This window comes from Indicator indicator, chromosome 4 (assembly GCF_027791375.1).
Source record: "Indicator indicator isolate 239-I01 chromosome 4, UM_Iind_1.1, whole genome shotgun sequence".
NCBI classification, from domain to species: domain Eukaryota; kingdom Metazoa; phylum Chordata; class Aves; order Piciformes; family Indicatoridae; genus Indicator; species Indicator indicator.
The window spans coordinates 23,820,855-23,964,202 of NC_072013.1; the positions used below are offsets into that span (position 1 = coordinate 23,820,855).

At 41.4% G+C, this 143,348-nt stretch overlaps 5 protein-coding genes and 1 non-coding gene across 6 annotated transcripts; 3 read left to right on the forward strand and 3 right to left on the reverse strand.

Moving 5' to 3' along the window:
• Nucleotides 1-3,807: 3,807 nt before the first annotated feature.
• MOK (MOK protein kinase) lies at nt 3,808-17,384 on the reverse strand. Its single transcript, XM_054400664.1, is given in 10 exon segments — nt 3,808-3,905; nt 5,161-5,284; nt 5,525-5,655; nt 5,658-5,698; nt 6,105-6,207; nt 7,626-7,692; nt 9,428-9,476; nt 9,944-10,026; nt 12,744-12,860; nt 17,013-17,384. Coding segments are annotated over 10 exon segments (1,185 nt in total).
• Nucleotides 17,385-18,546: 1,162 nt separating this feature from the next.
• TRNAI-AAU (transfer RNA isoleucine (anticodon AAU)) lies at nt 18,547-18,620 on the forward strand. Its single transcript has one exon. It is a non-coding gene; the product is annotated as a tRNA-Ile (tRNA).
• A 674-nt stretch (nt 18,621-19,294) lies between these two features.
• Nucleotides 19,295-30,642, forward strand: ZNF839 (zinc finger protein 839). The gene is made up of 10 exons (XM_054400509.1): nt 19,295-19,450; nt 19,484-19,820; nt 19,899-20,014; nt 20,938-21,867; nt 23,453-23,704; nt 24,481-24,573; nt 24,914-25,066; nt 26,722-26,862; nt 27,842-27,980; nt 29,684-30,642. Exons 1-10 carry the CDS (start codon nt 19,295-19,297, stop codon nt 30,640-30,642), a joined length of 3,276 nt encoding a protein of 1,091 aa, XP_054256484.1.
• Nucleotides 30,643-34,478: 3,836 nt separating this feature from the next.
• On the reverse strand, nt 34,479-40,251 carry CINP (cyclin dependent kinase 2 interacting protein). Its single transcript, XM_054400729.1, has 4 exons — nt 40,160-40,251; nt 38,935-39,061; nt 35,899-36,028; nt 34,479-34,709 (listed from the first exon to the last, which is right to left on the reverse strand). The coding sequence occupies exons 1-4, from the start codon at nt 40,234-40,236 to the stop codon at nt 34,507-34,509; spliced, it is 537 nt and encodes a 178-aa protein (XP_054256704.1). The 5' UTR covers nt 40,237-40,251; the 3' UTR covers nt 34,479-34,506.
• Nucleotides 40,252-45,810: 5,559 nt separating this feature from the next.
• Nucleotides 45,811-84,859, forward strand: TECPR2 (tectonin beta-propeller repeat containing 2). Its single transcript, XM_054380665.1, has 19 exons — nt 45,811-46,063; nt 46,169-46,297; nt 46,688-46,819; nt 47,543-47,700; nt 48,782-49,094; nt 49,897-50,029; nt 51,423-51,851; nt 52,466-53,460; nt 56,467-56,650; nt 58,634-58,807; nt 60,746-60,926; nt 62,395-62,536; nt 63,853-64,093; nt 65,190-65,279; nt 66,125-66,358; nt 69,964-70,112; nt 82,280-82,421; nt 83,628-83,777; nt 84,038-84,859. Exons 1-19 carry the CDS (start codon nt 45,830-45,832, stop codon nt 84,193-84,195), a joined length of 4,368 nt encoding a protein of 1,455 aa, XP_054236640.1. The 5' UTR covers nt 45,811-45,829; the 3' UTR covers nt 84,196-84,859.
• A 14,748-nt stretch (nt 84,860-99,607) lies between these two features.
• ANKRD9 (ankyrin repeat domain 9) lies at nt 99,608-100,783 on the reverse strand. The gene has a single exon (XM_054400555.1). It carries the CDS (start codon nt 100,769-100,771, stop codon nt 99,893-99,895), a length of 879 nt encoding a protein of 292 aa, XP_054256530.1. The 5' UTR covers nt 100,772-100,783; the 3' UTR covers nt 99,608-99,892.
• Between the last annotated feature and the right edge of the window lie 42,565 nt (nt 100,784-143,348).

The window sequence follows — 143,348 nt, forward strand, 5'->3', positions numbered from 1 at the left end:
GTCTTGGGAGTTGTGATCCAGCACTAGTAATGTACACAGTTTCTGATTTGGTAATCTAAAATCAGATTAACAAATTGGAGTAGATGCATTTCTGAGACAACTTGTTTGTCTTACATCAGGCATCTCATTTATAATTCAGTGCTGTGGAACTGATCATTGTTATGGAGGGAGACATACCCATGCATTTGTGTAGTTTAATGCTGCTTGTCTGAACACGTTATTTTTAATCAGCCAGCAACAGAGCATTTGTATTGATTTCAGTAATTCTTGCAAAGATTAAAGAAAAAAAAGCAAAGAGATGCTGCTCCATGTCAAGCTGCAGAATGACAGAAGATAGAAGCATTCACCATATCTTTCCCTTTATCTCATGCAGCAGTACTTGCAGTTTGGTTTTTACTGACTTGTGCAGCCAGGCTGCGGGCAGGAGAGAGGAACAGAGGCTGCTAGCCTGGGAACATGGACATTGCAGCGTATGCATATGCTGTAGCCGAGGACACACTGAAGCCTTTCCTGCTCTCCAGTAATAAAACTAGGCAGACTTTCTTAAATTGCAAACAAATTTTAGACACTTCCCAGCACAAGAAATTAACTTCTTTCAGGAACTGAATGAAAAGTAGGGGAGAAACAACTGCAGTAGCTACTTGTAACTGTGTCTTATTCTTGTAGTGGGGCTAGTGTGTAGAAAACTGTCCATTACATAGATAAGCTGGCAAATAGATTGTCTACTTCATTAAAGATGGAGCTGTGCTTTACAATTCTTACCTATTTATGTTCTTCTGAAGTAGAAAGAATGGGGAAAATACTGAAACTGAGCAGGATTATTGATTGGAATTTTCATTTTATTAAAATAGTGGGCTTAATTGTTAAAATACAGATAAACCTTGTAACTGAAAACTAGTATAGTTACCTGCCTGCAGGCTTCTTATATAAGCGATTCATATGGTCTGAGTCAAAAAGAAACAGATGAGAAAATATGCAGTAACTTGAAAAGACTTTTCTCCTTCATCTGGAAAAAGACAAAAGCATCATGGAAAGGACCCTAGCATCCAGAGTCAGGGTACTAGCAGCTACTTTCCTATGTGTTTGCAGAGTATGCCCCTGCTACAAATCATAGTTCAACAGCATACAAGGAATGGATGTGGTTTTTCTCTTTTCAGCCTTTTCTTTACTATTAGACAATCGTCTAGAAGCTTGACTGCCCATCCCACCCTTTATTTCATATGGAAAAGAATATTTTAGAAAGAAAAGGGATGCTAATAACTTACTTGGAAGGAACTTAAAAATTCTGTTATAGATGCAGCCAGGGAAGTGTAAATTGTCTCCAGAGATATAATGGCAAAGAATTTATGAAGTAAATGCCCATGAAGCATCGTATGTGCCATTCTGTGTAAGATCCATCTGAAAGCATAAAATAAGAGAACATTCCAACAGGGTCTTCACTTCAAATTTCCAATTCCATAGCAAAAATTATCTGCTGAATGTGAAATTGCTTTTTTCATTATAACATTTTGACAGCCTCAGACACAGAGTGATATGACAGCAAATTGCTGGTAATGTGCAGGATAATACTCTGATACCCTTTTCTAAGTTAAAACTTCCCAAATTTCCGACTTTGTATTTTTCATGGTCTATGAGTAATTACCTACCTGACGTATTAATTATTAGATGGAAACAGTTACAGTAACTCCTGAAAACAGGAAAGAATCTTGTTCATGCTCGATCTGAAGGAATTTATTTGTTAGCTTACGTGTTGAAATATTTGAACTTCGGCATCTGTATTTTGAGGTTTCCAGAAAAAATTATGGGAAGCTACCAATACAATTTATGTATCTCCTTTAGAAGCATACTGTTGGTAATATGAGCTTTGGCCTACTATATAATGCCATATAAGAGAGCTCTGAGCCTTGAATGATCACTCAAATTTGGGTAGTAAGATTTGTCCTTTTTTTAATCTGGTAAGAAATTAATATTTCAGAGAACAAGATCCCTCAGATACAATGTTACCTATTTTTAGATGATAATTTTTACTGTTGCACACCATGCTAAACTCCAAATATATTAGCACTAAGGAACTCACCATCTTCCTCTCTGGAAAAAACACGGGATCAACTCATGGCACCTTTTCCTCAGAGTTCCAAAGGTAAGAAGACAGAGGTTACTGTTACCATGTGTTACCTGTAGAGCTGCAGGCAAAACACCTTTCTTCTGTATGTACATAAATCTGTGCTAAATGTTCACACTAACACTGGATTACTTTATTGCAGAAGTTCTCTATCTGCTTGATCAGTATGAGCTGCTAACATGAAAGCACGACCAAGGTGGGAGATGATTAGCTGTAACAGAGCAGCAGAACTCAGCCAGTCCCTGTCCATATACTGCTGCCCACTGCACTTTGAGAGACCGCATTCAGGAGTATATTTTCAGCTTAGAACTGTAGGACAGTCAGCATCCATCCAGTATGAGTGTAAGCTAACCATTACATTCTGCTGTTTAATTCTCCCTTTATGAAGACATTCTAACTACTGTTGTAGTACACTTCCTCCACTAAAACTTAGTAACTTTAATGTGATGTTCTACCCAGTGTGTTTTTCAATAGTGCCTTGTGTGCAGCAGTGACATCTAACACAACACACCCTGTTCCTGCCTTCTCATTGCCTGTTTTTCACTTTTTTGTTCACAGAGAATTTTGAACAGCAGCAGTCCCAGAGATGCTTGGCTACTGGAAAAAAAAGCTGATCAATTCCCAATTATGAGCAGAGTAAGAAATATTCAAAAAAACACCAGAAAAGTAACTTGCAAAACTTGTCCTGCACACATACTTGGTAGGCAGAAGATTTTTAATCTCTCAGACAAGTATGACTTGCATAAACTTAATTTGTTTTTTAAATAGCAAAATTCTTTTGTAGCAAATTTAAGTAATGCAAATTAAGTATTACAGATTTTCAGGAGATCTCAGGAGTTACAAAAGCAATAGTACCAAATTGCAATAATTACTCTTTCCAAGAAAAAAAAAATGCTGCCTTTTGACTCTCTACCTTTTATAGTGCTAGGAAACTAACAAATTGTTACTGATGATCTGTGTGCAAAATTTCTGCAAGTTGGTGTGTGCTTTTACTGCTCTCTGAAGCGACTAGCTGAAGTATCAGTAACTGTTAAAAATTTTGTTTAGTATTAAGATCAATGGCTTAAAGAAAACTATGATTAAATCTGATTTGCCTTTCAATCAGGTATGAAGTTGCTTTAGCTTTTAGATATAGTTATATAAAAATATTCAGCAGTTACAGGAACTACATCAAAATCAAGCATCTCACCTGACTGCATAATCTGCAGGCTGAAGTTACTGAATACAGGAGGTGAATGCTTTCCAGCATTGGCTGCAAAGTCTGAAAATTTTTACATCTAAAAAATACACAAAAGTTAGCTGTCATATATAAGATAATATGAAAACTTATTTTTCGTAGATAAATTCCATTCCTAATACTACAGCTCAAAGAAGCCTTTCATGTTATTTTTAACCAACCCCCTCCTCCATCAGGTTCTAAAAGGAAAAAAGAAAGTCCACCAAGGAGTGTGCTCTAAGCTTTGCCAGAGCAGTGCTTTAATTAAATAATTGACACCCTTCAGGAAGGGAACACCAAAATTGGGGGTAAGCAGCCCTCATAATCGTGTGAGGTTTTCCTGCAGGTTGTCAGAGAAATACAAAATGAGGCACTACTCTTCCTGTTACATCTCTAACAATGGAAGCATGATTTGGTTTCACTGCATAGTTGTGCTTTCTCCTCATGCTCCAAATCCCTTACAAGGGGATCAGAAACTTCCTCCTCTTCGTTCCAGAGCAGGTAGCTGGAAATGTTTTGGGAAAGATTTAAGTGTCTTCTGTTTCTCAGATTGTTGAGGAAAGAGGTCTGCAATATGCTATGTAAGACACATTTTGCTGTTACACATTAATGAGCAAATTAGAATCCATACCTTGATGTTTGATCTGATGAATCTAATGGATGTAACATAGGGAGTTCATCACTTTCCTTATGTGCCTGGAAAATTGCCATGTAGGAGTAAAACAGGAATCAATCTGCCTTCTCCAGAAAGATAAAATTTTGGTAATTCTCCACAAGGAGGTTCATGTTAGTTTGTTTTTATTCTGGACTTTCCTAACGGAATGTGTTTGGGGAAGAAAAAAAAAAAAACCAAAACCAACAAATACTTCCTTCCTGAGAACATCTTAAGGAATAAAATTAAATCCAAATAATCAGAAAAAAAATTATATCAAAACTCAGCAAATACAACTTCAGCTGGTTTTTGGTGGTTTGTTTTTTGCCTTTTTTTTGTTTTTCTTTTTAAACTACTGCCTCACTTGATGTTCCTTGCAATTTTTCCTGAAGGAACTTCTTACAAAGCCTACATTGATGAATCTACAACTGAACAATGGAAAAAGTGTCTGTTCCTGTTTAAGGAGAATTCATGCTTTCAAGGTTAAATGCACAGCAGAAAATAATTATGATTTTTTTTTTGCTATTATAATTTGGGCTTTTGAGTAAAACCTCTCTCTGAGTTTTTCATGCAGTACTAACTTCCGTCTTACCTGGTGGTGTAGCAAACCCTTAAAAGTTGAGTATTTTTCATATAGCTTGAATACAAACAAAGCTTTAGTTTGCCAGGATTTTTAATTGGATTTTAATTATTTGTTTTTATTATTTTCAGAGTCAAATAGAAGTTTAGGATTTTTCCAGTTATCATCTAAATACAGGATAATTATGTTTTTAAAAATTATTTTTTTATTTGCTAAAAGTGTGGACTGAAATATCTGAAAAGGCAAAAGCTGACTTTCTGTCTCTGCTATACCTTCATCTATACAACTCTTTAAGTCAAAGGCAGACTGCAAAGAGGGTGATGATATTGAAGAAAAAGCCAATGTGGACCTGACTGTTTAAGTAGCAGCAAGTATGACTGGAGTCTACCAAAGGGATTATGTGGTATCACAGCTTCTAAAGTCTAACTCATGTGTTTCAGGGCTTTGTGGGGAGGGCAGAAACTGCACCAGACCAAATAAAGATTAGTGTGTAGGCGGACTGAATAAAACCACATAATCAGCTTAAGTAAAACATTTGTTTCTAGCTAACAAACTCAGTGACACAAATTACTTTCTCTAAATGGGCTGACAATTCATCCACTTAAATATTAACTGTCTTTGACTTTCCTTTGAAATTTGCCACAAATGCAGAGGTACTTGCCCTGATGTATTTCCTACTACTCCTAAATTTTGTGTGGTTGTGTAACAACTGCCCTAAAATGTCAGGGTAAAAAAAAAGAATAATTAAAAAACCCAAACAACACATCAGTTTTGCTTTAGGTGAAGTTTGGATTCCATGCAAAGAAATAATGTTGACTGAATTGTGTTCATTGTATGGCAAGCTAAGTACTAGCACCAGAGCAAATTCCATTTTGGTCCACTTTGAATAATAAGCACATAGCACTCCCCCAGTTTTTAATTTTAGTCTTCAAGAGTGAAAAAATTTGAAGTCACTTGCCAAAATTCTTGAAAATAAGGGTGCTGTAATGCTTAAAGGGCAGCAATTCTCTCTTCAGGTTGATACTTTATTATTGCATACAGGAGAGAGAAGCCTTTTGGAGACAAATTGTGCACAGCAGGAATATTTTTCCTTTTTTAAAGGGGAAATCAATACTGGCAAATCTTGACCTGTATTAAGCAAGTTGAGAACATACAGTTATTCAAGCATATTCAGAAAGAATTACGATCTACTGAAAAACAATATTCTCCTCTGATTTAGGTACTCATCTATTATGGACAAGTAAGTAATACTTGAACAAAAATGTTTTCTTTCCTAATGAGTTGGAAAAAGATGGGCCTGAAAGATACTATGGAAACAAAAGACCAAATAAGATTGATATGGGCTCAAATTTCCTCTGCTCTGCTTACAAGGATCATGAATACATGACTGTCTCTGGGTAGGGAAAGAGGACACCACTCTGGTCAGTAGCTGTCACAACAGAATTAGATTTTTGTGGGGGCTCCCTGAGCAGAAATTGCACACAGTTGTACAGTTAGTGTGGACAGATTAATAACTATGGGAACACATACTTACTGCTTGAATTTGTTGAGAGTTTTGTTAGCAGCAGTACCTGTAACTTCATAGATTTTTGAAATTTGGTCCAGCTCTTTAGATCTGGGAAAAGAGAGGCTGAAAACTGCAAGAAAAGAGATGGCATTAGCACTAGAGAAGAATAATGAAACTAGTTTAAGTGGCATAGGTGCCACTGCAGTGAAAAAGTTTTCATTTATAAAGATACATTATAGAATTATTCATTTGTGTACAATTTAATACCAAACCACAGCTGAAGGATAATGTGAGCAACAGATCAATACAACTGTATCTTTGGATGGAAAGAGTAGTTTGAGTTACTAAACAGAAACCTGTAGTTGCTCTCTCCTCACAGGTTTGGGATGAAATATTTTAAAAAAGAACGTTCCTCCTGGTGAAAGGCAATGGATGTGGGATTATGATTTTTTTCCAATGAAGTGACAGATCCCAGGAGACAATGCGCTTTCCTCATTAAATAGCAGAGTCAAGCAGACCCTCTTGCTGTGTATGCACACAGAGGTATGTAAGAAACATTCCATTCCTAACACAGGTTCTCTGCAAACAGCGATACTGGAAAGATGGTAGTTTGAACTGCAGTCCTGGGATTGATTCTCACTCAATGTACAACTTGCATAGAGTCCTTAAAAACACTGTCAGCACAACCCAACAATCTGACTTAACAAGTTAAGTCCGTTAATGTTGGTTTCTTGCACATCTTGGTTTTTTCCATATTAGCAGAATATTTCCTTGGGTTTATAAGTTAAAAAACACTTCAGTAGCACTACATGATTCTTGAAAGCAAAATACTCATCCCTCTTTGTAGGTGGAGGAAATTCTTTTAACTGTTTGCAAATTCAGTTAAACAGCTGGCTGCACACTTCTCTGAATGTCTTCATAAAGCTTTGAGTAGAGGAAGGGGAGAAAAGGATCTGATTCATGTTGTGCAGCTATTCCAAGACAAGAAGTTGGCAGTAGCTTCTGTGTGAACTACAAAAATATACTGTCTCTAAATGTAAAACTGTAAGCTAGTGAAGAACAACAGTGCAATCCACAAAATAATGTAATGCAGGAACCATGATTTATAAGGAACAGAAAGAGGGAGACCAAGATTTGAAAGATAAGCACAGCTGAGTAAAGGACTACAAATTCATAACACAGTGTGGTGTAAAGCATAAAGACTTATGCAAACACTCAACAGCATAAACTGCAAAATTCACTTTAAAAGAAACAAATCTGTCCAGAAGTTCCTTTAGCTTATCAAGAACTGTATCTATTTTAATTTGCCAGTTTTCAAGAAACAGCCCTCATTTCTCTCTGAACACATCTATGAGGTCTCTGAAAAATGTGCAGTAGTTGCAATGAAGGAAATTTATTATATTAAAATTATGAAAAAATATCTATAAGGTATTTTGCCCTAAGAAAACTGAAGTTTGCAGTTTGTAATCTTGCTGAACTTCAAAGACTGTCTGATTCAAAACTAAATGGAAAACAATGGTATTTTTAAGTCTTTTGGTCCTGATTTACTTTGCAGAAGAGCTGCTGCATTTGGGATTTTTCTGTTAACGGTTTTCTGACTGAAGCAGAACTGTTTCTACAAGTTAGCAGGCAAAGCATAAGGGCTGTCATTTAACGTGGCAGCAGCTGCACTTGCCGTGTGGAGGAGGAGGAAAGAAGCAAAGCAAATGTTACCACTCCTGGATGCATATCAGAGACAGCAGTGTGGGAGGAGAATAAAGAACTGCTGCTGTTGCTAGGGCACAAAGATATTGGAGGAATACTCATGGTGGTTATTTTCCCTTTTTTTTTCTTGAAGGCCACTGACAATTTTTTTTGAGTTATAGTTCCATCATCACTGAAAAGCTTAAAGGACTATAATCCAGGTTTTCCTGAACTCTTCCTTCATCAGAATTAGACTTTAAAATATTCCAGACATAAGGTCCCAGCACAGGGATCTTTATCAGACTGTATTATAAATCAGAGGCAGTATCTTCTCTAATCTCCTCTGTTATTCCAGAGTAGTAACTCAAAAAAAGAGAAAACTTGTACCATCAAATTCATCAACAAGACTGAGGACAGTCAGCAATGCTCATGATAGGAAATGAGCCATACTCTGTGTTCAGAGATAAAGCACAGAAAAGATGTTTTTACCACTCAAATATTTAGCCAATGGGCAAAATAGAACCCAAACCAAAGAAAAAACAACTCTTAAAAAAAATATTGTTTTTGAACATTACTTGTAAATAATAATTGTTGGTACTACACTCTCTTGAACATCCCACTGCTTTACTAGTAACTTGCCATAGGGTGAAGGGAGTGCCAGGCAGGACAGGATTGCTGCCTCATGAATCCCACAGACTAATCACAGAGGAAGCTTCCACAAAACCATGGAAACAAAGATCATGTTACCCATACCATGTGCTCCTTATTTGAGTTACCTTATTACCAGGGTAGTCTGCTGAAAAATAAAATATTTTGACAAATTATAAATACTGAAATACTCAAGGTAGATTTTTCTTAAATGTGTGAAGTCATCGTAAAAGAAACCACAGACCAGACTTTCAGAAATCCCAGGGGTAGCACTATAGCAGCAAAACGGCATTTAAATAGGAAGTAGCTCCAGGCTTGGAAATATCTGTGTCTCATAATATGTGCAAATACCCTCCTGTACATCATTAAAAGACCTGATAGTTAATTAAAAAGCATATGGAACATTACTGAAGGGAAGACTACTAAATAGGACATCTGGATTAAGTTATTTTCTTATAAGTTCTCGTGTTTAGCAGTGATAAGTAGGTGGCTTTGGCTTATCTTTGTAACGGCTTCTCCAACACACTTCTAAGACTTGGAAGGAAAAACTAACTCCAGAAAATTAAATTTCATAAACAGAATTCTGAAATCCTTGCTTTTCAGACATGAAAAAAAAACATTCTGAAATGTTCAGAAGAACAGATTTCAATGAGGAAATCTGAAAGCTAATACCTTCTGCTTGTTTTGTCTGAACAACTTCCACTGAAGGTAGGAACTGAATGTAGAAAGTGCTGCACTTGCTTTTAGGTTAACACAAATTAAAACATACATGAGTAGAGGAGAGAGGATAAAAACAGGTGCAGGACTGAACACATGCAGGCTGTAATGCATGTGATTCATCTCAGGTTTTAGCCAATAACTAACTTGCTTGTTAATTTCTCTGTCAGGAATATGGTATTAGGGGTAGCACTTTATATATTTTTGAAAAGTTTTCATGAAAGAACCATTACCTCAAAGTAAAGAGAAAGATGCTGATGTATTCCATTTTCAGTTAAATATTCTCACATAAAATTAATTACCTTATCTAATATGTTTTCTGGGTTCACACCTCTCTGAAATATTCCATTTCTGTACCAATATAAACACATCAGAGAGAAGAGTTCAGTAAAAACATTATCAATGCTTCAAGTTAATTGTAAAAGAAAAAATATTTGAGGAAACTAACAGTTTCTTCAAACTTACCAACAGCATAGTAAAAAGAACATTAATTTTGTCACCACAGTGAGACAGCAGCAACAGGCATGGGAATGGGGAAAAGGCAAGTCCAGGAAGGGGAGGCCAGGCTTTCTGCTTTTGCTTTCACTGGAGCCACTCGCTCCAGGAGGGCTTTCCTGTAGCAGGTACTAGAGCTCCTTTGGGGTGCTGGCAGCAGTATGGGCTACCTGCTTGCTGTCTTCTAGAGCTGAGCAGTGGCCTCTTTTCCTCCCTGCAGCAATCTGCTGCCCCAGAGAACTGTATGTCTCTGCTTAGAGATGACCCTGAAATAACTGTATGACATGTGTACTGCAAAGCTGTTGCTGAACCAGGTCTCTTACCTATGTATGTAATCAGGAGATTTGCATAACTGGTACATATACTTTTTTTTTTCTTTAGGTAATGGCTCTCTCCTTCCTGGAATTACATTTCAATTGTACAAGTTCTTTTAAGCAAACAACAGAATAAACCCCACCACCACTGTTCAGCTTCCAGTAATGACACTATTCTTGTCGTTTACAGCTAGCTTTATTTTCTATTCAACTTCAGACATAATTCAGATTTCAGTATGCACCAGAACAGCTCAGCTAACAATTGTCAATTGAATAGTCGGTAATCTGCCTTAACTTTTGCTGCATGTTTTTCTTTCAGTACGTTTCCCCAATTCTAACAGAACTACAGTATTTTGCTTCTAAACTTGTAATGTTCTCTCTAAACAACATAAATGTCCTTCAGATTCAAGATTAATACCAACCACTGCAAATTACAGTGACACTTAAATGACCGTGGTTTGCATTTGACTTGCAATTTAAAGGTTACTTTATGTAATTAGCTTGGTATTGCTGTTGCACAATAATGAGAACTATAAAATATATCTGGTTTTCAGAGCCATTCAGTAACAACTCAGCTTTCTTCTTTTATAGTCTCCAAAGGCCTTTTAATCTTGCTGTATTGCCTTTATGTAACACTACAATGTCATCAAGAGAGGCAGAAATGATCACATTTTTGAAAAACAAAGCAGGTACTGATCTGCCTGATGACAGTAGTATGAGTAATTGGCTGGGGAGGAGGAGGGAGATTATCAGGACACTTAACTCATTGAGGCTGCAAGTCCAAGCAGCCAGCAGGACTCGTGTTCGTAACTGATTACAGCACTCCTCCAGTCCACCGCGTAATCCACTGAGCGGGATTAGATAACAAAGCACTTGAGATGGAGTGCTGTTTACATCAGGAATTGTAGTATTATTACCTCAGGAGAGATAAAGGGTGTTTGCAACATCAGGATTTTTTGTCATTGTAGTAGGAAAGATTTTATAAAATCACAGAATCATAGGAACATTAATGAATTCATTCAGGTTGGAAAAGACCCTCAGGATCACCAAGTCCAACCGACAACCCTACTCTACATAGTTCACCCCTAAACCATATCCCCAAGCACCACATCCAAATGACCTTTAAACACCTCCAGGGTTAGTGACTCAACCACCTTCCTGGGCAGCCCATTCCAATGCCTTACCACTCTAGCCATGAAAAAATTTTTCCTAATATCCAGTCTAACTACCCAGCTACCCAGTCATAGCTTGAGGCCATTCCCTTTGTTTCTATCACTACCTGGGAGAAGAGACCAGCACCAGCCTCTCTACAACATCCTTTCAGGTAGTTGTAGAGAGCAATGAAGTCTTGCCTCAGCCTCCTCTTTTTCAAACTAAACAGCCCCAGCTCCTTCAGTCATGCTTCATAAGGTTTATTCTCCAGGCCCTTCAGCAGTATTGCTGCCCTCCTCTGCACTCATTCCAGCACCTCCACATTTCTCTTGTATTGAGGTGCCCAAAACTGAACACGATACTCAAGGTGTGGCCTCACCAGAGCTGAGTACAAGGGGACAATCACCTCCCTACTCCTGCTAGACACAGCATTTCTAATACAAAAATTCTGGGGAGGAAGCAGGAAACAAAGAGCTTTGTGCACTATTTAATGGATCTGAATGTGATACATATGCCTTTTCACAGCAAACTTCAACACAAAACCAGTATTTTCCGGTTTGAAACTAGGAGAAATACCTTGTACAGGCAGGTTCTGTTTAGACCACTGTTGTCTGTAGTTGAAAGAACCTGTCAGTCAATTTATCAAAGGTCTAAAGGCCTAAAAAATGTTTCAGACTTGCTACATGAAGAAGTCTGTGTGTTATGCCCTATTATGACGTTCTAACCACTGAATTGCACACCATCTGCCCTTGATATAGTTAAGCAGTTAGTTTGACTACTCTTTTGATCACAAATTGGTCACTTGTAAATGGACCTGCAGTTCTCTAACTACACAAGAGAGAATCAAAAGCCACATTATTTGAAGATATTTGAGTTATCTTTTTTTTTTTCCCCCCAAACTTACAGTCTTTGAAGCTCTGAGTCACTTGTGAAATCTCACCTAAGAGCAAAACGGCCCATTTTACTTTTTAAGTACAAATGTGTCGCTCCCACTGATGTCACTAGGAACTTAATACATTTGTCTGATAATACAAAGTCAGTGACTGAAAACACATTCCTTGACACATGTATTTGGAGGAGAAAGTCAAGTGTATGCCTACTTCTACATATGCCTCTTGTCTATTTTCCTAACTGATAAAAAGCACCTATTTTGTGACCATATAGTGTCTTCACTGATGGTTGTGATTAAACATAAATGCAAATAGGACGTAGAACTAAAGTTATAAATGGACTAAGGATACGGTATTTTAAACTTGCATTAAACCAGTATTTAAAATAAGACTGGAAAAAGTATTGTCCAGGGAGAGGACTGACATTTCCTCCGATTATTACTGATATCAAATGGAAAAACAGGACGAGTATATTCAGTGCATTTGGGAAGGCAGAAATCAACTGTTTAGTCCTCATTCTTCTTATTTCACCCTTGATCCAGTGGCCAGACAACATTTCATACAGTGGAAGAGATCAGTGGAGTACCGAGGGAAACAACCACAATACCAAACGGAAAGGTGCTGTGTAATCAGCAGCAGGGTTCCTTTTCTGTAGTACATGCAAACCTTTTTAAGAGATGTGTATTCAAAAACTTCACTTAGTCTTAATTTCACATTTCTCCAGTGAATGTAAATAGTTTTTGCAGTACTACAATAGCTATGCATACCTTTCTGAGTGTTGCTCCATGTGTTTTTTTACATGCATAGTACTTTTCATCCCTAAGACTCAGCATCTTCAGAACATCAGAAAACGTCCCTTCTTCTATCTTACCAATTAGTTTCTTCTATCTTACCAATTAGTTTATAGTCTAAAAACAAAAATACATTGTTTCGGTATGTTCAAAATAGAAATGATGAAGACTGCATATCAACCCATATGTGATTTGTTAAATTCTAATGGAAATGTTTTAAATAAAAGGGGGTTTTGTTAGCATGCAAGACACTGATCCGTATCTTCGACAATAAACTATTGTCTTCTTGCTCAGAGACATGATGCCTCTGCACACAGCACTTTGTACCTCTTTTCTGCCACAGCACAGTAGTAACTCATACCTGAACTTATTACATACTTCTCTTACCAAAAACCCCATTTATTACAATTGTACTGAAAACAAAATTATCTTGAAAAGTGTCTTGTCATTGTTCCAACATGGGGGTTCTGTTTGCTTTGGTGTTGTTATTTTCTTTTGGGTTTGGTGGGGCTTTTAATTTTTTTTTTCCCCCAAGCAAGGCAGTTGCTAGTTTTAAAGCTTTATTCCCATATTAAACTCAGATACTAGTTTTGCACTAAGCCAAAAGTAACACTTTGCTTTAATATTAAAATGCACTGAATGGAAAGATGTGAAAAATCAGTCAATTTTCATTCTGCAGAATGTTAAGAGATGAAGCAGATAATGGTTATGAAGAGAGCTTTATTTATATCCATTTCTGAGTCTTCTCCTAATTTTCTTCAGAACTGACATTTCTTTTCTTTCCTCCTTTATTCTCCTTCAGCTTTGTGATTAACTGTTCCTTGCCAATCCCACTGCCTGTTTCCCCTTATTTTTAGCATCCCTGGTAATTCTTCCAGTAATTTTATCTGAGCTAAACCAAATTCTGGTCAGCTTTATGCTGCTGTTTCTTAAGTAATAAGACTACGTCAAAAGTAAGATCCAAACCCAGTAATTTTGAGGGAGGCAGAGCAAGGAAACCTTTTTTAATCATATTCAGTCCTTTATGGGGGTTAGAAAAACTGTAGGAGTCTTAACATATGTTGACAGAAATAAATTCACTTAGATGTAGTTGCCTGTATTAGTTACTGTAACAACAGTTCCTGGCACAGAATTGGCATGTGACAATCACCACTCCCCTATGCACCTTCCCAGCCTGATGTGAAGACTCCTTCTAAGGTCATTTCTCAAGCACTTTCTGTCCTATTGACTTGTTTTGGAAGATCAAAGAATTTACTAGCATAGATGTGAGCCATTTCATGCTAGCTGCTCTTTGTGTCCAAGAAGATTTCCAGATATATTTAATTTACAAGTTTAAATACAACCTCACAGTGGAAAAAGCCTGCCAAGACATTTTGCAGGGGGGAAAGTTACTCAGGCAGGAAGATTCTAACATTGTCTTCCAACTAGCAATCAGCTTGTGTTGCCTTCATCTCTTTTTTCCTCCCCAGCTCTCACACTTGTGTTAAAGCAAAGAGAAGGTCTTTCCTTGTGATCCAAATGCTTATATTTTAATTACTAGAAACTTCCCCCTTGCAAATCTTTCTTCCTCCAGTACGGTAGCAGCACTTCCATGAGAACTGTCCATGACTCTCCTCTTTTTAATCACCTACTGCTCTAGGTTTTCTGATCATTTACCCACTTGCTGGATCATAAACTAATTAGGCCATCTAAATTAGAATAATAGGAAAAAGCACACTACTTTAAAATCAATGACACCATCTAATGTACTCTACAGGCATACGGAACTATTTTAAAGGAGGAAACGTAATTTGAAAATCATTATGGGTAAAGGATTCAATCTCTAACAGAGACTCCAAATTAGGGAACAGATCATAAGAATGTTTAATGCATGTGGCTATTACTTGCCAACTGAATGAATGGTGCCTTAATCAAGGTGATCCCTAGATCACAGCAAGTTACACATTTTATCAGCAAAAATCACTCTTTGCACTGTGCTCTGTACCCCCACCTTAAGTTTAATTCTATCTAAATAGCTAAATATAAGATGGAGATCGTAAAATCAGAGTAATTTAAATCCCATTCTTATAGAATTCCAAACAAAAAGTGTCACTGGATTTATTTTTGTAGCAACTGATACTCTCAAATCAGTCAGATACAGGCTGGCTATGTTATATGTTCATATAACGTCAGAGTCAGCCCCTATGGCAAAAATACCCAAGGCATTAAAAAAAACCAAAAAAAGCCCCAAACAATTATTTGTTGATCTACTCTTTGACTCAAATAAATGGCAATCTCATATTGTGTTTCTCTTAATAAATTTCTAAATGGAATTAAAAAGAATAATCTAATCACATGATCTGGAAACAAAATCTTAAAATCTATAGTATACCAGCCTTAGGTATTAATAAACCAAAATACATAGGCAGAGAAACACAAGGAAAACCTTATTGTACAAATTTATTTGAAAACATTTTTAGATATATCGAGAAGTCAGATACTATATGTTTATATAATTTGGGTCTGTTTATGTTTTCTTCTACACATGTACTTTGCTCCTACAAAAGAAGTCCAGATTACAGTGGAAGGACTAAATTATTTTTTTTTAAACCAAAGAGTTCTAATAGTGTAGAAAGAGCTAATTGTTTACATGCTTTAAAACATTCTTAGATCTAAAGATTTTGTTTCATGTAAGCGTGTAAGGTTTGTTAAGTTTTTACAATAGAGTGCTATAAATACAAAATAAAAATCCAACACATAACCAGCAACTGAGGCTTTAACCTGGCACTTAAGAGAGCCATCCAGTGAAAAGAATGACAGCAAATACCTTAATAATTTCAATTGATTGAATAAAGTATAGAATTAGAAATTAAAATTGCATAAAATCAATGGGTAAACTATCAACAAAATAGGTCATTTAAGATGAGAGAACCTTTCTCTTAGGGAGAAAACGAGAATGACCATGTGACAAGGTATCATTCAATGAGAAGTTGAAAAGAACTCAGATATCGTAAGAATAATAACATAAAAGTTTATATATAAAAAGAAAAAATAAAATGCACACTTTGAATGTACTAATAATTTAATACAAATTTTCAATTTGCATCCACAAGCCAAGATTTCTAGAGATTCTCAAAAATCCACTTCAGCACCAGGTAAATGATCCTTCAAAAGTGACCAGGTGGCAAGGAAAAACAACCATGGAAATAACTGACTTCAAACACACTCTGAAAGAGAACAATCAGGTCAAAGTGTGTCAGTTTTAAGCTATGAAACTTACTATGGCTACAAAACAAATTACCTTTTAGTTTACCTGAATCTGTGGTACTCAAAGAATGACAGAAGTGTTAAACATTTTATCAGCATTTCAAGAGTGAAAGAGGCAAGGTTGAAATTAAATAGTGTTCTAATTACACGTGTATATAACATTAAATAATAAAGAAGGTCTAATCAGGGCTTAGCAACTCTTTCACTGCATCCATAAGAAGCTAGGTATCCTTCCCTCCTCCCTGTTTCAACACGGAGAGATGTTCAGGCTTAGAACTGCTAGCAGAAAGGCAGATGAAGGTTATGAAAATTGAATTAAATTCCATGCAAATCAATGAAATACAAAAGGCACAGCAGAAGTTATTTGCAATTGTAGCAATCTGAACTAGCCCAACCCCAAAAAAGCAGCCATGCAAATGGCAGAGAGGTAAGCATTCAATAGAAGGACAGTTTGATGTACAAGAGGCTACTCGGGAAATTAAGAACAACATAAATTAAAATTATGGGCGAGTGATGGAATTCAACGACTACATCTGTATTACTGTAATTAGAGAGCACAGAACATCAATCATCATTTGCAGTTAATCCAATGCAAAATGACAGAAAATAATAGACAGAAAATAATAGTCAGAAAATAATACTATAAAAACCTAAAGCAGATAGTGTGTTGCAGATGCCAATTTGCTGAGGAAGAAAAAACCATCACATTTAAATATTGATGCAGGTAGGATGAAGAAAATAACCAAAGGATGAAGAAAGCAACAAGTAGTTCAGTTTGAGCCACAGTCACAAGATCTTGGCACATAATAGTTGCATTCAGAAACATGCAAAATGTGTAGGATGTGACACAGGGTGATTTGAAGAATGATGCTAAGTAACAGGAGGAAAGGCTTGCAGAAGAAATAACGAGAAAGTTAGCAATTTCTGAGAAAGTACTTGGAGAAACCAAAAGACAGATAGGCTATTGCTTCACGAGAGTCGGAGGAAGATCTATAGTACACTGTCGAAGAAGAGGACAGGCATGCTGAGAGACTGGCATATGCGGTTTACATATGCGGTCTCAGTAGGGAGCCCTAGGAGATGGCTGCAGTTCCGACATTTTCCACAGACTGCAAAAGCATCTGCCACCACCACCTCAGCCCGAGTCATCCCTCTGCAGCCCGGTACTCCCGTCCCAGAGGTGCAGGGGCCCACCCCGCACCTCAGAAAGAGCCTTGTGCCCACGACTTCCCCACCAAGCAAGCCCACTGCTTGCTCCCGTGACCCCTTACTGTTCATCCTGCGCTCGCCTGTAGGTCTCGAGGTGAGCAAGAGAGCGGCCGGGCCCCGTCCCGACCGTCGAGTATCCTCCGGCCCAGCCCTCCGCGCCATGTTGTATTCTCGTCACCCTGGTAACCGCGCAGGCTCCAGCTCCCCGCCTCGGCCCGACCCTGTGGCGTCTCGCCCCACAGGCCGCGCCGGCGCATTGCAGCCTCCAGCCGGCGCCGAGGCAGTTTGGCGCACGCACAGGGGGCAGCGCGTAGGGTAGTCGGCTGCACTGCGTCGCCGAGGGTTTCGGTTATGGAGCGTGTAGCGGGTAGGGGTGTTCGCTTCGCCCCGCCACGGCCCTTGCCCTTTGGCTTTCATCCCTTCGCCTGTCTTGGTTTGTATGGAGCCGTTCTTCTCCCCGCGCTCCACGAGCTAGTCTTTCCTGGGGCGGCGGCGTGGACCCTAACGTGGGCAAGAGGTTAATGCATGCAGCCCTCGGACCAAACTGATGAGTGCTTTGTATATCCACGGGTGGCCAGTCCCTTGTATAGGCGCGGCCAATGCCGGCCGTTGGTTTCTTCCAGCTCTCCTGCGAACTCAGGTCGGTCTCCGGTCATCTCCTGATCCCTAGTGGTTTCCGTGTGCTGCTGCAGGTTTGAATTAAGCGGGCTTTACCGGCTTTATTTCTGTCTCCACTGCCCAGCTTGCGCGAGGAGTAAACGGAGAGGCGAGGTCCTGGTCGACGGCTTCGCTCCGTGCTAACCTGACTCTCACCGAACCGGCCTCCCCAAAACCTGCCTTTTGTAGAGGTGTAGTCGCCGTGCCCCTGCCATGTGCTAAATGTACATAATGTATTTTAACGTAGGCTTCAAAGCTGAGACAGTTGTCTTAAATGCTACTTATATAGTAAAAGGTGCAATATTAGGAAAAAGTGAATCATTTGTCCGTGCAAACTAAGATCTTAACGGTGTATTAGACAGCCAAAAGATTAAGTATCACAAATAAATACTTTGCTTAGTGAAACGAAACTGGAATTGTATATTTGAAAACCTGGGGAAGCATTAGTCATTGATTTAGGGGCGGTTGTCACCCAGGCGCTGTATGTCTTATAAGCGGGGCCGAGTGCTTTGAGGTAAAAGATCGTGTAAGGATGCGCTCCCCCCTGTATGGGCCCGGATTGCGAGGCGTCCCGTGTTCTGCCAGTTGGTTCCTACTTTTGCCATTGCCGTAATAGGGGAGTTAGCAAACTGTTATTTACTGCAAGCAGAAAAGCTTGCCGTTGGTAGGCCGGTTAGCTCAGTTGGTTAGAGCGTGGTGCTAATAACGCCAAGGTCGCGGGTTCGATCCCCGTACGGGCCAAGCCGAATTTTTATTTTTTTTTTCCTCCCCTCCTTCTTGTCCTGGTGATGAGATTCCCTTCCATCCGCCTTACCCGCCTTTGCTAAGCCCCGTAGTGCTACTGCCGCACCAGGACACAGCTGCAGGGTGCCGGTGGGCACAGGAGCACACACCGTGCTCCACCCTGCAGCCTACAGAGCCCGAGCCAGCCCCAGGAGCACGTGGGTTCTTATTTTTACGGGAGCGGCTGCAGCATCGACTGGAGACGTGCTCGGGTCACCCCTTCAGGCGCATTTTTTTCGTGCGGGTTCCACCTCTCGAGTGCTACACGCCTTGCCACTTGGTTCTACTCTCTGCAGGCGTGCGAAAGCCCACTCAGTGACAGCGAGTAACGAGCCGCAAAACGTGTGCGAGGGAAAACTCCACTCACGTTAGTTTCCTCCCGCCGATTTGTATCACTGATGGGTGCTACCTCCGGGCACCACAGGCGCCCCGCCCGCCGCACCTTCGGAGCTTTTTGCCCCCGCGAGGCCGCCGTCAGTGCAGGATAACCCCGCCCTGGGGGTGCGGCGGGCCGCTGCTGGGGGCGCCATTGGTCCGCGTGCCGCCGGTGTCCCTCGTTTCGCTTTGCTCGGCGCTTCTGAGACCTCCCTGGGGGGGGACTATGCGGCTCCTGCTTGCTGACGCCTGCCAAGATGGCGGCTTCTGAGGAGGGGGGCACAGAGGCTCCGCCACCCCCTCCTTCCACTGAAGACGAGCCTCCCGGGTGGGTGACCGCCTCCTGTGGGGCTGCTCTCAGCGTGGCGGCAGGCAGGTCTGCTGGGACGGTGGAGGAGGAAGGTGGGGGTGCGGTAGGGCTCCTTGTCCCGCTGCCCCACGCGGAGGGCCCAGAGCTGCTGGCGGGGAGGGCGGAGCTGGTGCAGAGATTGGCCGCTTTGGAAGCTGGCACGACAGCGACCGGCACCATCCTTTACCTGCAGCAGGACGGCAGCCCGGTGGAGGGCACGGGGCTGAGTGCCGAGGAGCAGCGGCGACTGCTGGCGCAGCTGCTGACCACGGCTGAGTGCCCAGGGCTGTTCACAGCGGAGCAGGCACCCCCGCCGCTTTGGCACGCTGCCACGCCATTGGCCCCTGCGGAACTACAGCAGGTCATCCAGCAAGTGAGCAAGGCCCAGGAGCAGCAGAAGCCGGCGGCAGCCGCCCCTCTGGAATCCTGCCCAGGTCTGCCGCTCTCCCGCGTCGAGGGGTGCTCGCCGCCACGGGACGCTGGCCCGCTACTGCCGCAGGCCTGCGGAGCAGCCCCGCCGCTCGGCAACATCATGCACAATGCCGCGCAGCAGCTGCAGAGCGTGGCCCAGCAGGTCGCCCTGCAGCAGGGCAAAGCTATGGCGGCTGCCCGGCGCCTCCCGCAGAAGGTAACTGAGGTGGGGACTGCGGAGGGAGGGAACCTGCTACGTCCGTTTGGGGTAAAATCCACCATCGAGGGCAGCTCTCTGGGGTGCGGGGGTGTAATTTTTATGGGTGGTTTTTTTTTTTCCTCCTTCCTCAGTCACACCTGCCATTGGGTGTAGATTCGAGTCTCTCAGCTGAGACAGAACTTCAACGTGGTTTAGAAAAATCCACCTTTGAATGTGAATCCTAGCTGTGGTCAGTATTTCGGTCCACGCGAAGCTACAACAGTTTAGAAGGGTTATTTCTTAGTGTTTAAGTGGTGATGAACAGGTAGATAACACATACCCTTCTTACAGAAGGTGACAATACATGAGCTTCAATCTACGTTTTGGGGAGCAGGGGTGGTCAAGTGATGAGTTCAAGCTGAGGCAGAAATTTGAATGAGGAGGAGAGACTGAGGGAGATGAACAGCAACACACTCCTACTTTAAATCGTTGTCATAATTTTCTTCCTAACTGAGCGTTTATTAAGAGCATGGCCTGGATCAGGTGTTTGGCCTGTGTCATTTAGTGGGCTCTGGTTGTGTGTTCAGTTTGGTGAAGGTTATTAATCTGCGTAGGTGATGTCGTTGACTCTGATAGTCCAGAACAGGCTTGCTAACATGCAACGAAGCTGTGACATGGCTTAAGAAAGCAAACTTCACATGCTTTAGTTGAATAACAGTTACATCCTTAACTGTGCAGGAAAGCCTGTACTTTAAACGAAAGGAATCTGTGCTTTGAAGTTAAATCTGTGCTTTGATGCATCAGAGTGGAAAACTAATGATGTGCATTGTTTTCTTTGTGCCTTGCTTTAAGGGTGTGTGTGTATCAGCTTGATAAGTATTGTCTTTATTTATAAATGCTGTGTTTGTGTAATCTCAACTCTTCCTTTTTTTCCACAAAAGCAGCTGGAAGCCATTTGTGTCCAAGTTCAGCCAGGACAGATGAAGGAAACTGAAAGGCCAATGCCGTCGTTGGCACCAATCCAGCCCAAAACTGTAATGCTGAGTCAGTCGATTGGTAGAAATTCTAGCATACCAGGACTTGGCATTATTAATCCCCAGATAATTAGGATACAGCCTGTTACAGGAGCTGAGCAGCAGCAGCTATTTCTCCATAGTTCTTCTGAATCTCCAATTCAGGTGCTTATGCAGAAACCTTTACCATCTCTTGGATCTAGGTCTGTGAACAAGATTCCCACATCTAAGATGCTGAATGGACAGAAAGCTACACATGCCACAGTATCAGCCACCAGGTCTCCAAATATTACCATGGCTGCAGCCAGTTCAGCAAATACTTTAAGGCCATGCCTTGAAAAAAAACAAAAAGATGACAAATTGAAGAAATCCTTGAAAGTGAAAACTCGTTCCGGACGGATTTCGCGCCCCCCAAAATACAAAGCTAAAGATTATAAATTCATTAAAATGGAGGATTTGGCTGATGGTCATCAGTCTGATTCTGATGACTACTCTGAGCTGAGTATAGAAGATGATGAAGAAGGAAAGGTGAAAGGAAAAGATGCATTATTCAGTTCTTCAAATTATAATCTGAAACCCAAAATGTTTAAATGTCAGACTTGTGAAAAATCCTATATAGGAAAAGGAGGATTAGCAAGACATTATAAACTTAATCCAGGCCATGGACAGCTGGAGTCTTCACCTCAAAAAATACCTCTAAGTAAACCTAATGGAAGTTTATTTGTGGACAGTAACTGTGGAATAAAAGGTGAAATGATGAGTCCAGCACATTTGAATTCAATTGCTGTCACTTTAAATAATGAAAATGCACTAGCTACCGGCCTAGAAGAAACTGTTCATTTGAAGGCTGGAGAACAGGTAAGACATGTTGCCTAGGCCAGTTCTGTAGAAAGCAAAGTGTCAGTTTTGTAGCTGCATAGTCTTGTATTGCTCAGAAGTATCCACCAGTTCACTAAATTAAACAGATTTGCTGTTGACCTGCCTTAAAAATTGAATTACTGTCTCTTGTAGTGTTGCAAGAATAGTGTTTGTGCACATGCACATAAATGTTCTCTGACCGTTCATTTGTTACTGGTTTTCCAACATACAGTTTTCAGCTTGAAAAAGCCTTGTCTGTGTAAATGGCATTCATTGTATTTGGATAATACTATTTTCAGTTACAACCTTTAGCATGATAGACAGCAAGGCATCATCTGCTCTGTCAATTTCTGTTAGTGAAATAGAGATTTTTTTTTTTTCCCCTCTGTGATGACAGTTGTTTGGATTCCAACAGTAGACCTGCTTTTCCTACAGCAGATTTTGAAAATGTGGCTTAGCTACCCCTGGCAAACCAAGCCCTTTGGTGAAACTTCATTCTTTGGTTTTGAAGCTACTGTAGCTGCTTTTTTTTCTGTGATGTTATAAGCTGTGATGTTCAAAGTAAAATTTCTCTTTTAATATTAAAATGACTCTAACATTTTGCAGCAAGAACTGATGCAGCTGCTTTCTAGGAAAAAAATGCTCTTTTAGATGTAGCCGTGCCACATTTATTTGTAAATGCAGAGGTCTCAGAAATCTGAAAATTTGCTGCAAGTGCAACAAACAAACCTCTGTTCTCTTCTATTTGGGAAAAGAAAATTGCAGAATATTGGAGTCTGCTCTTTGTATTATTACATAGTTGTACTTCCCTGAGCAGCACTTACTTTACCTGGGATGATGGGAATTTAGAAAAATTTCAGTCAGTCTCATATATGATGCTACTACTGGTTTACAGATTGTCATTGTACCTGCTACTTCTAACTGGCAAATACGTATTTTACAAATCTGCAGTTTGACCTCTTGATTTGTTACAGTTTTTGGTCAAGTAATTTGCTTTCTAGAAATAATAGCAGGATTAATAAAACTGGTACACTGATACAAACAGGAAGGCAATAAAGATCAGCACACACAACCACAATCAACATAGTCTTCTGTCATTTCTAGAAATTTATTAACCTCTGGATGTAACTGACATAAATTTTCCCTTTTTAGTGCTTTCCTAATAGTAGGGAGCTACTGAACACTGGGATGAAAAATGTACTGATTATGAAAAGGAGCCTGATATACCTCAGTACTATTGTAAACTACTCTCCTAGAAGATACTGGGGCATTCTCATAAATTCTGGTTTGTAAGGAAGACAAGACAAAATGTGTTCAGTATGAAGTAAAAAAACCCATTTGCACCAAAATCACAACGATAACTTAAAAATAGCAAATGTACTTTAGAGTTTGCCACGTGGTCTTGTAACAGAAGCTACTTCTGAGCTGTGTTCTTAGGGAAGACTAAAGATTCTGAAATGTGGAAACTATTTTTAGTTACTGTGCTTGTGACTATTTTTTGCATAGATGAACGTAATTATAAGCATTTCTTCCTCAAAACACTGTTTAAAATGGTGAATAAATACTTTTGTCTTTTTTAATTAAGATGTGTAAGTCTACAGAAAGCAGACACTTGTTGGCAGAACAACAAAATGAAACTAGTTCAGGACAGCGGGGACCCATAACACCAAAAGGACCTGGAAGACCCAGACGACCAAAGAGACGTGGTCGACCAAGGATGGGTGGAAGATCTAGGTGTTCTGGAAGGCTTAGCAGACCTGGTCAGTCCCCTTCAAAGTCACTTAGTAGTGTGTCAGCAGAACGCAATGTATTCAGAAGAAAAGCTAGATTAAAAGAGGTATGGTTCTCTTCTGCAATTACTTCACTAGTGTCTTGCCCCTGCCCTCTGGTGTTGTTTTTTTATTGTCGGGTTTTTTATCACTTATTTTCAAGAATGATTTTTTTATTTTTATTTTTTTAACATCCCTGTGTACAGACAAGATGAAAGCCCAAGATGTCTGCTAAGAAGAAGAAAACAATAATTTGTTTTTTAAGGTAGAAAACAGTCGTAGGAGAACACTGGACACAAGGCAAAGTGGGAACTTGGTCTGGAAAGGGAATTTTGGCATGTAGATATAATCTCATTATCTTTTTTTCTGGAGAAGGATAGTTACTATTATGTATCTCCAACACAGTAAAAAGAAATAGACCAAACAGAAGTTGGATACCATCAAAAAACAAACAAGCAAACAAACAAAAAACCCCAAACCCACAAAGAATCACTTGGGGGAGGATAGAATGAGGATTAAAATCCATGCAACTAACACAATTTTTTGTTTCCTGTGTGTTGTGGAAGATTCTTTATAGCTACTAAATCTACTGGTAATCTTTCTATGAATTGGGCAACATTTGTGGAACTGAATTTTGTTTGTAGTTTGAATTTTTGTTTGTTTGTAGATGGGTAGTAACTCTGCTAAGGTTTTCTTATTATCTCTTCTTGGTTTACATCTGTTCCCTAAGCTGCTTAAGTATACAGTGTATCTTTCAAAAAAAAGTAGTGATATTTTGTGTTCTGAATGTGGGATGCATAACCTCTGTAGGCTATCTTAATAAACTCATTCTGACTTTTGACAGCTAATACAACAATGTGATAATGAAGACTTAATGGAACTGGCTCTCCCACGTCTTACAAAGCTTGTTACAGTATATGAATTTCTGTTGATGAAGGTGAGGGTTTTTTTCATGTAAAAATGTTAAATTATTTTAGGAAGACTTCCATTAGTATACATTAAAAGGTTCCTTTAGAGATGTATCTGAGTTTCCTAAGTTAGAATTCTGCAAAGTGCAGATGTTCTACACATCACTTCAGTCTTAAAACTCTGGTAGGTCCCTCAACTGAAATGCTTGCTGCCTTTTTCAGTGTCATTTCTTAGTAGTCCATAATCTTTTGACTTGAATGTTTCTGTTTTAAAATGTCAAGCAGAACAAACTGACAGATTTTAATGTAATCTTTTTTTTTAATATAGGGAAGGGGAAACAAATAATTTTTTTCCCATCTTATTTCTAGGTTGAAAAAGGGTATCCTTCCAAAGCTTACTTCCCAGATGTGTATAGGGAATTTGAAGACTTGCATAATATGGTAAAGAAAATGGCTTTTGATCATCTCAGTAATTCTCATTTGCTGAGTTGCCAGCAGCCTGTTGAAATTAAAGATGCTAAGGTAATAAAGCACTCTGGAACTGTGATTTTTTTTTGTTTTGTTCTATTTCAGATGATTTGTGCTCTTATATTTTTGTGGTGAGCTTTGTTATGCTGGTAATGTTATTTGAAGAAAACATGTTTTTTGATGAGTAAAATAGAATTTATTGTAAAAAGTTAAACAACTAACTGAAGAGAAAAAAATGAATAATGAAACTACAGTTCTAGTTTGTGGCAACAAATACAAGTAGAAATATAAAAAATCTACCAGTGCTGACATCTGTCTTGCTTACCTAGGGTAGTGCGAACTTGCACGTTACTGCAAGGTGTGTTTAGCATTATCAGCTAATAAAAGTTTATCTTGATACTTGATTAGGAAAGAGGGTTCTATTTTTAAAAGGAGTGGCCTTGATTTGAAGGGATAAATAGGCTCATTGCAAAATGAGGCCAAACTGAATGCATTTATGCAGTTCACAGTTGTACTAGCGAATATGAAAGGTAGTGAATACATTAATAAAACTGCAAACTGTTATTTTTGAGACTTCAGATTCGTTGTTTATGCAGCTATATCTAGTAGGTTTGGGCTTTCTGTGTTTGTTTTTTTTTTTCCTGTTTGTTCTTTTATGGGTTTTTTTGCAGGGGCAGTTGTTTTTTGTTGATGCGGATCTGTTTATGGATCCTTAGCAATCTCTGTTCCCCTTGCTTAGAATAAATCAGCTCTTTGTACATACCATATTTTTTGTTTTCTGTGTTTCCAGTAGTGAAAACACTGTTGGTTTTTTTTTTATACTATCTCCAACAAAATTTCTGAATGATGTGTTCGCTAAGGTACATCAGCACTGAACTTGTAAATACTATGGGAGGGAAACCTGCTGTAAAATTCAGGATAGGAACAGTGGAGATAAGATTTTGGTTCTTAGAATAATTCTGGATTAAAAAAATGAAGTCCTGTGTGACCTGTTAGCAGTGTTTAATATTTATTTTTCAGAATAAATCATGATGTTCACTCAATATACTAAAAACCTTTCAAGAATTACTACATGCCCATCTGGTTATTTTGTAATTAACACCAATGTTTCCATTTGGAGGAAAAAAGTTGTACCAACTAAGGGGATGTTGTTGATACTGCCAGTCCCAAAATGTCACCTCTTTCTTGCTTCTTTTCTGTGTTAATTTGTGTTCTTAATACAGAATTACATTCTTTAAAAAAAACCAAACAAAATCAACCCATCCCTGAGAAGTATAGTAGCACACCTACTTAAGGTTGAGGCACAGGAATGGAAAGTGGGGTGGAATCTTGGACTTTTTAACTATTAAGAGATACTCTTAAACAAGAAGACTTAATGTTTTTTTTAAATAATGGAGGGCCTAGACAGTGTTCTTTATTAAACTCTGCTCTTAGTAACTGTCTTTGGGTTCTATATATAACTGTTGTACTTCTAATTCTTTTGAGTTTGCCTCTTACTCTTCACCTTCAAATGAAGGTTGTGCTCTATTAATACAGAGGCAAGTAGGAAACATGGGAGTCTAAATATATCATGGAGCTGTGATTATTGTTGCATTAGACCCTCTATAGTTCTAATTCAGTTTTAAGAAAACCAATCAGTATTTCAGCATTTATGCATTCAGTCTGTAGAGGCTAACATTTTACTTTTTTTCCTATAACTGTTTTTAAAGGTTGCGGAATCTCTAGGAATTACAGAAATACTCACTGGAGAACGAAATACCCAAGGTGTAGACTCTTGTTCACAATGTATAACTAAAATGGTTAGTGAGCAAGTGCCTGTGGAGATACTGGGACAAAAACGGTTAGCTGAGGTATGGAATACCTTTGTGGAAATTAAAAACTAAATTAAGACAAATTAAAACCTGTTAAAACAGATAATTATTCCTTACAAAAATCATACTGTCTGACTTGGGTTAAAGTCTTTCATGGTGTTTGGAATTTGGAAATACTTCAAAAAGTGCTTGCTGCTGTGGTATCATAGCAGAGCATATGAACTACCATGCTAAAGATGCACTTTGGGAAGACACTTGATAGCATCCAGGACAGAATCCCAAATGCTTACAGGTAATCTCATGATACAAGCAAAAAAGAAGCTTGAAGCGCTAGTAAATGGGGCCCCACAGTGAGAAGAATCCTCAGATGCTACTAACTTGTGTTGGAGTAAGCGGGCTAACCTGCAACACGCTCAGATGTTGGAGAAGTAGTTGCTCTGCTAACTGGTGGTTAGTAGAGGTGCATGAAAACAGTTCCCTTCTTTCTAACAAGTTAGTTGACCAGATTTAGTCTGTTTACAGCTGTCGTGGGAAGCCGTGTTTCCTCTTCTTGAAAGTCACATCTCTGTGATCTGTCCCCTTAACTGTTCTCCTTTTTATTTAATCCAGACTTGGTTTTGATGGTGGCTAAATAAGACTAGTGCTTTTCTATCTTTCTGCCTGTGGTTGAATTTAAAGAGCCGATTAGTCTTTCTTTATTAACCAAACAATGTTGGGCAGGCTGTTCCTTTAGTAAGTTGGAGAGAGAGCTTGTAGCGTGTTTCATGTTGTACAGCTAATCAGAAGGGCTGAGAGAGATTTGATGGTGAAGCAAAGGTAGATTGTTTCAACCAAGTATCAAAAGTCATCAGTAACATTTGTCAAGGGCTGTTTTAATCCTTACCTTTTAGGAAAACTGTTAGTGTAAAATCCTGTTTTCAGGGAAAGTATGGTTCACTGCCCACAGCTGGTTTGTGATCTTTTCCAATATTGTCAGCTGTTACGATGGCAGCCAGTTAATTATCTCTTGTATTGACAGAGCTCAGGGGAGGAACTGTTGTCATCAGCCAAAAGGACCAAGTTAGAAGACATAATGGAGAATGTGAATAATGCTTATGCCAGTCAAGATGAAGTGAAAGAAAAGAGTGGGAATTTGTGTTCACTGTTTGAAAAAGATGGTAACCTCTTCACATTTTCCAATTTTGTTCTGTTCGTGGAGGAGCTGAACAAAAATCTTTGTTCTTCAAGATACTGTGGTTTTTTTGTCTTAAGGTTTCATTTCTTAGCTTGCTTCCCTGGTCCTTCAAAAGCAGCTTTTTTAACTGGAAAGACCTCATGGGGGAAAAAAGTTATGGATGGTGCAGATCACAGCAGTAGCTCAATTCTGAATGCATGTTAGTCCAGATATTGATACTACTGCAGTACTATGAGAATAGTTCTGTTCTCTACTGCATGCTTTCTGTCCACCCTATCCCTTATAGCAGAAATGGTGCATGACCTTTGTGTGTCAGCAATGGAAGAGTAAAGGAAGAGGAAGCTGTGTGTGTGTCCTTCCCCTTTGCTCCAATCGGCTGCAATAGCAGAATCACCAGAGCTTTGGGGATCCTGGGGCAGGGGGAGAGCCGGTGCAGGCTGTGCCAGGACAGATGTGTCACTTGAACATTGGAATTGAGACACCGTTTTGCGCCAGAGTCTTTAGGTGGTTGCCTTTCTTCTTATCCCTTGTCTGAGAATAGCAGAACAACAATGGATTAGAAAGTGAGATGGATCCCTACCTGTGATCTCCCAAAACTCCACTGATCTTTTATGCAAAAGTGTTGCAGTAATTCAGTTACTGTTGTGACAGATTCCAGCCCTTGCCCATCTGTAGTAAGGTGTGCATATCAGTACTGTCCTCTTGCTTTGTAAATACCTTCTTTTGGTGTTGCTGCAAGTTGCTTGCCTTTTACCCTTTGTACCGCTTCTGTCAGTGGCTCTTTTTTTTGTTTTCCCCTTTAGCTGTTTTGTCGTCTTTTTTTTTTTTCATTCTTCTGAAGAGCTCTTTGCATGACTCTGCTTATTTCTGGATGCATTATGATTTTTTTCAGGGTTATGAGTTTCTTAATTTTCATTTCATTTGCACCTACTAACAGGGCTTTTGCTAGTCTACAGTATAGAAATTTTAAAATGGTCCCTTCTGCAGTGTTGGGCCTCCTTTGTTGTGCACTGGTATCTTTGAAACCAAAACAACCTACTTGTTCTTTTTCATCTTCAATAACAAAAGCTGACAGCCCATGCTACTGCAGCTTAGTAGTTACTGTCTCCTGGTCCAGGTCAAATAACTGGTAAAACACACTAAATTTCTAGTCCTTTTCACCTTTTTTGTCACAGGACAGAAGTCTTCCCAGAGCTATTGGCACAGCTTCTTAGACACTTAGTGACTTAATGACATGTCTGAGTCCAGGATGAGCTCAATTATCAACAGAAACTTGATGAAGTTTAAAAGCTTCTGTCAGTATCCTGGTAATCAGGATAACAGCTGACAGCTTTGTGCCTGGAATATTCTTTATCTTAATGTTGCTGGCTGCATGCCAGATGGAAAAAAAATGAGTGACTTTAAGAGCAGGTTGTTTTCAGGCTTAAGAGAAAAATGCTGCTTCTAATGTAAAGTCTTTTGGAATAGAAATACTCAACAGTATTTCACTATCCAAAAATTCCTTGATTCTTTTTATTCTGGCTGCCTTGTTGGAAAGTGCTGTGAAACACTTATAAGGGGCTTCATGCTTGCTAGTTTGGGGGAAGAAAGCAGGAAAGTAGTCTACCTTTTCCTTCAAAATAATTGCTGAAAAATAATTGGCAATATTAGATTGCCCAACAAAATTATATTTCTTTCACCTTTCAGGTTTTAATCCATTAAATGGAGAAATCCTTCTTTCAGAATATGGGCATATCACAATGAAAACAAAGGAAGATAATTCATTTGCTGATTCAGGAGTTAGAATTGATGCTGAAAATACAGGTGCTTTCTCCCAGAGTGTGAAAGTGAAGATAGAATATTCCCAGCCTGTGAACATACAGGGACCAGACACAGCAAGTGATGCAGCTTTGCTACAGAGTGAGGTTGCATTGCCTGTCAAAGCTGATGGCTCACCTGCATTAGTTCAAGCCCACTTTGTGAGTGAGAATACAGCAGGTGGACTTTCAGCTCCCGAACTTTGCAACTCTGTGTTGGAGAATGCCATGGGCAGCCAGAGCACTAATTTACAAGCAAGCAAAGAAAATGACCACAATCAAAAATATCAGAAACTGAAAGAGGAAAACAATTTTGGATTTAAAGAACATTCAGAACTTCATAATGCTGATGTTACTGAGATGCAGGAACTTGAAAAAGTTTTTTCAGCAAACATTGTGCCAATAAACTACCCACACAGTGCTCAGACTGAGTCACACCAGAACCTTGTCCAGGAAGCCTCCATGTCTGCTCACGTGAACCACGAAAACTCTTCTAAAAACACAAATGAATTTTCTTGCGGGGCAGGGGAGCAACATGAGCTGGAGAATAGAGTTACTGTAGATGAAACTGTAGCCTTTGAGATTACTGATGAGAGCCATGATTTCTTGTCTCAGGGACATGAACAGATTTTTATTCAGACTTTAGATGGGCTTATCCTGTCCCATCCAGATACTTCTGTTTTGTCTCAGGCAGAAGGCATTGTTATTGTAACTGATTCCAATGGTACTACAATGCACATTCGCACACCTGAGGGGATACCTTTGGAAACCATGGAAGCACTACTGGCAATGGAAGCAGATGGCCAAAGTGAAGATATTTTGCTTTCACAAAGTGAATTGGAGCCATAAACTAGAAAACTATATGCTTTCTTCTGGAAAATATTGACTCTATAAAATGTATATTTTTCTAATGTGAATACTGAAATAATTGAAATTTAACTTATTTGTAAACTGTTTCTATGCCCTGTACTTTTTATAACTTATGTTTATATAAACCTAGCAGCATTGCAACCAAAAACATCTAGAATTGACATTGTTCTATTTGCTTTATATGTTGGGGGTGGGTGGAAAATGGAAATCTGACAACCCTAAAACTGTTGCACTATTCTCTTTTGTTACATAATTCCTTTTTTCTCTCTAGCCATCTAAAAATGCAGTGAAATTGTACTGCTGTTCAGCAGTGATGTGCTGTGTACTGGCGAGTTGTATATGGGTAAAATAAAAACTATATTGAAAATACACATTTTCTGTGCCATTGAGATTACAAAACACTATTACTGCACTTTCTTAAAGCTAGCTTGAACATTCATTGGAATCTAGGCTTGATATGCATAAATCGCCTGGAAAACAGGCAGTTTTAAATACAATACACACTTATGCATTCTGGGAACAACGTGACAACCTAGCTGATCCTTACTTAAATAAGCATCCACTGAGTTAGAGACAAAAATAGCCTCAAACAAAACCTGATTTGTGCTGAACTGTTGGAAATGTATTTTAAGCATGCTTGTCTAATGCTCAGCCACACCTTTAAAAACTGCTGTTACTTTGAAATGGGAAGGTAAGTAGTGATTCCTTAATGAGATGCCAAATTATCTTTTTACTTTAGTCTGGTATATTTTTATTAGACTTGTATTGTACTTTTTTTCTTTCAGATGATGCATCCTTTATCCATTCTGAAGTTTGATCTTCCCAGTAACTCCACACTGCCCTGCACTATTTAATCATAGTAAAAAGGCATTGTTGACTGTAATCCCTGTTCCTTTATTCAGACAGAAATCTGACCAATTTACTTATATACTGCTATCTCATATTTTTATATTTTCAGTATGTTGCTTGGCTAATAGTATTTTTGTGGTGACCTCCTGGCAGCTTCTTGTCTTCTTTCAAGAAGCTTAGCAGGTGAAAAAGAACAGCCTGAAATGACCACTATCTTTTTTTATGAGCTATTGTAGACGTTACTGAAAACTGGTAACATACCTTTAAAATGTGTGTTGCCTCATTGCTATATACTTGAGACTACTGAGATAACTGCAGAGATCAGCTAAAAGGACCTGGGATATGCAGAACTGTTCTTAAAGCAAATATGAACATCGAGCTTTGGTCTTGTACTGAGAAAACTCTAAAGCAATTTTAAACAGGACAAATTAGAGATGAAATAATCTGTTCTACTGCTCCCTTTAACATAGTTGGTTTTCATTGTTGTTTTGTGTTGGTTGTTTTTTGCTTTTTTTTTTTTCTTGGATGCCTAAGTACAAGATTAATTTGATTAGCTAAAACACTTCCTTGTCTTTCTTTTATGTGTGGATGTGAAAGGTGTCATCATATATTAGTAAGTTCCTGTCTGGTGGTTAGGTTTATGATGTAGTTTTTGGTTTGGGTTTGGTTTCTTGTATTCTTTTAAGAGGTGATAATGGTCAGAGGATACAGATCTACCTTGTAACTGAAGATACCATACAAAGCAATGTTCTGCTTCTCTTTCAAAGTCTTTGGTTGCAGTGAGCAATTCTTTATCACCCTTTTTTGTACTGACTGTCTAATTTAAAGTACATCTGAGGGCTTCAAGTGAAACTTCTCAGAGCTATAATGACAAAGTATCTTTGCAGTGATTTTGGAAGTAATCTTCCTGTGTCTGGTAGTGGTCAATGAGCAAGGGTGGAGGGAAGCATGTATCTGAACATGGAGACTGAAGAGCCTGTGTTCTCTGAGAAACAAGAACAAACCACAAATTCTACCTGTGCAGAAAATGAAAATTTGCTTTGCTTCTGCCTTCCCTATTGATTTGTACATACTGGGAAATACAATACAGCTGCTATCATCTTAGAAGGAACAATTCTGTAAGTGAACCAACCCTTTCTTCTTGGAAAATATTTTTCAAGTATCAAGGCGTTTCCATAGTGACAAGGGTTTGGCCCTACTCAGATAACTGAAGGTGGCTGTTAAACTAGGCAGAACACTTGCACAGAAAAAATAATAAAAGCCACCAAAGCTATTCATAACTGATTGTATTCTCCTTGAGCTACAGCAGAATTTCTTTTTAGTCACTAGAAATCTGGTGTAAGAATAGAACACTATTAAGCTGTCAGAAGCAACCTCATTGAACTGAGCAGTATGTCAAGCAAACTTTTCCAATTCCTGTCAGTCTTTTCCATTATTGCAGGAAACTCGTACATTTCCCTTACCAAGCTTATGGGGTTTCAACTTGGAACTAATTAAGTTAAGTGGTTATTTCTCCTATCAGAAATGTGTTCTAAAATCTCTCCCTGTTTTAATTAGATTTATCTAGTGTCAAGCTACAGCCAGTATGGTTTTTTTATAGCAGTGTGCACTTTTTGTCGCTTTTAGTTCAAATAGTTGTTTCAAGGAGAATCAAGGGTAAACATCTGTCAGGTCCCATGACAAGCTGACAGCACTTAGAAATGCTAAATAAACTGTGTCAAATGCATGATCTAAATCAACAGTTCATATAGGAGCAGGTCCTACAGGTAATCAGTTAAGTGGGAGGAATTTAGATTACTATTCCTAATGAAGTAAGCAGAAAGCCTAAATCCAGTACACATTAGTGATTTAACTAAGAATTTGATGACACAGCTGTGTATTTTCCACAGCGTAGTACACTTTTCTGAAAAGTGGTAATTTGCAATAGCAGCTAACAGTTCTGAAAGGCTGTGTAAGTGTAGCAGCTTCTCCACGCTACCCAGGTCTGACACAATGGTATGCCACAGTGATTATTATGTCATTAGGAATAAAAGCAAACAAGGGTATTGAATTACACATCAGCATTTAGCTTTTCATTAACTGTTTCTCCTGGACATACTCTTTACTCTTTTTCATGAAAGGAGTGTGACAAAGAATTCAAGCCACTGGTTCTTGTCATGTAAACTACTAACCAAAAACACAAAGGGGGCAGACTTAAACCAAACCCACTGGACATTATAAACACTAATCCAAGGAAGAACTCACTGAGCCCTATGACAGGAAGCAGACTATACCGGATAAGGCCATGACAAAAGCAGGTCTTGTTTTTATCCATGAAATGCTTCCATGAAACATCTTTAGAGGACAAAATTAATTAAAAGAGACAAGACCTTTTCACATAGTAACTGTGGAATAATGACTTGCACTAAACCTTCCCAGTGTGCTAGTTCAGGCTGTGATCACTCTTCAAGGGTGATGTACCTAACTCCACTATCATCAAAACCAAACCAGAATTTACACTAGTGTCTGTGATGCTGTTTCACAAACAAACCGAACTATGTGGCTCCTGCTGTCCACAGTTTCCATTAAGTTATAAAGCAACTACAAAAGCATTAGCCCTGTTAAGTCATGCCAAAAAACCTCCATGAAAGATCAACTACTGAATTCCTACAGTAAAAGTGACAATGTTGTAGGCATTTTGGACTGTGAAGACTTGGAAAGTAGTTACATTGTTTGCTATAGATGTCTATGTGTATTGAATCCCTACAGACCACCAAGCAGTGCTTTGCTTTTTTCCAGTTATAAAGGACTTGGCCTCCTGTAGCCTGTTGAATTTAAAATGGATGAAGCAACCAAAACCAGACTGTCCAATGAAGAAAAAGCAGTATCAGCTGAATAGAGAAAAATATTTTTAATAAGTTTTACAAAAATTCAACTTACATGGTAAGTTTTACAATTTGACATTTCAGTTTCATGTATGCATCGTTAGAAGCAAGCCACTGTACATCTGAAATTCTAGCATGGTCTGTGACCTGTTTCCAGAAGCATGGCTTCAAGTAGTAGTTTGCTGCTGTTCTCAATGTAAGGCTGGTACAACCATGATGACAAATAGACCATCATCAGATCCTGGTCAGCAGAATGAGCAATTTCTTGTACAATTGTTTGCTTGAGTTGTAGTTCCTTCTTGTACATTTCAGTGAGCTTCAGAGAAACCTCATCTGAAATGTATTGAAAAAACAAGCAAATTGTCCAGACCATTTTGGCAATTCTCTGAAAGTTAAATTATACTTGTAAGGTGTTGGTCATTAAAAACGCCTACCTTACATAAGCTATTCCCCATATTTAGATATCTTGGGGTTTACAGGATTAATAATACTTGTATGCTAAAATATAAAATGCTAAACAATTCACTCAGCTTTTGGATCTATTTTAGGCATTTGTTATTTTGACATGAATCCTATTTTAATCCTAGAACAAACAGTGGCATTCTGAGGACCCACTGTAGGACCCACTGTACAATTAGTAACTCTAGCTATTCTTGCAAATAACTGAAATTTTATTTTAAGATTTGGTAATGCTATCTTGAAATACAAGCTTCACATTTTAGAGTCACTTGATTTTATCTAATCTAAAGGACATCCTCACATGCTGGAAGGCACTTCAGTAATGCGTTGTCACCAGTGAGTCACACTAACAGTGAAAAATAGTGTTGTAACAAAACAACCAGCCAAAAGTGAAGTCTGTAATGCTAGTTATGTTAGTAATACGAGAAGAATGTTAAAATATATTTATGTAATAATCTCTAACTATCTGACTTTCTAAAAAATAGTCTTCTCCTGAATTCAAACAGTTTTAAAACTGTTTCAGTAACATCAGTTGGGAGGTCGGACTTTTGTCATCGAGTGCTAAAAGGATTGATATTAACAGTAGACAGTAACTAAATATTTCTTGACTTGTCTTGACTGACACTGAGATCAGAGGGTTTTCTTTGTCTGCTTCAGAATTAACTGAGGTATAGCTTGTTCTTCCCTTTCAAGGATTTAATTTCACTGTCAAGTTACAAGTCAAGTCACTTAAGCCTGTCGCTTAACACTACCAAGTTGCAAATGTGTCTCTCCCTACAAAGGATGTGGCTGTTGCAGCTTGGTCACTGTAAGCTGCTGACAAGCTTAGCTTTATGCTGCAATTGTTGAATGTCAGACAACACTTGGCAATTCATACAAGCAGTCGTCAGCAGTAACCTTAAGCCCAGTGGTGCATTCATGTGTTTATTGATTAGTCAATTATAAAGGAGACAGATACTCTCTAAGGCAAAACATCCAGATAAAAGGGTTTCTTTTTCAGTCCTAAAATAGATTACATCAATGGCACACTGCAATTAGCTAAGACAATAAATATTTTACTTACAGAAGTAAGATGTGGGCCACGTATGAAAGAAGGGTGCTGTGCAATTGCCAGCTCCATGGTGGAATGCTTCCAAATCACAGATTGCTTTAGTAGTCAAAGTAAGTTTTTCCATTTTCAGTTGTATTTTTGTCTGAAAATTGATAAACATGTAATGCTAATGAACAATCTTGAGAGCATCAGGCTACCATAATCTTAAATGCTGTTTAAAAGTATACTCTTTCAGAACACTATTTAGTCTTAACATTTCTAACACACTTTTAGTAACTCCACACCTGAATCACAGCTGGAATTTATATAAATATTTAATATGAGATACTCTCAAATTCTGAGCACTTCAGGTAAGAACTACTGACTCTTATTTTGCATAATTCTTTTGTTGCCTTCATGTAGAAATATAATAAAGCCCTCTCTTTTTTTTTTTTTCACCTCTCTGGGTTTTTCCTATAGTAATTTAGTACTGGGGGAAACCATCAGACTATCTATGAACAAGTGTGGCATAAGCCCTATAAATATGTTTTGTTACAATACTATGTCAAGATAACTTAAATTTGACTTCAAAAGATCAGTGGCATGTGAGAAAAGCTGCTCAGGATACTACTGACAATATATCCAGGCTGATCAAACAGCTTGGTTTGAAAAACATTTTATTCCATCCACTTCCTTCATGTTCACCCAAGTTTATGCATTACTGATGGGGCATAATATGTGTAACAAAACGGACCTTGCAGGCAGTATCTTTAAGTCAAGAAATTAAATATATATATTTTTATATAATCTCGTAAAATGGAACAAACTCATAAGGAATCAAAAAGTAAAATATGTCTGTGGTAGTAGCTAGTCTAACACTGGCTGCTTAGACTACTGTTAATTAGGAGTAATAAAAATTGCTCAGCACATGTGGTAGCCTGAATACAAAACTACCCCAAGGAAAAATAAAAATAATCCCCAAATTACTGTTACTTTTTCCCTCAGAAGAAAATTTGATGAAAATCTAGCTGCTTCCCTGATTATTCTAAATATTGGAGTGGTATCCTGTCTACATAAAAAAGTAAATACAGGATCACAGGATGTCAGGGGTTAGAAGAGACCTCTGGAGATATTCGAGTCCAAACCCCCTGCCAGAGCAGGATCATAGAATCTAGCACGGGTCACACAGGAATGCATCCAGATGGGCCTTGAAAGTCTCCAGAGAAGGAGACTCCACAACCTCTCTGGGGAGTCTGTTCCAGTGCTTTGTGACCCTTACAGTAAAGGCATTTTTCCTCATGTTGAGGTGGAACTTCCTGTGCTGTAGTTTACATCCATTGCCCCTTGTCCTATCAAAAGGCAAAAATGAGAAAAAGCTGTCTCTTTCTTCTTGATGCCCAGCCCTCATATACTTATATATACATTTATTAGATCTCCTCTCAATCTTCTCCAGACTACAAAGCCCCAGGTCTCTCAGCCTCTCCTCACAGGGCATGTGCTCCTGTACCTTAATCATCCTTGTACCCCTCTGTTGGACTCTCTTGAGTAGATCCCTGTTCCTCTTGAACTGGGGAGCCCAGAACTGGATGCAATATTCCAGGTGGGGCTTCACTATGGCAGAGTAAAGGGGGAGGAGAACCTCCCTTGATCTGCTGGAGACACTCTTCTTAATGCACCCCAGGATACCATTGGGGATGGGACAGCACATTGCTGTCCCATGGATAACTTCTTGTCCACCAGGACTCCCAAGTCCTTCTCCATGGCGCTGCTCTCTAGCAGGTCACCTCCTAACCTGTACTGGTGCAGTTTATTATTCCTTCCCAGATGCAGGACTCTGCACTTATCCTTATTGAACCTCATTAGGTTCCTCTTTGTCCAGATCTTCAGTCTGTCCAAGTCTTGCTGAATGGCCACACAGCCTTCAGGTGTATCAGCCAAGCCTCCCAGTTTCATATCATCAGCAAACTTTCTCAGAATACACTCTGTCCCCTCATCAATATCATTGATAAAGATGTTGAACAGGACTGGACCCAGCACTGATCCCTGGGGGACTCCACTAATTACAGCTCTCCAGCTGGACTTGGCACCATTGACCACCACTCTTTGGACTCTATTGTGTAACCAGTTCCTAATCCATCTCACTGTCTGTTCTTCTACCCAACATCTCCTGAGCTTACTCACAAGGATGTTATGGGAGACAGTGTCAAAAGCCTTGCTAAGGTCAAGGTAGACTACATCCACTGGTCTCCCTGCATTTACCCATTCAGTTACAACATCATAGAAGGCTATCAGATTAGTCAAGCAGGATTTCCTCTTGGTAAATCCATGCTGACTACTCCTGATAACCTTCTCTTCCCAAATGCTAGAGATGACTTCCAGCATGAGCCACTCCATCGTTCCAGGGATGGAGGTGAGGCTGACAGGTCTATAATCTATCAACTTCCTTTTTTTTTTAATGGGCCTCTGCTTTGGCAGAGGGTTGTAAAAGTTATTTTTAATAAGAATTTTAAATTACAGTGTCAATACTCTTTTTGCTTCCTATCAAACTGGCAGTTGAAATTAATTCCTAGCAATGTATCCAGAAAAAAGGCGAATTACATAATAATCACTTTACTCTCTAGAGAAGGAATTCTGTACGGAAAATGCAGGTAGGCAGACTAAAAGGGTAACTGTGCTATGTCTGATCAAAGATAGCTGCAAAGATATGATGGCAGGTAAAGCACTGCTTTATGTTTTGCTCTTTGTTTTGTTCTAAACAGAGAGAATATTCAGGATGTCAAAATGGAAAGCAGCTGCAGTTTTAAAATGCATTATTTGTATGACTTGTTTTCAGGTCACCTTGTAAAAGGAGGAGTAGAATTATAAGCAGAAGGCAGATGTAAACCAGCTTTCAAATTTGCCAATCAAACAAATAAATGGTGCACACTAGATTTATGGTCACTTAGGTTTGAAGCCAAAGAAGTATGAATAAACCCAAATACAACAAATACTTGAGGAAGTTTCCTTGTGTCATACTCAAACAAACTTGTAATTGATTCATATGGTTGAAGATTGAAAAATCAGCATTACCATATGCTTTAAGGTTTCAAGTAATTCTGCACAGCAATTGTCCATTTCTTCATTGTATTTTGGAGCTGGCTTCTCAGTTTCTGTGGCACTGTTGTCACATGCTATCTCCAGTTTGTTGTCCCGAAATCTAAAATAGAAACATAAGGCAGAATAAACAACTGTGTGTAGGTTCACTCAAACCCTGCAGACTTAAAACCCGTGTGGTGTGATCCTACAAAATCTCTCTCACAGGCTGTTCATGAGAACTACTACATAAAAATATTAAGAGACATAGCTAGTCATGTGAGCAATTGGGACTGGTATCATAACATTCAGAGGAGTTTAGAATTACTCTACTGTTGATCACACACTTGAGAAAGAGTTGCAGGTGTTAACACCTTTTTTCCTCTCTTGGAGGTTATTCTCTCATAGACAAGGTATACTCAGACTTCAGCTGCTCCAGCTGACAATCTGATGCTTCACCACAAAATCATCTTCATGCTCAATTAAAGTTAGAGCAGACACCTAACCTCTCTTGCTGACTTTCCCACAGAAGCAGTAAAATTAGGGAAAAGGGAGTTGCTGGAGAGGGAAAGCAACGTCTGACACCATTACAGCAAACATTCCAGGGCTTGTACCTGTTGGAATCCTGTGAGACAAACCCTGTCCAGTTGTCAAGACTCTTGAGAAGTTTTTTCTCAACTCCCTGTTATTTATAGGATTTCCTTTACAGCATGAAGAAAATAGCTCTACTAAACTGTTTTGGTTTGTTTTTCTAATCATCACTGTTAGAAGATTTTGTCTATATAAATCACTGATTCTTTCTTAAAACCCATTGAACTTTTGACATGAGTGAAATTTGGTAATACTAGCTTCAGTGTAAATATGCAAGAGAGTAAAGGAGCTCATCTGGGTTGAGATATATAGGACTGGATTCTTAATTCATACATTATCTAAGTATTTTAAATATACATTAAGCTTAACTATGTAAACCACACATTTTCCACTTCTTGCAAATACTGTTACTTTATGAGAGAATTTTAATCTTTATGAGACATTTATTATTTGAATGTAAATAGTTTGTGTAACCAAGAAATGCCAGTGCTGAGTTTGATCTAAGAACTGGCTTATCCACTCCAGCATTTTCTTTCCCCCATCTCCTTAAAGAAATTTTTAGTGGAGAAAACAGACTAATTTCTCAATAAACCCTCATGCTGTTTTTACCTGTATCTATTTGCATACTTACTGCTCACTGATTTTCATGTTGACTATTTTATTTGCTGTAGTAAATCCATTATCATTCAATCTTTCCCATTTCATCATTAAATTATGCCAGTCTGCTGCATTATCTTTTATTTTTCTTGCACTGACAGATAAAACAGGTCTTCTTGGAGTACCATCAGCAGGACTTTTGGCTGTATGAGAATATAAAGAATTTCAAGCCATTTAAAGTGCATAGAAACAAACCAGCAGATCTGTGAATGATTCCTTGCTTGAAATGAATATTGATTAAAGCAGAATTAAACTGTCTCCAGTTGTGAAATCCAATTCCTCATCTACCAGCCTATAACTATTTACAAGAAAAAGATGCTGTTAAAAAATGAAAACGTTCTGAGATGTGATATTCTAACGTGCACACTAGAGGCTTCGCAATACGATCAATTTAGCAGTCTCATGCCAATGTATGATCATCAAATACAAAAGCAGTGTGTGATGGTAAGAAATCATAGCAACAGCTACTGTATGCATGCAGTGCTTATGCCATGAACATGTGAACTGATAATCTACACATGAGCCTGAGATGTCTGTGAGAAAGCTGGATCCTGCTGAAGATGGTGGGTCTTTAACACCGAGCATCAACGCCTATTTCATAATGAGTCCTTGGAGAACCACACGGCTACTGGAACCTGCTACACGTTGCTCCTACTACAGATGAGCATCAACCCAGGGAGAGGGCTTCGAGCAGCCATTTCTGCCCATCATCTGCCCCATCTTCACGCGTCAGATACTGCCTTAGGAGGCAAGGGGCTGCACATCCGGCTCGAAGCTAAGGAGTAGAGCCCAGCGCTCTGCCCCGACATTGGCCGGTTTTAACTTTTATTCGTAGACACGCTTGAGAAGTGCTCACAACCGTGAAGCCCACACGCATGGGAAAACGAGTGTGTCTCGCTTCCCCTGGGGGCAGAATAGAGGTGGTGGGCACCTTCTACGCGCGTATCCATATCCATGAGCGAAAGTAACAAGCTAACATGGCTCAACAGGCACAGGCACCTTATTAATCTATTAAGCAAGCGCCAGGACCCGGCCTCCGGCTGCTCCCCGCTGTCCCAGGCCCAGGCCCGCTTCCCTCACCTCCCGTCGCTCCTACCAAGGCCCGGCTGAGCGAGGAGCACAACCAATCTCACTCACCCGCCATGGCAGTGCCCCACCGCCTCCCGGAAGTGTGCTCACTTCCGGCCCCGCCCAAGCCCGGCGCCGCTGAGCAGCGCAGGCAGCCGGGGCCACTGCCTCGGGGCCTGGGCAACGCTGCTTTGCTTCTCTTCACCCTCCCTGCTGGCAGCTATGGCTGCCTCGCGCTCCTGAGGAGGTGAGTGGAGCAGCGTCTTCTCGGAGACGGGCGAGAGTTGCCTGAGAGGCTGTCCTAGCTCTCGCTCCTCTTCTCGGTCGCCGCAAACGGGGCCTTCCGCAGCCTCCTGTTGCGGCCGGGCTTGCGCGGGTGAGCCCGGAGCGGCGAGAGGAACGGGTCGGCTCTCCAACCCTTCTCCTGGAGGCTGCTTTGTAGCGCTCGGGGAGGGCGCGGGGCGAGAGGGCTGTTACGCGCCCGCGGAGCGGGTGGAGGGGCTTCACCAACCCCCAACCCGGCTGGCGCTTTGCGTCCAAGTGATAAATCCGGCATAAACTGAGGTAAAGCCAGCGGGAAAACGGGGCGGCGTTTGCCGGCTGTTTGTCTAGGAGCCCGCGGCTATATTCTCCTGTCAGTAGCTGCAAACCTCAATGGCTAGAAAGCAGCGTGTTAAGGAAGGAAGGGTTTGAAGCGTCTGCCAGAATTTAGAGACACACATAAGGAAGAAAGGGTTCCTAGAGAAACTGGGTATCCTGAGATCATCAGAGTAATACCTGGTTTTAGCTACCTTGCTTGGGGTACCTGCATGCATAGAGACCCCAGCTGCCCCTGTTTCTGTCACCTGTGTTTGGGGTTCTTGACTCTTTTGAGCTAAAAATGCGGCACTCCATAAGTCATTTAGTGCAACAGGCTGTTAATCAGGTAATGGCGATCTGTGTGCTGGCTGGTGCTCTGCCTGCAGGTGGGATACATGAAAGTGAAGCTTCTTGTTTCAGTGAGCTATCAATTTGTGTTCTTCTCTCTGGCAGCTGTTTTCTGGAGATATGGCAGTTGGGTAGCCTGCTCCTTAGGTTAAAAACATGAGAATAATTAGAAAATAAAACCACATTTCTTTTTAGTTGGTAGCTGAGATCAGAGACTGTCGTGTTTACCTGTGGTCATACATATGTTTGTCCATACTCTGAGTATTTTAAAGTTTTTATGTCATATGATAAAACCCAACAACAACCCAGAGCTGTTGTCCTTCATGTACAGACAAGACACTTGGGCTCAGAGAAATGTAGTGACAGCTTTAGCCTCCTGCAGTCAATCTGTGGCATACCCTGGCACTGAACCTTTAACCACTGCCTATCTATTTAACTATGGGATTATCTCTGGATTTAGTTGTCTCCATTAGGTAGCATTGAGCCTTACTGCTGTTTTGGATACCAGAGAAAAATTTTTAAAGATTGCTTTTCAAAACATGGCCTTGAATGCAGTATCTAAAAGCTTGTGAACTTTAAGTTGAGAAAGGATACTTTTATTTCTTTTTTTCCCTGGTGATTGTTTTTCATGTGTGACATAAAGTATTTTTCTTTACTTTGTCTCTGCTGCAGGATAGCTGCTTAGCACAAGCTGATTTGCCCTGTAGGACTGTTACATACTTCAGAGTAACTGTGACTGACACAGAGTGAACATATGCATCCAATTCCAGTGTCGGTCTGAGAAAATATATTCACTGTTTACCTTTGATTAGTGACATAGGAAAAGCAGATAACAAATAATCCATTAAAGTTACAGTTTATTAGTACATTTTTTTGATGGGATGGGTTGGATGAACAAATCTTGATTTCTTTTTTTTTTTCAACTTTGCTATCAGAGAATATTGAAATAAGATTGTATATACATTTTATGAAGAGTGGGAACCCTAACCGGACAGCAGATTTTTTTTTAAATTTACCTTAGTATGTGACAAGAATAATTCCTCTCAGTGTTTTATATGGGAAAAAAACCAAACCAAAACAGATAAAACCCACACTATCAAACTCCCTTCCCCTCCCTCTTCTTAAATTAAGTGCAAACTTAAAAAACATGCATCAGGTTGCAGATAGGGTTGTTATAAAGGAAAGAGTAATAGTCTTTTTCTGGATAGTACAAATTTCTATTAATTCCATCATTTAACAAATTACTATACAACTATTTACTTGCGCTGAAAGGCTAGCTGATGGCAATTAAAGAGAAGGAATGAATTTTGAGGACTCGCAAGGTACTTTGTCCACCAGGGAATCTGAGATGGCTCTAGCTACAAGAACAGCTTTGGATGATGACAGATGTGAATTGTAGGAGTGACAAATGGGACTTTAATATGTGAAATTCATGAGGCAGTAGCTGGGGAGTGGTAGAAATTGAGATTAGGCAGAGGAAGATTTGTACATACGAGACTCAGGGCAAAGACCAGATTTTATTAGGAAAAATAACCCCCCCAACAGGTAGTAAAATTGCTGAACTGGCAAAGCAGAACGTTTAGAATAGTAGGTGAGACTTCAGCAGTGGATTCTCTCTCTTTTTTTTTTTTCATTTAGTTGTCTGTAGATAGAAGGTAGTAAGTACTGAAGGGAAGGGCCTGAGACCTAAAACACAGGGGAGGTGGTGGTTGAAAGTACTGTCGAGTGCTAATGCATTGAAGTTAATTTAGTAAATAACTCTGAAAGGAACTCTTTGTTCAAAGTAGTTTGAACATGTTAATCAGCTAATTCTTGTGATAGTTTATGACAAAGGTGTCATGACAGGTAGTAAACACTGGAGGAGTGTGGAATTAATTTCTAAGCTCCATCAAGCAGTACAATTTATTGTAATTAAGGACATCTAATAAGTGCTGCTAGCTTATTTATAACAGTTTTTGTAGCATAGTTAAAGTATGGGTGTAGTAACCAGTATTTATTCCTGTGGTCTTGTCGAACATGAGCTCAAATAGGTAATGTCATACAAGTAATCCCTTTTGGATTTAGTGGAATTGCATGTTGACAGTATGTGTTGCAGGGTCCAGAATCCATGTGCTGAATCCTCTTGCATGGTAAGAGGATTGGTTGGACTTGGTGATCCTGAGGGTCTTTTCCAACCTGAATGTTTCTGTGATTCTGTAACTGAAATGGTCTGAAAAACCGGGAGATCAGAGCTTTTCACAGTACTGGAGATACTAAACTAGAACAACTGTATTTTTCCTAATTTAGTTGATACACAGCATAAGCAAAATAAACAAATACCATTTCCATCCTTAGAGAAATAAAAACTAGGCAAAATAAGATGTATCAGATGAATTGCAATAGGAATATTTTTACAGAATAATTTTGAGCGTCTGGAAGTGGTTTTAACTTCAGTTTGCATAAGTCTGTTTTTAATTTCTCTGAGGAAGGTATAACTCTGCTGAAGCTTAAGAAAGCTATGTTACAGGCTTAAACCCTTAATGATACTTGCTCAAGGCAAAATAAAATTCAGGAACTTAAGATTTTTTTTCCTTTCCTGTGTTCCAAAGTCATCTGTGCAGAAAGTAGCTGCTGCTGCAAAATGTTCTTGTCAAGGCTGTCATCCCACAATGAGAAAAATTACTGGGTTTAGTTAAATCATAAAAATAATTTTATGTACATCATGGTCATATCAGCTTTTTCGGAAAATCCCAGTATGTTGTTACTATGATGAGTTCTAGTTACTTTTTTTTTCTTGAAGAAGGCAAACAAAATCTTAATTTCTGTTATTCTTAGAAAGATACCAGAATTTTCCCTTAAATATATTTACAGTGTCATTCATCAGCATGAAATTATTTGCTTAACCTTAAAGGAAACGTGAGCATATGGTACCTTTCTCCTTGTTTGCTCCTCCTCTTTCTCAATTAATTTGCTACATGGGTATTTTCCTGTGTCTGTCAAACTGGGATTTCTTTCATTTTTGCAATGTGCTTTTCTTTCCACAATATGTATTTCTTCAATGTTACTTGATTATGTAGCAGATGTGACTCTAACTGAATTGTTCGTAAACCATGTTTCTCTTGGGGTGCAGGGCATTAAGGAATTGAGCAGAAAGATGAGTTGGACACTTTGATCTTACAGCACTGTCTGAAATGGGGAATATCCCATGCTCTCAGCACTGGAAGGATTGAAGGTAGAGTTTGGAGACAGATGACAAAACAGACTGCATGGATTTGTTCAGTGTCAGAGTCCTTAACAGTTCTTTCACTCACCGGATGAGAAGAAATGCTGCATTTGAACTTGACTTTGAGCTCACAGCTGCAAGAAGAAGGGGTTATCCCATATTTAGTGCTTACCATGCATCCTTAGATATTGGCTGACACTAAGAAATAAACTTATTCTTAAGAAAAGAATTCTTATAAGAAAAACTTACATTCACTACAGGAGTTTAACTTGCCTTTTCTTTATGCAAAATAAACCCTAAGAATTTCTACATCTCTACTTGCTAAATTATGGTTTTCTATTAATGATTTACTTTCCAATGAAGTTAATGACATTGTCTTTTGCTTTTGTCTTTCAGATTTCCATATGTTGTCAAGTAGATGTGTTTATTTCAGCCTTAAAAGTGCTGATGGCAATGCTTGCTATGGCATCTGTGGCTTCACCAGTTATATTTAAGGAGTTTTGTCCTTTATATTACCTTCTCAATGCCATTCCTACAAAGATCCAAAAAGGCTTTCGCTCTATCGTGGTGTATCTCACAGCGCTTGATACCAATGGAGACTACATTGCTGTGGGGAGCAGTATTGGAATGCTTTATCTATACTGCAGGCATTTAAACCAGATGAAAAAATACAATTTTGAGGTAAATACTGTACTCTTGTCTCTTCTGAAGCTGAGTTGCTCAGTACTGAGCTGCTGTTTGTTGCCCATTAACTTACCAAGTTTTATGTATGGTTTGTTTCAACAGGGGAAGTGTGAATCTATTACATTTGTAAAGCTGTTGAGTTGCTTTGATGATCTGGTTGCTGTTGGTACAGCCTCTGGTCGGGTTGCAGTTTTTCAGCTGGTATCTTCGTTACCTGGAAGAAACAAACAGGTAAATCTTTACATTTGGCTAACCTTCCATGAGGTTTAGTGTGGTGAATCCTAGTAGAGAGTTACTGTGATTCTTTATAATAGTGGAAACCAGAGAATTTTGCCTGATTAAATACCTGTTCATGTGTTAATCTTATAAAAGCACTGATCTTAAAGCATGCTTTTCATGCTAGAAGATATATTTAATCAAAAATGCTTTTGAGAAATTCTCACTGGTAAGTAACTGGTGAGCTATTTGGTGGTGTGGTTTTTTTGATTCTTCAGGGTTGTTTTGTGCTGAATAAAAATTAGAATTGCCTGCACATTTGTACTTGATCTCCAGCTTATCAATTGGAGTCACTTCCATTTTCTCTTCCCCTTATTCCTGTGTTGCTTTGGTGTTATTTCACAGCTTCGGAGGTTTGACGTTGCTGGAATCCACAAAAGTAGTATTACAGCTTTAGCTTGGAGTCCCAATGGCATGAAACTGTTCTCTGGAGATGACAAAGGGAAGATTGTCTACTCTGCCCTAGACCTGGACCAGGTGAGCTTTTAATAGAGACCTTAATTCCCATTTGCGATTTTTCTGAAGGAATGCTCATGCAGATATTTAGCAGTTAGTTAATTGCTTAGTATCATTTATTTAATTGGACTTTCAGACAGTATTTTCTCTTGTGTTTGTAATGATACTTTTGAAAGATGTGCTGTTGCTGATTCAGTGTATTAATGAAGTACTTTTTTCATAATTGTACAGCATCTCAGTCTGGAGTGTAGATTGAAAGTAATATTTAGGTTTTCCTCAGTGACTAGCATTTTTCTAAGGCATTGTTAAATACAAACCTGGGGCATCAACAAACTAAGTATTAACTTGAATTTATACCTGGGAGAAAAATTTTTACAGTGGCCATACTGATTTACCTATGGCTGTCTGTCATGTGGTTTGACAAATGTAACAATTGTTTCAACATTGTGTGACCTGGCAGTGGAAAAGAAGGAAGAAAATATCCTGGAGCTTCTATTGATTTTGAGTGAAATACGTTAGCTAATGTTCCAAGAGAAATTGAATTCCATGGTCTGCCACTGTGATACAATTGAACTCCCTTCTTGTCTGCATAAAGGCGTTAAGTGAACTTTGTGCAACAGTAGTTCAAAAGCTTTTGTTAGCTTGTGTTCTCTTTCTTTGGCCTACTAATTCTTTGAAGTCTTTAGTTATTATTTTGTATTTTTAGATAGTTTTACTTTTGTTAATTGCATGTATCTTTAAAAGGGTATTTGCAACTCCAGCCTTGTATTGGAAGAGCCATCTTCAATTGTTCAGCTGGATTACAACCAGAAAGTGCTGCTTGTTTCAACTTTACAACGGACTCTACTTTTTTACACAGAAGAGAAATCTGTCAAGCAAGTCGGAACACAGCCCAGAAAAAAGTAATGCTCGTAAAATCTTGATGCAGGCACATCTGTTAATTCTAGCTTTTCAGAGACGATTACAGAAAGAGTGATCTAAGCGGAGAAATTAATACAGTGCAGCAGTCCTCTCTTAAAAAGTTAGTTACAGTAACTATGTGAACTCAGACAAAAAACGACAATTCTACCTGCTTAGAAAGTACGTGGTTGCAAGTACGTTATAATTGTATTTTCAGAGCATTTTGTTAGGCAAAAATATTTAAGATGTTGTCTCATGATTTAAACTGAAATCCCTGCCAAACTTCCTCAGTAATTCCTCTTGGTTTACTGTGGCTTAATGTGAGCAAGTGTTGTAATGGGTTCATTTCATGGGTGAGATAATATCTGATGGAAAAAGGAAGTTAGCCATCTCCATTTATCTTATACACTGAAGTGAATTAAAGGGGAAATTGTGTAGCAACCACTTAAAGTTGGCTTCAAGGGTAGGAACTTCTTGTATGAGTTTTGGAATCTTCTATTGTGTAATCTCTCAACTGTGAAGGATGAGAGAACAGCATGACTGGATGGAAGTAGAGTAAATTTACTCTTGAAAGAGTTTATAATATGCCTTTTGGGGTTATGAATAGTAAAAGGAATACCAAGGAGTGTTATGTATGAGGGGTTTTCTTGAGTCATAGTGATGGTGGTTTTATGCATGAGAGATGAAGATTTTAACAACTGTGGTCCTTTCCTCGCTTCTTAGCGATAATTTGTAGTGTTTTGCTTGGTTTTTATCAATTCTAGGAGAAAGATGACTGCATAGTAGGATTTTCCTGAGATGGGCGAAGAGTAGCATTAAAGCAGTGAAGCTTACTAGGAGTATGAACTTGCCTAATAGATGTACTATCTGACATTTAAAGCTGAGGGAAAACTTTATTTGGAAGCACTGTTCTTGTATTACAGTAGTCAAATTTGTACTTCAAACATTTGACTGAATACTTTAATCAAGTAATATAATTTTTGTTTTTGACAATTTTCAGTTGTAAATTGGTGTCATTATTTTAAAAAATTATTTCTAAGTTGAGTATATAACTTCTAAAATTAATTCTTCTTTTCATTTTAGCACTGGGAAATTTGGAGCATGTTTTATACCTGGCCTATGTAAACAAAGTGACATAACGCTATATGCTGCCAGACCTGGACTCCGTCTCTGGAAGTCTGATGTTCATGGGGCGGTTCAGGCCACATTCATATTGAAAGATGTATTTGCTGGAGGAATAAAAACTTTTGAACTGTATCCTCGTTTGGAACCACCTGACAGAGGATGTTACAGCTCCCCAGAGAAACACCTTGGGCTTGTTTCGTGCTTTTTCCGAGAAGGATGGGTACTGACCTGGAATGAATACAGCATCTACTTACTAGACACTGTGAATCAGGTAGATGAATCTTGTGGGTGAATCCTTAGTTCCTTACTTGCTTTTAGTCATGCTATGCCCTAAGACTCCCTTTCAGCTGCCCATTCCACTTCTATGATTTAATTCCATTTTTAAACTTAACAAAGAAGATTTTATTTTCTCCCTCTTCAAGTTGTCGTTACAATGATATACACACAAGCTAGCTCAATATATGTAAAAATTAAATCATAATTAAATGTATTGAAAGCTTTCAGTCCAGGTGTTATCAATTCTGATGTTTGTCAAAGTGTACATAAATCTAAAATTCAGTAATTAATGCAAAAAAGTTTTAGACTTATAAAATATGTGGAACTATTATTTTCTCCTTTCTACTACTGTTTGTGTACTGCAAAAACCCAAGCATATCATTTTATTTGGTACAGAGTGAGCTTTTAGTTAGTCTTCTTAAAAGTGCATATGAAAGTGAATACAAGCTAGAAAGTGAATACAAGCTAGTATCTTTTTGTCCAAATGTTACTAAACATTTGTATTGTGGTTCTTTTCTGACATGAAGTTGTATATTGTTTAACTTAATATTCTTGCTGCCTGTTTGAACAGAGAAAATTAAATAGATCTATGAAATTAAAATTATGTAAAAAATGAGCTGCTTTGTGATTAAAAGGTACCTTCCTGTTTGGGTTTTTTTCACTATTTCTTTTTGTTTTAATAAGATAAAATCTTTATTCTGTAATTTTGTATGTTGATTAAATTGAAATGAACACGTTTGTTAACAAACTGTTTAAACAAGATGCACATTACTTCTTTCTTTGTTGACTCTTTATAGGCTTTGATTGGTGGCTTGGAAGGATATGGTGATATAGTGTCTGTGTCCTGTACCAACAATGAGATTTTTCTCTTAAAAGGAGATAGAGACATTATAAGAATTTCAAGTAGACCTGAAGGACTGTCATCAATAGGTTTGTATAGACCAGCAAAGTGTAGTATGCACCTCATGGAACATGATGCCTATTGTACTTTTCTAATATTAAAAAAACCCCTTACAACCCAACCCAAATCCCACACAAAACCCTTCAGGTTATTGCAAAAACCTAGCAAGCTCTTTACAGTTACTTATCTGTTTCTACAAATTCTATTTGGAGGTCTGATTTATCTGCTTACCTGAGTTGCTGTTTTGGCTGCAGAGAGAACAAAGGCATTAAGAAATTAATTTTTCCCTTTCTTCAGAGAGTGGATTAGTATTATCCTAGCCAAGCATCTCTCATCAATGCATTTGAGAACTTATTCTAAACCATGATGCTGAACCAATCTGAATTCCTGATCATGGTTACCTTGACTCCTCAGTCTCAGCTGTCGGGGTTGGAGACACCTGAATGTGTTGATTCTGTATTACCTATTGCCACACACAATCCAGAGGAAATCTCAGTCTTCCAGCAACGAAAAAGAAATAACTGGCAAAATCTCCAGAGAATATTCACTAGAATTCAAAAAAAGAACTTGAGAGTTTTTCTTATATGTTGCCATCTTGAGTTCAGCATTTGTGTTACCAGAATTCTCTAAAAGGGATTAGTAATACATCCTTAATGATGGTGCTGGCTGATGTTAGACACCATTATACAGCATATTATACTCACAGAGAACTACTTGTGCATTTGAAATACTCCATTTTAGCTTTGTATTAGCAAAATGCTTATTAAGGATGATGTGAAGTGTCACTGAATGCTAGAGAACCTAACTTCCTTTACCATTGCATATTAGTGATAGCTTTAGTCATTTAAGTAGTTCTTTATTCCCAAACTTCCAGGGGTGTTTATTATTTTAATCTTAACTTCCAAGTATGGTTTGAAAGGAGACTTCTTGAACCATATTTTATTCTAATTATCAAATAGTTTAACTGGAAAATTTTCTAGTTTGGTGGGGTTTTTTGGGTTTTTTTGTTTGGTTTGGGTTTTTTTTTTTTTTCCTTCAAGATGATGACTGTTTGAATGAAGAGGTTGGAAGATACAGGGTGGCACTTGAGTGTGTGATATAGCTGGGTCTTCCAAGCAGAAGAACTGTGCTGTTCTTCATACATAAACCTAAATTCAGAAGTTTGCTAGTAGGAGTTTGAAGGGGATTGATTTTACTAACATGATTTAATGCAGATTTACTTTTATGATGTTTACATTGTGTGTGTGCATATATATATATGTATATTCTAAATGTTATGAAGTTAGTTAGAATATTTTTCCATTGCAAAAAACTTCTTTTCTTTCAATATACCCTGCTACTCACTTGACCCACTAGTATTTATACTTTTATTTTTCTTTTGGTCTGTTTCAGATGTGAATTCAAAATTGCCAAATCCTTTAGCAAATACCAGTCCTAAATTGCTGACTCCGTTATCAGCAGGTTCATTGGTATCACCTAGCACTTCAGTGGAAACAGATAAAAAAATGGTTACTTCCTCTTCAGTCATTGGTGATAAAAGTGACTCTTCAGTTAAAGATGATCTGGAAATCCCAGCATTACCAGAGGAAGGTTTTGATAGAGTGGGAGACTTGAACAATGAAACAAGAAAAAGGGTCTGCTCGGTCGTATGTGAATCAAGAAGCAGGAGCAGTTCAGTAAATTCTGTGGACAGCGGCTCTGGCTTTATGGTATGTGCAGACCAAGTTTCAGAAGCTCAGAGAGAAGGTCAGCTTTCTTCACAACGGTTCAGCACAATCAGCTCTGAAGATTTTGATCAAGAACTGATTGTAAAGCCAATTAAAGTGAAAAAGAAAAAAAAGAAGAAACAAGGTAGGTCTAGCAAAACTTTCCCTTCCACTGCTTTTTAGAACATGTGACATTTGATGTTTCACACAGGAGTGTATATTTGACATGCTTTGTTTCTATTGTTGTGCTCTTGAGAGCATTTGAGAGGTTGTGGTGGGCTGTGTATGTTGAGTCTGAAAGCTTATTTTGAAAGTGATAAATTTATTAAGTCTTTTTAGATCTATTTTTAAAATTTTTAACTTTGTTTTGCCATTTGGAAACATGTTTAAAATGGTAACATAGAATGGACTCTGCTTTCAGGTTTATTTTGGAATTGTGTATCCTATTTAGGATATTCGACAGTGTCTTTCTTAGTCGTGCTTTTTAGTTTGTTATAATAGTGTGAATACTTGGTTATTTTAATTGTTTTATATATCGATGCTACAACTTTAGAATATTTTACCATTAAGACTTTTTTGGGTTTACATGTGTGATTTAGTGTAGTGAAGTTGAAAAAAAATTGGTATGTCAAAATTTAGATTTAACTCTGTTCTCTCCCCAACAATAAAATAATTTTTATTTTTTACTGTGTGTTTAAATTTAATAAGATTTTATTAATATCATTTCCCTCCCTTTTTTTGTTTGTTTTGTGAGAACAGAAAGTGGGACCAGGAAAAACCACAGCTCTCTGGAAGGTGCACTGATTTATGAGCGTCAGCTTTCTGGTGATAGTCCACACTCGCTGAATGCAGACTCCATTTCTGTGACTTCCAGCCTAATGAGTGGTAGCATTGATCATTTGAGTACTGGATCTCCAGATCAGGAAAGCATGTTCAGTGTGGAGTCCCATATGATATTGCAAGAAGATAATGGTTCAGAAACTTTCAGTGTTCTACAGTCTCCTGAATCTGCAAGTGTACTGATTAATGAAGAAAGTGGAGATATGGTTGATTTACAGAAACTTCCAAACAGTGACAGTGGCATGGGTACTTCAACTGTTGCAGATACTGTGACATCTGTCTCTCCTCTAATGCTCCCAGAAGACTTGACTAGCAGTGTTGATGGTGAACATAATGGTAGTGTGGTTTCTGCAAGCCCTGAGTGCTGTCTTGGAAAGCTGAGCCAAGAGGAGGAGCAGGATTTTCCTATGTTATGTAAAATAGATGAAAAATTAGATAGAATGAAGCTGCAGGACCCTGAAGAATATTTTGAAGAGCCAGACCTTACAGACCAAATGTTTTTGGAATGTGGAAGTGTACTTGGTGATCAAGCTTCACTGACACCAAAGGAAACTGATAAAACTGGTAGGGAGGAACAACAGCAGCTCTCTCTAATACACAGTGCTCTGTCTGATCCTTCTGTGCTCCACTTTGGCATCTCTAGCGATGTTTATTCAGAAAACACTTCCATTTCTGGATGGAATTTTGAAAGTGCAATCAAAGCTAAATCTAGTACTAGCACTGCTGAATGGGTAACAGACACTCATGAAAGTAAGACTGAGAAATCTGCTTCAAGTGATGAAGAAGATATTTATGGACATGGATTACCGTATTCATCCTCAGAGACTAGCATGCCTGATGTAGGTGCTGGCCCTGGTTCCCAGGATGTGGCCAAAATAAGCCTAGATGAAATGGTGCTGTTAAAATCTGATCAGGTATATATTTCCAATTCAGTTAAAATATTCAACTGCAGCATTTAAAGAGAAACGTGTGATCACTAACCTTCTCTAGCAGTCCATATTTTTTTCTTACTAGATTCAAGTAAACAAGCATATAGACATGCAGCAATATGTGCTGTAGCTCTTATGAAATGTCGTATGTCCAACTTCAAAATGGCTGATGGATGTCTGCTTACAATACAGAGAAGCTCCACTGGCTGTATTAGTCCCAGTTCAACAAAAATGCTGTCATAAATCCATTCCTTGAAGAGTGAGCAGTAAAACCAAGTCATGCTCACAGGTTGCTCCTTGTATGAGTCACCAGTAGCCCAAATTCTGCACAAGGCTGTTCCCAGCTTCAGCTGGCCTTGTGGAGAATTAATACTAATTATTTCACGTGACTGGCCCCTAGTTAAGGGTCATTTTAGAATCATAGAAGTGTCAGAGTTGGAAGGGACCACAAGGATCATGTAGTTCCAACCCCCCCATCTTACACAAGAGCCTCATCCAGCCTGGCTTTAAAAACTTGCAGGGATGAGGCTTCTACCACCTCCTTGGGCAACCTGTTCCAGTGTCTCACCATCCTCATGGTGAAAAACTTCTTCCTAACATCCAATCTGAATCTACCCATTTCTAGTTTTGCTCCATTCCCCTCAATCCTATCACTACCTGACACCCTAAAAAGTCCCTCATCAGCTTTCTTGTAAGCCCCCTTAAGATACTGGAAGGCCACAATAAGGTCTCCTTGGGGCTGTTCAGTCTGGAGAAGAGAAGGCTCCTACTCTTTCAGTCTGTCCTCACAGGAGAGGTGCTCCAGCCCTCTGATCATCCTCATGGCCCTTCTCTGGACACCTTCCTGTAATAGGGGCTCCAGAACTGGATGCAGTACTCCAGGTGGGGCCTCACCCAGAGTAGAGGGGGGGAATCACCTCCCTTGACCTGCTGGCTGCACTTCTCTTGTGGCAGCCCAGGATCTGGTTGGCTTTCTGGGATGCAAGTGCACACTGACAGCTCATGTTGAGCTTCTCATCCACTAGCACCCCCAAGTCCTTTTCTTCAGGGCTGCTCTCAAGCCAGTCACTGCCCAGCCCTGTTGGCTTGTGCCCACCTCTCCAGCCTGTCAAGGTCCCTCTGGATGGCATCCCTTCCCTCCAGTGTGTCAGCCACACCACTCAGCTTGGTGTTGTCGGCGAACTTGCTGAGGGTGCACTCAATGCTACTGTCTATGTTGCCAACAAAGATGTTTTGCCAAAGAGGATTTTGCCTATAAATACTTGAAAAAAGGATTAGTCTTTCTTTGTGCCCTAGACAGCACTATTTCAAATGCTGACGTTTTTAACTTTTTTTCTGTTATCCCTCTTCATGTCATTTACTGGGTAAACATTTCCAGAAATAGTAATTCCCATATAGATTGTAGAAGTACTTAAATGAATTGTAAAATCTGCAAAATTGCCAAGATCAATGAGAGTTTTAAGAGAACTCATATGAGGAAATTACAGTTCTAAACTGGGATTTTGTTTCTTTTAAAAACGGTAACAAGCTTGTATTGAAATCGACCAAGTATTTGTTGATGAAGGTTGAGTGACAAGCCGATGGTGTCCTACCTAGTAACAACGACTGCAGACCAAAGTGCAGAAGACTTTTAGTATCAGGTTATGATGTTCTTACACTCTGGAACCCCAGGCAGTGCTACAGGCTGGGGACAGAGTGTCTGGAGAGCAGCCAGACAGAAAAGGACCTTGGGAATGCTGGTTGATAGTAGGCTGAACATGAGCCAGCAGTGTGCTCAGGTGGCCAGGAAAGCCAATGGCATCCTAGCCTGTATCAGGAATAATGTAGCCAGCAGGTCAAGGGAGGTTATTCTTCCCCTGTACTGAGCACTGGTTAGGCCACACCTTGAGTACTGTGTCCAGTTCTGGGCCATTCAATACAAGAGAGATGTTGAGGTACTGGAATGTGTCCAGAGAGGGGCAACGAAGCTGGTGAGGGGCCTGGAACACAAACCCTACGAGGAGAGGCTGAGGGAGCTGGGGTTGTTTAGCCTGGAGAAGAGGAGGCTCAGGGGTGACCTCATTGCTGTCTACAGCTACCTGAAGGGAGGTTATAGCCAGGTGGGGGTTGGTCTCTTCTCCCAGGCAACCAGCAGCACAATGAGGGGACACAGTCTCAAGTTGTGCCAGGCGAAGTATAGGCTGGATATTAGGAGGAAGTTCTTCACAGAAAGACTGATTGCCTATTGGAATGTGCTGCCCAGGGAGGTGGTGGAGTTACCGTCCCTGGAAATGTTCAAGAGAAGACTGGATGAGGCACTTAGTGATTGTCTAGTTGATTGGATGGGGCTGGTTGATAGGTTGGACTGAATGATCTTGGAGGTCTCTTCCAACCTGGCTGATTCCATGATTTTATGGAATGTTTAGAAAAGCTTTGCGTTATAGGTCATGCATGCAGTACTTGGGTTCTTCTCATGCAAGCTCCAAGATGGCTGTTTGTATACCAGATTTCTGCAATATTGGCCTCTGCACCATGCAGAGTGCTAGACTCGGACATTTAGCTTTCTTTGCGCTCCAACTATCTTGTTCCCTTTGCTCATCACTTCATAGACAATGAATAATTTCCTGGACTACAGGCAGACTGTACATTTTTATGTTTTTTTTTTTTTGCAGGTGTCATGTCCATTAAGTATGTGTTGTTTAATATAAGAAAATTGTTCACTTTTTGAAGGTAGATGGCAGTGGGGAGTATTTGTGGTTTGTTTTTTGTTGTTGTTGCTAAAACATTTGTTCTAGCAGTCTTATTTTGTAGTACATGCAATTTTAGGGAACACTGACAGAGGTAGTTTTATTCTACACAAGGCAAATTTATTCATTGATGAAGACACTTAAGAACCTTCAGTTTTAGCTTTTTTTTAAAAAAAAAAAACAACAAGGGAGCTGCTGTGCTTATATAGCCATTTTCTTTGCAATTTGAAGACACCTAGCACTGTTCTAACTCCACAGTTTTTAGTTTGCAGAAAGTTGGATGGGATACTCTGGCCCTGGTTATGGCATCCTGAGCCTGGTGGTCTCGGAAAAGTACATTTGGTGCCTGGACTACAGAGGCAGCCTGTACTGCAGCGCCCTTCCTGCAGCAGGGCTGCGGTGGCAGAAGTTTGAGGATGGTGTCCAGCAAGTGGCAGTTTCCCCCTCAGGTGGGTTAGCTTCTGCTTCTCTGCAACCTCAGAAATGTGGAGCTTCTACAGACCGTGGTATTTATTTGCTTTGTTGGTTGTTTTTGTTTGTTTTTAATAATGGCTGTTACTTAATTCAGTGAAACTTGTAATTTTTCTGAGATTACAGATACAATTTGGTGCGTATGTGATTTCCATGTAAACAGTTTATTGGGAGTTTTTTTAATACAGTCCTTCCAGAAACTTGATTGTCTGGGGCTTGCCTCATGTGAAGAGTAGTGTGGTTTGTTTGGCTGGTTTTTGGTTTTTAAAAATAAGTGTCATACGAGGTGATAAGACCACATCCATCTTCACTCAGCTTACCAGGTTCTGGTTTAAGTGGCTGTCTTTCTTACAGGTTCATGTTTCGTTTTGGGGAAATTTTCAACTGATGAAAGTGAAGTTCAGAAGTAGCAGTTCAGTGGTAGGCAGAGATGAATGAAGAGATCCTTGTCTATGAAAAAATCTTTGAGCTGCTTATGATTCCCAAATTTAAAATCTTCCTTTTTTTTTTTTTTAAATGTGGAATTGGTTTTGCACATGACTGTGTAGATTATTTTTATTTTAACTTTCTTAAAATTAAAACCAAAACAAAAACCTTTTCATCTTTGATGCATTTGCATATGAGTTTGGTCTGGATGATTGTGAATGAGGATTATGTTGATTAAAACGAAATGGACGTTGGTTATAAACTTGTATCACTTTTGGCCTTCCCAATTGTTCCAGGTGTGGAAAAGCAGATTTATCAGACACTTCTTTACTTAGTTTCCTTGCCATTGTCTTTTCTTGTCTTGCCATTACTTTTCTTGCCCTGTCATCTCTAACAGCACATGTCAATATCCCTTCTCTTTTTAGGGGAAGATTTGCTCTCTGTTTTAAGAAGGTGTTCTATGTGATCTGTAGCTGAGCTTTTTTATAGACAAAAAAATTAGGGGTGGCTGTCCTAGGTGAGATCATAGGTTCTTCTATCTCAGTGTCTTGTCTTTAGCAGTGGTCAAAAGCAGATGCCTGAAGAAAAGTAAAAGGAACAAGTTAGCCTGTATGGCATTTACCCTTGGTAGGATCAGACTGCAACTGTTGGTGGCTCAGCGGTTTCCTGGGAAGATGGTTGTTTCTTTGCCTTTATTATCCTTCAGTTCCAGGAACTCATCCAGTTCTTCATTGAATCCATGCAAATTTCTAACATCCACAATTTCCCATGGGGGTATTAACACAAGAGTCTGTTAACCACAAAGGTCAAAATTGAATAAAATGCTGCTTTGTGGAATTATTCAAAGAATTTTGGTATGGCAGTGTACTGGTCTGATATGAACCAGCATGGATAACGAGCAGTTGAATTTGGAGTTGCATTTGATTGTCTTTTTCTGAGCTATCCTAGCTAATTCGAGTGAGGGAAGAAACTCTCAAGATGGATGTGTGCAGTTGCATTTGTCTGCTCATGATGTGCTGTGTAATGAGGACGTAATAGCACAGCCCACTTCGGTGTGGGACAGCACATCTGTTCAGGTGTTTGTCATTCCTGACTGGGCCACAAAAGTTATCCTTTAAAACAAGTATTTGTAAAAGGTGGGAGTACTGCAACTGACTCCTTTTCCTTTGTGTACCAAACTAGTGTAGAAGCAAGCTACGAACTTCATTTTCTTAATAGGAGGCTTATTTTGCTTTAACATGGAACTTGTTTGTTAGTTAGCATTGTGCAACTGAGAAGTGACCTGCGTTTAAACCCTTAAAAATCATACATTCTCTAATGGTAAATGCATTCCAGCAATGCCTCGACAAATTCACCACGGTTGTGGTCATGCTTTTTTAAAAGTAATTGCAAACCTTTTAAAATCTTGCATTTCTGTTTAATGCTACTGGTTTGCCTTTCCCTCACATTAGTTTAGGTGTAGGTAGGACAAATCAGGTCTCTGTTGCTGAGTAACTGGTAAGTGATAAGATCTTCTCTCTTAACTCCTCATGCAGGGGCTCTTCTCTGGAAAATTGAACAGAAGACTAACAAAGCATTTGCTTGTGGAAAAGTAACTATAAAAGGAAAACGCCACTGGTATGAGGCTTTACCCCAGGCTGTATTTGTATCTTTGAGTGATGACACTGCCTGGATTATCAGAACAAATGGAGATCTATATCTGCAAACAGGTATCTGAATTAACTGCAGGTTCTTTGAATTTTTGCAGGCTAAGATTATCAGAGTTCAAGACTATGGAGTAACCACAATTTGTTTTAAACCTTTATCCACAGCCGGGACATAAAGAAACCTTTTTATCTTAAGAAATGGTTGGAAAGAGTTGTGAGATTCCATGTAATTAGGAGACTGGAAAAGCCAGTCTGTGGCCACTTTTTTTTTTCTTCCTTCTGTGCCAAGTGGAATACATGCAGTATAGAGAATTTATGATATGGGAGGGATACGGGATACATGCAGATAAATGGAAAATGATTGCAGAAAATACTGAAATAATATCCTTGCCTTGAAAATGGTAAAATGCACTGAAACTACTGAACCTTAATTGTTTGTTCTTGGTTGGTTGGTTTGTTTTTTTCTTGCTCTAAGGATTTTAAGTGTTTTAAGAAAGGCTTTGAAAGGTAATGAGAAAGAGAGTGGCAGTTCAAAAAATATGCAGGTACAGGGGCAAGAGGGGAAGGTAGAGGCTGTATATTTTGAAAAGCACAGATCTCTTGGAGGTCAGAGTTACCACTTGGAAGTGAAGAGTATTCTAAGACAGAAGATCATAAAGTGCTTTGGAAGTAGGTGGTGTGTTATATGTGACACAAGAAGCAAAGCTAATGGAGGAATGTAACAGGCTGTGGAGCAGCAGTCTTTACAGCTCCCTTCTGAGAATGAGGCAAGAATCAGAAAAAAGGGGTAGTGCAGTGGCTACTTTGAAATCATGGCCTTAGTTTTGTCTACTTCACTGAATGGAAGAGGATGCATGTGGAAGTTGTTATGCAGGAAATACTCACAAGGAGCTGGGATGAAGGATGGAGCTCTAAATTTCAGAGTTAAGGGAGATGAGTATCAAGGACTCTTGAATGTGTGGGCTTTGCACAGAGAGATGAGTTGGTAAGGAAATATTACAAATAACCTGGTGAAGGAATTGCTGGAGAAGTAAGGGGAGGACTAGGTAAGGGAGAAACAGTAAGATTCACTGAAGCAGGACATTTCAGAGTGGCTACGAAAACTTTTATTTATCTTCCATTTAATTCTAGTTCTCTCCTACTTTCTCTTGTAGACTTAATTGCTGTAGCACAATACAGAACATTTCCACGATTAAGAAAACTGTTTTAAGTACACAGCATTGTTTCAAAGATACTCTACGCTTATTTTTGTTCCATTACATTTAGTAGTTAACAGAGAAAACAAGTGGCCTGTCCGAGGTCACATACATACTGCCAATAAGCATGGATAATGGTGATAAAGAGCGAACTTTTGATGTCAATCACACAGGGCTCTGTGAAGGTTTGAATCAATAAAACCTGTGTCTGCTTGAGGAATTTCATATGCAGTCATGCAAATCAAGCTTTAGTGTAGCTGTGAAGAAGACATGTTCCTCCCAATTATGTGTATAAATGTCTGCAAACTACCTGTAAATCTACCAGACCCTCTCTCCTTTCAGTGCTACACACTGTGGCATGCCCTTTAGTAATTTCTCTGCTGTGCCTATTCAGGTCAGGTTGCCTCTTTCCCTGGCACGTTTTGAGCAAAAGTTCTTCCATTACTGCCTTTTTCTTTGATGCTTCTGCCAAGTCTATTGTTTTTATAAATGGAGATTCCCGATACTGACACTAGAGGGAGAAAAGGAACAGAAATGACAGGGCAGGACTTTCTTTCCATCTGCAGGATGAAGGATATATATACAGTGTGTCATTTCTTAAAATATAAACTCAGCTACATTAGAGGAAATTATTAATAGTCTATAGAAAAAAATAGTCAATCAAGGAAACAACTGTCAAATGAAAAGTGTTAGCATATCAAAGATATTTCCCTCCTCATTTTATTTTGTTGGGTAGCTTTATCTCTTTCCTTTTAGTTGCAAAACCCCAAAGTTTGTAAAGCACTCCTCCTTTTCTGATTTCTAGGCCTGAGTGTGGATCGTCCTTGTGCCCGAGCAGTAAAGGTTGACTGCCCTTATCCACTGTCACAGGTCACATCCAGAAATAATGTTGTGTGGGCACTGAGTGAGCAGCGGGCCCTGCTCTACCGGGAGGGAGTACGCAGCTTTTGTCCTGAAGGAGAGCAGTGGAAGAGTGATATTGTCAGGTAGCGACATTCTGATGGGACTGCCTCATAACCAGAATGACACAAATCATTGCTTTCAGTGCTGGAACTCCTCAATGTTTGAAAAAGTGTTACTTGAACTGATATGTATACAAATATGTGTGCGTGTGTGTGTGTGTGTATACACACCGCTTTATGTCCTTCAGACGTGTTCAGAGTAACTGGTGTTTTTGTTTCTGATGAATGGCTGCTATGTAATGACAGAAACTGCTGTAGACAGAAGTGGTAACACAGTTAAAGCCAGCTTAAGAAAGTGAGAACAATTTTTAAAAGATCTTTTTAACGTCTGTTAATGACTTCTTTTGATTAAATACTTTTTCTTTAATGTGTTCCATAATGGCTTTAATGAGCTCTCCAGATATTTGAATGCTTTTTTAATGAGATTAAATGTTGGTATTTTCTTGGTCATCCAGACAGCTCAATAACACTTTTCCACTTCCCAGTCACGGATTTTTATAAATATACTGAGTAATTGCTGTTTAGCTTGTAGTTAATACTATGCTTCTGAGAGTTAGTATGTGAGAAAGTTAAAAGCACTGAGTGTTTACTGCTGGCTTTGAGAGTCTAGAATATAGTCTCTCTTGTGACATCAGCCTGAAGCAAGTATGGGGAGAAATTCCTGTTCATGTTGTCAGATGATTTTATCTTCAACTGAATACCCTGTTGTGAAGCTTTAAGTTGTGTTACATCTCAGCCTGATATTTGACCCATGGAAAGTCTAAGGAAGTATTCATTGTATTATTCAAATCTGAAATTTGCATTTACTTTAATTATTTTATTCATTGAAAATACCTACTTGACCTATGACTTAGGTACACCTAATGTTCTTGGGCTTTGCATTAAAATTGCAGAAAGCAATCTGTGTTTTTTCTGAAATTGTGGAGAAAGGTTCTCTGAAAGAAATAGCGTTGTTGGCTACCTTTTAAATGCCTGGTACTATCGCCCAATCCTCTTGACTTTCTGAGTTTGCAAATTGTATGCGTAAGTAAACAGGAAACTTACCCAACTTACTAGCCCTAAACCCAGCATTTATCTTTGCTACATATTAGTTTGGTTTTTCTATTTATGATCCTTGAATGAATTGTATTGTTTTTAGACTAGGGCAAGGGAGTTAGAGGAGATACATTTATGAAGCTGCTTTATCAAAAACATAAAGAACACCGCTTTTTATTATTTACTGAATAAATTAGATTTTGGCTAGTTTTATTGTTACATATTCATGTTTCAAATCTCAAGTTATCTTTGAAGGACTTGGGTTTTTTTTTAAATTATTTTTACTTATGCAAGCTAAGAAAATTTCATTTGACTAACAGAAAATTTTAGATCCAAAGTCTTTTTGAGCTTGGCCACACTGAGTTTGATCATTTGAAACTGCTGTCAGCATTGTAAGATCTTCATTTAAATAAGCATAAATTTGTACAGTTTTTAATTTTCTTGTTTGCATTTGCAGTGAAATGCAAGCTTTGGAACCAGTGTGCATAACCCTTGGAGATCAGCAGACATTATGGGCTTTAGATATCCATGGAAATCTGTGGTTCAGAACTGGTATAGTTTCAAAGAAACCACAAGGAGATGATAACCATTGGTGGCAAGTAGGCATTTTTTAATTTTGCTTTCAGTTTAGTTTTTTAGCCTGGGTTTAATTGTGTGCACTGTTTTCCACTGATGTTCTAAGATAGAAGTCGATTAATTGTTAGGTATATTATAGCACTCTTTATTCAATATATTAAAACTGTAGCATGGCTGTGGCTGAAATCCCTTTTCATGTCTGCTATAAGAAAGGGAAAAAACCCATCCCATGGTCATCCAGATCAGCATCACAGGAGTTTTCAAGAATAAAAGAAATGCTCTACCAGATTGTATCAATGGTTCCTGTAGCTTGGTATACTAACATTAGCAACAGGATGTTCCTTTTAGGCAAATTGGTCAAATATAGCTGCTGAATGCAGTCCCTTCTCTTGTCTTCCAGTACACATCCTTTTCCTTAGCTAGATGAAATAAATAAAAGTTTTTTTACAAGGCTGCTTACTACACATTTCTCCATGCAGCTGAGGTTTTTTAGAACCATGTGTGGCTGCTTGCTCCGTTCAGTCACATCATATGGGTAAAAACAACTCGGTTACTGCAAGAACTCACAAATATTGACTGAAATTCCCAGATGTTTTCCCATCTTTTATTGTTTTCCCTGGAGACAGAAAAGAGAGAGAATGAAGTACCAAAACAATTGTACAAGAAAATCTGTTTGCCTACATGGCTATCCAAGTTAAAAGAATTTCAGTTCACGTGCATGTGTAATGTGTTCTTGCATGTGGGCATTGTGAATAGCTTGACTTTGAGGTTGTTGGCAAATTGCTCCTATTTTTTTGTGCTCTTAAGCATTTCCATCGTTTCTAGGAGTAGCCCAGAGTGTCGCCAACCTAGTTGTCTGTGACAGAACTTGGGCAATTGCCTAGACTTCCATGAGCCTGCTGAATTAAAATGCCCATGACTTTGTTGCAAAGGACTATTATCAGGTTTTGCTATGTGATTTAAATTGCTGCGCTGTGCAGGTCTCTCACTTTGGGAAACTGGAATTTCATCTCTTAGTTTGCAGAGCTCAAAATGTTTTTGGAGGGAGAAAAGAGATGTCATGTCAAAACAAAGTGCTTTCTTGAAATGCATAATTCAAAGTGTATTGTTGGATAGGGGAGGAACTTGCTGCTGGTTGATACTGCTTCTGTTTTTTTGTGAAGACTTATTAAAAACATTCTGTTTCTGTTTTTCCCATCCTGCTCTTTGAAGGTTGCTAAACTCTTGTGGTGGTAGCTAAAGTCTTGGTAGATTTCTTGTAAATAAAACGTAAACACCAAAAGCTTAACTAATTATCAAGAACGCCTTTTTTTTTTTTTTTTTTTTCCCCCCTACCCAGGTAAGCATCACTGATTATGTCGTGTTTGACCAATGCAGCCTATTCCAGACAATAATCCAAGCAACTCATACAGTGGCAACAGCAGCTCAGGCACCTGTAGAGAAGGTGGCTGATAAACTTCGAATGGCATTTTGGTCACAGCAGCTTCAGTGTCAACCCAGCCTCCTTGGGGTTAATAGCAGTGGTGTCTGGATCTCTTCAGGCAAAAATGACTTCCATGTGGCAAAGGGAAACTTAGTAGGTTGGTGTGTTTTTATATCTAATATTTTAAAATTAAGAAAAATAAATGGCAGAAAGTAACTAACTGTGGTTCTGTCAGCACAAAATTATCCATGGTGAGTCAGGGCAGCTTTAACAAACAATTACATGTTTAAAAGCTAAATTAAATGATGCCTTGGCGTTTTGTCTTAAATACTTTCCCATTTAGAGGGCAATATTCTTCATGGAAAATTCTGTGTCGCCAAGTGAGCTGTGCACTCCTGGTACCTTCACTTTTGTCTTCTCTGGCATGAGAAGACAATCTTAAGCTTTTGTACCTGTATAGTTAGCAAAGTGGACTCTGGTTCACAATTGGTATGACTATGCAAAACAGTCACAGTTACAGTTTTACAGTGATAACAGAGAAATTGCTTGCTTTGTGCTATTATATTTCTCAAAATAAGATTTTGGTTAGTACATTAATCAGGCAAACACTAAGAGTAGAGTTAGGACATTGTCTGTTTAAACTCTGGTACCAAACTGATCTCCTGATTCACAGGTTCACAGGTTGCATTGGGTTGGAAAGGACCCTCAATGGTCATCTTGTCTAAACCCCCTGCAGGCAGCAGGGACACCTCCACCTAGTTCAGGCTCCTTAGAGGCACATGAAGTCCGATCTCAAATGTCTCCAGGGATGGGGCCTCAGGGATGCCCACATCCCTGGGCAACGTGTTCTAATATTTTACTGCTCTCATTGTAAAGAACTTCCTCATTATGTTCAACCTAAATCTACCTTGCTCCAGTGTAAAGCCATTGCCCCTTGCCCTATTGCTGCAAGCCCTTCTTATGGGTCCCCTTCAGATACTGAAATGTAGTTACAAGGTCATTGAAATGCAGTTAGAAGGTGATGACGACCATTGATCTCCTTTCTCCTGTTCTGCATTTCCACTTTTCTCTGTGTGTACGTATGTGTCAGGAGGAGGATTTCTCCACTTCACTTGCCATAGAAAATCTTCACTAGATGATATTTAATGAATGATTTCAATAGAATTTCTTTAAAATGGTAGAATTTTAAATCATAACGAATTGTAATAGAAAATTGAATCTCCTGCTAATACTACTTAGTTCTTTCTTTAAAGGCACTTACTGGAATACTGTTGTGCCTCGTGGTACTGCTTCTGCCACAAAATGGAATTTTGTTTTGGCTTCCACAGCTCCATCTAAAGAAGGTTAGTGAATCAACAATGCAAGATTGTAAGATCTGTTTTGTTTGTTGTTTTTTTTTAAATAGAGTGGAATTAATGATGTAAGTAATTAAATATCCTGAATTACTTAAGATTTTGGGTCCCTTTTCTGTAGCAGGAATCTAAGATATTTGAAGTAAAGAGGCAACATATCTGTAAAACTACTGGAGATTAAAAAAAAAAACCCGACAAGCATATAATTTACTCTGCCACCTTTGGTGTAGAATGGTGTGCAACAGAGGGACACATCGTCTTTTAGGAGCAGTAGCTTCCTCAATGCTGCAGTGTGAGTGGCCAAAGTTTGTAATATGAAGTCTTGGAGGATGCTTTGCTGGAAGGTCTATACTGACCAAGTACTTCTCTTGTCAGTGCAGCTATTGCAGCAGAATTGCACGTTTTATCAGTAAAAATGTGACTGTGGTAGGGAATTCAACTGTTAGTTATAACAGTTAGCTATTGCATTATCAAAGTATGCTGGCTTTATTGACAAAAATGTGTGATCTAGAGCTGAAAAAGGAATGCCATTTTTTTGAAGGCAAATGTCAAAAATAAAGAAAAGCAAAAGAATAAAGGGAAGGGATAGTGCATGGTTATGTGTGTATTTTCTCTCTTAGTTTTTTCAAATGAGTTTGAGAAAGGGAGTGCTGAGGTGCCTAAATAAGGGCATAGGATGTGTATTTATACTTCAAAATCTTGCTCTGTAAACATAGCCAAGAAACTTCAGTTTTGACTTAAAATATACTGACTGGTTTTTTCAGAAGTAGTAGAAGTATAAGCTTTCTCAGAATGGATTAAGAATGCCTTTAGTAACAGAAATGTCTTTTCCTTAGGAAGCTTTCTGTGGCTGTGCCAAAGCAACAAGGATCTGTTTTGTGTCAGTGATCAGAATCCTCAGTTTCATCCTTCTACGGTACAGCTGCCACCAGAGGCTGAAATGGTGCATTACTCTGCCTGCCAAGATGCCATCTGGGGCTTGGATAGTCATGGGCAGATATTTATTAGAACACTTTCATCCAGCTGTCCAACTGGGATGCACTGGACAAAACTGGACCTCTCTCAACTAGGTATGACATTTTTATTGAGTAGACTGTCTCTAAACTCTCTTAACAGACAGCCAATATTTTCGTTCAGAATTATCTTTTGGTTTACTTGCATGGAATATTACATTTGCTGGGTTACCTGTAACCCAGGTAAGTAAAGTGAAATTACAATAATGGGCCTCACAGCCCATCAGGAACAACTGTGGCTTTCAAACAATGTTTCATTTAGGTTTGGCTGGAGACAGCAATGTTTACTGTTTGCAGGATACTTTATACGTGTATGTGCTGCTAACAGTTTTTCAGTCTGAGAAAACTCAAGAATTACACAGTACCATGCAGGTATATCAGTAGATTTAACTAGTCTATTTCTTGTACTACCATGTAACTGTAATTGTGTGGTCCTGGGAAGTTCCATACACAAGGCACTGAATTTTGTGGCTAAATGTATTCTTAACAGAGTGACCAAAGTTGCATTAGGATCCTGTCAAGGAAAAATTATGCTTCAAGAATTGCAGCATCTGTAAGTGATGCAGCTGGTAACGTTTATCTTCACGTTTATACTGATCTAATGATTCAGCACAAAGTTAAGAATGTGCTGCTGCTTTACTGCTCTTTTTATTTGCTTAGATAGAAAACCAAGATTATTGACCATGTTTTGATCATTTAAATATCCTTCCGGTTTGGCTGCAGGGTAATCAAGCCAGCTTCATGTATTGTATGATGTCAGATTCATCAATAATATTCCAATTAGATTGATTGATTAGTCTGACTGTTAGAACATTCTTACCTTCATGCTAACCTGCATTCCTATTTCAAGAGAAAATGAAAAAAATTTGGACTGTGCACCATTCTCATACCATTCTAAAGATAATTCAAAAGTTTGGGAATTTTCCCATTTTTTTAATGGCAGTGTTCATTACTGGTCTGAGAACAGACAAGCAATCTTAACTGCAGGGTTCAGGAAAGGCACACAGCTGTCAGACTTCAAGCTTCATGTACAATTTTAGTGTACAATTCTTAATACTTCATGGACATTTTTAAAAATGTGTCTTTTAAAATTAATTTGCTTGTCAGATATACAGCAGGTTTCCCAGACCTTGTGAACTGATTCCAAATCACTAAAATGTTCTGCAGTTTAAGCACTGCTTGATGCCTTTTACCCTCACTGACCTACAAGATAGGCTTGCCCACACTCTCCTTATGTTGCTTAGTAGAGTTTCAGACTTTTCTCATGATACAGTTGCTTTCCAGCAGTTTAGATACTAATTGTTTAACTGAAGTAGTAAGTAACCTGTTGTTACTGTCTGAAAACCTCAAAGCATTCATAAAGCAGATGAGTGTAATTGATGCTAGCTGACTGTAATACCTGGCTTGTCAACTTCGGTAATTCAGAAGTTCAACCTTCACATCCAGCTGTTCCTATTAGCTTTGTGTCACACTGTGGTGGGATTGCGGAAATCTGAGGTCTGGAAATACTTCAGACAGGACACTTTACCTGTTACTGTGAATTAATAGTAAAGTGTGAAAATGTTTTAGGCGTTTTTCCTCCATTTAAATATATATAGTATACTGTAGTAGCTTCTACTTTCTCTAATTGAGCTGAAGAATTTGGAGAACTATTGTTACCATTCAAGTGTATGTTTAAATTTATTCCTAAGTCATTAGGACTGTTGTTAGAGGAGGAGAGGGAAAACAAGTTGCTGTGAAATGCAGTTCAGAGTTCTGTATGGAAGTGGTGGCATTGCCAGCATTAATATTGAAATATTAATATTATGTTAGTAGTATCTTCCCCTTGCCTTTACACCCTGTAGTGGAAGTAGTATGTAGCAAATTATTTTGATTAGGATTTCACTGTCAGTGTAAAAAATTCTAAATGCAGTAGCATGACCTTGAAGTTTCAACAGTAAACAATGTCTCTGAATCATGCTACTTGCTCTAAAACAGTCAATGAATGTGGTTAGCATGACCTCCTAAAATAAAAACAGTAAGGGGAGGATGGAGAAACCCTAAAACATTTAAATAAGAGGTGTGTTTTTGAATATCAAATTGTACGGTAGACATAAATAATATCAGCCATGCCGAGTGGGTGATATGTGACTCCACCTTTGGGTTCTCTGATGCTTGTTTAGATCACAACGTTTCAACAGCTGAGACCCCATGTGACAAAGCCATTACTTGAAGTCATACTATATGTTGGAAGGAGTAATAAGGTTTTAAGTAAGATTTTGACTTTGTAGCTGAATGTCAGTGCCCTGTCTGCAAAAGAAAATTGTTCCCAAGCAGTAGAAGTTTTTGTGTATAGTTTTGTCATTTGTTTTTAATACAAAACTTATATGATTAGAGGAAACTTTGGGGTGAGATTAATTTGAATTCCTATGATTCAGAAAGCTAAATAATTGCCTTAATGAGAAGATCTGTTTGCTCTTGCGGATAAGTAAAAAAAAAAAAGACTGTGTAGTACTGTTGTTACCTCTTCTTTCCTCCAGCAATGCTTTAAATTTGCCCTCACTAGGATAAAATTTCATCCCCCTCTTTAAGGAATGCTTTATCTGATGAACTTTACAAGGATTTGTTGCCAGATTTCGCATCACTGGAGAGAGAGCTCTTACCAAGAATGGGGTATCCCAGGCAGCACTGGCATGTTCAGTCATCCAGCAAGGCCTATTTTTAAAGTCTTTAGTTTGGAGTCTGACCAGAGCATTCCTCCTGTAGTATATCTGTAGTGACTGGGTCCCTCTTGCTGCAGAATATGTTTTCCATTACTTGTCCTGACACTGGGAGAAAAAAAAAAAATTGTGTGTTACATACATTGCACCACATGACTATTTTAAAATTAATGTAAAAGAGTAAGAGTTCCAGCTGACAGTTATCTAGCAGTTCTTTTTAGTCTAAAATATCAGATGTGCTTCTCTAATGACTTTGCAAACTTTTAATAGCAAGATCAATGGGTGCAATGTGGTATGTAAAAACCCCCCAGCCCCAAAATTCCAAAACATACCTATTTGGCAGCTTTGTTTTCATTGTGCTGACTTACACAGGGTTAAATACTGATGCACTTCTGAAATCGGTGTAACAAATGTGCACGCACTGTTGAATGTAAATCCACTGAAAATCAGCTCCTTTATGCACAGATGTGATACTGGTGTGTTAACAGTGAAGTGCATAATACATATACTCTCTTATTTTTAAAGTGCTGGTAGTATTGGGAATGTTCTTTGCTGAATGTATTAGCAGATCAACACCTTATAAAAGTTTACAAGCTTGGCCAGCTACAGCAAAAAGTTCACATTAGGTCATGTGAAAGTTTGTCTAGGCACTGACAGCATTAGCTACAGAATGTTTCCCTGCTCAAATTCAGTTATCTTAATGGTATATTTTTAGTGGGGTTTAGAATTTGTATTATCCTATTAATAAAACAGATTTAAAAGAGAGGTACCTGACATATGCTACCTGTTGGTTTTATTCATTGTATCCAGTGATTGTTTTCTCTCACAAGTTAATACTTCTAATCATTTTTATGTGACTGTGTTTAAAGCTGGTTTAATACAATCAAGTTTAAATGGAAGTTCTCATTATTAGCTGAATGTGAAAGGAAAATGCCAGGTTGCCAATAGTCTCTTTGTTATTAGGTGCCATTAAGCTGATCAGCTTGACCTGTGGAAATCAGCATGTTTGGGCTTGTGACACCAGTGGTGGCATTTATTTCCGTGTAGGAACTCAACCTCTTAACCCAAGTTTGATGCTTCCTGCGTGGATAATGATCGAGCCACCTATGCAGGTAAAATGTTGATTACAGTTTTCATAACCCAGTGGTTTAGCTCTATGCATTTAAAAATGAATAATTTTAACAGTCTTAAAAATCTGGCTCTACTGTTTTCATATGTGAAGCTTAAAACTGTCCCACATTTGAATTCTACAGAATTTTTCTCAGAAAGAAAAAGGGAAAAAAAACCCACTACAGAGTCTGTATAAAGTACTCTGAATATGCTATCCTATCACCATAAGTCATCCAAATTCATCTAATCCTTGCAAATAACTTTAATTTCTAATTTTTTTTTCAAAAGTAGACGTTTTTGTTTTCCTTTCTATCCTTAATGAAAGTTTACTGTTGTTCTAGCGCAGCAGATTTATGGGCACATAGTAGAATGCAGCCTTGAACCATATACTGAATACCTGCTGTGTGCTAGCCAAGCAGCTGAACTGGCAAAAGGCACAAAGCAGGGGGTGTGGGAAGGCTCTGCTCAAGAGGTGTGGTGCTGAAGTGCCAGCCTCCTTTCTTTATCCTAACTTTTATGAGTCTAGGATGCTTGCCAGGGTGCTGTGCCTAGATTTAGGGACTGTCCTTATCATCCAGTGGTTAATAAGTATGCAGTGCCATTTCAGCCCTTTTCTCTTGATCCCAGAACGGGCAAGCTTTATGTGGTTTCTGCCTGCCAGCTGAGGGGATCAGAATGGAAAAGGAGCCTCCTAAAGTACCCTGGGAACATCTTTTCTGAATATAGAGAAAGGATAAAAGAGGTTTACCCTGTGTCTGCTTTCTCTTTTAATCTCTTCTTAAACCTCAATGCTTGCTTTCATTCCTGCTCTAATATTTTGCAAGTTAAAGTATCAAATATTTGGGGGTTTTTGTGTGTGTCATGGATTGGGACTGCTGTAATGGAGCAGGCTTCTGACTACTGGTTTCATTCTTTGCTCCTTGGCACAACATCACTTGAACTGTTTGCTGATCCAGCATGGTAGCATGGGATGTGTTTGCATAGTTGATTTACGTTTTAGAGTGTTACAGAATTTCTCTTGAAGGTTTTGTAATGCGTGGTACTTTTGAAATGCCATATTAAGAAACAAAAGTAAATCTGTGGCAGTGGGGCTGCAATAGTTTATTTTTTTACATCACCTCAACATGAGGAAGAATTTCTTTACTGTAAAGGTCACTGAGCACTGGAACAGGCTCCCCAAAGTGGTTGTGGAGTCTTCTTCTCTGGAGACTTTCAAGACCCATCTGGATGCATTCTTGTGCAACCTATGCTAGATTCTATGGTCCTGCTCTGGCAGGGGGGTTGGACTTGAAGATATCCAGAGGTCCCTTCCAACCCCTAACATCCTGTGTGTGATCATTTGCCTTTAGTTCTGCTTATCTCCTATCAGCCACTTACTATGTGATTGATTCTCAGGGTGTAACAGCAAAGAAGAGCAGGGGAACAGGGAAATGAAACTGCGTATTTGCATCCCATCAGTTAATAACAGCGCTGATTAGACTTCTGTGCTGTCAATGTGATCAGTCAGGCCTGAAGAAATGGCACCTTGTTGTGCAGAGTAGTGTAACACACATAAGAAAGTTCCTGTGTCACTTTGTTCAAAGGCTGGATTATGCTGTTCATTCTTCATGCACTGCAAGTGAGGCTTTCTGATGTAACCTCTAAGACGCATTTCTTTTTTCTGTTAAGAGGCAGTAGGGCAGCAGGAAGAGGATCATCAGTGATGATGTCTTCCATAACAGTAGTATTCTTAAAAAACGGAGAAAGCGTGTTCTAGAATGTGTTCCACAAACTGAGTTGGCCAAGAGACAGAGAATTAAACTTGTGTAGTATCTTCTTACCAAGGATTTTTTTTTTTATCCAGGTAAATAATAGCCCTGAAAGCTGCTTCTCTACACTGATACTATTTAGTCTATACTAAGTGCATTCTCTACTCCTCCACTGAAGTAGATTCAGCTATTCAATACATAGGTGTTTACGAGAAATTGGGATTGCCATGGCCCATTATTTAGCAGTGACTTGCTTATGTAGAAAATCTTTAAGTGGACAAAGTTGGAAATAGAGTTATTTCTTACTGTATTATTGAGGAAGCTGAATGATGTTGCCTTCCAAAATGATGACCTTCTGATACCCAAGGCAGTGTCATTCTCTTTCCTGTTACCTTGCCAGACATTGCAAATTTAGTGAGTCAATATGAAAGGGCAAAAATTCAAACATTGCTTGCAGAGATGAAAACTCGTGGGTTACATGCTTGTTTTAACATGCTGGAATTGTCCCAAAACAAGTCATTGCAGTACTTGAAAGAGCAGCCACTCTTTTCTTTTACAAAGGTTTAATGTAAAATTAGAAAATATGTGAACTTTAAAATTATTTCCAAATGCTATCTTAGCATTTGGATAACAGATGCAACATGATGGCTGAAAAGTGGACTATTCTGTGAACAATATTTGCTTCTTAGCAGCACCTTACTGTTATCTATCCATTAATTGACTTTGACACGATTCGTGCTGCATCATTTTGTCTTCAGAACAACAGAAATAGTAAGAAGTATTTGTGGATAATTTGGTCATTTTCTGTTTGGAGAAGGAAATCAGAATGGCCTTTCACTTGCTTTAAGTACAGGAGCCATTCTCAAATAACGTAATTTAAAACCAGCTATGGATATGTCATTCCCTGATAAATGTCAGAGCCAATGTGATTTGCTGTATCCTAGATCTCATGACTCATGAACAGCTTGTGAGCAGCTATAGACTTTTTTGGTGCCACTTCTCCTTAAAGGAATGCTGCAGTTGCACAGCATCCATCTTTGCACAACTTCATGAAAGTATTCAGAGACAAGAGTTTAGAGGTCCTGACAAAAAAGTGGTGAATACAATTTTATTTCATTCTGCACTGTGATGCTGGGTTTTGTGGTTTTGTTGATTTGTTTGGGTTTTTTAATCTAGACTAAAATCATTCTCATTTGTTACCCTTCCCTTTGTAACACCCTACTGCAGTATTTCTTGAGATGTAAAATAACATCTTCTGTTGTCTGCCTTTCCTCAGTTTTATTTTATCCAGCACTTTCAAAGTGGTTGATAACATTGTTGCAGTATCTTGGGCGTAGTAGTTTATATGTCAATGTTTTCTATGCTTCATCCATTCTGTTCTGCAGTCTTAGAAGTCAAAATGATTACATAGTTGAGTAGCTTTTTGGAAGCTGCCTTAAGGACATTGACAAAGGTGATCAAAATTCTTTGAATAAATTATTTAGTCTAAGAAATAGAAAGTGATTTTTGTTCTGTTGTTCATACGCAGGATGAAACTAGTATCTGCTGCAGAATGTCTCAATATAACATTTAATGCAATAAAAATGACCAGGAAATGTAAATACTATTTATATAGATGCTACAGAGTGTATTTTTGTAATTATGTGCATGTATATTTCTGAAGGTTTAATGCTCTTCAGATTCTGGACTAAAGAAATAATAATTTAGAAAATTTGTATAATCAGTAAGGCTAATGTGGGTGATTATGGAGTAGAAGTTGATCAAAAGGTAAAAAGTATTAAATTGCTTTGAAAGGACCTCAGAAGTTGAACACGTGTTTGGAAAGAATTTTTTCAACATTTCAGCTTTGGTTTTTGGCACCTTCTAAAAAAGATCCGGAGGCAAAATCTGATCTTGAGAAACACTTCCAACAAGTACCACTTAACATAAAAACTGGCCTTAAGAACCACCTTCTGAGATTTACATTAAAGCATCTATCAGATAAGCAGAACTTTATTTAATAGGATTAAAGGAAACAAAGATCAAGATAAGTATTTCTAGTGAGTGACCAATCATCTATTGATTGTAAACAATCAGCCTTACTCTAAAAATAGATAAGAACAGTTTATTAATTGCCACTTGTTTGATTACTTCTCTTTGCTCTTTTGTAACCAAATTCCGTAGAGAACAGGATTAAAAAAATAATAATCAGGAAGTTTGTTTAAATACCCTTGTGACTTGTCTGAACCATGGAGTAAAAGGAGCTCATTTGAGGAAATGTGTACTACTTGGCTACTTTTTAAATCTTTCATTAATACTTTGTAGTTCCCAGGGCCTCAGCAGAAGAGTACCTCCTAACTTAAGTTTCCTGTAAAAAGATCTCCTGCAGTATGTGCATGTCATGTAAGAGAAACTTAAGAGAAATTGCTCTTTTAACAACCTAGTAATTCTCTCTTTATATTTTAAGGTATATAACATAGGTAAGAGAAAATAGTCTAAACTCTTACTGATTTAGGAGCTATTTTTCCTCCTGCACAAACAAAAAAAAAAGCTGCTCACACTTCATCTGTCATTCAAAAATTGTTTAAACTACAAAGCAAATGGTAGTTAAAATATTATTTGAAATTAGGACATTCCTCTGTAATTCTGTAAGATTTATATATGCTAGATTTAATTTCTTCTCAGTACATTCCTTTCTCTTAATCTCAGTGTAAATATTGGTTGTGCCTTACAGATGAGTGGTGATGTGTTAGAAATAGTTGTCATGACCTTTGTTTCCTTTCCTTTCTTTAAATAAAGTTCTTCTTACCTTACAAAATACTTAGTGCAAATCTGAAGACTTTCTTCCTCTGCATGTGCCTCACCTTTGCGTTTTTCAGTAAGGTTTCTATTATTATGAAGGCCAGTTTTGTGTTAAATGGTCCTTACAGGAGGAAGTGGTGAGCACTCTTCCAAGATCAAGTTTTGCCATTACATATTTCTATGGTAGGTGCCAAAATCAAAGCTGAAATGTAGGAAGGGTTTGTTTGAAATGATCTTTTAGGATTTGATATTTGGAGAGGGTGGAAATTTTTTCGTTGAATATGCTTTGTAACTTTTACTTCAGAGTCATCCATGCTGCTTTTCAATGTACTTGCAGTGGGAAACTCAGTTCTTGAGCATCACTGTTCAAACCTGGTTGTTTTTACTAGCATGGACTAGCTTGCATTACCCAGCACAGATATCTTTCTGAGTTGCTAGAGTTGTGCTTTGGGGTATTAAGACATGATACAGAGGAAGTATCTTTATTAGAACAGTTCTGCCTAGATAGGAGAGGTAATACCCTTATTAAACCTCGTGATTATCAATAGATCAGACTACCTAGTCTGTTATTCCATATATCTTTACTCATGTGAGGTGTTCTGAAGACATTAATAGGGAGAAGATTTTCTGGAGGACTGCACTTTTCAAGATGATGTAGACAAAAACTATGTTTGGCAGTAGTCAGAGTAACTGTGTCAAGATGGGCTGCACATGACTATACTGTATCAAAGCCCCATCAGCAGTGTATTTTGTTTGGCTGATTTAGAGTGCCATCGTGTTTAGGTTCAAATATGCACTATTAGCAGGTATGCCTTTCTTAAGAAATAAGTTACATAAAAGGTGCTTTAGATACTAAAAAAAATGCAGTTCCAGCATTTTTGCTAAGGTTGCCTGATTCCATTGCTCATTTCAGTGCTTATTATCTTTCTTTTTGTTGCAAGTTAAGAAAACTGCTGTCACTGTATTACTTTGCTATATTTTTCTGCCTTGGAGTTTTAGCCTTCTGATATTTGTTTTCAGGCACTGCTATCATCATGTTCAGAGAAGTGTGCATGTAGCCTGTCACATTAGATAGCTATTATCAGCACCCAGAAGCCTCAGATCACAAAAAGTGCACAAAACAAAAAACACCCAGAAAACTGAGGAAGGGATCCTTCCACGTCCTTCTGAAATATGATCTCAAGGTGATCTATTTGCTTTTTGACAAGACTTTACACTGAGAACAAAAAAATACTGGAAGGAGAACCTTGGTTTTTTCATACTTTCATTTGTTTGGTACTAGAAACATCCTCACATCTGCACTCTTCCAATGTGCCTAAGTATGTATTTAATTATTTTTCAGAGAAATTTGTTTAACATTCAGTTGGGTAAATAGGGTAACTGCAGTTACTGAGTTTTGAGAGTTGTTGAAAATTATTCTATTTAAAAATGTAATGGCGTAAAAATTCTTGAGTAAAGGAATTGCCACGTGTGTGCCTTACTTTCAGCAGAACTGTTCAGGTGCTTGCAGATAGTGATAGCCTGAAGTATTTAATAAATAGGGATCTGTGAACAGTGATTTTGAGAGACAGGTATAAACGTAAGTGTTTGGGGGATTTTTTTGTTTTCTTTCATTTTCATTAAAACTACGTCTGCATTTTCTAAATTCTGGTTGGAGCAGTTTTTATTGTCATTTTCTTTTGTGTGACTGAATTTCAGCTTGTTTGGTTCCAGAAGCTATGGGGGGGGGGAAGCTGGATCCCACTGACAGGTTTGTAGTTGTGGGTTTAGAATTTGTGAAGTAAAATAGGAGGAGCACAGGTAGGTGCTAAGCTCAGACTGTGTAATCACTGAAGTGAACTTCGGTGAGCCAGCAAGTCCACACTGAGTAAGGATATGCCTTTGAATAAGTGGTGGGCACACAACCTGAATTAGAAGCCTGGAGGCCCCTAATATACCCCCTTGGTCTACTACTGTCTCCTCATTTTATGATGATGCTGTAAGAAGGTGAAATCTGGTCTGTAGGAAGACCCTGTGTACTGAACCCAAGTCTAATGAAGCCTAGAAATAAGCAAGGTGGAAGAAGTTGGGCTATATAATTTGGTAAATGGATCATGTATCTGGGAAGCAATGACCTTACTTCTGACCCCTGGAATATGATTGGTTTTATCCAGTAACGTAGCACATCACATAGTTTGAGAGAGTTCTTAGTCCAGAACTTTAGCACTGGATGAGTGCTACTAGATGAGAGAGCATTTCCAGTGTTCCTGTGGCTTATGGGATGTATTCTGCATCCTGACAGGTCATCACTTTTCAGAGTTGTTGTAGCATTTTTTGATTTATTTTTTGTTTTCCCCCTGTCCCTGAGTTCGTGTGGTGTCCTTTTACAGGTGTTTTGTTGGGGTTTTGCTTGGTTGTGATTTCTCCTCCCGGTTGTGTAAATGAGTACTATCACATAAAGGTTACATGCATTTTTTCATAAAGTAGTGCAGGATTTAATTTCTGTTACTATCAAAGGCATGTGACATTTTCATCACAAACACGTGAAATAACGTGGACAAAGGCTAAAAAGCAAAACAGCAGAAAAAGCAACAGTTTAATAACTGCTTTAAGTTGTCAGAGCAACTGTCAGATGAGGCTGAAGGTAAAAATGCATGAGTGTTTTTACCTTACAAAAATGCTATACTTTCCTCGGTAAGAGATTTAAATTTTAAAAACACTTTACTGGCATAGCCTATGTGAGAGGATGTTTCACTGATGCTCATTAAATTCTGCTTTTGAAAAACAAAGCCCCAAAATGCCTTCATTACTCAGAGCTTTGCTTATACAAGGTTTTTATTACCTAGTGCTAAATCATCTTTCCTTGGGAATCATAGGACATAGTGTTTATGTACAGCTCTGTAAAAACTTAGCTGTTCTTTCCTGATAGCTCAGTTTTCCAGTATGTTATTAAAAATATTTGTGGTAATTACAGACATCTTATAATCTCCTACACTACTTTTTATAATATTAGGTGTAAGACAGAGTGGCCAAAACACAGTTGGGCAAACCTGAGTAGGGGTGTAGTTTGTATGATTTTTAAACCGATTGCATAAATTAGTTTTTTAATTACTTGTAAGGAACAGTTGTACTAAATATTTTGAGAGTATTTTATGGTTCTGTTGAACTTTGTTGTGTTGAATAGTCACATGGGTCTGGTATGACCTTTTCTAGGATTTGATGCCATATATTATAGTCTTTCTCATGTTTCTGCAAGAAAAACCCTTGAAATAAAAAATCTAGAGTTCTTAAAAGAGAGATCAAGGAGTTCACTCCTTGGTTTTGCCTTTTCTCCCTGACTGCTAGCTGTAGACCCGAGGTACTCAACTAAGACCCTCATCTGTTTATTCACTAAAGAAAGTAAGTGGGGGAAAGGGTCGCATTGCTGTTCTAAGGCTTCTGAGGAAAACAGCACTCCAGTTTTTCAGTCAGTAAATAGTAATCTCTTTCTGACAATTCAGTGGCAACATGACAGATGAACAAAGGGCTTCCAGGAAGACTAAACATAGATTCATCTTTCCTTATATACTGTGTTGATATTCTCTGCAGAGAAAAAAAAGGGCATTGAATTTAGCAAGATGTTCTTCAAAAGTCTGAACAGAAATCTTTCTGGTCAATACTGCTGTTATGTTGCTTGTGCTTTCTTCATGTCCATAATGCTGACAATGATCTACAGCCTTCATTCAAATGGAATTTAAATGCCAGGTCCTCCACCTGGGTCACAACAACTGCATGGTAAGCTACAGACCTGGCGATGTGTGATTGAACCTGGGGGTATTGGCTGACAGTTGACTGAATATGAGTCAGCAGTGTGCCCAGCTGGCTGAGAAATCCAATGGCATCCTAGCTTGTATTAGAAACGTGGCCAGCAGGAACAGGGAGAGGATCACCTCCCTGTACTTAGCACTGATGAAGCCACTGATGAGGACATTGAGGTGCTGGAGTGTGTTCAGAGAAGGGCAACAAGGCTCATGAAGAGCCTGGAGCACATGGCCTGTGAGGAGCGTCTGAGGGGGCTGCGGTTGTTCAGTATGGAGAAGAGGAGGCTGAGGGGAGCTCTCTACAACTACCTTAAAGGAGGTTGGAGCGAGGTGGGGGCAGCCTCTTCACCTTGGTGGCAAGCAACAGGACTCCCCTTGCAGGGGAGGTTTAGGCTGGATGGTAGGAAATATTTCTTCACTGAAAAGGTTCTCAAACTTTGGAATGGTCTGCCTAAGGCAGTGGTCAAGTCACTGTCTCTGGAGGTGTATAATCAGTGTGTGGACCTGATGCTTGGGGAGATGGTTTAGTGTTGACCCTCCAGTGCTGGGTTGAGAGTTGGACTGGATGATCTCTGAGGTCTCTTCCAACTGGATGTATTCTGTGAGTTCAGAAAATAATGTGCAAATAGGTCTATATTATGGGAGGGTCTCTGTAAGTTGTGTAGTTTGTTTGTTACACTAGTTAGTAGGGTCTGGGTGTCAGGGAGCTATGAAAGTAGCTATCTGATACACAGATAACGGTCAGCAGTGTGAGAAGTATCTCTGATTTGACCTTCTTACAGCCTGGCCTGGACCAGCTGAAGGTCTTTCTGATTTGTCTTTTGAAGGTAAAGAGAACATTTGTGCAGCTTGCATCCACCAACTCATTATTAAAAGGACTGAGTTTGGACAGACTGAGAATGTTATGTTTAGTCTTTCTCATCCTGGATAGTTGCAGCAGAACAGAGATAGTGGAGGTCTGTGGATACAGAGTCTGTGCATGTATTGGAGAGTAACACAAAAAGCGTTCTGATGCTTTTTTGTGTGAGTTATATAGATTATTAAATACTTGAAGCTTGCTTATGGTAATCAAAACCTAGTGAAAATGAGGGATATCCCAGATGTTGTCAGTGTGGTTGTTCTAATCTTAGAGGTCTTTTCCAGATGAAATACTTATGTGATTCTATGTCACTACAGGGGGAGTGTGTGTGTGATGTTGCACAAGATGACCTTTGAAGGTCCCTTCCAACCTGATGCAATCTGTAATTTTATCTACCTTACTGTGGTAGCCACGAGAATACATTTTTTTGTTGTAGATAGCTGCTTTCTGGGCAAAAAACCCAGAGGCAAACCTCTGCAACAGGATCTGGGAATTATATGCACTTGTGTCACAATGTCTTGTCACTGAGTTGTGCCAAAAGCTGCTGTGTAAAATCATACCACTACCTGTCCTGTAACTGTGTTCTTCACTGCCTGTTTCACAGCAGAAGGCTTCGGTGGAGAGGAGGGGGAGGTCTGTTAAGAGCATTGGATGCTGTCACCAGTGTATTGCCAGGATGTTTTATAATGAGAGTGAGCTTATCAGAAAGAGCTAAGTAGCCTGAAAAAGGAAGAGAAGTTGAAAGTGGCATGAAAGTGTCATACCTAGAGAAGCAGGGAAACTTAAGGAGGAAATAGGACCTTGCTTAGAAAAACAAAGAACAGAAAGAATTTTTGGCCAAGCTTATAGAGATATTACCCTGAACTTGGTACTGTCAGTTTGTTTCTTAGGTACAATGGTGCTGCAGAACAGACATGATTGCTTTGATTGTACTTGAACCTGTGGAGGTATCAGAGCATCAAACAACTCTCATGCCACTCCTTTGGGGTGTTTTCTCTGCTTTTCTTATCTTACGCTACATATATGTCTGTGGTAATGCACAGGCTTAGATTGTAGATGCAAGCACTCAGTCTTTCTGTCTCAAGGAATTGTTGCCAAGACAAATGACAGAGGAAGGGAGGAATGATGACATGGAAGAGTGGAGAGCAAGGTGCACAAATCTCACCTGTCCAGTAACAAGGGTCACACGAAGCTGTTTGGCACAGATTGGGGAGGACTGTAGTTGGAATGTAAAGCGTGTGGTGGGGTGGGATATAGGCAGACACACTGGCCATTTGTGGTGTGAAGGAGATGGGGGAAGAGTGGCAGAAAGTTCTAAATCTGAGGAAGAGGTGACTGTGATAGAACAACCTTGCTGGGAAAAGGAGATAAGTAGTTAGCCATAGAAAGAAGCAAGAAAAAACCGGAGTGGAGACACATGAACAGGACCAGGAAGTGAAGAGGCAGTAAGATGGTGGGGGGAGGGGTGTTGGGGTGTTCTGCTGTGATTTGGGTTTTTTTGTTTCTTTGGTTGATTTTGGATTTGCTTGGGCATTTATTGTTTATTGGGTTTGGGCTGGGTTTGGAATTTTGTTGGTTGGTTGATTTGTGGTTTTTTTTTTTATTTCAATAGAGTAGTTTAATACCAATTTTTAAGTACCTAGACAGTTGTAAATTCTGTGTTATCAACACTGTTAGAGACAATTAATGACTCAGTGTAAGTGTTCAAACTGCAGCCATTATGAATTTACTGACCAAAGGTAAATACTTCTCAAGCCTATATCTCAAGGCTGATATAGGCTTCCAACAGAATGAAGGTACCTAACAAGCACATAAAAACATGGGAAAATAGTCTGTCAAAGGTCTTGGAACTTGAATAGACAGGATTGATTTGGTGATACAAGCCAAACTTGGTTATAGCTGGTCAGACACACGTTAACACAAGAACTGTAACAGCAAAACCAGAGCAGGTAACTGTTATGTACACAAAAAGCCCATCTGGGACTAGGTTGTGTGCTTATATATGCAAGCTTCTTTATTCCCAGGTTTATAGATGACAAAGATCTTCTTGTTCTTCTATTTATCACACTGGAAATTCACCTTATGCCTTTGAAGTTAAAGCAAGAAATGCAGAACTTCTTTGAGATCTTGATATATTTCAGTGCATCTTACTGTTTTTTCAGTGTCAGACTAATGTGGAGAAAACTCTTTTTTTCCCCTTGTTCTTACCTGTGTTTTATTTAGAGTACATTATTCAGGATATCCGCATTCACTGAACCTGTTAGCTGAGATATTGTGCTACGAAGTAACCATCTTTATGATGTCTGTAAAATGTTGTGGTGAGGAGCAATGATTTTGAACTTTACTTAAGGCAAATCTCCATAGAAACAGATGGAGTAAGGATTTGCCTGGGAGCTGAAGGGAAGTGCATTTCACTTGGGTTTGCCAACAGCGTTGTGGATACATGCGTGTGTGGCTGCTCCAGTACTGCAGTGGTCTGCAATGAGTTCCACAGTTGTATTCCTGTAGAACGGAGTCATGGGAAGGTGGCAAATCAGCATTTCTTTGCCAAGGGGAGACATTCAAACAGTGAAAATGTACTGCTGGTATACATTTAAAAATAAAGTGCAGGGTTAGTTACATTAAGAAAGCTTTCTGGAAGGCAAAAGGAAAGCACTTCCCTGTGCATTTTCGTGGAAGGGTTCCCTCTTAACTTGCAATTGAAACTACCTAATTGGAATAACAGGGGTTAAGCAAATATGAATATTATTAGACTTGGATGCTGAACATTAAGTATGAGTATCTTTATAAGTAACTTCCTGTGGCATTCATTTATGTTGTTCTTCTATTTAGGAAGGGATTGACTTTTTGGAAAATTGGTAATTTTGTGCAATGACAAACTGTCAGTTTCATTTCTTCCAGTCTTTAGTATCTGGCAAATATATTACTTCTCTTGCTTTACTTCTGTGAAGAACAAGTGATACAATAGTACAAAGTTTAAATACTGTGTTTCATTTTTATAGCCAGTTGGAATCAACTTGATCAGCATTCATTCAAGTCCAAATGATCAGATGTTGTGGGCAATTGATAGCAAATGGAATGTCCATGTACGAGTGGGAATTACAGATGAAATGCCTGTAGGTACTGACTGGGAACATGTACCAGGTAAAAAAATCGATGCATCAGTTTTTTGTTGTTTCTGTCATTTGCTCAGTGTTTTTGTTTGTTTGTTTGTTTACTGTTGCTTTTTAAATTGGATAGCCAATGCTTAAACCAAATATTATTCTCAGTGATGAAGTGTGTTTATTTATGGAAACATAGTTAAATATCTGATAAAGGGTTTCTTTTAAAGAATACCTTGGGTTTACTTAAAAGCACTAAGTAGTTAACTGAAGAGAAACCTGGGGTTTTTTTGGTGATTTTCAGTTGTGTGTTATTTTGGGCTGCTGCCACTGAATTAATAAACAATACAGTTCGCTTTCAGTTACAACTGAAGCAGTGTTCCTAAGCAATAGGAGACTACTGTGCTGGAGGAAGTTTTTTATTTAAATGTGCTGTGGCATGAGGTTCCTATCTAGATGTGGCTAACAAAAACCTAATGCTATTTTCACACCTTTCTATTAATCCTGTGTGCTGAATACATTCTAGATTAGGTAATTACATTTTTGCCTTACCTGTAAATAAAACTAAATTTTAGTTGTTTCTTTCAAAATAACTGCATATTAACTGCTTGTTAAAGACTTTTCACTGCATAAGTGCATGGCACTTAGTTGTGGAGGACTTGGTTGTGATGTTGGGACAAAAACCTTCCACAATATCTGTAATGTTAACTGACTTTAGACAAACTGAAGTTAACTGTTAGATTATTCCCCATGTGGTAGTAAAATACAGTGGAGGCTCTAAAAGCTTTTTATAAAAGTCCTCTAATTGGTTGTTGCTTGTGGCTGTGTCCGCATAACAGAATGGAACCACAGTGTTATATCCTTCTGGTCAATAGGTGCAGTGAGTACAAAGTCTCGAATTAAAAAGCTCTTTTGTTCAACAGTGCTTTGTGTGCTGCAAGTGGCCTACTTTCTGATGTTCTGCTTACACAAGACCAGAAGCTCAAATTCAAACAGTATCCACTCAGTTCAACTCCCCTAAAGTCGGTGTAAAGAAATGTGTAGTTCTAAATTGTCCTCTTGACACTTCTTTCTTGGAAAACCTCCCAGAGAACTGAGTATTTCTTTGTGCCATCTGTAATGGAGCGTTCTCTAATGTTAACATATAGAAATGGTTACAGACCTGCTGTCTTAATAAACTTTCCTGCAAACGTATCTAGTATGTAGAAAGCCTGTGATTTGTTCCCTCTTCACGTCCAATTATTTTTAGGTTTGCAGGCTTGTCAGCTGGCTATAAGTACAAGGACTGTCTGGGCACGCTGTCCAAATGGAGACGTAGCTCGTCGATACGGTGTTACTGACAAGAATCCAGCAGGAGACTACTGGAAGAAGATTCCTGGAAATGTCTCACGTTTAACAGGCAAGTTGGTCCTGCATGACAGTTCAAAACACTGTGATGTCTGCTTTAACTTCTGCCTGATGGTGCTCGAGCTGACCATATGCAGGGATTGCTGCATAATCTAAATGCTTTGTTGGCAGTGACAGTTTAACCAAGGGTGTTTTCACCACATGAAAGAAAATCTTCTCTAATTAGGAAAATAGACCCAAATATGATTTTGTTAATGTCTGTAATTGAAACATGCTATATTAATTAAAAGATGAATAATTTATGCTTTGCAGTGACCCCTCTAGATGAACTGTGGGCGATCAGTGCTTCAGGATCCCTTCTCCAGCGCCTCACTAAGACCTTTAGCCATTCCCATAATTTGCAGAAAAATAATGACACTTCTGTTCTGCTCCACCCTGATGATTTTGAAGATGAATGGGAAGTGATATGAAGTATCTCAAGCTTGTGAAGCAATGAGAAAAACTGAAGGACAAGATTCCTGTAATGTCTGTCCAGAATGTTGGATCTAAAAGCCACTCCTACTGGACCTGTGATATTAGCACTTTCGTATTGAAAGACTGACCTGTTGAATAGCCCCCAAGCTGTGAGTTCTGATGTTTGTTCCATTATCTCTTGGGAGACTCTTTAGGTGTGGCATACTGCAATTGTTATACCGTACTACTGTAGAAGCTCCTTTGGAAATATAACTCTTAAGTTAATCTTACTAGCAATGAAAGTGACTATTTCACAACAGCATGCACACTAATACATGTGTACTTATTTTGAGAAGGAATTCTGTTGCATTAAATATTTCTTTATGGCAGAAACATTAAGCATTTTTCAATTTCTTCTTGTACTTGGAACTCCAAGCCGATGGGAACACTTTCCAACTGCTATACATATACTTACAGTTTTTCCTTGCAGTGTGGAAGAAAATAAGACAAAGTATTTCTTAGTAAGGTCTCAGAACATCATGATTACACAGCATTGGTGTTGAACTTAATTTAATCCATTTCCTTAGAAATATCCACAAGGCCATACTAACCTTCCATTTCTGTAAATTTGGTTCATAATTTGACTTCGTTCACAAGGGAGGAGTTTGGATTACACCTAGTATCAGGGGAACTTTTTCCCATTTCACACAGCCATCAGGAAGCTGACAGATTTTGAGGGTAAGTCCCACTTTGGAATAGGAAGAAATTGTGTGTTGGGTTTGTAGTACAAAACAGGAATGTACAAGGCAGCTTTCATAATTCCTGTTGTACTGTATTTGTGCCTCCAGCCAGTGCTTTAACATTTGGACTCAAATTGTTTTGAGTACCAAACCTAGGTGTATTAAAAGGAAAAGTGGTAATTGATAGAATTACCTCTAGGTCCCATTAAAAATGGTGATATTGTGAGAAAATACTTAGCAATACTATGATTTTTAGCTATGTTAGCTAAATTTTGAAGTGTCTTAACAGATGTTGCAGCAGAGGTACGTGATGAACTGGGAAGTAACCTGAGTTAATCATTGCGGTTTATTTTTCTTTAAACTAAATCTTTGAGAGATACCTCATCTTTTTTAAGCAATAGAACTACAGATGGGAGAACCTGAGTTCAGTATCTAGGCAGAGGAGTTACTTTGTGTTTATTCTAAGCTTGTTAAATCATCAGAATGTTTTAAGCAGCTGCTAATCCATACTGTAAAAGAGCCAGCTTTGGAAGGGGACAGTAGTTGAGAAGAGAGAGGATGTTGCTGTTTCGAGAACTTACTACATAGGGAAAAGGATGTGTTTGTTTTTTAACCTCTGTTCTGTTTCAGAAAAATTCATGCATACACTGCACAAAACTTGGAACAAACATGGTGCAAGGCGAGAATGTGAATTGCTGGAGAGAGAACCAAGTTATGTCACGTTTTTGGTAGCACTTGTAATATTGGCTGTCAGTTCTCTGTCTGATCTTCCAGTCTTACATGGAGGACAGATTTGTTTCCTTTTTGCAGATGTTTGCTTCCTTACTGTCTCATCCATATACAGAGATTGCCCCAGAGAGTTTTTTTATCTTTTCTGGCAGTGGATTGTAATGGAATCAGCTTGTGAAGTAACCCAGTCTGTTTTATGCAAGCATAGTTTGGTATCTTGAGGACCCTAAAGAAGCTGAAAATCCGTATAAAGGAATTTTATGGCAGCTCCCAAGTCAACCTTTGGAAAAGGGACATGAGTACACCTCTGTGCCCTGCCAAGTTCCAGATGCTAAAATACAATGGCATTATATAATAGTGACACTTTTGTATCATATTTTTCAAAGTCATCTTAGTAATGGCTTGAGCTTGCTAGTTGCTGATTTACTGTATAATATTATACCTTGCTATGGTAATTAATGTTAAATTGGTGTCAAGAACTCTTATCAAACTACTTTTTAGGGTAGTTTCAATGAAATTAGGATGGGGTTTTAACTTTTATTTCTGTATTTAGTTTTTTTTTTTGTTTTGTTTGTGCTTTGAGATAAGTGCAATAAACTAGATTTGTAAGAAATAAATTACTGTGGTAAGACTCATCTGTTGCAGGATTTACAAGAGAGTTTTCTGTGTCTGGAAATTGTCTTGATGTGGAAGATAGGCCTGCTTATGAAACTCCTTCCCTGCTACTACCCCAGACAATATGGCAATGACAGTGTGAGGATATGGATACTGTGAAGTTTATTTCATATATTTTAAATTGTGACAGATGTGTCAGACCAGAAAAATGGTTGTCTTCCAAGCAAAGACAATTAAACACTTCTCATATTTGAATATCAAACTTACTGTCTCCATACAGGTCTTGCTGTAACAAAAGTAATCAAATTTCTTCCATTATGTGTTAAACAAAAATTGCACTTGCATATTAAATGTTTTAGCTTTCAGTGAAGAATATGCATGCATGGTCACAGATGGAAAATATTCAGGCAGAAAATGGGTGATTGTACCATGTGCTGTAGCTGCACTCTTCCTTGCATTTTGAAATATTTGAGCTCATCTGAAGATTTCCTGTGTTTCTGGCCTTAAACTGGAACTGCAGCTGAGGCTTCAAGAGCATGCCTTGGCTTCACTTCCCAGAGGGAACAACTATTTCCTGACAGAGTTGCAAACCTGGATAACTTCACACAAAAAAGCATAGTAATGATTAAGTTTTCAATGTTTAAACTTAACTACTTGCAGCCACAGGAATCCTGTTCAAACTCAGATGGCCCTTGCTAATTATCATAGATTTATCTTGGCAAACCAGTTCGGCTGCTTCTGCTGGTTCCTGAAGGGAAAAGGGTAGTCTCCTTGCAGCACCAGCCATGTCTGTTATGCATGAGTAATGCATATGTCACAACTTGAGGAAGGTCAGATGACTGAGTTAGTGAGCAACAACCATCTTAGATACATAAGTAACTCTTGTTTTTCTTTGTTTTGCAGCAGTAGGAAGGAATAGCATCATGTTAAATGGTACAAAGGAAATATTTCGCTAACAAGCATCAAAGAAAATACATTAATTGTGTAAGTAAGATAGCAGAATTGTTGTTAGGAAACACTACTACTGCTAAGAAAATCATAATGAGGAATACTTAATTATGGATTTGGCTCACTGTCTAAACATAGCTTTATTTCTGCAGATGCAGAGACACATTTGTTGCAAATTCTTTGTACCCATACAAAAAGTGTCCTTGATGCAATGGATAAAAACTTCCTCTTCTTCCCTGCACACATGAACATCAAAACGCCTGAACTCCATAACTCCTCTACATTGTTTCTCAACAGACGAATCCTGTCAAGTATCTCAAAGGCACTTGTGGGTTATTTCAGACAAGCACAGCATATTCTAGCTTATATTTTTGCTTCTCTCTTGAAACTCCCTTTAATGAGTGAGCTGTTGATAGTTGTTTCTGCTAGAGTTCTGGGTAGGTTTCAGAGAACAACCTGGACACACTTTTTCAGTCATTGATGTTCTGAGTGTAAAGGTATGAAATTCAAGTTCCTGTATGCCTATGCCTTTGCCTTTTAATTAGCAATTAGAAAAGTTTAAGTCGGACATGGAGATCTCATTATCTTGGTGAAAAATCTCTGGTCTTCAGTTTTTACATCCCATCCCTACCATCAGAGGTAGAGAGATAAGGTCTGAACCAAGGATTTCTAGCTGTAAAATGTGAGATGCAGGCTTTGTTTTTGTTGCTGCCTTCCTGAAAGTGAAAGTTGCATGTTGGAAATAGTATTATGGTGGCAAGCAGCCAGCAATGAAAGCTGATGTATTCCTGCCAGACAAAGTAGATCACCCTGTTTGGTTGATAATCAGTTATTGTAGTTAAAAATAACCACTGTCACATCAGCAGAAATGGATTTTAGTTACTAGAAAGTGAAAGGTGGGTTGCAGTCATAACTTTTGTGAATTATTGCAGTCAGAGCTTCACCAATAAAGATTAAAATATCTGGACAAATGAAATTATCTCCTTACTCTGCTGAGTGGCAGTATCTAGGTTTATCACATAAATAGCAATGGACTTCCCATCACTTGAAATCAACATCATGAGGTTTTTGCTTCAGTGCAAGAAATATGGTAAATAACACTGTGGCTGGTATCTGACTCAAAGTCAAAGTTGTTGAGTTAGCCATAAGGTTAAAATTCTGCTTGGTGCTAGTGGGGAAAAAAAAACACTGTAAAAAAAAGTAAAGATCTGTTTGAGAAAGTATGTTCGTATTGAATTTGGACTCTTATGTACATATATATATATATGCACATATAAAAGCTTTGATTTCTGTTCTCTAAAAACTAATACAATGATAATAAACTATTAACAAAATACTAAATCATCCAAACTGAAAAATTTTCGTTCAGTCTTGGTCCTCAGAACTAACTGAAATACACTAATTTTTGTAGCCTGTGATAGAGGCACTGAGCAGTGCACAACTGAATAGCACTGACTGAAGCTGTAGTTATGAATTCAGCTTTCAAACATTTTTCACTAGATTTCCATCCAATATAGAAAAAACAATGATTTAGTTTTCCTTTCTTACAATCTCATCTGAGCTTCACTTACAGCAGATAGAAATAAAAGAGACTTCAATTTACACTTGTGTTTTGAATTTCATATCTAGAGAATATACACCAAAATATGTATACAGAATTGTATTCATGTCCTGTACTTCACATCTAGAATTTGCACAAGTTGACTGCATGCATTATTTGTATTCAGTGGACCCGTAATGTGGTAAGTGTAGTGAGCCTTTGCCAGGAGCTCTCTTGTTGTTAGGAGTGTGCACAGGTATCTTTTGTATAATGAAATGGGAATGCTCAATAGGTGACTCCCTGCTGACGTTGTTACACTGCTGTATTTTGCATGTGTGCTGGATGAATTTAACAAAGCTCTCCTGGGTCAGGTGAAAGACCAAGCTAACTAGACTTTTCCCAGAGGAAAAAAAAAAATACTGTGAGGAAAGTTCCAGGGAAGCCCCCAGCAGACTGCCTGGCACACATGCCTGGGTGCACAGCAGGGGGATGTACAAAAAAAGAATAAATTTGCTTGAGCTGCAGGGGAGAAAATGCAACTGCCAGCAAGAAAATCCACAATCCCTGGTTGTTATAGGGGACAGACCAGCCAGCTGATCATGGGAAGTGCAAAGTAAGTAAGGTAATTGCTAGGATGACTGAGATTTTTACTTGCTCAGCTCCCACGCTTGTCTTGCTAAATCCGTTCTCTGCCTCAACAGATGGACTATAGTTTGTTCTCTCTGGGAGCTGCACCCAGCACTCCAAACTGGGAGTCCCTTCCAGCCCAAAGCATTCAGTGATTCTATTAAAGCCAAAGCCACGTTTTTGCATTACCTTTAACCTTGTCCACAATCCTCTGCAGCAAGTTTTTCACCATTGCTGTCTGCTTGCAATATGGTAACTTTTTAAACCTGATTTTAATAGAAGACTTCCAAGATGGAAGGTGACAGATGGTTGGGTTTTGCTTTTTTTTTTTTTATTAGGCAGAGATGTCATCACTTGCCAGATGAGTTTTCAAAGCATACTGAGCAAGGTGAGCTCAGCTTTCACTTAAAAGGCCATGCTTCATTCAGTCTCTAAGTTTCGCAATCATACATCCAGCGATTTCTCAGAGCTAGTTTTAGGAATAGGTTGACATCTGTCTTACTGTAAGGTTCAGAGAGCTAAAGAAGAATATTGTCTCTATAGAGCCATAGTGTCTATCATAGTACATACGTTCTGGGCAGTATGAACAGGCTTATTGTCTACATATGATTCCCTACCTTTGAGTTTTGCCAGCTTCCACAGTGGATAATAGAAATCTTTTGCAGATCTTGTCAAACACATGTTTTTTTAGGTCTGTCTGTAAGGATTCTTGCTTTAGGTCTAGGGTTTCTGGTTACCATTCCTGAAGTCAGCCAGGATGGAACACATCAGCATAATACAGAGTTAAATCACATCCTCGTTCAAGTGTTACAAAAGCAGCTTCCTTCATGCTGAATTTCACCAAACTGCACACAATTTTTGATGTAAAAGGTTAGCATTGTGGGGAGTAGCACAGCTCTTGTATCTACCATCTACAATTTTTTGAGCGCCTTAATTGGCTACAGCGATTTCTAGCTTGAGCTGGGTAATTTTAAAATCCTGTGTCTAATGGACCCAACAAATAGACCTATCTCTGTGTACCCAGATGATTTACATATCGTTACTGTATTTGTATTCTGCGTTCAAGATTCTCATCTTTGTTGTTGATCTCAGTTAGTTTTACAAGTACCAGCTTGTACAGAGTAAGTAAATTTAAAACAGCGATTCCCCAGATTTTTGAGTAAGTTGCCCTTGGGTCCTTGCTAAAACTTCCCAGCAGATTTTCCTGCACTTTTTCTATCAAGTACTTCTTATTGAAAGCGCTGCAGAAGTTGTATGCTTATGTAAACCAAATACGGTCCACTTGACAGTGCTTGATGGATCATTGTTTGAGAATTACTGCTCCAGAAACACTGCTGCAGTAGAAATGGGTACATATTCTTGCTTTCCCAAAGAGAATAAAGAATCTGACAACTATTAGAAATTATTTTATTTTTGTTTATTAGCATTGGTAACGTTGATCTCTTGGCTTACATTTAGCTATTTTCACAACAACAGTTTTATAATATCTGAATTCAGTTATGTATTATGAATTCAGTCATGTAAAGCTCAAGCAATACTGTTAACAGTTATAACCATACTGTGGTTAGGAAAAAAAAAAGATCTTTTTATTATTTTGGAAAAATGTTTTATGAAAACACATCTGGGCATCTAGGGAATATTGGAATATTTGTCTTTCGTGTTTAGTCCTATATAAATCCATGGCAGAGCTTTCATGACAATGGATCTTGATATGGCTTCAGAATTATTATTAGTAGGATCTAAGGCTTTGCCATATGACATCTCTAGAGGCAGCTCTGCTTCTGTTCAGCCAAATAATTCATGTTTTTGGAAGCCATCCCAGGCAAGTGATTTTGCAAAATAAATTAATCTTTGTATGAAGTGATAGTCAGGTACTGATTATCTGTCTTCCTTAGCAATGACTCCAGAAGTTTTAACACAGATGATACTTGGGGAAGGAACCATCTTTTTTTTTTTGCCACTCTTCATTCCAGTGTAGTCCAGATAAGTAAGAGGTTATCTTTGGGAGCCATTCTATGCCACTGATTGGGAAACAGGAGCATATCTTTTCAAAAGATAGTCAAGTCCCAGGAGGAGCTGTGTGGCATGTTTTGTACGGTATTTGCAGTTTTGGTCCTGGTTTGGGGTGAAACAAGCATTGCATAGTGCTGAAGTAGTTTTGTTTGTCACTGATAGGATGTGTTCACATCTAGGTTGCTACAAACAGCTAGAAGCACCTGAACTTCAGAAAGAAGTTTTGAGAAAGTCAATATTAATGAACTGAGCAGAGATAATGACTTGTGGAGGGCAGGAATGAAAGTCCAAGAGCCTTCAAAGAATACTTCTCTTAATCCATGGTTGCTAGAGTGAGTAGAGCAGAATAGAGTAGAGAGAGGTAAAATGATGGTTTCAGGAAGTGCTGAAGAGAATAATTCTGACCTATGGAAGAGGAGTAGGGAAGGATAATTTGGTTTAATGACAGGAAATATTTCCTCACAATAAGGCTTATTAGCTTGTGCCGTTGTCAGGAAATAGTGGCAGTCCCATTCTATGAAGCATTTCAGACTGGCCAAATGTAACAATTCCTGTAATGATGTAAATGGATGAGGACATTATTGAAAACTATTTAATATTTTTCTGCTTTGCTTGATTCTTTTATGTAGGTGGTTTTCATTTCTTTAAGTACCTTTATATCCTTTTATGTTCTATTTGGTGGATCTGAATTAGCACTAGTAGAAAGTTGGGACTTCTGAAGGTGCAGAATGTGTGCATCTTCTGTTGATAAGCAACAAACCAATAAGGAATTATGTTTTCCCACTGCAGAGGCTGGGGAACAAGGAAGGCAGGCAAAACTGCCACGATCGTGCTAGTTTCACATTTTGCTACCACAAAGAATACAGGTTCTCCATAGGCTCTGAGCTCAAGACTTTCTATCACACTGCATGCAGCCCTTTTGCCAGCAGAGCTAAAGGTCATCAACTCAGATAGCCCAAAGGGCTTTTTTTATTCAGATACCAGCTAATAGAAGTAGGACTCGTATCTTTCTGCCACACTATATTTAATGCCTATGTCATCAAGGACAATTGTGGTCAACATTGCACTAAACCAGCATGCTTGCTCTGTGTCCCAACAGGAAGGGTTTCTCCTACAGAGTCAGCTGCATCAGTGTTGGGTTTGGATCTGAGGAAAACTTCACTGTAATTAACAAATGGGGCCTGGTAAGGTCACATTCCAAAGCCAGGGATTTGGTTGCATAATTTTCTATGCTTTTGTTTTAACAGGGAGTCTACACAAGATTTGTTTGGTATCTGAGCAACCAGTTTCTAAAGCATCAAATCCCAAGCAGGAGGCAGGAAAGGCTTCTTTTGATTCCCGAACAAAAGACTTCCGAATACCCTCCCAGCTCTGTATCCTTGGTTTGGTACAGTACAGTGCCATTTCTCCATGCATGAACTGCAAATGCTGAAAAGGTGAATAGGTGCAGATCCAGACTACCAGCTGGGACTTAGCACCTCCAAAATTTAGTGTGCAGTGCTGCTTAGCACCCTCTGAATGGCACAGGATTTAAGCAGAGCTTTCCCTTTTGAGTTGGAGATGGGCAGGGCCAAGCTCTGTGTTACTCCTCCCTTCTTCTGCCTGGCTCTAGCTTGGAAAATTACACCCTCTCTATCAGGGACAGCAAAGCAATTTGCTCACCTTTTTTTCTCCTGTCATATACCAGAAGTGAAAAGAGGATGGGAACACATCAGAGTCCTGCTGCTGTTTGAGCAGAATATAGATTGTGAGTCTCTTTTTGTCTCTGGTGGGCTTAGCTATGCAATAGAGAAAAATGTGCCTGAAAACTCCCTGGCTTGTACAAGCACAAATGCTGTTCGAAGGTGGCAGGATGGACTGTTGCAGAACAGGGTCTGCTGCTAGCTAGCTTAAGTGCCTGTGAGACTTGAGGAGTTAAAGGCTGCTGCTTTGGCCACAGCAGGACAATACTAAGCCAGAGACTTCTGGTGATAGAAATATTTGCTGCCTTTACTTGAGGAAAACCTCAAGCTCAGAAGCTGGGCTTCAACTTCTCTGTGTGTCTCTAAACTGGTATGGGGAGGAGATGAGATGGGAGTTGGCTGTTCATCACTGGGCAATGCATCAGTACCACAGGTATGTCGTTGCTAGGCATATCTAAGCACATGTGTATGCATAGCTGATACCATGTGATAACAAAAGAATTAGGACCTTAAGTTCTGACACAACTGATGTGGTGCTTGACTCCACTGTCTGTCTGGCCATGCTGTCCTACTCAACCCCCAGGAGCCTTCAACTCAGTGCTTTCCTGGGGGCCTGATCTTGCTGGGGAGCCAGGACTTTCCAGGTCTCTTCAGCAGTGAAGGATAGCTTGAATTGTGGCCATGCTCATTGCCCATCACCATGCTTTAATTGTGCTTCCCCTGCCCCCTAAGAGCATGGTTGTAAGCAGCACTGGTAGGGGCCAGGGGCAGCCAAGAGTCTCAGGACACGCTGTACTAGTGGAGAGGACTTTATTCATGAGAAAAGGAATGGAGAGTGTCTTTCACTGCACATCCAGCCTGGCGTAACAACCCTCAGGGAGGCCATTGTCTCCTGAGTGACCAAACTGACTGGAGCAAAGGGTTATGAGAAGATAGACCTTGAGTCTCACCTAGAGCCTGATATCATGGCCCTGGCTCATGGGGTGACCTATGACAAAGGTTGGGATGATGTTGCTGGGTGTGAACTGGCCAGCATATTTAACAGCCCAAACACCACAGACGATGTTCTCTGTAGTGAAGGCAGTTATATATACGCTACCTTAGCTGTGCAGCTAGCATTTCACTTTGAAGGAAATGATCTGGTTTTATCCTTCAAAATATTCTGCCCAATGAGTGACTCAGCAAGTGATTCCCCTGGTCTGCCCTAAAGGCTGTCTCAGTAGGTGTTTTTTTGCCAGGGCGTTCTCAGTCTAACCATAGCCCTGGTGCTGCTACTGGCAGAGAAGATGACGTGGCAGCAAAGCTGAGTCAAACTTTGGTTATTTGGAGGAGGCAAACCTGAGGGAATGTCATGCTCTTCCTGCTGGCATGTGAGTGTTTCCCCTTGTTAGCTCTGAGAGCTCTGCAGTGGCTCTGTCAGATCACTGTTTCCCTGTGGTGCTGTCAGTAGTTTTCCTAAGCTCTGTGGTCCCTGAGATCCCAGCACCCTTCTGGCTGGGCAAGTCTGCAAATGTGTTGTGAGAGAAGTAATGTGCCCCTCTCCTTTAATAAGCAGTCACTCAGGTCATCTCCATTACTTGTTCAAGACTGTAGGTTAGCCTGCCTTTGGCTATAACCCTGTTTGTGCATGTCATTAACAAAGGACTGAAATCAGTCTGAGACTCTGCATCCTTCCATTTTGTCACTTTGAGTCACTAACCATCAATAGCTTTCCTTATTGCAGGAGTGGGAGAGACCAGGGGAGCAGTAGCAGATGGGTTTGGAGGAAGGGATGTTCAAAAACTCAGCTTCTCAAGGGACTTCATCCTCTCTCCTACTGTGAGTTAGAAGTTACTTTTCCTTTTAGGTTTTGCTCTAAAATGTTGCCCCAAACATTGTTGGGGAAATGGCACTGCATTAAAAATATGAACGTGCTGCAGTATAATGTGCTTGCTATAATTTACTTGCACCATTAAAAAGAAGAACCCTAATGATTATAAAATAAAGCCTAAATATTAAGAGAATGATGCCAAAAAAACACCCTTACACTGAAACAGTAATTACCACTTGGACTGGAACAAAGGAGCAGAGGGACAGTTTGCCTTCAAAGCCATGAAACTGTAGGAGGGGATCCATGGCAAAATGGTGCAGGAATCAGGGAGCCTAGAGGCAGGAAGGATGCTGTCCTCCTCAGAGCTGGAAGCTGCTCCTGGTCCTGGCTGAGGAGTGCAGCAAAGTGCTTTCTGCCTGGAAGCCTCTCTTTCTTTGGCCTCCTTCCATTGTTTTCCACAGAGGACCCTAGGGCAGGGACGTGGCTGGCCCTGAGGTCTTGTTCATCTCCCTGTTGAGATCCATGGAGCTTCCTGCCCATATGTTTGCCTTAGGTGGAGAGCAGAGGGAAGGGGACACTGGCCCATGTTTTGCAAGAGAACTCTGCCCTTCTGTTCTTGTGCTACACATGCATGTGTACCTGCTTAGTGGAAAGAGCAGGAGTAAATCAGTGCAAGAAGCAGCCTTGCAACACCATAGAGTTGATTGCTGTGCATGATAATACAGGACAGTTTGATGTGGTCTGAGCAAGTAGTAGGCAGAGGTTCTTTTTCAAACGTTGTAGGTGGAGGAAAGACCACGGAGGCCAGACTGGGAATTAATGGTGATCTAACCTCAGACAACTGATGACACCAACCAGTGATGGAAGTACTGTTATTAACACAGGTGTTAGGAAAGTTGGTTTGCAAGGATGTCCAGTGCTGTTAAATATTAAGCACGAGGCATGGATGCCTTGTTTGCCTAGTTGGAAGCATTGATCTGAAGATGGAGTGATGCAATGCACTATTATCTGCTGATGTCAATAGATTGGTTATATTGCAGGCTAAAAACCCATGCAACTTAAACACCACATATAGGACAACTAGGGATTAGGAAACAAAACCTGGCACCCTGGCCCATTTCTAGTCTCTGTATGCCTCTGTGCTGGATATTTGTCTTTGCTGTTTTCAAACCAGCTTGTAATTGCAGCCCTACCTGTATCCAAGGTCTCTACTCACAGCAGTCTTGCTCTCTTCCTTTTCTGCTTTACTGAATGCTTATCTTGGTTTTCAAAACCTGTCTGCACAGAGGAGCCTGTTCATTAGCAGCCCTGTTTCTGTCTCTGAAACAGTATGAAACCCTTACCAATTTGCAGCAGATATTCTTTGTGCTGTGCTGAGTGTTAAGCTGATGTTAGGCTTGATATTCCATATCTATGGTTATTCATAAAACAAGTGATTTTTCAGGTGTGTGTAGTAGCATCTACATCTTCTGCCAAATTTAAGGTGCCTACCTCTGGCAATGCTCATGCCAGGCTGTGACAATAGCAAGAACAAGAGTGCAGCTTTTATGGCAGGACTCTACATCAGAGAGCAAAACTGAGAGAAATGTTATAGTAAGGGATTTTTTAGACTACTAAAACCACCTAGTTTTGTGTTCATGTCAGTTTAAGTTCTTTAACTACTTTATATTTTGGGCAAAATAAGACTGTTAAAAATCCCAAACCCATCTTTAAAATTAGTTACTCAAGGTTACAAAAGACTTAAGCTTCAGCAGACTTCAGCAAATTTCGGTAGACTCTAGACAGGCTAAAATTTTAAACTCCTGAAATATTTAAGGGAGCTGCAAAGAAGAGTCAATTGCTGAATAATAAAAGTATAAAATAGAAAATAACAAAAAGTATATAAAAAAGTATAAAAGTATTTTTAAAAAGTAAAAAATAAAAGTAATCCAGTGTTTCATCTCTCCCCTTGCTTTCTGACTGTTTCAGTCCCTTTTCACCTGTAACAGCAAATAACACCACTTCGTACTAGAAGATGGGATTTTGTTTCGAAAGTGCTTGAGCAAAGCATTGGGAAAAAATATTATTTCATCACTGTTTCATCTTCAAAAGTAGTTTTTTGGAGGAACTGGCAGTAACTAAGCTTTTCAGGAATGCTGGCTCTACTGCCTTATACACTTTTGAAAGCATTTCCTACAGATAAGCAGTTTTCCTTGTCTGACTGTATTAACCTGTGCAGGTAAGACAGAAGCTTTTCAAGTATATATCCTTACCCCTGTGCTCTCATGGTGTTAGAACTTCATGAATTGTCTTTCCTACACCTTTGTGGCAAGCTCCCTGTCTTTAGCACTGACAGCCCTCTTCTGCAGAGACATGACTGTCCATACTGCTTTACTAAGCTTGGCAATGGTGTTGTCATTGGCACTAAATAGAATTTTTGTTGGCAGCCTTCACCCAGAGATGCAAAACTGAAAGGACTGTGGAGTCTGCACTCTACTGTGCTCTAAAGGTGGCAGAGGACAGAGAGATGCTGGCAAGTTAGTCTGAGGAAAGCTGATGCCACTGGTGCTGAGTCTATAAACATAGGACTTCTGTTTCGAAAGATGAGAAACCTCAGCCTTTTTCCAAGCTATGACTCTGAAAAACAAGCCTGGACGCAGTTGGGTGAGTAATCTGTAGTTACGGGTGGAGTTTGCTCAGAGTTTCTCTCAGCTCAGACATGTCAATGAGCCACATATAGTAAGGTACACCAGTGACCTTCAGCAGAGTGAACCCAGCATGGGCTCAGCAATAGGCTTGACTTCTGTCCTAGAACAGGAGGGGCTCAACAATTGGCTGACTTTGGACCCACCACAACACATTGAGGTGACACTTCCGTTGAAGTGAATTACCCAAGAGCTGGCAGGAGGGCTGTAGGGAATTGCAGGGGCAGCTTTGGACTTGAATTCCTGTTTTGTTAACAGGCTCATGTCCTGCCCAGCCTGTCACGCTGTTCCAATGTGTAATAACCCTCACAGCTTGGGAGCAGGAGCATCTTCCAGCACTCAGTTCAACTAACTCCCTATTGTTGACTCTCATTATGTCTTTGTCAGCAAGGCTGATAAACCTTTCCTCCCATTCCCCACTCACTCTTTTTCCCCCACAGCAAGATGCTTTTCCATGTGCAAGTCAGACCTGACTGCTTTACCATGTACTTAAGGAATTTAGCAACATAGGTATTTTTAATTAAGTGCCTGAGTGAGGGTTCATGTCTTTGGATTTTTATATTTGTATTATCAACAAGGTAGCTGAAGAGAATACCTAGAGCTGTTCCATGCTCTAAGGGACCTAAATTTCCTATAGTAATTAGTCTGAGTGTGTATCAGCTTGGTTTCTTGGGAAAAAGCAAGACTGGCTCTCCGAGGAAACATTTTCAGTGCCATCAGTCTAAGAATAGCAGTCTTCTTTCTGTTGCATCTCAAATTTCACAAGTATGGCTTATCTTTTATTGTGCATACAGTATGGAAATTGTTTTAGATGAAATACCACTCTGCTCTGCTGAAGCATGAACAGCTTCTAGTGTCTCATTCTGTGGTTTTCTTTTTTCCTAACCAAAATTAATTCATGAATAAAGGAATTTGTGCCTTGAATATGGCCTTTTCTGTCTGAGCACATCAGTTCCTTGATGACCCCAAAGGGAACAGTGCTGAAATAATTCAAGTAGCAAACAACTTCCTGGCTACAAATTTAAGCACTGTAACAGAACCCTACTGTTTCACTGATGACTTCCAAGAACAGAGGCAAAGCTGCAGTGCTGTGGGCTTGGAGCTTTCTACCATTGCAATGCTGGTGGAGCCAGCACAGCCTGCTCCCTGCAGAACAAGCAGGGACAGTGCCACCCTTACAGGGAAGACTGCCCAGAAACCTGTGGAGTAAAGGTTGCAAAGAACTGAAGTTATGCTCTTTGTTCAGGACTTTTGATGTGTCTAAACACAAGTGTTAGGAGGCAGTACTTTACCCTTACAGAGTTTTTAGATCTGGAACAGTTGTGATGATGTTTTCCATCCCTTGGAACATCTCAGATGGGATGGGGGAAGACCAAATATTTAAGACTGCCATCACATCCTCTTGGGGACTGGCAGTAGAAGGGACTGAATTCACCAAAACCAAAAAAAGCTGCTCTAAGGTCCTGGGCCCTTGCTATACCTTCATCAATCTCTCTAGACATAGCAGAAGGCAGGCACAAGGAAGCTGTCCCTTCTGAGTGCTACCCTTTCACCCTGCAGCAATTGTAGAACTGCTGCAGGGTCCATTCCTGCCTCCTGACAGAGCAGGAACATTTTTTTTTTGCTAGAGCAGTATGTTCTCTCCTGCTGTCTCCTGCCCGAGAGCAAGTACCTTGGCTTTCCAAGGGGGGCCAGAGAACTTTGCAAAGAAACCAACCCTTCTTTATGCATATTTTAAAGTATACTTTCTTGGTCTGCACATCCCCACCAGCATTAAGGACATTTTAATAATATGTGCCTCCTTTTTAGTCTTGTGTACATGATGAGGAAGTTTTCATCTGTGCCTTTAAAAAAAAAACCCACATCCTTGCCAAGAAGTATTAGGAGAGCTGTAAAAAAGGAGTCATCCTGTTCCAGGACTGCAAGGCTTATGTAACAGGGAAATCCTAACAAAAAGATACACCCCCCCACCCTGTGTCTGCTTTTCCAGGGCACATGCCACTTCAGGGTTTTCAGACACTCAGTTTGTATTTTGATCGCATCTGCCTCTCGTTTATTCAGTTGTATTTACAAATATATTCTCCCACATACCCTCAATTTGTACATGCCATAGAATGTCTTTATAAAATGCAGTGCAGACCTCACCTTACCACAAGGATCTTTAAATAAAAGAGATTGTAAAGTGCCAGATACAATTCTTTTTAAAAAATACAGTTCTAATTAAAACAGATACTTGGCTGCTGCATTTGCAGCTTTGTATACTGATTCATTTTTAGCACAACAGTATTTCTGTCAGGTGAGCAGGAGGCTCTCATACCCTACCCCTCTAGATCTCCAGTTTCAAGTCCAAAGGCTTCAGGAATTGAGGCAGAGGCAGATCATCCAGAGCCTCTGGGAAATGCTCAGGTGAAATGGTCCTTATCAAGACACGCATGGCTGCAACAAACAGTGATGGGGGAACCAAGCCCACGAGGCACTGGAACCTGTTCTCCCCAAGCAGGTCCTGCCACCACTGGCAATTGTCCAACAGTTGCTGTTTCATTGTGAACTGGAAGTCCTGAGGCACGAAGAAGAAGAGGCAGTCGAGGCAGAGGAGCTTGGCACGCATGTTAGCTGCCGGCATGTGGGCAATCTGCTGCAGCAAGGTGTCGAGAGGGGTATTCCCAGCACTATCCTGCAGGCAGGGTGACGCACCATGCCCAAGCAGCAGGAGCAAGCACTCGGGTCGCACCAGTTCACAGGCCACGTGCAAGGCCGTCTTGCCACCCTCTACCCGGCTGCAGCCCTGGCGGTCCAGGTGGCCAGCTCTGTCATTCTGCGGGAAGGCTTGGATGGTCTTGAGGATGCGGAAGAGAATGCGGGTCCGGTTGTAGCGGACAGCCATGGCTAGGTGTGGGGCCGAGGACTGGCAGCAGCTGAAGCTTTGGCTGGGCACGGCCAGGGCACTTTGAGGGAACTTAGCGAGCAGGTGCCGTGCGTAGGGCTGATGGTCGTGCACCAGCGCATACAGCAGGGCCTCTGAAGGCGAGTACAGGCTCACCTTGCCCCCATCCTCCCAGTGGAAGACCTCCATGGTTCGCATGTCCTCCAGAAACCAGACCGGCAACAGGTCCCTCACTGCCTGGTAGAAGGCGAAGGAGGACTTTTTGCACTGCTTCTGGGACTGAGCGCCGCGGCCACCGACCCACTGGACGCTCCAGGGCATGGCGGGGAACCGGGCTCCGTCGGCCGCTGCCTTTCACCCCGGCACACAGAGACCGCATCGGACTCGGACCTGGGGGAGGGTAAGGGCAGTCAGTACCGTACGGCTGGGGCTGCCCGGGTTCGCTCGCCTCCCCGCCGGCCTACGCGCCCCTCCCGCCGCCGGCGTAGCGGGGAGGCGCACACAGCGAGCCGCGGTGGCCCCGCTGCGCCGGACAACACCGCCGGTGCAGTAGACACCCATACTGCGGTGCAAGGGAGCCCGGTTCATGGGAGTCCCATATCTCCGGTGCACAGGAACTCGTTGCATGAGAAACGCCGCCCCTCGGTGTACAGGACGCCCGTATCCTCGGTGCACGGAAACCCGATACACAGGAACGGCCTCCCCTTGGTGCCCAAGACGCCCGAATCCCCAGTGCACGGAACCCGACCCAGCCGCTCCCGCTGTCCGGCTCGGCACTCACCTCTCCACTGGCCGCGCCGGGCCGCCGCCGGTGGCCGCCGCAGCCGCAGTAAGGGGCGGGGGCCGGTGCCGGGAGCGTGGCGCGCGCGCTGCCGCGGGGCTCTTTTATCCCCACCCCCCGCCCCGGGCGGTGAAGGTCGGTCAGGACCGGGGAACTGTCCAGCCGCCGCCGATTGGCCGCCGCCCCGGCTCCCCCGGGCGCCCATTGGCTGCGCCGAGAGGACGGGGCCCTGCACCAGGGCCTGCGTCACTGGAGGCAAAGTTCCAAGAAACTTGGCTGGCGACTTCGAGTCCCGGCGGGGCGGGCACTGCCGGGGAGGGGGGAGGGGGCCGGCGGCACGGGCTCCGGGGGCTGGGGATCCAGGGGGTATGGGGTCCCAGGGGGCAAAGGTCATGATGTCTGAGGTGCCCTGGGGCGTAGGGTCCTGGGAGCATGGGGTCCAGGGGCTGTGGTGTCCAAGGGGCATGGAATACGAGGGAGTATGGGGTCCCAGGTGCGTGGAATCTGGGGAGTATGAGGTCCCAGGGGTTCAGGGGCAGATGAGAGTCTTGAGATATGGGGTGCAGAGCACATAGGGTCCTGGGGCCATGGGGTCCCGATTCTGCGGCGTCCAGGGCACACAAAGACCTGGACATACAGAATCCTGGGGCACGGAGTCCCAAGTGCATGAGATCCAAAGGAGATGCAGTCCTAGGATCATGAAGTCCTGCGGGCATGGAATCCAGGGCATAAGGAGTCAGTGGCACATGGAATCCTGGGGATGTATGATCCTGGGGATACAGGGTGCAGACACCAAAGGTCCCAGGGGCATGGGCTACTGAGTCTATGGGATCCAGGACATAGGGACCTGGACACATGGGATCTTGGGGGCATGGTGGCTGGGTCACAGGGAGACTTGTGCTTTGTGATACCCAAAGGCTCCTGGGCATAGTACACTGCAGACATGCAGTGCCCTATACACAGAGGGTTCTGGGCATGTCACAGCAACGTGAGTCCCCTGGCAGGGCCCAGCCTGGCTCATGCCAGTTCTTGGCTTGCCCCTGGACAGAGGCTGGCACTGCCCTTCAATCAGCATGGCTGCAGGCACCCACATGTGTGCACACGTGCTTGCAGTGAAACTAGGGGCTCTGATTTCTCCCAGTTAGTGACATTTGCCTGCAGCCCTTCTAACTGAGAGTCACCCTCAGGGTTTGGCTATGGAAAAATGAGAAGATGGTGGTGGCATGGGATGAGCCTGGCACTGCTGGCAGCCCTGCACCTGACTCTGCTCTGAGGCACCAGCAGTCTCTTGGCCCTAAAACGTGTGTGTATAGATAACAGCATTGGTAAAGGAGGTACTTTCACAACCAGGATTTGCTCTCTCCTGAGGCTTCCTTACTGACAGCAAATCCTCGGATCTCCTCCATTCTTACCCTTGCAAAGTGGGCTTGCAGCATTTCCCTCTTTTGCACTTTCACAAGCATCTCTCCCACTTGCAGACATCACCCTTCTCAATCAGGAGGGTGTGATCAGGCTCCCTCCAAGGAGGCAATGCCATTTGCTGTCAGGTTCATGGTATCACAGATCTGCTTTCTCTGTCCTCAGGGTTCCCCAGCCTTCCCCTCACCGACATGGGAGTGCAATTTCTGCTGATCACTACTGGAACAGGCAACACCTTCCACATGACCAGCAGGATGTGCATCTCTGCATACTGTGGGGGGATTGCCAGGCATGTGCGGCCCACTCTGTGAAGCTGCTTGGGGTGGTGGGATCCAACAGCACGCTGCCAATCCTCCCCTTGACCCTAGTGAAAACGAAGCTGGTGAGGAACAACTGCTCTCTTTGTTGTGCTTCTTCTGAACCACCATTCAGCTGGGGAAACAATGCTTAAACTGTGCTCAGTTTGCTTTGTAACTTCTTCCCCGCCGTGCGATGCTTGCACCAAAACCCAGGGGTCTGTGTGAGGGCATGAAGGCAGGTGGGCAAGCTGGGCAGGACACTGCATGTCACTGTCACACTCAGAAACTCTCAGTGACCTCATCTGAGAGAGGAAAATCCAAGGTAACATGTGCTGAACTGCTTTGCCAGAGAGAATTATGTCCAGTGTTTGTCAGTGTGATTTGTCATCTGAGGATCCCTGCAGATCCACTGCAGCTCCTGGCATCTCGGATGTCAGCCCTGGCATGGAAAATCCTCTTTTATCACTTGTGTCCAATTCCAGATGAAAACTCATTAAAGGTGGCCTTCTCCACCACTCCCTGCTGTCTCTGTGGGACTTGCCTGTCAGTTGCATCCTGTTACTGTAGGCATGGGAAAATTTGTACCAAAGCGCAGGATCAAAAGAAATGGTTTTAAAATAGTGAGTTCTGTAGCCCTTCTTTCATGCCCTGGGCAGCCTCACCTGCCTGTGCCTCGCCACCCATCACTGATGGCAGCAGTACCCACTGCATCTCTGTGTGCTACCTGCTCTGGGAGATGACCCTGTCTGCCCATGAACGCTGGATCCTTTCCCTTGCTGTTGCTGGGATATTGCCATTAATTTGGATGTCTGGTGTGGTGACATGCAAAGTTGCCCAGCAACTCATCTTCCACAAGCGATGTCGAAGCTCAAAGGCAGGGGATTAGCCTAGTCACAAAGCCAAACTGGTTTTTCCATAGGAAATTACTGGTTTTGCTGTGTAAGTGGCACTGGTTTTCTTAGGCTAAGCTCTCCTGTGGATGTGAGGGGATCAGATACAATGATAGGATGCTTTAAGCCCCAACACTGGCTGAAGAACAGGCCACAGTGTGCTGAGTCCTTGCTGCCTCACAGCCAGAGGGTAACCCAGAGACTGGCTCCTGTTTGCAAAATGTATTTTTCACATTCATTCAAAGCAGGAGCCCACCTGTGGGAAAGGCAGCCTGTTTGTGTGCTGCACTAGAGGAAAAATATTACATTGCTCCAAAAATTTTTATAGTGTGGCCAGAACTAGTGATGAAACACAATAGCCCAGGCTTTAATTTTATGAGATCATATATACACAATGTATTTATTCTTTACATGCAGACCCACAGACATGACTTGTTTGTTTGCAGTCCAGCCTAGTTTTAATCACTTTGAATTAAGTAACTGATCTTATTACTGATCCGACTATGGGAGGGCTTATCACAGGTTCCTTGGCAAATGACGAAGATCACTGTATCAGTGCAACCACATTCGAGTAATGTGACGTGTTGTCTTAGAAGTATTTTTTCCTCACCCTCCTCCAGGACATCCTTTGGTTTCTCCAGCCAATGACTAATTAAAACCTGCTTAACATTACCGAAACCCAGCCATGTAATAGTACAAAGGCAAAAAGCTCTGCTGTGTCTTGCAGCCAACGTCACTTGTTTCCTGATGTTTTCATTAAATTGAGGGCAGGATCATATTGATTTAATGGACATGATTGTGGGTGTAATTAAAAGCAGTATGAAAACAGGCAGTATCAGTGAGCACACATAGCTAATGTTTAGAGCTGGTTTTGAACATGAGATGAAAGACCAGCAGAGACTACATCCCTTATTTTCGAAAAGGGATGAAAGACACAGGTTTTGCTCCAGTCCTTGCAAGGATTTTGTGTGCCGGTTTGACTCTCAACACTTGCCAGTCTGTGCTCTTGCAAGCAGGCTCAGGAACAAAGGTCAGCGGAGACAACAGCCCCAGACCTGTGGTGGGCTAGAGCAGCAGCATTGGCACTTCATCAAGACGTCAAACAGAAACACTTATGTCCCATTTAGCTAAAGTGAAAGATCTTAAGAGAGGAGTCATGAGTGAGGAGAGTCAAGGGTTTGCACTAGGCAGGACTTACTCTTCTTTGATGGGAACAGCCAGGTGAAGAGGCAAATGGCAGCCCCAGGCACCTCTCTTCAGTTGTGATGAATAGTAGCTGTTGCTGACATCTTGTGGAAGTCTTGGACAAACATTTTCTCCAGAAACCTTTCTGTTTTGTTTCCTGTGCTGCTCGTGGTTCCTCTTACCATAATTTCTGTCATCTCCAGAGCAGCCAGCCAGGAAGCAGACAGCAGGGACCTTGGCTGCCTGCAAGACCAGGGATGGAAGGAAAGCATCCCTCTCCTCTACCCACCTTGGAGTCTGTAATGTCCATCACATACATGCCTTTTGTCCATTTTTCAGAGGGGTATATTTGCAAGTGGCTGTTAGAAATCACTCTGTACTTTCATTTCAGAATCTCAAATCACGTTGGAAAAAAGACACAGAAGTTTTCCTTGGAAATGGGAAAGTATTTTCATTTGAGTAACAAGACAACTGCAAAACAGAGTCAGCAGTGGTGTGGGTTGGGGCATTGCTCCTGACTGCTTTGCTGAAACCATCAGACAACATCACTGTCCAGGGGAGGAGTCATGGCCCTGAAACCTGTTCTCTTTGCACACCCCTGGCACTGTCTCACTCAGCACCCACCCTTTCTTCCTCCTCAATCTTATGTATTACAGTCACTCCCTACTTGCCTGGCTTTGTATTAGTCATCATTTTACAGGGAGCCTGAGCTGCCTGTAACCCTGGCTGCTTTGCTCTCACTGCTGCATTACAGGGTCAGCTCCACCCTGACCCACAGCATGAAAGAAAAGCTGCTTTGGAAACAGCAAAATGAACAAGCCTTCTCTGTTACTTTTGTTTCCTGGCAGCTCCTGAGCAAATGTGATGTCCTTCCAAAATTCTGCATCCCAAATGATGTCTGGGGAGCCAAATGAAGCTCTGAAACACTTCATTTTAGAAAGGAAATCTCTCCAGCAGCTCTGGAGCAATTATGTAACCTGAGGGCTGACCCCTGTCAAATGTCAGTATGGGCTGATGGGAAGCTGAATAAATGGCTTAACTGGTGTCATGGATCTGTTGAGGCTGTCACAGTCTGCTGGTGGGATAACTCAATTTTTAAGCTTTAGAAGTTATTTTTCAATGTGGTTCCTTGACAAAGAGTGCAGAAAATGTTCTGGCAGAAGTGAGGGGAGCAGCAAAGTGACAGGTTCTTCAGCTGTAGGTATCTCACAAACCCTCAGGGGTGATCACAGGCTGTTATCGGTGTCTTCTTTATTTTGTCTACAGGTTTACAGGCCACTTCTCATTAAGCCTTGATTTTGTAATAAATAAGCCATGTTCATCCATTTGGGAAACTCCCACAGCTGCAGCAGAGATTAAATTTGATCCAGTATATTACAAGGAGAAGTTGAAAAGTGTACTTATCCCTTAAAAGACAAGAAAAAGTACCTTTTGGGGAGCCGAGGTGGGTCAGATGAGGTGGGTCAGAGAGCTCCTGGCATCTGTGGATGATTTTGGCCTTCAGCTTGATGTTGGTTGTTAAAAATATTATCCAAGATGTATTAATACAACCAGACTGGATTGCATCTGAGCTGAACATTGTGAGCCTAAGGCAGGACATAAATATAGAAGCAAAATAGCCTGACATAAGAGTCATCTGTCCTCTTCTACACAAGAAGGCAAAAGAGAGCAAAATTATTCTGTTGCAATTTAGAGATGCTTCCAGGCATTAGTCTGATCCTCAGAGAATGCCTGTACTGGGGTGCTGGGGCAGAGAAGACCCCATGCATCCCTTGCTCAGCCCCTGGCGTGCTGTGCCACAGGGCTGCGCACTCAGCACATTTTTAACCCGGGGTTATATTTGCCTAGACAAGGTCTGTAATCAAGATTGACTATTTGTTTGATGTGTTTGCCTAACAGAATTACCCTTATCATGATGGTATAGCAACCTGGCCTTGGCAGACTGAACCCCAAAGGCTCAAGAGGTCAGACTTTTGCCTCCCTTGCCCCAGATGTGCTTGTCTCTGTTCTCATGCAATATCCAGTTGGTCGGTGTTTCAGTTGGCATTCAGTGCTCTGCTTTTGGAAAAAGCAATTGTGCCATGTACTGTTGCCTGCTGACATCACTCTTGGTGCTTCTCTCTCCACACCTGAAAAAAAAATCAGTAATATCCAAAGATTATACAAAGTGATGCAGTTTTACAATTAGAGAATGGGACACCTTCCCCATGGAGAACTGCTCTGAGCAGGTGCCCGATTGAATTCAGTGTGAATTTGTTGCCCTCTCACTCCCTAGCAATAGGTAACAAACCAATGAGTTGCCTGATTTTTATATTGTGTATCATGAATATGCCTAAAGTCATTAAAAAGCATCTCTTTATACATAAAAGTGGATCTATGATTATTAAAGGTTATTGATTTAAAAGATTCAAGGAAGATATAGAATAAAAGCTCTGTTTTCCTGATGATAAGCAGGATAAAGGATTTGCTAAAGCAGAGCCTGGCCCCACTGATGATCAGTGACAAGGCTTCTCCACCCCTGTTCCTGGCCAGGGTTGGGGGCACCTCCTTGCTCACTTGTTATTTTAACCCCAGCACTTCTCAGGCCAGCTGACATGAACCTGGCCTTACCATCTCCCTGGGCTATTTGTGGAAGCAGAACCTGCTGCTTGATGTTTGCTAGTTCTGAAACAAGCTGTATCCTCTATTTATAATGTGTTATAATTGGCTTGAATGAAATCTGTGGCTCTCCATGCTTTAGGGGCCCAGGATACTGGTGCAGCAGCACCCTAATTCCAGGGGATGCTGCTGGGGATGTTGAGATGGCTCTGCATAAAGCCAAGGGGTGTGTAGATACATAGTGTGAGTTGTACATTAGCAGGCTCCTGGTTTCTAGAGCAGGATGTACTTGTCTGGGCTGTGTAGATTCCCTTCTCTAGGTGAGATCTGGGGGGATGGAGCAAGAGACATCTTCCTGCTGCAGCAGTGTCACCATGGCTCAGGAGGCTGCAGGGAGCATTACCCTAACCATCCTTTCCCCCCCCCCCCTACCAAAGCTTTCATAGCTGGCATGCGAGCAGAGCTCTAGAACTCAGAAATCACCTACTCAACCAGCAGGCCTAAACAATTCAGCTTCACCTGTGCATATTTAATTTTAGTGGCATGTGTGGCTGCTCAAACCCTGTTGTTCTGAATGGAACTGTTCTTGACCTTGTGGCTCATTGCAGGATGAACTCCTCCTACCCAAGACAAAACAAAGCAGCCACCTAAATTTTCTTTAGAAGCAGGTACATCTCGTGAAATGCTTACCCAAGGATGGTGTCTGATGTTTAATTTTGCTGTAATAAATCCCTCTGCCATTTGAATTGTAGAACATGATAGCCATAAGGCCAAGCAAAAAGATTAACAAATAAACAAATAAATGAAAATTGGCTAATGCTTTGTAGGTCTTTGAGGGCTTATTTTTATTCCCATTTGTTCATTCTCTCTGCTGTTGGCTGCTGCTGGGTCTGTTGAAACAACAAATAGGGATGAGGAAAGAGGGCAGCTCTGCTATGAATTTACTTGGGTGGGAAGTGGCTGCATTACAGCAGTTAACTCTAACAGCAACTGCTGCCTCACTAGGCAGATGTTCATCTGTCACATCCATCCCAACAGAAAACCTACCTTTTTTTCTGAAAAAGATGGATTATCAGTCAAAGACCTTTTTTTTTGCTGAAAAGCAGTGTTTAGAAAGAGCCTGTTTTTCCCTTTTGCTTTGTGAAAAAAAAAAAGAACTCTTCTCATGCTGCTTAAAGCTGCTCTGCTGCCAAGAAAACCTCCTGGGTCTAGTGATGAGGCCTCTGGAATATTTCTAGTTTCTCTGTAATTATTTTCTAATGAAATTTTCAAACCCAAGTACAATCAGGAGGTTAGACCATAGCGAGTTCACAGTAGGGTTTTTCAGTTATTTTTTTCTAAATTATATCCCCTATGTAGAGCTGATAACATCTTTTTCTGCATATTAAGGTGCCTCCAATCAGGGTGTCAATACCTTTTACCTGCCAGATTCAGCATTAGCAACATTTTATACAATTCTCCATTTGGAAGCATTGCTTTTACACTCAAATTATTGTAACTTACTTAATATGTCTTTTTATGGCTTACTGAGTAGCTGGGGGTTAGGGTGCATCTCCCCTTGCCAGGATTTCCCTCTGCTCCTGCACATGCAATTTAGGGAAGTGGGAGGGCTGATGTTTCAGGATGTTGTCAGTATTTTGTGATGCCTCCAGCCCAGAAAACACAAACTAAAAAGGGCTAAAAAGATGATGTAAAGAAAGTGGGATATGAGATTCATAATGAAAACAAGCCAGGTGTGAATGGTGAGGCTGAGAAACACCTGAGCCAAGCTGCTAAGCATAGTAGAAAAACAGCTTGCTCCCTGCTGCTGCATGCGTTGTGCAGGGGCCTTGGCAGTCCACTCCCCTTTGACTCTGCTTCCTGGACCTCTCAAGTAGCCCTGTTGGGATTTCATGGCTGGGCTCCTCAGGCTCACTATCACCTTCATCTCCACAGCAGTTCTGCCCTCACCACGGCTGGAGCAGCAGCTGCTATTGACGTGAAGTGCTGGGAGCACTTGTGGATTTTTTTTGTTGTAGAAAGGTGTGAAGCACACTTGGACAATGTCTTGGGCTCCTTCAGGTGTTTTCCCAGAACCCAGTGCTGCTGGAGCCACGGAAGCATGGCTGTGCCAGTGCCCATGCAGTGCATGCATCCCATCTGCATACCCCGCACACGCCAGCATGGTCTGTTGCAGACAAGGGGTGTTTAATGGGCTCCTGGGAGCGCTGCCCGTTCGGCAGCTCACGTGGAGCTGGGGATGGGCAGCGCTTCCTGAAGAGCCTGACAACATGGGTTTCACTCCAGGAGAACGGAGATTCTTAAATCTGGTAGGAAGGCAGGTTACACAGGCAGGAGGAAAGGTCTATATGTGGTGAGTTATATCTCCAGGAACTGGAAATGTGCATGAATAATGAAACTTTCCAGAGTTTTATAGCTCCTGATAAGAAGTGTTGCAGGAAACAGACAAACTACTCAAGTTCCCCTCTTCACATCTCTTGCTGTCACCCTTTGACCCCACTCTTCTGCCCCTAAACCAGGGATGACAGAGTAGGAAGTGCCTGTGCCCCACTTTACAGCCAGGTGTTTCTGCTTAAACTACTGAGGAAAGTGGGTGTGGACTAAAATACCCATATAGGGTGGGATAGGAGTGTAGGTCTTGGAGTAATGCCTGTGTTTGGGAGAGGCCATGCTGTTGGGTTGGGTGTTTGGTTGGTTGGTTGGTTTTGTTTTTTGTTGTTGTTTTGGTTTGTTTTTTTAAGTGGTGTTAGTATTGTTGGTTGCCTTTAGATTACAAGAAACATAACATTTCCTATCCATTTACCCTGGAATTCTTGCTGCTGTTTCCAAGGCACAAATACTCCTGGAGACAAGCTCCTTTTGCAATTCATGTGTTCTGTGAAGTAGAAAGAAAAACATTTTGGCCAAGGTTCAAGCACCTTTCTCTGTTTTCTTAGTGATAAGTGCCTGATAAGAGTTCAAGGTCTTTGCTTGCTTGTACAGAATAAAAGCAGCTTTTCTTAAGTTGCTGCTGGCATCTGTGGGCTCCCCAAGGGTGCTGGTCTGTTGCTCCCAGTGTTCAGGCTGTTCTTAGTGAATAAGATAAGGTTGTGCTGTGTGTGTTGTAATATGTCCTCCATCAGAGGTGAGCTTCCAGATTCTCAGACTCTGTCATGCTGCAGTGGCTATGGCACAGCAAGCATTTGGGGTAAGCTGGATGCTCCCTCTGAAGGGGCTGAGACTTCATGGAAAGCACGTGGGATGGTGGCACAAGCTCACTGCAGCTGGTAGCCCACTCTGGTGGTGCCTGGAAGCAAACCAAGGGTGGCAGCTTTTTTAGCACCATCATAAGGCTGCCTGGGGAGATGTAAAGACAATATAAGCCTTCTTAGTGCTGCTGCTTCCAGCTTCTTGTCATCTGGGGAAAGTGTGACTGGTTCTCTGATGCTTGGTTTGTGCTCTCAAAGACTTAGTGTGTCTGAGGACTGGATTTTTTTTTGGCAGGAGTGTGAGAGGGTGGTGGTTTGGGCAGAGGTGAGGTGAGTTCAGAGCAGTGAGTTATACCATTCGGGCTTGGTCTTGGGGCTCTGTTGGTCTGAACCAGATGCCAGGAACTGAACTCCTCAGGTCACCTGCAGTGGTGAGGATGGAACTGCATTCACTCCCCTCTGCTCTGCTGCCTTCTAGCCCCTGCTCTCACAGGGCTTCCCCAGCCCTGTATGCCTGACACCATGGGTAACCTCTTGAAGCTGGAGCCTCAGGGGCTTTCATTTCTGCACAGGCTTGTTTGTCATTTCACAGCTATAAACAAACATTTTAAAGATACTGGCAAAGCTGAACCATCAAGAGGACAAAGCTCTGTTGGTCTGAAAGTAGCTCATGCATCAGCAAGTTTTATTGTGCAGCAGCTCAGCTACTGAGGAATTGAAACCACCTTCTGCTTGTTGTGCAGGGAACAGGAAGGTGTGCTTCTTGTGCAGGTCAGTCTTTCAATCTTCATTTTCCACTTCCATTCTAAATGTGTGGTAGATGAAGAGCTTTGTTCTGGGAATTTTTTTGTTGGGTTTTTTTTTTTACAATTTAAAAAAACAATTTAATTTTTTTCTTTATTGTTATGTATTTCCCCCCCCCACCCCCCCCTTTTTTTTTTTTTTAGTGAGGTCTGGGTCTGTCTCATTGCTTTTCCATTGATGAGCCCATGCTGTCTTCAGACTTTTTTCTTCTTCCTTATCTGTGCAGGTCTTTTGGGGGTTTTTTGAGGACATTTTCGTTGGTAGAACAATAAGAATCTGAGGCACAGTTGTTGCTGCAAACTAAAGACAAACAAACAATTCAAATCAGTCTTTACCAAAGGAGGAATCTGCTCATCCACATTTAGCTGCCCTCTGGCTTCGGCACTTTTCTAACCTTCATTTCCACTTGTGTGACCATAGGAGTGGGCTCACATTCCTTGGGCTAGCCCCAGGCAAGGCATCAGGTGCCTGGCATGTGGCTCCACACTGACATGTTCTTGACAATTTACTGTGACTGAGGGCATGCACAGCTTGGGGAGGAGTTATTGCCAGCTCTCCTGGAGCATTACCAAGCAGTGATGGAAACACCTCGGGGGACAACACTCTTGCAAATGATCAGCCAGCCTCTTCCTCGAAGAGCTCGTGGGTAGAGAATGTTTGTAGGGCTTAAAGGAGAAATCTGCTTCACCAAAAAAAAAATCCCACAGAGAGGGCCAAGTATTATAAAAAGTGGAGTGTTAACATTTTTAACAGCATATGGGACATTTTAGTTGAGAGATTTATTCCTGGTTCATTAAAGCAAAAAAGAGCCCAGACAAATTATTTACCTAAATGCTGTATCACAAGTGGCAGAGGCTGCAAGCATGAGGCAGACAGAGCTGAGAGCTGCAAGGCTGGCTCTCACGGTCTCATGACTGCCCAACTCTGCTCACAGGTCCTGCCCTGGCATGGGGAGCAGAACTCCTGCCTGCTGCCAGTCTTGTAAACATGGTCTGGTTAGTGGTTGCTGCTGGACACCAGCTGGGCCAGACTCCTGATAAATCAAAGCCGAAACCAAAGTGCCTTTGGCTGTTGACGAAAACACAATTTTGACTTTTGTTTGGTTTTGTTTTTTTTTTTTCCCCTCCCCTCACTGGAGTTTCACCCTGAGATCTCCATCATTGTTCAGTGTGTCATGCTGTCCTCCCTTAGCTCCCCATCCTGGGAGGTGTGTGCAGCATCCCTGGGCCAACGTGTGGCCTTTAATGGCCACCCAGAGCAGCAGCCTGGAATATGGCTCAGCATCTAGCTTAACCCCCGCTGAAGATGCTGGGGCTCATTTCAAAGCTCATCGTGTACCAGGTGCTCTCTGATCTGGGACACCTCACTGATTGCCAGCGTGAAGAGTGTCACTCTCTTACATAAGCCTTTTAGGCTTCCTCTGGTTTCATTAGGAGCTAGAAAATAATATTCTCTGCCGGACTTTGCCCCCTGCAGTGATGGCCTGACTTTGTGTGTGTGTGTGTGTGTGTCTGGATTCAGGTGTTTGATGTGGATATCTCCAGGGACGTTGTTCAAGCACAAAAACAATCTGAGAGAAGCAAAATGATCATTCTACTTACCTTGCCCTGAATGTCGGAGTATTTCTGTGAGGTTGTTTTGTAGTGTGGGGAGGTTTGGGTTTGTCTGTGGGTTTTGTTTGTTTGTTTAATAAATTATTTCTAGGGCTTTCTTGCTTAAGCTCTTTAAAATTAGGAAAACCAGAAGATTGCTGTAACTAAATTGGGACTGTGGTAGAAGAGACCAGTGAGTGCTCTTGCCACCGAAGTTTGCTGTGGCCGAAGCTGACTGATGGTTCCCATCTCAAGTTGCTGCAGCAGCAGGGAGTATATCAGCAGCCAAAGGTTACCCCCTGCAGTACAGCTAAAGCTACTGCAGGTGCAACACGAGCTGGAGCTCATTTTATCCCTTTAGATTTTCATGATTTAAAAACGTAAAAAAAAAAAGACAGGAAAAAAAAATTAGCTTGCTCAGCTAAAATCCAGAGTAAATTCTACTGACTTGTAACAGGAATAGTGTGTCCAGCAGGAGAAGGGAAGTGATTGTCCACCTGTACTCATCAATGGTGAGGCCACACCTTGAATACTGTATTCAGTTTTGGGCCCCTCACTACAAGAAAAACATTGAGGTCCTAGAACATGCCCAAAGAAGGGCAAGGAAACTGGTGAAGGGTCTAGAGAACAAATCTTATGAGGAGTGGCTGAGGGAACTGAGGAGTTGTTCAATCTGGAGAAAAGAAGACTGAGGGGTGACCTCTCTACAGCTGCCTGAAAGGAGGTTGTTGAGAGGTGGGGTTTCTCTCTTTTCCCTAGTGTCAAGTGACAGAATGAGAGGAAATGGCTTCAAGTTGGCCAAGGGAGATTTAAATTGGATATTAGGAAAAATGTTCACCGAAAATACTGTCAAGCATTGGAACAGGCTGCTCGGGTAAGTAGTGGAGTCAGCATCCCTGGAGGTATTCCAAAGACATGTACATAGATGTGGTGCCTAGGGATGCGGTTTAGTGGTGGGCAGTGCTAGGTTAACAGCTGGTCATGATGATCTTCAAGAGTTTTTTCCAGTGTAAACAATTTTATGATTCTATGACTTCAGAAAACACGAATTGGGTTGTTGATGTCACAATTATTGGTGCTTTTTTCTTTGTGAGACCCAACTGCCAGATTTCCAGGGAAATGTGTTAGGCCAAGGATCATGATATAACAGCTAAATCCACAGAACAGCTCTAGACACAGTTTTGCTCCTCACTCATGACAAGGCATGAACAAAAAAGGAGCTAAAAGTTTACATGGTTCAAAGGACAACTAAGAGAATTCATGAGGAAACGTGCTGGAAGATGTTAAGGCTACACTGCAGCCCAAGGACACAGCTAAGAAACTGTTGGAAACAGGACGGGTTTGGGGTAAGTATTTTTCTTGATTCTCTGTTCTTGTAGTTCTCCGCCCTCCAGGTGCACCCAGGATTGATGGACCTTCACATAATGCAGCCTCCCATGGCTCTTGTTCTCTCATGGACACTTGTGCCAGTGCTTCCCAAAGTAGTTTAAGCTTGCTCTTGCTGTAGACTTGCCAAATTTAGGCTAATGCAGCTGCATGTATTGCACAGAGGTCACAGTTGAAATGTCCTTTCCAGCTTTACCCAGTTAGATCCTTTTGCAAAGGAAAATTGAGCTCCTGAAGAATGTACTGGCCTCATGCATCACCTATACCAAGGTCTGCTCACCTTATTCATTACCTACACCAAGGTCTGTCCATGCTTTAGGAGCATCTACCCCAGTATATTGATCTACCTCATCTTAGGGATGCAGTGGGGTTTGGCCAGCAGTTGGCAAGGGCTCATGAAATAGTTGGGACACTTTGTTCCCCTCTAACATGCACATACAAACCCCCTGAGCTCTTAGATGGCTGCTGGCACAGCCCTCAGCGTGGCACTGCCTGTGTTTTCTCATGTGAAATTCCATAAATGCAGCATTTTCAGGAGCTTGGCATAATCAGGATTTCCAATCTTCTCCTTCATTGCCTTCTAATATACACTCCTAACAATTAACTCTGTGTGTTGGGAGAACGCCAAAGGCAGGGTAAAAGACTTCGTTTTTCTTTCCCATAATTGTGTCGTGTTTGCTGCCCTCTCTCCCACTCGATTAAGTGTCCATGTATGGCCTAAAATGCTCTTTGGTGAATTAACATAAGGTCTGTTAGGATTCAACCAATATTCTCCCTTCCACTGCATCTGTGCAGCTCACAAAGGGCAGTGTTAGCCAGTGGGGGAGGGGGGGGGGGGTGTCTGGAAATGGGACGTTCCCCCAAACCTTTGTGAGGGGGACAGGCTCAGGCTGGGGGGAGCACTGTGAGGCTGTGTGCCCACCTCTCCTCATCCTCAGCCCAAAGCAGCCGTGCTTGGAAATGAAGCCTAGGACTCTCTGCATGGTGTCACGGCTGTGTCTGACTCACTCCTGCAGGAAACTTCCTGGATGTCAGAGGAATTTTTACTGTGATGCTGTAAAAACAGCTTGCAAAACCTCTCCTCAGTCTCCATCTGTGCTGCACAGTAACTGGAGCAGCCAGCTGATAGAAGAGTCCTTTTCTTGCATTGCATCTAAAGATATATTGGAAAAACATTCCCTAAGCTGGACCCTTGCAATATCTAAAGCACTGCAAGGGATCACAAAAAATTCTAGTGGGGTGTCACTGAGTAATAGATGTGTGAGCTATGGGCTGGGAGGTGCAGTAAAGGCAACAACTTCCTACTAGTTCAGAATGAGCTGGAGGTGAGATTGTGACTGGGTTTCTCAGCACAACATGAGCAGTGAAGTTACCCCAGCTGGCAGCCTTGTCCCTGCTTGGAGCAGTTCTCTAAAAAGCATATCCTGGGTCTAGGTGTCCCTGTTGCCACGTCTCTCAGAGCTGCTCTGTGCTACCGAACTCCCAATAGAGGATGCTGGTGGTACCTGGGCAGTGTGACATTTCAAAGAGGCAATAGACTTCTGCTCAACTTTTTAGCATAGACCCAGCTCCCACCAGGAGTCTGTCTCTGTTTCCATTACATTCTGCAGTGCCCAATACAGCTCTTTACTGTTCAAAATCTTCCTGGAATTTTCTTCCCCCACTGTGCTCATTTACTTGCTTAACTCTTTAGTTTTCATAATTCTTCAATTTTCACAACTTCAGTTTCATTACCAAGTTCAGAAGTAGTCCTTCTGATACAGGAAGATGTATCATTATAAGTTGGGAGAAGACCTAATGTTAAGGGCTGATGTTAGGTGGCAGATAAGCCTAAGGTGTGGCTACAAGTGCAAAGCCCTTCTTGCCCTGGAGGCACCTCCAGTCTCTGAGGAGGGACTTTGCTGGGTGGGATCTCTGACCACTGCTATTTTTCCACCTCCTCAAGCATCCCTCTCTTCGTCCTTTGGATAAACAGCTGCAGAAAGGAAGCCTTTGTTTACAGCAGCTTTGAGGGAATGGCTCATGATGGTACAGATAACCCTGCCTGCAAACAAGCAGAGAGGCTGCAGCACAACCAGGAGGGTACACAATGAGTTATTCACCAGCTGTTTCCTCCCATTTCAAGACTTTTGCTGTAAAACCAGGAGCCAGACATGGTGCATGCGAGATGTGTAATCAACCACAAAGAAAGGCTCACTGGGTACTCACTCCATCCTGGTTATGGGAACCAGGTTTGTACAAATCTCTCTGGACCCCTGCAGTGTTTGACCATGGGTGGCCTGTAAATGTGCTTTCTTTGCACTCTGAATGCCTGCTGAAGACCTGAAAACCTGCTTTACAGAGGTGCCAGATGCCCGCAGCTTTGGCAGATGTTAGTATGAGCAATGCTTTAAGCATACAGGGAGAGTCATGGAGCCACACACCTCAGTGACTTAGGTCTTTGGGCTTTCCACTTGGACCTCTGCAATTAATGGCTGTTTGCAGCCTCTCCTTTGCATGCCCCAGTCCCTAAGGTGGGGATAGCAGCAGCCATCCACTCCTTGGGTTACACTTAAAGTAGATGCTGCCACATAAGTGAAATGTTGGGCTTCATTGGTGTGGCACTTGGGAGAAAAACCTGTGAAAAAAAAAAATAGAGGTGGTCCATGCCTGAGTCTAGCATCGAGAATCATAATGCTGAGCTGAGGATGAGCACCTACTCAGGCTATGTGTGTGGTTTTATGTCTACCTTTGGTCAAAACTATTGGCTAAGATGTGAAGCCATCTTGGTACATGGTTTAACAGCCTTGGTGGTGTTAGGTTGACAGTTGAACTCAGTGATCTTAGAGGTCTTTTCCAAGCCAAAACAATTCTAAGATTCTATGAATAAAAAGTGTTGCTGATGGGGTGTTTGTTTTGTTTTGTTTGCTTGCTTGTTTCTTTGTTTGGTTTTGGTTTTGCGGTTTTCTTTTTCTTTAACTTGGCCATTCAAACTGAAAAATATGTTCCTTCTTTTCTTTTATCACCTCTTATATGCTCTCACTTTTAGCCTCTGCTTTCCAAAGCCCATAAAATGAATGGGTAGAAACACTGTAAAAGTGAACAAAATCCCAAAACATAGCCAGTTCATATTCTGAGTGTCTTATTAAATGTTTATTTTTTTAAAAAATCCCTCTCCTTACATAAATATGTGATAATTTAAAAATCTGCAACTAATTTTAAGCTTTTTGAAACAGCAGTAGAAAAAGACCTTCTAGAAAAAGAGCTTTACAACAAGGTGCCAGATGACAGACTAAAGGACAGGAGCAGAGCAGATGTGAGATACTTCTGTTTTAGTATATTCAGAAAAAAAATGCTTAGAAAATATAAAGGTATCTAAGAAAAATAAAAGGTTAAATTTTTCATGTATTTAATGGAGCTGGAAAGCAAAGTTCTTCGTGTCTGCAATTTCAAGGGAAACTCTACGCAAGGAGGAATAGAGAAGTGGACATAGAACAAATGGACAAGTGCTTTGGATTTCTGTTCCTTGGGCTGAATAGTGATGCAGTGTGTTGAAAACCTGGCCTGTGTAGTCAAGCCCTCTGGCCCTACTGGATTTGGGTGGTAAGCAGTGCTTCTCAGCCTCCCAGTTCACATGCTGCTAAGGTGTAGGCATGAGGCTCAGAATTGTGCAGTCATTCCACAGCACTATTCAAAGGTAAGAAGAGTAAGGTTAAGTCCTGCATCCTCCTTTGTCATTGCCCCCGCAGGACAGGAGCATCCTTGACTGGTTCCCTCCTGCTCTCACGTTTACCTTTGTCATTAAACCAGAGAGTGGCTCCAGGCTTTGCCTCAGTCTGCCTGGGAAGAGAGGAAAAGGGAGCCTGTCTCCCAAGGGAAGGTGAAAACAGCTGAGCTGATAAGCAGAAAACCCAGCCCTGTGCTGGCTGTGCCTTGGCTCTGGCAACCATTCCCTCTGCAAGTGCCTTGGAGGGGGTTAAAGTTTTAGCTGCCCCTTTAGTACAGTTGGCCTCAAAGTGGGTCTGAGCTCTTGCTTCTGCTGGATGCATGATGACAACCTACACAATTACGTTTCCATCAGTGGATATAACGAAGTGTTGCCAGATAATGAGACCTCACACAGCCTCAGGGATGCTTTTAGATTTGTCTATTAATAACTCCCTACATTTTCATCTCTAGGAACATAAATATGTATCCTCAAATGCTCTTCATCATCACAAGGCTCATCAGGCTGGGAATCTGTAAATGATGACTGATTTCAATCCTGTACAACATAAAACTGGCATGGCTGGGGCCATCCCCATCTCACATCTACACCCAAATCCTGGGTTTGTGCACTCATTACAGTGACAGTTTGTGTACTCATTACAGTGACAGGATGGGAACAAAGCTCAGGAGAAAAGCTGCAGAAGCTGGGCCAGTCCTGGAGCAGCCTGGCATAAACTTAACTGATTTGAATGTGAATTACACCCATTTAGGGTGAGGCCTGGAATTTGCCCCTGGCATGGGCTGGCTCTCTGCAGCTTCACTAAACCAAGTTGTTTGTGGCCCAAAACGCTGTTTGTGGGAAAAGAGCTGAACAAAAGCAGATCATGGTGCCAGCCCGAGCTGTGATTTTGCCTATGAAAAATGTCAGGAATAGGAGCAATTCATTTTTCTGGTGATCTAACTTAGATTTTAACTTTGTTAAAAATTCAGGTAGTTAATGAGTGGATACAAACGAACACCCATGAACACACGATCTAAATACTTGCTGATTCTAGTACAGGTGTTTTGCTCTTGGGCTTAAACTTGCTCCAGATTCAGTACGCTCAGAGCTGACGTTTTGTCACACTGTCCACAGGTCTGCCGAGATGCTCAGCACAGACATTGGGTTTGATCTGGTTGCTGCCACTTTCTTGTGTAACTTTGGATCTGGGCTTCGTCCTGTAGTCCCATCCCTGACCCCCAAATTTCATTGGGCTCTGGACTACCTGAACTGCTGGTTTTGAGGTATAGGAGTATGTTGGTATGGATCTCCTAGACTGGAGACTGATGTTTCCTGCAGAGGTCACTTTGTAATATCTTTTAGCTGTTTGGTGACTAAATAAAAGTGGTCAGCCTAGTGGCAGCATAGGAGGGACTTCAGCAACCAGCTAATTGGGAATGTGTGTGCACATGTGTGTAAGACCAAATACAGTGTAATGTCTATTAGCAAGACGTGTGCAGGTGACAAATTAGATCTGCTGAGACAAGAGGTGCCACAGCCCCACTACAGCTGGCAGGACCATGTTCCTGTGCCAGGTGATACTTCTCCACCCTCTGGAAACACAAAAATTACCCAGGGCAAGCTGCTGCCTCCCTGACAGCTCAGCATGGGTTTGCCAGCTTCAGATATCACCCTGAGCCAGTATCTGTTACAAGTGCAGCTCTTCCTGAGATCAAAGAGGGCCACTGGCATCAGGAAAGATTTGTCAGAGCTTTGACTCGGTCCCCCCATGCTTAGGCAGGACAGCCATTCCTGGGACTGATGGAGGACACAGCTGTGCCCTGCAGAGGCCACACTTCCCTCCAGAAGCAAATGGCACTAATGGGCATTCTCCAACCACTTTTGAAAGTTTTAATAAAGTAATGTGAAGTCCCACATTTGGGCTAAGGTAACACAAATCACAAGTTAAAGAGTATGTATTCTAGTCACTCACATAAGAATTATTTTTGGACAAAGCAGCAATGGGGAACAGTTTTCTCCCTAAAAATGCAGAAACAGGAGGGTGAAACTATGCTTTCCTGCTGCAAAGTGGCCTCACATGAAGTCACCCAAAATCCTACTGCAGTGAAGAGCAAAATGTGGCCACAATGATCCAAATGCTTATTGAGTCAGAGAGGACCTAAAATTGACTAATTTGGTAACAGCATGTTTGTGTAGTATAATCCCATGTTAGTCTTCAAAATGCTAAATCAAGAGTGAAATCAGGATTTTTCTCACAGCTGGGTTTAGGTTAGTCTTTCCAAATGGGATGGCACAGCAGTATCATGTACATTGAAGTTGTTATATTTCATCCCATTCAATTTCGTAGTTTGTCTTGGATAGTTGAGGACTTTCAATAAAATAGTTTTGTGCTCTTCAGGATGTTCAGAGCAGGTCATAGTAACAAACCATGAGTAATTTTTCAGGGAGCATCTCAGAAATGAGAAGATGTACCTCAGACCCAGGCTGCAAGCCCTGATTCAGGCAGTGAGACTACTGCATGTCTGGGCTCTGCTTTTAGGAGTCAAGAAACTCCATTAAGAAACCAGTGCATGTTGCAGGGCGGAATGTGCGCTGTGCTGAACTGGGTGGCTCTGCTTTGGAGGCTACTGTTGCAAAGGGAGCAGTGGAAGATGATTTTTCTAATGTCTAGTCCCCATGTGCAAAGGCTGCCACAGGATGCATGACTCACACTTAATGGACCTTCAGCTGTTTTTGTTAAAGTTGCTGTCCCAAAATGCCTGAGAAAAGATGACTAGGAAATGTCCCATGGTGACCAGTCTGTGCACTGTGTCCTCTACCTCCAGCAGAGCTGGAGGAAGACTGCTCCTCAGGGAAGGAAGCAGGGTCAGGGGCCATGTCCATCCTTGCCTTCCTCTGTCTGACATAGTCCAGGAGGCATCCTTTCCCCAAGGTGGGAGAAAGGCATGTTTGCACTGGAAGAACTTTTTTGGGAATCCTTTGTCACTGGGGAAGTCCTGCTGGTTCTGGTCAGCTGGATGCTGGAGAGCCTTGGTAGCAAATGAAGGCTTCCCAGCCCATTCTTTAGGACAGGATGGATAGAGGCATCCCATGTGCAGTGCTGTAATCAGATCTGATTTGGTGGTTTTGTTTGTTTTGTTTTGTTTTCTGAGACACATATCTCATTTTACCTGGTTGTTTCCTCCCCACCAGCAGCTCAAGGAGCCAACTATTGTTACATTCAGCCCATGCTTTAAGTTAGTGGTGTTTCCACAGCTTTCAGTTGCAGATCTGAGCATACTGATGACTAACAGCTTCCAATGACCCCTCCATGCATGCTGTCTTCTCTCTCCCTTGTGAATCAGAGGTATGAACAGAGAAGGAAATCAAGTCAGTAAAAATGATGACAGAGTCCATCACAAACTGAATGAGTCAGTAGACACCCTGTTTTCAGTTAAACCTTAGCTTTTATTTTACCTCAAATTCTATCCCAGATCTCAATGTCTGTCATATAATTTGGCCTAGAAAGATCTAGGAAAGTGAAGAAATTAAAAAACACTCTCAAATGCATTGTTTTTGAGATCACTGCTGATTTTTACATTAGATACATTGATCCTCCTATTATCCTTAACTGCTGGAACCAGAGCTGATAATGTGAAAACCAGGATATTCAAGATAAACAAATAGTACAGAGGGAGATGGCCAATATCAAAACCTCTTGAAAAAAAAACTGTAACTCAAAGGAAAATAGGCCATGTAAGTGCAATTGAGTATGATTTCTGCCTGTTTTCACAGAATGCTGGGTGGGTGCAGATTCAGACACAGGACCACTGCAGCTCAGTTGTCTCCAACCCCTTTTACAGCCTCAGTACCCAGATACCCATAGAAACCACCTGGCCTGCTAAATCCCTCACCAGGTGGGTAGTTAAAGCTTTCATTTAGACATAAAATGGCCCTCAACAGCCTACAGCTTCTGCAGATTTGCTTTTAGGTGACTGCTGTTAGCTACTTATGCTGGCCATAAATTATGGAGTGCACCTAGAAAATGGGGGCTGGTTTTGGAATCCTGGAGAGGAGGAGCTGCTTGGGGTCTTGCTCTTTGCTGGTACATTCAGTAATGGTGTGGTAGTCCTGGGATTTTGGCTGGAGGGAAGTTTGTTTTTCTAAGCTTTCTACTGGGGGCTGAGGTGTGTCTACAGGGAGCCTTCCTCTGCCTTGGAAGATGAAGGTGGGCTCACTGGAGGATGTAGGAGCTGGGCTAGGGGCCAATGAGGCTTGTGTATGTTTTGAAGGATGGAGAAGAGCCTGTGCGATGTTCAAGGCTTGAGACCTTTGCACATCTTAACAACGGTGAGTTCAGTGTGGATTGCTTCCTGATATGGGAAAATCTTCCCATCTAAATTGTTCAGAGCTGAGCCCCAAGGAGCGGATTGGTCCTGGGGGAGGAATTTTGCAGTGTGGGGCTGGGGGAAGGCACATCTGCAGGCAGCTAGCCTCAGGGGACATCTCCCAAAGGTCTTCTGTGGTCACTAGTCAGTGCTTCCACAGTGCTGGTGATGCAACAGTTGCTGCGTTGGTTCTGTGTCTCCCTGGCCAAAACAATTACTTCTCTCAGAAGTATCATCTTGCTGCTTTGGATGTGTCTGGGTCCAGCCCTTCTAACAGAGGCTGAATATTAACAGCTGAAGGCTTAACTGTAATATGCTTAGTGTAATAAGATTTATTATTTTAAATGCCTGATTAAGAGCCCCAGAGACTGGAATCCTCCCTTTCACGGGGTCACCAGCAAGTGCCCTGGCACCGGCGGATGAAGTTTCCCCTCCTCCCCCCTGCTGCTGGTGCTGTGCACCTCACTCCTGCTTTTGCATGTACAAAGGCATTTTGTTCTGTTTCTGCCATCCCTCACTCCTGGTGCTGGCTCTATCAGGGACTCCTCTGACGTGGGTCTCTGCCCTTTGAGCTGGATGGCAACCACTGAGTTGCTTCACCCTAGCTGGGAAACAGGCTGTGCTGTACGTGAGGGCACTTGGAAAGTGGGGCTCTGGGGCACAGACCTTTTCATTCCAGCATCTGTGCTCACGTGAGGAGCAGTGCTACAAAGCACCTCTGTTGCAAAATTAGCTTCGTGTGTAACAGTACTGCATGTCCCAGACAAGGGGGAACAGGCTCAGAGCAGAGTAGGAAAGAAAGAATGTTTCCACTTCTAGAAGCTCAACCTTCAAGTTCTCAGATGAAGGATAAATGTCAGCTTGATGACAATCTACTAAATATCTTCAACTATAAATTCAAACTGTGCCAGAGAGACAGACCAGAAATTTAGAAGAGAATGGAATCTGAATATTAAACCAGTGATTCCCTGGAGGGAAATTTTCTCAACTTATCTGATTCTCCAAGGAGATGGTATTCCCAAGGAACTAATTTTGTAACTAATGATCGGATTAAATAAGGCTCTGTCAAGGGTTTCAAAGGCCTAACTTGGTGCTGGTTGAAGGCGTATGGAATTTGTCACGGGTACCAATGAAAAAATTGTTTGGAACTTTTTCATTGAAGATGCAATTTTTTTTCCCATTGAAAATGCACTTGTAATTAAACCCACTTTTCCTCTCAGTCTGTGAGGCTGCTTAAAGATGATTATACCCTCTACAGCCTGTATTGAAGGGGACATTCTACCTTTCTATAACTTTTTGCTTTTATTTGAAGATCTTTTACAGAAGACAGTAGAAGAGAGAGACGGAGACATTAACAAATGCCTTAGAAACACAGGCAGCTACTTCTGGGAAAGATGATGGCTAAGGGCTAACATGAAGGCAACTGTTTAATTCCAAATTAAGATTCGATGTCCCAAATTGCATACATTTCCTGAATTCCTTATCTGTCTATTTGGGCTTATTAAAAATCTCATGCTTGGGATGCTGTGCCTCAGGACATTTGAAGGTAAATGCTGTCCCCATTTGGTACAAGCAGAATGGCTGAGCAGGTCTATGTGTTCGTTATTATTGGTATGTGTTGGAAAATATACTAATTTTTCAATGTGTTCTGCCCTGGGCAGTGGAAGAGCACACAGAACACAGCAGCTTTGGGCCAGAGTGGGTGAGGGAGTTGAGAGTGGGCTGGGTGTGAAGAGGGGCTGCTTCTAGGGAGAGGCTGGTGCTGTTTGTCCCATGGATGGACTTTCCTGAGGGAGGAGAAGGTTCTCTGCCTCCTCCCTCACTCAGCAGATGTACTGGTCCAGTAGGCTGGACTATTGGGTGCCAGTGATGGACTTGCCATATGCGTGGCTGTCCTCAGCCAAGCATGGTGCCTGTCAAGGATCAATAGTGAATGAGGTACCAGAGAGTCAAATGCTTCTGCCTCTTCAGTTCTTGACAATGGGGTGTAATGCCATTCCCAAAAAAGGAAGAGTTGTCCTGGGCTAGCCAAAGGACTTGCATTCATTTTCCAAAACAGCAAGAGAGCTGTCAGAGATGGGGAGATGCTTGAAATAAGCCATTCATTGCCTGGTGGGTGTTTGTTGGCTGATGACTGGGAGGACCTGGGTGGATGTGTGAGAAAGGGATAGGAGTGAAACTGAAAAAAGAGTGGGAAAGATTAGAATCTGCCTAGTGGGCTTGTGTCTGAGGGGCACATGAAACGTGCTGTAGAGTCTGGTGGTACACCCTCCCTCAGCTGCATTTTGCTGCCTGGCAGAAGGCAGTGCTAAGCAAGGCTTGAGAACTTCAGTCCAGTGGCCTGCACAATGTCTGCTCCCCTCTGAAACACAAATACGGATTAGCTCAATAAGATATACTATGGATGGCTTATAATATATTTCTGCACCTCTGTGTTGCCTGAGAAAAGCTCATTTAGCCTTGTGAACCAGGTGAGTGTGCACAGGTACTCAGAAGAAATTATGGAAATGCTGATTGTTGACAGAGCAACATGAGCAGAAATATCAGGGAAAAAAAGAGCACTGTTTGTCTCTGCAGCTCTTCACTCAGCAGGCACAGCCAGGCTGTTATTCATGGACCTAGGTTTGGAGGAAGGAGCACCTCCTGTGCACTGACCTCCTTTTTCTTTCCTTTTCTGCCCCATCTTGGAGGTTTTAGTGCTGCTCTGCACATGTCATGCAAGAGCTGGGTGAACATCTGGTGGGAGGAGGTGCTCCTGCAGTGCCTCCACACCTGAGCCATGGTTGCAGTTGGCACAGAAGGGGAAAACAAACCCCAAAAGTAGCTATTCATGACATGTATCCAATCCTCACTGAGTGTTGGTGGCACAGGGATGCAAACTCCTGCATGGAGAAATGTTAGCTAACTGGGAGAGTGTGAGCCTTCCTGGTTGAGGTAGGTTAAGAGAGGAGGAAGACTTCTGCTGCCCTCCGTATGTTGGGTCCCTGCCTCCTAGCTCCAGGAACAGCAGATGATGTTCTTGCATGGAGGTGAGTGACTGAATGGGATGCCAGCCCTGGGAGACTCCAGTCAGCATCTGAGCCCAAATGAGCTTCCTTTCAGCAGTTTTTCACACTGGATGACTCTGTGGTGCAGTCATGACTTGGCAGCCATCCTACCCCCCAAACCACAAAGCAACAGAAACGTTAAAACAGAAGTTGCTGAAAAACACTCTGGGGTATACCTGCAAAAGGCCCCAAGTACACTGCTTGGGACCATCTCTCTGAGGACAATGCCCCGACCCAGTGTGGTCCTGAGCAACTGGTGTGGCTGGTGGCATCCTAGAGTAGGCGAAACCTGCTGACGGGGACAGGGTTTGTGCTTGCCTGTGCTGACCTGTAAGGCAACAATAGGCATGTTTCTTTTAACTGTTTTAGGTGGGGAACTGGCATGAAAGTTCAAATCCCCTGTCTTTTGTGCACAAAAACCCAACAAAAATCTGGCTTATGGTGGTGCAGTGGAAGAGTTGTCTTGATGTTGGGCCCAATCTGCAGTGCCATCAAAGTTATTGCAATGAATATACCAGGTCTTGCACTGGGAAAGGGTAGATTTCTTCTTGCTCGTTTGTACAAAATGCAGCAGCCTGTGGATAACACAGGCTCTGGCCCCAGCTGCAAAGGGGAACTAGGTGGGGTGTAAAAGGTCCCAACCTTGTTTTGAGAATGGCTGTAAACCATGCTCATTGGTTCTGTAAAGCCTGCTTTGCCCTTCACTGGACCTGGGGTTTCAAGGGTGCATTGTGGTTGCTGTCTTTGAATGTTGTTGTCTTCAGAAACCAGCCTGGGAGGAGCTTGGCAGGGAGGTGCTGTGCTGGATTTGGATTTTCAATTTTCTCTCTCCATTTCCCCAGTCACGGTCGCTGATGGCTTTTTGCAGGCTCAGCTCCACTAGAGGGCAATGCGATCCGGTGCGGGAAAGGGAGCGGCCGCTGGCGAAGCCGCACAGCGTGCACGGGTGGCCGAGATGGTGCTGGGTGGCCATGGGGCCCGGCCTGGTGCGGGGCTGAGTGAAGGGGCTTGGCATATGCCTCGGTGGGACCCCAGTGTTGGTGTGAAAGCAGCTGTGGTGTCGCTGCTAACCCACGCACTGTGAGGCTTGCTGGTCGCTGCAGGGATAGGAAAGAACTTGACAGTCAATGAATGTCACAGAAATGGTGGCAGGGGGAAGCCTGAAGTAACACTGAATGCTTCTGAAATGGCAAAGAAAATGTGTGGGCAGGGGGACGGATGACACGCACAAGTACATGTTCCTGCTGCAAGCAGGGGAGCCTCCTCTGGACGCATCTTCCAGGAGCTGTCAAAGATGATTGGTCTGCCTTTGAGCACAGTCCAGTGTGGTGGGAGGTGACAGCACCTGTCATGAGTTGTCTGTTCTCTTGTCCTGCTCTGGGCCTGGGTGTAGATGAGTGCAGGAGGTGCTTTGTTTTTCATTGGATCTGGGGGTTTGTATCTTGCTCAATATATTGAATCTAAAAGAGTAGGTCGGCTTTCTTCCCTGGTCTGGGTGGGTAAGTTTTGTTGCAACATCACACCACTCAAGAATGCATGTGATAGAGTGGTTTCTGCTGGGGGCTTGGAAAGCTGTAGAAGCTGATTTTTTTTTTTTTTTTATTTTTTTTTCCCCTGAAGGGCATGGAGGTTAGCTGATGACCTGTGCTTTGGTACATGTGATCAAGCACAACAAAACCTTCAGGAATGGGCTCACAGAGGGGTGGGAGCAGAGGGGTACTCCAGCAAGGTGACCAGCCCAACTGTGGGGGACTAGGGGTGCACAAGGCTGTCTGGGCAGAAAGGTGAGGGTGTTGAGGTGCCTTCAGTGAAGAATGCCCTGGGCTTTCCCAACAGCAAGGGCAGACTCCATAAGCAGCTGTGGAAGCTGACCAGCAGCTGTGCAGTGTGGCTATAAAGTATACAGGTGCTCAAATACAGCTCCTTGGCTGCAAGCTGATCCTTCCTGTGGACAGATTCTCCCTGCCTCCACTGCAGAGGCTCCTTTCTGTGCCCCTTTCTCCACAAAGGATCCTCTTCTTCCAGGGCTAGACATTGTCCCAGATGTTGAGTGTCCCAGCTATTGTGGTGGCTGAGCAGCACACCCTTTGAATGCAGGGAAAAAGTGAGGAGTAAGATGATCCAAGGAAGTCTTGATCTGCTTCAAGTGTTGTTTTGTGGTTTAGGAACACCTCCTCATCCAAACTGCAGGGGATTGTACTGTGGCAGTAGACTCTAATGCTCCAACAGTGACTCTTGGCTTTGGCAGTCTTGCTGTCCCATCAAAGTCCCTGCAGTAGGCTGTCCCTGCTTGTTTGGCCACTGTTCCTGGTGAAGGCTGTGACATAGTGTGAGTGGTTCTGGGGGGTCTGTGGAACAGTACTGCTCTCTATGGCTCTGAGTTGCCAAATACTTCTTAAGCCTGGGATGGCCCTGACTCTGCCCCAAGCTGACTCCTGGGGTAGCCATAGCTAAGAGCTCCCTGTGGTAGAGGTGACATGCCACAACAGCTGCCCACCCTGCTGAAAACTGCACCCGTTTTAATTTATGTCGAACCTGCTGCAAGGTGGCACACCAATAAAAGATGTAAATTGCTGCCTTTGCCATTCAGTGAAACTGACCCTGGAAAATGATAAAATGCAGCTGTACTGAGGAACTATAGCAAAGAAATTTGACCTCAGTTGTTCTAGATTTTCTTCAACTTTTGGTAGATGGTCTTCACTGCATTAAAATTGCAGCAACTCTTTTCCTGCCTGATACCTTGGGTACAGGCATGTTGGATTTGGTGACTCCTTCCAGAAGGCTGGCAAGAAAGCAAAATTAATTCCAGTTCAGTACATGATGTCATCTTGTTCTTTTTCTGGGGTTTATTTTTCTTTACATTTAATCTGCTCTGAATCTGGTTACGCAGAAATTTCCACTTCAGCTCAACCTTTGAGCTTTTGACAGACAGGTTTATTTAAGGCCTACAGCTGGAAGAAGTAATTAAGGCTCCACTAAAAATGCAACCTCTCTAAATAAGGCAAAAATACCAAATTTCAGCTTAGTCTTACATTATAATCTTAGATTGAGTATTGTAAGTATATGGCATTTTACTGATGATGGTAGAAACATGGTGCTCGAACCTCCTTTTTTCTTTTTGTGGTGGTAGCTCACAAAGGTGTACAACGCCCCTAAAAATGCATTTCTTGCCCTTCACAAGCCAACACCTTTGACAGGTATCTGCCAGTGATTGAAGGGAATTATTTTTTTGTTTTCTACTATTTTCTATTTTTTCTGGGATGAGCAGCCAAGGAAATTGCTGATGCTTAATGGAAAATTTAGCAACAACTCTTTTAGAGTGAAGACTTTTTAAATAATTGCAGGGATGAACCTTGTTCTGTTTTCCAGAAAAACTTTACTTAGTTAACTTTCTTAGATGAATCACTGCTGCTAAGAGGAAAGCACTGCTGATCTTGTTCCTTTTTCTTTCTTCCTCTTGAGCCAGTGCATCATCTCCAGAGTATGTGCAGTTAATCCTGTCTGAAGCCAGTTGCTGCCTTAAAATTCTCCCTTTTTGGCTGGCCATGGCTGTTGCTGCTTACTGTTTATCAATAAGCACAGTTAAAATGTGCTGCTGCTTTTTGCTTTGTGCCGCAGTGTGGATTTGTCCAACTTCAACATCAGGAGCTGGATGAGAGGAGAACCACGAGTTTGGTGGTGCAATGAATACCTGCTCCTGGAGACTGCGTCGCTGCTCTCATAACCCCCTTGCTGCAGAGCCCTGGCATGTAGCATCCAGCTAACCTTAGTCCTTAGGGTAATTCAGTCTCCCTGGATTTATACCTGATCAGGACCAGTTTTGCACTGCAGGTGACTTGCTGGTTTTTACCCCTGGCAAGTGTGAGGGTTAAGTGATGGTGGAGCTGGGCATACTTGTTCCACCCTGCAGCTACTGAAGAGACAATGTTTTAGGTGGGCAGGCACAGAACTTGGGGGACTGCCAATATGCTCAGGTAACACAGCCCAGGCAAAGCTCTGCAGCAGCAAAGAGTGCTAGCCCTGACCTGACCTGGGGAGAACTTGGGATGGTTCTTAGGCTGGATCCATGAACCCAGAGGCAGCTGAAGGGGAGTAGCCTATGCCTGGAATGTTTATTGCTGCCGCATACAGAAGTGTGATATTTGTGGCAGAGGATATGGATTCTGTTTGCTCAGCAGATCCAGGGGAGGCTACATCCTGGGGAGCAGAGTGGGAAGTGAGGGGAAAAGCAGAGAGCAATTTAAAGGAGTCCTTTAGTATTAATTCTCCTGCCTGTGCCATGAGGTTAATGAGGAGGCTGTTTGGGAGCTTACAGCACTGTTGCTGCATTGTGGCATTTGCTAATACAGCTTTTAAACCAAAGGAAGGGAGAGAGAAAGGAATCAAGTGAAACTTCCAAACATTTGTAATAAAAACATTTAGATCTAGTAATGCAAAAAATTCAATAACTTCATCCGTGTCAAAATATTTTTGTGAGAGTTTCATGTGCAAACTGCCTCATTTCCATCAATTTTGCCATAAAACCTACCTGACTTCTTACAAAGGTTGGCTCTGGCAGTGCCCCTCTGTGACAGATTTGTAGTTGGCAGGGAGAGGAGGGAGAAGGTTCATGTAGGTTCAAACACATCCCAAGCAGGTATTCCTCCAAGCAGGGAAAGATGCAGTGTAGAGACATCTGTGGTGGCTCATTGTCCTTGGAAAGGCCCTGCAGGGTTGGGGAGGGACAGTAGTGTCCCTGTGCCAGCTCTTGTATATGTTCAGCAGAGCTCTTCTCTGGTCCCACTGGCTCCATGTGGGCTTCTCACTCTTTGAGGAAGGGCTGTGATGAGCTGAGGCAAATCCTCTGAAGTGTCTGCACAGCCTGATGCTTGCAGCAGTGAGTCTCTGAAGGTGTGGGTCTGCTAGGGCTGTTCTCAGCAAAACTGCTTTGAGTGTCACTTTGGTGAAGTTGACCATCCATTTACGGGTTTCAGCCTCTGTTTCCTCCCTGTAAGAGAGGTACCTGTTATCCCCTACCTGGACAGCCCGGAAACAGGTGAAGTCTGGGTGTTACAGGCAGTGCTGGCCAAAATCCAACTTTTCTATAAGTGCCTGTGTTTGCCTCCTGCATCCTCAGTAGATCATACATATGAACAATACAACTGGAGAACTCCTGATACTGGCAGATAAGTGGTGTCTCAATGTTTTTGGTTTGTTTTGTTTTTTTTTAATCTAACTTTCTTGTTTCAGATGATTTTTAGAAGTGAACTAATTGTCTAGATGACTGCCCTCATACCAGAGAGTTCATCTTTCTGTGTTTGGCACAGTCAGGGTCTAGCCTAGTAGTGAAGCATTGGTCATTCTGATGGTAGAGACAAATAGTGATGATCAAGGGAAAAATGACAGAGACATTGACACAAAATGTACTGAGCTGGCCTGAGTTTCTTTGCAAGCATTCTGTTTTCTGACAGCTGCCAGAATCTTTGCCTTGGGATCCTGTGCTGGGGCAAATACCCCTGGGACAAACAGCTCAAAGGCAGTTTTGGGAGAGGAAACTTTCTTCCAGCCCAGCATTGCACAAATGTAGGACTGCAAAGCAAAAACCCTCTGGCCTCTCCCTCCATCTCCTCTTTCAGCATCTGGCTGGGTTTCTCAGGAGCAGCAAGCCCTCCTCCCTTCTTGATGAGAGCCATCTCAGATACGAGGGTTTTGGCATCTGAATCATACAATTTGTCAGTGACCTGAGGTATTTGGAGGCTTGGGAACTTGCCACCAGGATGCAGAACAAAAATCTGTTTATAAGTTACTGCTGCTGTAACATATGTCCTGGAGGTCAAGTAGCATAAACAGCATCTCTGACATGAGTATGGTTCCATGTGGCTCCATTCCCCCTGTGCGGGGAGAGCCATGCAGTGCCTTGGCAGACCTCCCTGGCAGCCAGCACTTCAGGTGCAGTCCAGCTGCATGTGTCCCACTCCAGATGGTCATGATTTGGGACTGCAGTGGAGGAGTTTGCATGCAGAGCTAGGGGTGTTGGGAGAGGAAGACAGCTGGCATGACTGCACTTGCAGAGCTACTGTTGGTGGGCTGACCTGATAATGATTTGACCTCATTCTCTTAATTGGTGGGCCTCAGTCAGGGCAGCTGTAATTATAGTGGCACCTTGCTGGTGCTGAGCTGCAAACAGTGGCAGACGTGCACATACTGTGGGACTGGGGCTGGGTTAGCTTTCTGAGCAAGTGTGTTTTCAAGTGGGTTGCCAGAGCCCATGCAGACCTAGAACTGCTAGGTGGCCTCTTTATCACAGAAGGGTATTAAATGTAACCCTGGAGAGGAAAATGCCAGGACAGTGGGGTTAGGAAGGTATGGAAAGGGAGTGAGGAAGGGAGGCAGAGAAGATGCTTGCCAAGGGCCTAATTAGCATGAGTAAAAAAAATAATGATAGAGTGAAGAAAGACTGAGAAGTAAGGTAGAGCCCAGCTTGTGGAGAGAAACCAGATGAAAGGGAAGAAACCAGAAGCAGAAGAGAAGCAGGCAGGGTGAAATGGGTGGGGAGATGAGACAGGAGGATTTGTTGGTTTGAGGCATTTTTCAAAAGAAGAGAATTAGGGTTAGAGGAAATGGAAATCTGTGGAAAGTAGAGAGGAGAAATTGAGGGAGGAAAATCTGTGCTTTAATTTTATTGTTCTCTCCTGGGAGAGAAGAAATTAGTTTCAGGATAGTTGTGCACTTGGTTACACTAACAGGAAAACCTGAACAGTCAAAGCAAGAAAAAGCAGACTGAGGTCCATAAAGAATGGAAAAAGAGCAAAGGAGGAGAAGCAAACTGTGGAGGTATTTATTGCAGAGATACTGCAACTGGATTTTCTTTTCTTTGCTAAGCAGAGTAAAAGTGGGTTCAGCTCTCCTTCTCTCTCTGGGGCAACCATTTTGTTGTTTCTCTGCTGGTTATGCTGCTGTTGTGCTACATTCACACAGTGCACATGTGAGCAGGGCTGTCTATTTTTCATTCCCAGGCCTGCCCCAGGGTCTTCCCTTGCAATGCGGGGTATGGGACTGGCCGTGCCCGGGTTTGCAGCCCTGCTTCTAGGCACACGGCCCAGAAAGCTGCATGGTGGTAGCTTTCCCTCATGAGCTGAAAAAGCAACCGGAAGAAGCTAAACATCTGTGGGAGCCTCCTTTGCTCCATCTCCTAGCTGTGTGTCAGGTGAGAGCTCGGGTTTTTTTACTTGTCAATAAGCTTTTTCACACTCCCTCTGGAGGCACTGCTGCTGAGCTGTGCTGATGTTCAGTGCTCATGATGTTGAGCCCCTGGGGTGCATCTGCAATGCCCAGACTATGCAGCTGGGAAAAGAACTCAGACCAGGGAGAAGCCCAGACTGTGGTGCTCAGTGACCCTTTGAATGTGGCTGTAGTGGAACCAGCCCTGATGCTGGGCAAAGGTAAAAGCAGGGTGCACACAAGTCTCCCCTGCTTCTTGGTTTCTTTATGTAATACCTACCCTATATTATACTGCTTATGTGGGAGTGATCATGTATAGAGGTCTCAGGTGGTGGTCTTAGTTGTTGATCTTAGTTCTTCCCCAGCTTGTAAAGCAACACCAGTGTGATGCCTATAGGCAGAGGAAACTCAAATCTACTTCAAGAAAAGGTTGTTATTGCCTGGAAAACACAGACTCTCTCTGCCCATACCTGATGGCTAGGGACATGTGAACTAGCACTAGTAGACTGGAAATGGAGTTGTAGCAGGTTTTTTGGTGTGTGGTTTGGTTTTATTGTTGTGGGGTATTTGTTTCCTTTTTTTTTTCTTTTTTTTTTTTCCCAGCTTTATTTTATGTATGTGAATTTTTGACAGACTGGGTGCAAATGTTTAAGAGCTTCCACATTACTTAAAGCACATTCCTCTTTTCCCTTACTGTAACAGGGTCTTTGGTAAAATAGAATGAGAACTAGCCATGTTGCCTACCAAAAGCGCTCATGGTCCTTCTGTGAAACATAAATAGTTCTGCATTTTAATGCACTTCTGGATAGCTTTTGGCTCGGTGTGAGGCTTGCACTCAGCAGAGAGTTAAAAATGACTCTTAAGCAGAAGTCATTATCAAAATAATGACACCATAATATGAGCCCAAATGCTGGACCACATGCAACCAGGAGTAAAGTGCTATTCCTGTAGAAATATCTAAATTAGCTGTAGTGGTGGCATAAATCAGGAGTGACTCCAAAAAGCCTGCCAGCATTGTCCTTCTGCACTTGTCCTTTAGTGGGTGTTTCTGAAAGGAAGGCAGCATGCCATGGGCTATGAAGCCAGGGGTATGAGCATGGTGTGGTCCTATGTATGCCAGGACTCTGGGCAGGACTCTGGCAGCCAAGGGGTAATTGTTCATCTGTTATGTTTGTCCTTTGTAGGATGGCAGGGGAGAGGGTCCCTTGCATCTTTGCAGCTAGCCTCCAGCCAAGGGATGCTGTTTTGCTGCCCTTTTTTGTTTGCCCTTGATACAAAACATGTGACACTGTGCAAACATGGTTTTGCCTTCAATGGAGGAAGGAAAAAATCCAGGACTGGGCAAAACAGAAAGCAAGGTGATCCTGGACAAGTAAAGTCAGTCCTGTTTGAGGACATAAGTTAGGGAGATGGCCAGGAGTGTTATGAGACAATTCTTCTTACGTGGGTATCTCTGCCATAATATAACTGTGCTTCAGGCAAAAGGCATGGTCTGCTTTGGCAACAGAAAAAAGCTAAATGAAACTTTTCTTGTTTATTTTTCTTAGCTTTACAGCTCATTACTGGAGTTGCTGAGTTTCTTCTACAAAACCCACAAAAATTCCATGACACTAGAAAGCTAAAGAAAATTAAAGCTGAACAGTCTACTGCCTTTCCAAAAGTCTCAAACAACACTTTATTTCAAACTTTTATTCAGTTTTTAATTAATTTTAGTAAAAACCCTTAAGGTTGTGGTTCAGTACTAAACCAGATATTTAATTTCACATCGAACTGAAGTGCCAGTAGCAAAAATAATCATGTTAATAGCCATTTTCATAATACAGAGAAAAGGACATGCTAACATTGGAGATCTGCTTTGGAAAGGGAGAGTCACTGGGCACCCTGGTGACAGCAGCAAGAACACAAGTGCATCTGGTGGTCTGTCCTTTCTATTGAGAGTAAGATCACTGGCCTTACAGACAGTGTGGCACTTCTGGAAGGGGATGAGAAAACTACAGTTCCTCCTTTTCTGCCTTTTACAGCAGTTTAAGAGTCTGGATCACACTGATCTCCTTCTTTATCTGCTTCCAGTTATAGGAGAGCAAAGTGATGTTGCTTGGTGGAAAAAAAAAAAACAAAACAACAACCCCCAAGTCTCAGAAAAAATACCGAACTCCCTAATTCCAGTTGAATTAAGTATTCTTTTGTAGGGTGGCATTTTGAGGAAAGTAGACGTCAGCAGAGCAAGCAAGCACTGGGAGGATGGTACATGATATGTGATAACCTGAAACCATGCTGGGCTCAGTGGTTTAACTGTTTTAGCAGGCAGTAGGCAGATGCAGAGAGGTGAAAGGACATGGAGGATGTACCTATAGCCCTGCTGCCCATGAGGATGAGTTTGTGATCAGAGTGTTGAGCTGCTCTGTCCTTGACCCCCTCTGCCCACAGGTGCAAGCAGGGAGCAGAGATCAGTGGCAGTCTTGCTCTCAGCTCTGGCCATTAGCTTTGCTTTGAACAGTTTTGTTTCCTGTGGTGTAGTGGATGGGTTTGCAGGCAGTGCTCCCTGTCAGACATCAGTCAGGGACCACAAGTGAGCTGGATCAATAGTCTCACCACTGTGATGTCCTTTTGATTAGCCTTGTGTCTCAGTGGCCAGATTCTAGTGTCATATCAGCTGCCCCTAGCTGGAGGTATCAGACCGAGGCAGGTTCAGCCTGTCTTGGAAGTGACAAGGTTTTCTATAACATCCCATAATTGGCAACTTCTACTTTGTGTCAGACAGGCAATAGACTTGTTGGGTTTCATCTACCAGAGGAGAAGTAGCTATAGATATCTCCCCTATGCAAATGTGTGCAGCCAAGTGAAGAGCACAGCCACTCACAGGGTGCCAGGGTTCCTTCCTGCATGCCCAAAAACTTCTCTGATTTTCTGGTCAAGACTCATTCCAACAAAACCTCATGTGTTTCACTCTTCCCCTCCATCTTTGAAATGAGAAGAGCTTGAAAAGGCCAAAACACACTTCCAAGTTCTCTTCTGCGCATTATGGGTTTGAACTGCAAGGTTACACTTCCAAGTTCTCTGGCTTTTCCTAGGAGCAGGAGATATATATATATATATATATATAATGTTAGGTTGTCACAGGTTCATGTGGCAGATGAAACTTTTCAAAAACCTCATCCAGTGCTGCAAAACATGAAGAAGCTACAGGAATTATCCATCTGGGTTCAGCTCCCATGTCCATGTTGGCATGGGAGCTGGGATAGAGCCCACTGCCTCACTTCAGTGGTGTCAATGCTGCCCTCAGCCCAGCCTGGCTTGATGCTGTGTGTTTCTCCATCTGTTCTATAACTAAAGGCTGAAGGATTATGTTCAGCCTTTGACTACCCAGGGCCCTTTCTCTATTTTCTCAAGAGTGTCATGCTGAGCAAAACCTGCTGGAGTTGTCTTGGGCCTGTTTCTTTGCTCTGGCTCTGAGAACCAGTGGCCAACAGCCTTCCTGCCTCAAACTGCTGGCCAGGCAGGATCCTTCTCAAACACTGGATTAATAAAAATGGATATAGAGACTGTTCCTGGCCTTATAAAGGGAAATTTTTTTTCACTGTGCTTCTTATTTTTGTTTTTGTTGTTACCTTTGCAAGCACTCACAGCCATGGGCAGTACAACAGAACACATGCTGTACTGTGAGGCATGACTGCCAAACTGCTCAAAATAGTGAATCTTTCACCATTTTGATCAAAAGTGTTCTTAAAGGCAAGGAAAACCTTAGCACTGACTTGAAGAGCACAGCGTTTTACATGTCAATTTGCTCCTGAGGCCGATGTAGATACCAGCTGGCCTGCCATAGCAGAAGTGTTCCTGGGCTGCTCACCTCTGTAAAGCTGACCCCAAAGCAGGGCAGATGTCAGGAGCCACCAGCTCTGCTGCTGCACAGCTCTTCCTGCTACCAGGAGGTGCTGGTGTGTCCTGACAATGCTGCCTGTTGAAAATGCTTGATGTAATTGAGGACAAATGCTGTATTTATCTTCACTCATCTTAACTCAATTTGAAGAAAGGGCTCTGCTATCACTGCTTGGGGAGGATGTTGTCCAGAAAGGTTAACTGTAGAGGATATTTATATGAGAATGGAGCTTCCCAAGGAGGGAGCTGGGTGGAGGAAATGTCTCCTACAGTTGTCATTTTAATTTCTTGTTTTAAAACAATCCATGTTGATCTTTTAGAGGGGCGAGCTGTGCTGGATGTATGCTTCACCATCATGGTGGTGTGAAATGAATAAACTGATGCTTCCAGTCCTGCTCATGGAGGTCCTCACAGCTCAGCTGTGAGCTGTGTGGTCCTGTCTCTGGAAAGTAGCCACCCACCAGAAGACCTCTTCAGTTTAATGACGGTAAGTGTGTATCAGCAATGTGTGAGACTTGTTCCACTCTTAGTGCTGCCTGGTATGATATGTGGTTATTCTGTGGGCTCCCGGACCTTATTCTCTGTTCATGCAGCAGTTGCACCCAGCCCTGTAGCAGCACCCAAGCTTCTTTTGGGTGTCTGGTTGTGTCATGTCAACCTGCTAGTCAGGAATGTGGATGTCCAAAGACATTCTGGCTTTTTTGTTGGAGGTAGGGGATGAAATAGTGATGTTTTGTCTCCAGGTGCCCAGACAAATTTATGCATTGGTACAACCTCCTTCCCCATCCTGAAAGCCTGAGAGAAATCGCTCCTTAGCTCTTCTGCAGAAGGCACTGTGGAGAGGTGAGGACCTAAGCAGTTGTGGGGTGCAATGCCCTGTGTAAAGACACCAGCAATGGTTTGGAAGATATGTGTTAGCCAGTAAACTGGGAAGGTCATTCCTGCTGCCCATGGTACTGGAAATATTGATAGACCAGAGTAATTTGTACCAGCAAGGGCTGCATTATAAAGGGGCTAACAGATGGATGCCTAACACAAAGTGCTGAATTCAGTGCTGACCTGCACTGCAGGCAGCCCTTCAACGAGTTGGTGTGGGGTGCCAGTCAGCTCTCACTTTGTCCCCAGTGAAGCTGTTGTTCTAGTCAGACCCCATTACATTATAATGGCTGTGATAGTGGGAATGGGATCAGAAATGCCTATATAGGAGACACTGCACACAAGCAAAAGTAATTTTTGAGTTTTCCATAATTTGACTAGTATTTCTGGGGAAAGAGAAGAGTCCTGATGGTGATTCATACCTAAAATTTCTGCTGACTAGCTATGTTTGGTCAGGCATTGGAACAAGCTGCCCAGGGAAGTGGTGGAATCACCATCCCTGGAAGTGTTCAAAAAACGTGTAGACATGGCACTTTGGTATATGGTTTAGTGGTCATAGTAACATCGGGTTGACAGTTGGACTTGATGATCTAAGAGGTCTTTTCCAACCTTAATGATTCTATAATTTTGCTGTGTCTTGCTTTGCCCCTACATCATTTTCAGCTGATACTGGCTGTCCCTTGCTCTTGTCTTGTGGACTACACAAAACAAAATAAATATAGCATGAAAATGTGAATGGCCTGTGCTGCAGACCTCCAAGGACAGAGGCCAGGAGTCAGCAGCTCTGGACACATGGCCTGGTCAAGCTCCAGAGGGTAATTTGCTCTTTATGCCAGCAAACAGCCTCTCACCTGCACAGCTGAGGGGCACAAAGCTCTAGCAGCCAGCCTGGGGTCAGGTCACAGAAAGACAAACCCTGAGGATCTCTTTGTGGTTTCCAAAAGGGTGGGCTGGACTTCTGGGGAAACAGCACCCCTGCTTGCCTCTGCCCACTGAGCACACAGCCTTCCTATTGCCAGGGCAGCACAGCACTAGGGGAGTTCCTCCTTAACTTTCTCCTGTAATGCAGGAAAAACTGTTATTTCTGCCCAGACTGGACTTCAGGCAAGCTACTGAAATTCTGAGTCTGGCTGACTGCAGAAAGTGTTAGCCAGCTTCTGTTTGCTTGGCTTTGTTTTCCCTTGTGTTTTCCCCTCATACTTTTCTTCATACTAGGTAGGGGGAGCATCCATAGATTTTTAGCAGTATCTAACATATCCACTGCTCTCCTGCAGTCAGAAGCCAGCAGAAGGACTGTGATGAACTGCAGTAACTTGAGGTGCCTTTTCTTGTCCACGTACACCCACGCTGGAGCTGGTGGCCTGCAGGCAGCTAAAGCAGCTGCTTGTCCTCCTGCCTGCTGCAGCCAAAACACATGCCTCCAGTACCTGTGCTCCCTTTGCCTTTTCCTCTGAGACACCTGAGTTTCTGCCACATGTATATATGTACTTACATATATATATAATGCATGACAGAAGCAAACTTAAGTTTACTTCTGGGTGTTTGTGTTTTTTTGGGGACAGTGATTGTTTGCCTTGACTCCCTGCTGTGCAAGGGAGAGGAAATTGACTGAACGATTATTACATTTTGCAGTCTACATATGCCCACCTACAGCATATGCTTACAACAAATTTATAGACCCCTATAAAGGGGCTTATAGGCATTATATTTAATTAATGTGGCAGAAATTATATCATTGTAATAACTGCCTGGTCTTTAGAGGTAAAACTCAGTGCCAAGGATTCCCAGATGAATCATCTCTGATAAGAACCAGAAATGACACAGGCCGTATATTGTATGGTGAATTTGTTTGGATTGGTACCTTTAGGGTATTCAGCCCTGCCAAGTCTCTGCGGTGCTGACACAGTTTATTACACATTTTCATTTATTAAGAGATTATTTGACTGCAGTTTGTTGTTTTATTGTACAGCAGGTGATAATTTTACACTAAATTAACTGTAACATCTCTGTTAGGAACAGGCCGAAGAGGCTTCTTGCTATGACGCTAAATACTAAGTAATGGCTTTTATTCATCAAGGGAGTAATTTACTCTCATGTGCAGAGCTTGAATAAGACTATCCACCAACCTGTTATTAGCCTCTGTGTGTGTGTGCAGTTCAAGTTAGGGTTAATGGGCCTTGTGCCAATGCAAGGAAGACTGCCTCTGTTTTTAAAACAGATATCTGCTAGAATCACGTAGCTCACTGCTTTGGAGCTTGACTAAAAACCAGTTTGAGGGTACCAAATCTGCACATAGGCAGACAAATGGCCACCGAGTTTGGGAGGTGGGTGATGCTTGTGGTGTCAGCCCAGGAGCTTGGATTTTAGCATCAGAAAACGTTACATCTGGGCAGGCAAAAAGTAAAAGCAACTATCAGTCTTTCACTCCACAGTAAAATAAAAAAGATGCTGTTTCTGTTCCTGGTTCAAATATTTGTTATTTCAAACAAAGAAATAATTCAACTAGAAAATATTTTTCAAACCTTTCATAAAAACAAATGAAAAGAAAAAGAGCAACAGCAACTAGCCCACATTTCCCACAGAAATTAATAACTTTTGAAAGAAAAATATTTATTCAAAAGTCCTTTTTTTCCATTTAAAATAGATTATGGATAAAAATAATTTGCCTGCTCCTTCATGAAGTCCATTATACCAGACTAGTTTCATAGTCTGTGTTACACAGATACTATTGACTTCAGCTTTGTGTTGGGAGATGGGAATTCCACACCAGATTGAATTGCAGACTGAAGCAGGAACAATTATGGCTGCACATTATTAAAGCTTTGCTATATTAGAAATTCACAGCATGCTTATAGTGGTAACTTGCTATTAAGAAGAACCATACTACAAAGCTAAAAACAGAAGAAAACATCAGAACCGTATTGCTTTGATCACAATTCCATGTTTAAAGAAAGTAATTATTGGCAAAATAATCCCCTTCCCAACTGCACCATGGATTAGCTTTGGTTAATATTTCCTTTATACAGAGCACATCAAGGGAAGAATTATCAATTAATATCTAGGGCTGAGTAAGTAATTCATAGTAAATAATTTACTCAAGGGAACTCCTTGACACACATGTGCTTTTCCTCACTTATGAGTTTTCTGCAAGCAAACCATGACTTTCAGTACATGGTACTGGTGAGCAATAAACTTACCAAGTGGTTCAATGTGAGCTGCACACATTTGTTCTGACTGGACAAGCAGATGAAGTGTTACATTTCTAGCTGCTGAAGGGATGATCAGAGTTTCTAAATTAGGTGTCCAGTGCAGATTTTTTAACGATTAGTTATTCCAAATTTTCTTCTGGGGAATATTTTCTAGGGCTCTCTCTATAACGTGCTGCTCAGAGACCATTCTGTGGCAAGCTTGTTAGCAGCTTTTCGTGAGCACTCCAGCTACCACAGCAGTGCGTGTCCACACGCTGAGAACATGAAAAATTATTCCTATTTTGTTGCAGTATTCCCCAGATCTAAAAACATTGAATGGGTTTGACTGTTTTATTTATTTGGGAGTATTTGTTTAGATGACGGAATGTGAGACCATGTAAAAGGCTCCTGCCTATTGCCTTTTGGGAATATTCAATTTCTGCCCCCCTCCCTAGTTTCTGGAGTCCCTGTTTTCCACAAAGGGAACGTACAGCCAATTTTCAGCTGATCCTTAATGTGGGTGAGTGTTTTTTTGTTGGTTTGGTTTGCTTTGGAGTTTTTGGTTTGGTTTGGTTTGGTTTGGTTTGGTTTTTTTCTTTACTCCCAAGGGTATACCAGCCTATGAAACATCATCATCAAGGATTTAAAAAAAAAAACAAAACCAAAAAACTCCACAACTAAAAGGACTACAGGACTTCCCACACAAAATGGTGCTGAAAGTTGGACCACAGTATGTATATTATGGTACATTTCTACCTGTTCATCATCCTTGTAGCCTGTTCAAAGGACTGTAAGTAAAACCTGAGCTACCAGTCACCACTTGACAAATGAAAACCTTGATTTTATTTGATGGTGTAAGATTTGAGAAGTAAATGGGGGAAAAACACAGAGCAGAATATGTTTTATTGGTAGATGTGGCAGAATAATTACAATTTCTGGACAATGTTAGGAACAGCATTAGAAGGCTGGAAAAGAAATAGCAGCTTAAATTCTGATTGTCTGTTTGGGATGATAGTAAAGTCAAGAGTGCCATTTCCAATCTAAAATCCTTATATCCAATACTAAAGAGCATTAGAGCCTAAATAAGGATTTGAATAGTAATGTCTTCAACTCTGTCTAACCACAAAATTAAAAGATCTGTTCCAGAAATACAGTACCCACATGAAGAGACCTTCTCCCTCCCCCCACCCAGATCTATGCCTTTGAAGCTTAAGTTCTAATTTGGGATTTAAAAAAAAAAAAAACAAAACAAAAAACAACCAAACAAAATAGAGTTGCACAAGGCCCTTCAGAAGTCTGACAGAGTGTCCTGGAAGAGTCCTCATGCCTCTGCCAGCTTGAGCAGAGCTGGATTGGAAGTCTTGATGCTTGCCTGCCCCAAAGACGGAATGCTGTCCGTGGTGATGCTGCCCGTGGTGATGTTGCTGATGTGAGAGTGATTCAACTGTGAATGCAGAGAGAAAAATGCGGAATCTAGGAGAGAAGCACTGAATCCAGGACAGGCAGGATAGCACACAGGCTGCCTGAGCCCCATTGATGCTGGGTTTAAAGCCAAACACACATGGTTTGGATTAAGGTTAGTTTCCCTTAGTCCAAATGCTTTGCTGATTATAGATGATGTGGGCTTTGTATGGGTAATTTTTTTCTTTTTCATCTTGGTATAAGGCAGCCCAGGAGATGCTATCGATGTATGCCATGTGCATTTTTATGATGCAGTGTGTTTCATTTATTTGAAAGAGCTTTCTTAGCAGCCTGGATACACTGGTGACCACTTCTGTCATTCTCAGCATTGTACAATGCTATTACTTTGCCTGTCCTCTTTTGTATGCAGGCTTGAGTGCACTTAGAAGCACCAGGCACAGCTCACTCATTTAGGGTCATCTGAACTAGGATAAAATAAGATAACTAGTAGCTTTTACCATTGTGCCTTTACCTCCTAGTGTAGACAGAGCTGGCAGCAGTATCATCTTCACTAAGTGCTGTGGGGTGCCCCCTCAAATAAAATGCCTCTGCACTATAAGTGTGTGCTGTGTCCCAGCAGCAGCAAGGTCCTGGGATGCAGGGGATGCGGTTATCTGGGCTGCTTTGGAGCTAGGGTTGACCCATGGCTCCAGTGCTGAGACAGCTGGCTCCAGGCTGTGTGGCCTCTGTGGTATTTTCCCTGGGTAGGTGTGGCAGACCCAGGAGGGTCTACCTCAGGGTGACAGTGACAGCCACTGATCAGCCTCTCTGATGCTCTGCCAGCTGCCCAGTGCTCTGTAAGCAATTCTAACGTTGGAGTATGTTCTTTCCATTACATAAAATATTCACATGTGAAAATCCCCAAAACCCTATGATAGCTAAAGAACAGGGAACAGTATTTTCTGTTTGCTCCTGCTGTCCCTTCGGCCTCTGGTGCAGCAGTCTCCATTTTGAGTTTACATGTTCTTGGGTTAGCTCTGGGTACTGGAGACTATCCAGAACAGGGACTTCCTAAGCCTGGTTCACGGGTCAGGTCACCTGCAAGCTCCACTT

Coding starts and splice junctions, on each gene's coding strand:
- ZNF839 (XM_054400509.1), top strand. CDS start 19,295: ATGGCGGCTTCTGAGGAGGGGGGCACAGAGGCTCCGCCACCCCCTCCT. Junction 20,015..20,937: donor CCCGGCGCCTCCCGCAGAAG/GTAACTGAGGTG, acceptor TTTCCACAAAAG/CAGCTGGAAGCCATTTGTGT. Junction 24,574..24,913: donor ATGAATTTCTGTTGATGAAG/GTGAGGGTTTTT, acceptor TCTTATTTCTAG/GTTGAAAAAGGGTATCCTTC.
- CINP (XM_054400729.1), bottom strand. CDS start 40,236: ATGATGAAATGGGAAAGATTGAATGATAATGGATTTACTACAGCAAAT. Junction 39,062..40,159: donor AACATGAAAATCAGTGAGCA/GTAAGTATGCAA, acceptor TTTCTATTTTAG/ATTTCGGGACAACAAACTGG. Junction 34,710..35,898: donor GTGGCCCACATCTTACTTCT/GTAAGTAAAATA, acceptor AATACATTTCAG/ATGAGGTTTCTCTGAAGCTC.
- TECPR2 (XM_054380665.1), top strand. CDS start 45,830: ATGGCAATGCTTGCTATGGCATCTGTGGCTTCACCAGTTATATTTAAG. Junction 62,537..63,852: donor ATGATAACCATTGGTGGCAA/GTAGGCATTTTT, acceptor CCCCCTACCCAG/GTAAGCATCACTGATTATGT. Junction 83,778..84,037: donor AAATGTCTCACGTTTAACAG/GCAAGTTGGTCC, acceptor TATGCTTTGCAG/TGACCCCTCTAGATGAACTG.
- ANKRD9 (XM_054400555.1), bottom strand. CDS start 100,771: ATGCCCTGGAGCGTCCAGTGGGTCGGTGGCCGCGGCGCTCAGTCCCAG.